Source organism: Glycine soja, chromosome 11 (assembly GCF_004193775.1).
Source record: "Glycine soja cultivar W05 chromosome 11, ASM419377v2, whole genome shotgun sequence".
In the NCBI taxonomy this organism is placed as follows: Eukaryota; Viridiplantae; Streptophyta; class Magnoliopsida; order Fabales; family Fabaceae; genus Glycine; species Glycine soja.
The window spans coordinates 40,307,388-40,414,776 of NC_041012.1; the positions used below are offsets into that span (position 1 = coordinate 40,307,388).

Below are 107,389 nucleotides of genomic sequence, written 5' to 3' on the forward strand. Positions count from 1 at the left end.
TAAATATTAACAATTTTAAAATAAAAAAATAAAAAAATAAAAAAAACATATAGACCAAGTAATTTGATAACTTTTTAGTTTGATATGTGTGCCTTTAAAGTAATAAGGTGATATTCAAATTAAATGAGATTATTGATACAATTACAATTTCGGATCTCAAAAGAATTATATCATAGACTTGGATTTCTACAAAAGTTGCATATGCTTTTCTTTGTAAATTGTATATCATCTTTTCTTTAATTTATCATGTAAGTTAGCTTGTAAGAAATAATTCTGTATCAAGACTGAGTTTTAAAAAAGTACCTATTCATCTTCAATATCACACAATTGTGTTTGTCTAATTAAAAGTTATGCTTTTTTTTAAGCAATTAAAAAAATATAGGAACAAACCTTTGATGAAATAAAATAATAGGAACAAACCACTCTACCAAAGTCAATAACGATTATCGAGTATGTTATTGTTACGTGACAGATTTTGGCAAAAGTTTATTTTAATTTTTTTTTCTTTTCTACTTTTCTACACTAAGAAAACATCACTGTCATCATCTTAATATACAATAAAACATTACAATCTTGTGTTATATAACATATCCAAATTAATGTGGCCGGGGTTGCTTAACACGTACTTGCTTTATCGTTTTTTACGTGCACTGAGTCCAATTTTCGTGTTAGAATTTTTTTATAAGACATAGAAGCAATGTTTATTTCCTTAAGGAGGATGTGGATTCCACAGTCTCAATTCTCAAACGCTAAATCAAAAACAGTTCATCAACTCCAGCAGATAATTTCACTAATAAAGCATGATAAGAAAATTTAAACCAAACACAGTGGTTAGACCATGAAGCTTCAAAGCATGATAAGAAAGTTTAACTTGTTGGTTTAAGTAAAATTAAGTTTGGATTTTTAAGTAATATCTTATATTCAAATTTTGTGAATAAAAAAAATAGTTAAATTTATTCCTGAAATTGTGATGCGGTGCAAATAGGTTATTGAAGGATAAAAAATATAAATTTAATCCTTGAATATACAACAAATTAATTCTACCATTAAATTATTAAAATCATTTTGTCATTAAATTATAATATTCAATAATCAATTTAATAATGAAATGTATTTTTTAGAATTAATTTAACATTAAGTTACAAAATTTAAGAATCAATTTATTATTAAATTGTTTGTGTGACTAATTTATTACACTTTAGGACATTAAATGACTAAATTTAATTTTTTTTTCCAATGACTAATTTATCATTATTTCATACTTTCAGAAAGAAATTTCACTATCTATAAAAAAATAATTATTAGGATAAGAGAGACTTCTCTTAAAGTAAATAGACAGACTTTTCTTTAAAACATTATCATTGGTGGATAAAAAAAACATGACAGGTGTACAATATAATGGCATATTCACCATATGGATTGACAAACCCTGATTTCATCCAACATCTACATTTACTTCACATATTGGTCACACTATATATATGTGGCTGTTATGGGCAAACCTTATTCCCACCTAAAATTTTCTTTCACTTATACATTAATAAAAATTATATAATTAAAAAATAGAAGTAACAGAACTAGTCCTCATTTTTCTTCTTTTAAAAAAAAAACCTCATTTTTCTATATGACAAAGTTTTCAATTCGCAGAGAAGAACATGTTTCAAAATCAACCAAGGCTACTAATGTGTGTACGACATTTCTATTCACTTAAGTCAAATAATTGACTGTTTACTGCAAATACAAATGAAGTGTGAACGTGATGACTGAACGAGTCAGGTCAAAACCTTGGAGTGCAATGTGTTTCATGTACAAGTTCGAATGTCTTGCAAACAACAATCCCAAATAAAATTGTTGAAGTCTTGTTTGGGTTGTTGAGAGAAATATTTACCAACATACTTTTTGATGGATTTTTCAATGTACTATGCTTATTATTGGGGAAAAAAGTTCATGTAAATCTTGCTAACAATGTGAATTTTATGCTTAATTTATTTAACAACTTTAATTTATTATTTAATGAAATGTATGTATATGTAATTCAATAGTAAAGAAAATTATCATTACTTCAGTCTAGCTGCTGCTTACTGGTCAAGCAGATAGAAAGGTGCACGAAATGATAAATGTTATTCACATGACAGAATGTGTTTATATACAAACATTGTAGTACAATGGTGATCCTATAATTAGACTAGGAGTAATTACACTAATTATAGAAATGAACATATATGGAATGAATTGGTCCTGAAAATTACACAAACAAAAACCAAATCATAGAGCAATCAAGGTCATAATACAGGATTGAGAGGATTGAGGAATTGACATAATATCAATGATATTGTAATCAATGCGTAATCATTAGAATTATAACTTTCTCTAACTCAAGCTTCGGGTGGTGGACTCATCATAGTAGTAACATTGTGTTCACTTATGTCTTTGATTTAGGCTTTTTTGATAGTTTAATTTATATGAATTCACATGCATGCCGAATTATGAGGAATATACGTGGGTTCAAGGAGTTTTGTGGAATCAATTTATCTCTTAATTATGTGGTTATCTGTTTTCTCATTCTAGGATGCCCTAGACCCTAGTAGTACGTAGTACACGTTATTGCTTTCTCCTTATCATAGAACACTAATTCTTTAATATGAGGAAATGATGGTTTAACAAATCATGGCTGCTCCTTAATTAATTGAAGGGTCATGACTCATGAGAGTTTTCTTTAATTAATATATATTGTTCCGTTTTTTATTCATATCACGGCAGATATATATATCTTTTACCATGTGTTACGTTAATAATTTGCAGGTGGTTTTAGTCGTGTTGTTCTGATATTTTTATCCCTTTTATTTTTTTAGAAAAAATTTACGTAAGTATTATTAGTAGATCACTCCACTTAACTCCAAGTTGTGTTCCATCCACCAGATGAACATCACTTACGGAGGTCGAAAACGATCTGTTGCATATTTGAAATTGTTCTTTCTTCTTTGAAAAGGAAATGGATGGGACAGATTCATGACCAATGACAAATATATAAAGAATTTTGAAAAAGGAGCATAATGTTGCAAATAAAAAACATTAGAATTTAAGATTACTTGTCAAGCTGAAATAATTCTGCCACTTGATTCCTGTGTGCAGGGTGATATATGATGAGTTGATCATATATATACTTATTTCTAAATTTTACTTAAATTTTAAAATAGCCATATAACACATAAATAAATTACTAATAAAAATATTGAACATGCACTTATAATATTGTAAAGTGTAATAGACTTTTTTAAAATATTTTACAAATATATGAAATTCTTTTTAGGATATATATATATATATATATATATATATATATATTAGTAGTAAACATCTATAATGGTTATTTTTATTCATAAATATAGATAATTTGGAAATTAAAAAACATTAAAATAATATGTTTTTACCATCATTATTAGAAGAAAATATTTTTTATCAGTTATTAAAAGGAAATATAATTATTCATTTTATAATGCTTTAATGAAATAAGGATTATTTATATCGACATATAAGATTTAACAATTTAAAAGTAAATAAATATGTAGAGTTAAAGAAAAGTTAGAGTATATTTACCGTTAATTTGAATTAAAATATATATATATATATATATATATATATATATATATATATATATATATATACTATTTTAAACATTTATTCAATTTGAAAGGAAGTAGATTAACAGGTAACATTGCATGTGATTTACTGGAAAAAATAAAATAAAAACACAACTTATTTGGAATGATCAGAAAACTGGAATTCCTAAAAAGACACGGACATGGTAAGTGCATAACAGTGACCATAACTGTGTCTAAGTCACAAAAATTGACCATCATAGATATGAATATATCATTATCATATTCCGTGCTGCACACACACACACACATATATATATATATATATATTAAGAGATGTTAGATATATATTTGATATTTAGTATTCATTTCATGAATGATTATGCGTTGGTGAAGTGGCCCAATAAGGGAAGCCAAGTGGCTCCACTCAAACACAAAACAAAATGTCAGAAAGAAGATAATTTCTTTTTAATACCGTCTACTATATACTTTTTGATTTATTTTTTTGCACAAACTTTACTTACAGTATTTTTAAGTATTTTTTATTTTGATATTGTTATTTAATCAGAAATGGAATTTTATTTCAGTATTTTCTATAAAAATTAATATGAATTATTGAAATGAATATCTAATTCTGATTTGAAATTATTAAAAAAATTAAGAAGTATGTAGTTAGTATTAAATTTTTTGATATTTCAAAGACATTAAATTAAATTTGTTGAAATTTGAAAGATATTAAATGCTTCTATTTTTATTTAATATTTTTTTCTGTCAATAATACACGAAATATTCATAAATTTTCAATATTTTATTTTTATTGAGAAGATTCATATTCAAAATCTTACTTTAAAAAATCTTAAAATTTTCTTTATGTAATAATAAGAAAATTTGTAAATATTAGGTAAAAAAAAGTTTCTTACCGAAACAAGCCTTGTTCCCATAATTTTAGTTTCCCAGTTCCCACCCTCTTTCTCCCTCTGTGTTCTCTTTCCACCACACACGTCTTCTCTTTCCTTATTTATTTGTATTCATTATTCATGAATGCCACTTAGTCACTTGGTACTGCTGTGAAGTTCACCTTGTTCCTCACAATAATTCTCTCCTACCTCTTGTGTTTTGCTTCAGTCATGTCTCTCTCTGCATTCTCATTCCCTCTCCATCTGAGACAAACAACACCACCTTCTGATCCTAAAACATCATCAACCCCTTTGCCTTTGTCTTCTCACTCTCATTGGGGTGCAGATCTGCTCACACAATCCCAACGCAAACTCAACCAGGTTAGGATATGACATGCATTTGTTTTCTTCATGCACACAAGCAATTCACATGTCTTCAAGACTGTTATGTTATACCTATATCTTTGAACTCTATTCGGTTCAATCTCTTTCTCTTTCTCCTCATTTATTTCATTCCTATCTCACTTGCTGGTTCTTTTGCTTTCATTCTTTTTTCCCTTATTCTGTTTTGTTATCTCCAAACATAAAAAATTTACATGTTATGAATTCATGTAGGTGAAAAGAAGGCCACATGGGGTATGTGCATCACTATCAGAAATGGGGGAGTATTATTCTCAGAAACCTCCTACTCCACTGTTGGACACCATAAACTATCCAATTCACATGAAGAATTTGGCTACCAAGGTACAGTGAATAAAGCATATATGACTTATGCTGCTTATTGTGCAACAAGGAAAAATGTGTCATAGTTATGTGAAAATTTGACTCTTATAATCTGAACATTGATGCAGAAACTGAAACAACTTGCGGATGAGCTGCGTTCTGATGTTATTTTCCATGTTTCTAGAACTGGGGGTCATTTGGGATCAAGCCTTGGTGTTGTAGAACTCACTGTTGCCCTTCACTATGTTTTCAATGCTCCTAAGGACAAAATTTTGTGGGATGTTGGTCATCAGGTTTGGTGTTTTATGCTCTTTGGTGTTGTTGGTACTTCAATTACTTTTCATGGGGTGACACTTGGTCTTAATTATATAATTTTGTATGAGTTTTGCAGTCTTATCCTCATAAGATACTCACTGGTAGAAGGGATAAGATGCATACCATGAGGCAGACAGATGGATTGGCCGGGTTTACAAAACGATCTGAGAGTGATTATGATTGTTTTGGCACTGGTCACAGCTCCACAACAATATCAGCAGGACTGGGTAATTCTTCTATTTTTTGTTTGTGTTTTAGCATAGAAATTTTCAGGACTTAGTTTAGGCAAATAATTAGTCAAAGAAAATATTACATGAATTATAAATTTGAACGTTGATGTGGGCTCTACTCCCAAAAGTTTAATTGGGGATTGAGCATAATTTCAAGAAAATTATTCAAGAACACATTTTTCTACATATTGCTTTCTACCGCACAAAGGAATGTCATACTCTATTTCATTTATTTAAATCCTGGTTATGAAATTAAAAATTTCACTTTTATTCTTAACTTTGACAAAAAATTCAATTAATCACTTCATTTAGTTGAGTCTAATATGTCAGAAATAATCTCTCTTCTTGAAGCTTAACATTTCAGGCCTATGACATGGTTTTTTATATATCCAAGATTTTTGCTACAATTACACACCACTTCTTGACAGTAATACACAATAGGATTTTATGGTTTGGCTAGAACTTTAGACATTTTTTTTCCTTTGCATAAACAGGAATGGCTGTTGGGAGGGATCTGAAGGGAGATAAGAATAATGTAGTTGCTGTTATCGGTGATGGTGCTATGACGGCTGGTCAAGCTTATGAAGCCATGAACAACGCTGGATATCTTGATTCCGACATGATTGTTATTCTAAATGACAACAAGCAGGTCTCCCTACCAACTGCTAATCTCGATGGTCCCATACCACCTGTAGGTGCTTTGAGTAGTGCTCTCAGTAAGTTACAATCAAACAGACCTCTTAGAGAACTCAGAGAGGTTGCTAAGGTGAGCAATACAATTCTCATGTCTCTCTATGAAGGACTTGCACAGTTATTAAATGAGATTTTTGCAGGGAGTCACTAAACAAATTGGTGGCCCAATGCATGAGTTAGCTGCAAAAGTTGATGAATATGCGCGTGGCATGATCAGCGGTTCTGGATCAACACTATTTGAAGAGCTTGGACTTTACTACATAGGTCCTGTTGATGGTCATAATATAGATGATCTTGTGTCCATTCTAAATGAAGTTAAAAGTACTAAAACAACTGGTCCTGTGCTGCTCCATGTTGTCACTGAAAAAGGCCATGGATATCCATATGCAGAAAGAGCAGCAGACAAGTACCATGGTAAATGTGGCATTACAAATTTCTTGACTTTCATTGACATGACTCACCAAATAAATTCATCACATTTTGCTCATTCAAACTAAGGATGGAGCAAAATACCTCTGAGAAGTTAATGATATAAAATCTTAACCTGTTACTTTGGACACTTACTGTCCATCACCATTCCTTGATAGAGATTATATTAATCAATTTTAAGAAAAGATTTAGGATAGTTTCTATTTAGTTATTTCTATAGAACATATAATTAATCTTTGACTTGCTATATTCATGACCGGCATGCAACTTGGTTTGATTTTGCAGGAGTTACTAAGTTTGATCCAGCAACTGGAAAACAATTCAAATCCAATGCTGCCACCCAGTCATACACAACATACTTTGCAGAGGCTTTAATTGCTGAAGCGGAAGCTGACAAAGACATTGTCGGAATCCATGCTGCAATGGGAGGTGGAACTGGCATGAATCTCTTCCTTCGCCGTTTCCCAACAAGATGCTTTGATGTGGGGATAGCAGAACAGCATGCTGTTACATTTGCGGCTGGTCTGGCTTGTGAAGGCCTTAAGCCTTTTTGTGCAATTTACTCATCATTTATGCAGAGAGCTTATGACCAGGTAAGCATAAGATAACAACTTCCCTGTCAACATCATCTATGTATAACTCTTTCTTGGTGCCCTATTATCAGTTAAGAATAACATGAGTTACTATTAGCAATGGTCAAGACATGACTAATGTATATCGTTACCTTTATAATCAATGCTAAGCATGTGTTCTGTGTCCATTCAAAGGTGGTGCATGATGTCGATTTGCAGAAGCTGCCTGTAAGATTCGCAATGGACCGAGCCGGATTAGTTGGAGCAGATGGTCCCACACACTGCGGTGCATTTGATGTCACTTTTATGGCATGCCTCCCTAACATGGTGGTGATGGCTCCTTCTGATGAAGCAGAGCTTTTTCACATGGTTGCAACTGCAGCTGCCATTGATGATCGACCCAGTTGTTTCCGATACCCGAGGGGAAATGGTATTGGTGTTGAGCTACCACTAGGGAATAAAGGCATTCCTCTTGAGGTAAGTTAGAATTCTAGTGGCACTCTCATGGAGATGATTAGGAACATTTATGCTTTGAGTTTAACATTTGTGTTGTTGTGACATTTTAACAGATTGGGAAGGGTAGGATACTAATTGAAGGAGAAAGAGTGGCCTTGTTGGGCTATGGATCAGCTGTTCAGAGCTGTCTGGCTGCTTCTTCCTTGTTGGAACATCATGGCTTGCGCGCAACAGTGGCGGATGCACGTTTCTGCAAGCCATTGGACCGTTCCCTTATTCGCAGCCTTGCCCAATCGCACGAGGTTTTGATCACTGTGGAAGAAGGGTCAATAGGAGGATTCGGATCTCATGTTGTTCAGTTCATGGCCCTTGATGGCCTTCTTGATGGGAAATTAAAGGTATGAATCTTTTTAAAACATGATCCATAATACTTGCTTTTCTTTTGTATTACAATTTACACATCTTTGAAGTTTCTGTGAATATTTTTAACTAGTTGAAAACTCTTGTGGCTTTGATTTACAAACTGCAGTGGAGGCCAATTGTTCTTCCTGATTGTTACATTGACCATGGATCACCGGTTGACCAATTGAGTGCAGCTGGTCTTACACCATCTCACATAGCAGCAACAGTTTTCAATCTACTTGGACAAACAAGAGAGGCACTAGAGGTCATGACATAAAACAAATGCAAAGGGGTTCAATTTTTGTTCCCTGCAATGTACAAAGTAGCGTGATTCACCCAGTGTAATACAAATGTGTTTGTTAAAAAATAATAGAAATGGAAAATGCAGATTGACAAATAATAGTGCCAACAAATGGTTAAACGAATAAACAAACACAATTGGTAGTGTATCTTCATATTTTGATATGACGGGGAAAAGATTTAGCTGAAGGCATGACAGAAACGAATTTTTAGCTATGAGAGGACTCTTGAATGTGAATGTCGAAGATGACGTTGGTATGCCATTACATCTTAGTCATTGAAAATGTCCCTAAGAGGTCCACCTAAACATTTGCATTACGTTCTAGTGGAAAAAGTAAAGTCCAAAAAAATTATTATCCTCATGGCAAACAGCTTTTGGTAATTTAAGATATCGAATTTCCTCATTCTTTCTGTGTAGCTCTTGTAGAATTTTGTAACTTCATTTATGGCACTACCATGGTTGAATTTTTCATCAATTTCCCATGGCTTCAAGTCTTCCATTATTATCCTTTGTGTTTCAAAGGTGGTAGGCAGACCAGTATCTCTTACCCAAGGGCAAAATATAAATTTTATGGCTTGAAGTCTTCCATCATTTATGGCACTACCATGCTTTATTCCAAGTCAAAAGAAAACATCTATAATATCAATTTTGCCAAGGGAAAAATATAGTTTGTACCAAGGATGATTAACCAAGTTCCACCATGGTACTTGTCCGGAATCTGAAAGAAACTTTAGCCATCAATAAAAGCTAATTACCTATCCAACGCCTCTTTCGAGTTGGTCTGTGTTGCTTCATTTCACCTGTATCTACAATGGAATCATTGTTCAGCTTGAAACTCTCTTCTGCTTCTTTTTTCATTGTCATGGGTTGCTTAAAGCGCTCCTTATGTTTCTCCATCTTGGCTAATGAATCAAGAATCTTTTGACTGTCGTAACCACCTATATATTGGTCAGAACTATTTTTATTTTGTGACATTCTCTTCTTGTTCACACTGTCAGTCACTACTGGACCTTCAGAAGGATCTCTTCTGGGTACAGAAGCTCTCTTCCGTTTCTTAGCAATCCCCTGGTTGACATTTTCAAGCCTGCCATTGCACAAGACTCTGGAACTTCTCACTTGAGACTGTTAATAGTCAAACCAAATACAGGAAAATATCAATATACATTGAACAAATAAAAAACCCCGATGCTGACATATGCAGAATATTGCACCAAATAAATAATAGTGAAGTGTGACAAATGTCAGCCACGGGAGTGGCAAATATAAACATAGAAACTAACAGAATGATCATTAGTAGTAAGAAAGCATTAAAGTGAAAAACATGGTAAAGGTATTAGACACCTTTCAAGCTTTATTGTGAGTTCAATATTAAAAAAAATTGTTCCATACAAAAAGTTAGGAATCTCCTAAATCATCCATTAAATAAAAAAATCAAATTGAGTACTACACTTGTATCTGTGTAATCTAATATTGATAAATACAACTAAAAGTATGAATGACAGTGAAACTGTCAAAGTCATATCAGATGAAGATAATCTAAGCATGAAAATGGGGCTTATAAAATATCGAATTTGGTAGAGTGGCCAATGTCTTTTTTATCACAATCAACAATAACTGCACCTTCATGCCATCAATAATGAACTTTGGAAATCATTTTAAAGAACTAAAACTTCATTTGAAGAAAAGCCCACAGAACAAAAGCCAGAAACCAGTTATAAAGTATACAAACCTTAAACATATAATAGGCTTATAGGTAGATAGCTGCATTTAGCAGAGAAAGGTAAATACCTGAAAAGACACATCCTTATTGTCCAAAACACAACATTTATACATAAAAACCAATTCAGGCTTTTGAAAGTGATAAAATAATACAACTATGTTGCAGATCGATGCATTAATAATAGAATTGAATATGCAATACAATTTTGACAAGTTAGGAAGAAGAGATAGTTTTGTCCAATTCTCTCCCCGGCCTAATAGAATGAGAAATTCAGAAAACAATAACATGTGCCAGAAATGTGTGATATCCAGTCAATTAAAATTCTAAACAAAATAAGTGCATTCATTATCTCAAGCCAAGAGATTTACAGATGTGGCCCTGATAAGGAATGATCACCAGCCATGTTGATGGCAGCAAGCTTAATCACCACAAACCCATTACCATATTATTTCACATTCCCAGCACGGCCATATTATTTCAAAATTCAGCCATATAAACATGTCATCGTGCCTTATGGTGCCGCCATGGCCGCTATATAACAACACTGATGACTATTAATGTACCATACAATATTACTAAACAATGAGATTGATGTTACGACTTCAACAAACTGCACAACTTGATATGCTTGACTGGGAAAATTCTCTACAATTTTTGCAATTTAGCTTGATATTGATGCTGAAACTCAACATCAATGTAATCTGAAATCAGTCCAAACTTAAAATCATTTTAAAAAAAAACAAAAGTTGAGAACAAAAAGATAAAACATAGTTAATATTTGGGAGTGAGGTAGTACGGCGGACATTAAATGAATAGCAGTTACCAAAATGAAATAAAGTGCAACAGATGTCAAATAACTCTTTCATAAAGACAAAAGCACATGTTCTTGACCATATTTCCCCATCTTTCCCTTTCCTTCCCCATGAATCAAGTCAACTGATTTCCTGCATCTCAGCACTGCCTGCCCGCCCTGACTTCTGCACATAATCTTAGAGCTACCTTTAAAATATTTATCATTATGTCGTTTTGGCATACTTAGCTGATGCTGCTGCAATGGCAAATCATCACTCTGAACCGTAGTAAACAGAGATGTTGCATGAGTTTCATGATGCCTAAAAATAATTTCATCCTCTGTCCAATTCAGGAACTTAGATGGGGACCTATAAAACTGATACTCTTTTACAGGATAAATTCGGAAATCTTCATGTTCAGCAGTGTCAGTATAATCACAGGACCAGTTGCTGTCTCTGTTGTCCCAAGCATGCTTATCTCTCCCCGAACCCCCAAGGTTTACATTTACTGTTGACCCATATGCATAATTTTTCACTGAATCTGTATAATTAAGATTGTCTACGATACTTAAAATTTCAAGTCTGGTAGTGTGTATATTTCTGACAATTATCTTTGACTTCCATTGTCCCAAAACACAAGTTATTCAAAACTAAAGGGGTTTTGTCAAAACGTCTTCCCCTACAGACAGATCTTCTCCAATGTCTATAAATATGTGGAAACTGCTCTTCACGATTATTATGTAAAAATTCCAGTTCTCTCTCAGCAACAGTGGACATTCTATAGCTCTTGTTTAGAAACTCAAACTCACATTCATGAAAATCTTCAATGCAATTTCTTTCTATAAAATGGGATTTTTCATCCATTCTTTTCCTTGGAGTATACCTCTCTTTATCAGGAAAAGATGAATGTTTTGGAGGAAACTGCCTTGACTCCCTGTAGGAGCAAGGACACAGGTCATCAGAAGAGTGCCCACAACCAAGATGATACCAATCTCTCTCTCTGTCCTGACTATCTGAGTGGAATTTATGCGTTTGGTTTTACCTTAGGCCTGCATGCCACAACCATGGGAAGCTTGCTAGGCCTAAAGAAGACTAAAGTTTAATTAAAGTTTAAAGGGAATTATGAGATTGGGTTAGATAATTTTTGAGAACTCAAGTCTAGAGCAGCTGGGGCATTGTGTTGATTTTTATTTGTTCGGTTAAATAATTCACTAACAGGGATGCTAGAAAATCCATTTTGTGGTTTCATCCCTTCTAAAAATAAAAAATGAAAGATAAAAGTATAAGCTTTAACTGGTCATTCTTTTTTATTTGGTTATATTTATTTTATATAATTCTAAAACATTAACACTAAATTCCTGTTTACAATACACAGCAGGTGTGCTCATTCATTATCATTTGCCACAGTAGAAGCAGAAGAGGTATCAGGTTCTAGGCCAGCTGAAGTTTTGAACTTGGGTATGGCAAGCAACCTGTGATGCTATTGTTCTTTGCAGATAAGCATTAGTGTAACATCCCATTTTTTTTATAAATAAATTTAAGAATTTTTTAGTAAAAATAATAAAAGTAAATAAGTAGAGTAAATAATAGGTCGTAAATGCCCCTAGCTATAAATAGCAACATGCTAGGTTTTTCAGACAGACTCCTCAGCCTCTCATTTTCGTTTTTTCCCTTCTCCTCTCAAAACTCTTTCTTTTTCCCGCAGCCCATAAAATCTGTCTAAAAAAATGATGATCTCGGACTCATTCATCGTTGGATCGTCGTGAAATTTGAGCACCACGTTCGCAACCCAATTTCGAGCATTCTCACCGTTGGGAATTTCATCCCCTCTAGATTTAAACAATATATGTTAATGGCTGATGCCTTCTTCAGGCTGGAGTTTTTGCTTTTCCCTTTTTGTTCTTATTATCTCCACTTACAAATATATAAGAACTAAAAGTCTCTTCCAACACAATGACATATAAATACCATTAATGTTAAATGATTATTGTAATCTTGAAAGAAATCTCTATTAATACTCAATAAAACTATTAGAATAAGAAAGAAACAATGACTATTTTTTAGTCCATTAATTATTTCATGCATATATTTTAGGTCCATTAAACAATGAACATTTAGAAACACGGACTCAAGACAATATAGATCAAAGATATTTATCATTTGGTTTGTAGAGAGAAAAGAAAATGAGGTTGATAAAAAAAATTAAAAATGAAAAAAAAAACTACTTTCTCTCTACTTTTTCATTTTTTTTCTTCAATTAAATATAAAACTATATTTTCATTTTTTTTCTCTCTCATATAATAAACATACCACTAAAAAACATATAATGAAACCAAAGTCTAATAAAGCATGATAATTGTGGCAAAAGGCATTAATGGAAAGAGCTTTTTTAAAAAAAAATATGAGTTTAATGATTATATATCGAATGTGTAAAATAATCTTATAGACATACACCGTTAATTAATAAAAAAAATTATTATTGATATGATTTTTAAGATAATTATGGTAAAAGTTAATAAATTTATTATATATAATTATTTATAATCGAATGAAAATATAAAATTATTTTATAGTTAATGCATAGTCTATTTTCTGATATCATATACTTTATAAGAAAAAAAATGAGTGATCAAGATCAATTTTACACAAGTAGCTACTATTTATAATTATTTTTTTGGTATAAATCATAAATATCTTATACATGTTTGAGTAAGATATGACTCTAGGACCGACAATTTTTGTCTTTTAAGCATTCAACATAATTACATGTTGAGAATTTAAACTAAAATCATTAATTAAGACATTTTGACCTGTAATGATTTTTTCTTTAAATAGTCAAATTTAATATAACGGTTTGATGATTTTTTTCATTAATTTGTTGCTGTTTTTTTACGTGGAGGTAAAATTCGCAATTTTTATAAATTGGAGGGTGAAATTTGTAAAAAGAAATTAAAATATAAAATTCACTATATTTGTGAGACTTTGAATATATATATATATATATATATATATATATATATATATATATAATTAAATCATTTTTGGGAGATATAAAATTGATTGAATGGTTAAAAAAGAAAGAAAAAAAATGGTGGATTTAATTCCTTCTACTAACAAAAATTAATATTTATTAATAAAAAATACTAAGCTATTTTTTTATAATTAAAATCACAAAATTGAATATGAGCTGGAGAGGGCAGAGAGAGTTCAGCTGCTAGGTCGGGTGTCAACGTCCAACTGATTGAAATAGACGTAAATGGGCCACAGTCCATGACCAGAGTCCAAAGTTCATCAGGTGCAAACTTTTTATAATATTATAATAATAATAATAATAATAATAATAATAATTTGTTTATTTATTTTATTTTTATTGTATGTCATGCATTGTTGCTTGAATGGAGCATCATGTGTGAGGCTTGAGCTTGATAGTGGCAAATGTACCAGAGGAGCCGTGTCGGGCTGAGAATAAACGAAGCATGACACATCATGAAAACAATCTTGTGATTGATATCCGATTTATATTTTAAGTTTTTTTTTTTCTGAATTGCTTCAGCAATAAGACTTTAAATATAGAAAAATTAGGAGGAAGTTTTCAAAATTGTTTGTAAGCCTCACACCTTTATTTCACTATATTATTTTAATTTAAATATTTTTTAAAATTCTTTTTTCTCCCTTTCATTCTACACAATCAAATCACAACTAAAAGTGTTTAGACAATAGATTAATGATGTAAGAAGTGTTTGGAAATTGGAAGACTGTCTTCTTCTTCTTCTTTTTTTCAATTTTAATTGCTCATTTTTTTTCTTATGAGAGATTGTGTTGTTAGCATAAAATATTTATAGGTTTTGTTAATAACTATTTTTTATTTTAAAAAATTTATTCATTTTTAATGGAGTTTCGTTTTCTAACTATTTTTTTTTACTAAAAACAATAAATAAATTGTTTAAAAAAACTAAATTCAATTATACTCAAACGAGATTGGTTGATTACTCTACACTCTAATTGGAAGGCAACGGCAACAAAGTAAGGGAAAGGAAAAGGAGAGGAAGGAATATACAATTATAGAAAAACTTTCCCCCACTTTACTATGCAAGAAAGCAAGGGAGGAAAAATAATATATACATATATATGCAAAACAAATATATAGTGTCACCAATTACATTAATGTCACATGCTCCATTATTATCTTTATTGCATGTTTTGTATGTGTTTTCACTTTTAAATATTTGATGTGTGCTTTCTTTTTTTCTTATACATTAGTAATTTCAATTTTTCTGTAAAAAAGTGTTTTTTATACAATAACTTATCAAGTTATTTATAATAGTTAAGTTTTTTTTTAAAAAAATATTTAAATAATTAAACAAACTAATTAGTTACTTGTACATACGTACAGGTCGCTCCATTATATTTTTTTGTTTTAATATTAAAATTGTTTAGATTAAAGTTAAAAAGTAAAATATCGTTTTAATTTTTACCATTTTCTAATATAGACCTCTATCTTTCAGTTATAAGAACAAATTTAATTTAATGACAGAAAGTCAAAAACTAATCAAGTATATATGATATTCTTGACATTCTATTGCAATTAACAACATCATATAATTCTTTTCGTTATGCATGAACAATAATGCATAAAACCTAGAGTATTCCAAGTTATCATATACCATGCTGATTTGATGTTAAAAAATAAAAAAAAGGTTATGTTTGTGTACTCGTTGATCCTTGTCTCCTTAGAGTAGAAGATAAGGTCCTTATTTTTTCCGATGAATGCCAAAAGATTTATATTATATTTGGGATTTCAATGAAAGAGAGTGTGAGTCTTCAAGCTTCTTCCATAGAACTACAATAGTAAGTTCATCTTCAATCTAACATATATTATGAAATTTTATACTATATTGGGAAGTACAAATTAGAATCAGAAATTAGAGAAATAATATATTAGCATCCAACATGCTAATGTTAGTATAGCATAAATAAATAGAAAAAATATAAAAGAATTAATAAAACATGAATGTTTAGAGTTAGATGTACTTATCAAAACTTTTGTCCAAGTAATATGTAGACTTTTTATGTATGTTTTGTCTTGAAAAAAACTGAAGCACATTTTTCATGTGCAACATTAAATATCATATTTTAACTCAAAATGATATAACCTTTTGAAGTATATTAATTGACTTTTCATTCTTATTTCTTTTTTGTCTCTTTAAAAATATCAAAACTAAATATTATTACAATAAATCTATGTTATGTATGGACCCACCTTAGTAAAATATCTAGTATTGAAATCAAGTAGGCACAATTCATATTGTCATATTGTTATAATAAACACCTCCCTACCTAAAAATTTAGTTCAAACAATTTAAGGGATCGGTAGACTCAGAGTAATAATCAAAATAAAATTTAAATCATTAATATCATGTCTTCTTTAAACTAAATCAGTGCCTCGTAATCTTATAGAAATGCAAGTAATTTCTCTATGTTATGGCATGCTTCACTCGAAGCTTTCACACTGCAACATTCAAATAAGTTTTTGCTAGTTTTCCATACTGAAGTCCTATCTACTTTCTATATCATCCACGGGGATTGTGTTCATGTCATTCTTTGTTTGATCATTCTTTGGAGTCATAAAAGGTGTGTCTCTGATTGTATTCACTGCCACAACAGAAGATTATTTATGATATTTCCTATCTAAATTGATTGGATGACTTCATCTCTCCTTTCTCTGGCATGAAAAGTTGATATTCTTTCAAACTCAGGTTTATTTTAACTTCCCACCACATTGGATTTGATTCGATCTAGACATGGAATTAAATTTCTACTTTTATCAATATGTAAACTCTAAGAGCTTTTTTAGTAAACAAAGCTCTTAAGTTGTAAAGATTAAAAAAAAGGGGCTTCACGAAAGAAGACAAACAAACAACAAAAATATTAGTACACCAGTGAAATATTATATAGCCAAACTGTAATTTTTCACCTAGTTCAAGCTGCATTGAAACAAAATCTAAGCTTCCAACTCAAATTGTCTTCCAAATGAAAGATAAACAATTCACAAGGAAGATTATTGTCCTTTTTCAACTCTGCCACTGTATCACACACTGATCAGCAAAATAATTCAAACACAAAAGCCATAAGGAGTGATGTATAAGGGAGAAGAAAAATAGAGACAAAGGTAGATAAGTTACAACCTCTGTCACTTCAATTCTTGTCGTCCATGTGCAGTAACATCTCGTGAATTATTTTGCTAGTAGTCTTCTTCACATGTCTTATTGACATTGGTCCCTACAGCCCTTATGGGCACTCTCGGTCAAACATCGTACATAAGTAATAGCATATTGTCATAGTATGATATCATATTAATAATCAACATAAAAAAAATATTTTAAAAAAGAAGCATAAGTCTCAACCATATAAGATATCACTTTTTGACAAATTATTCTTTTATATAGATGAATAATCTATTGAAGCACATTAACCATACCTTACCCAGTTCAATTATAGTCCTTCATTCGTCAATGAAATTAGCTTTTTTTCTCCCAAGAAACTGAAATCCTGGTGGACTTGCAAGACTGGGGAACACAAATAATAAATTGGAAGCAACTCGGAAGCAACACGCAAAGAACAACATCAATCAATGTCACAGTAATAGTTAATTTATGTTGGATTATTGTTACTATTATAGGTGTAAGAAGTATTAAAATTGAGACTTAATTCTCTAAGTTATTAACAAAGTGACAAATAGAATTAAATAATGTTATGCCTACAATTGACGTTACAATTTAATTCCAATCTATTTATGAACATAATCTCACATGCCAGCGAGTCCTCGCAAAATAGAACAAAGTGGAACGTGTATCACTCGATGGCTTTTGCTTCTCATCTTCCTTCCAGGACCGGACATTGAACCGGATTTTTCAGACCGGACAACGAACCGGACACACGAAACTCCTCTGCCTTTTCTACTCTGTCACAGTGAAGCTTCATTTTTTTTTTTATCTTTTATAAAAGTATCCCTATAAGTATTTCTATAAAATTAATTCCTCAAGTACTCTCGACTCTTTATTAATAAAGACACAGAAAGCGTCTAAAATCTTGATTAGTGAGTATCTCTTCAAAAAGATTTTCTGATATTTATTATTGAGGGGCTAGTTGCATAATTTTAATTGGATGAATTATTTGTAATAATCTTCTAAGTTGAACTTTTGTGAATCTCTCTAGTCTCTAACATGCTATTTGATGCCTTATTTGTTAAGATTTAAAGGTCATCATGAACATTGTGTTATGGATAATAATAATAATATTCCTATATTTTTTAGTTTTTCTTGTCTTAGTGAGGCGCAAGAACAAAAAGGTTCATTTCTTTGTAATTTAATTGGTGATCAGGGGTAAGCTTGGATGGGGAATGAAACGGTTATACATGGCAATGGGGCGGGTTGGATATAGGTATTGTCTCTCAAATTCCTTATCTCGACTCTTCAACATATCCCCATACCCGTACCCGATATCCGACGAATTTGAGTTTATTGTCCCATCTCCCTACCCGTCGGGTACCTGTCGGGTATCGGGTATCCCCAATCCTGTTCCACACACTAGACAAATATTTTTTTTTTTGTAAAAAAATATTAAATATTTGATTTTAGAAAAAAATAAATTGATTGTTAAACATTTATTTTTAACTACTTATATATCAATAAATTTATTATAACGCGTGTGTCTACGTAAATAGTTAAGAAAATAATATTAAATTATGTAAAAATTCTAAAATAAAATTAACTAGTAATAAAAATGATATGCCTTTTGATTAAATTATACAAAAATTCTAAAGATTTTAAGTGACGGGGTGGGTTCGGGTTTGGGACGGGTCTAATAATCCCATATCCGTACTCGTACCCGACTTTTGGTTATCGGGGGAAAACTTGAACCCGAACCCATACCCGATCAACTCAGATATTACCCGTCAAAGTCGGGACGGATTCGAACGGGTACCCACGGGTACGAATTTTCTTGCCATGTCTAGAAACGGTTGGTAATTGGAAAAAAAAAAGTTCTTGTAATTTGTCATTCCACTGAGTACAGCGTGTGGTTATAGAGTATTTATATCAACACATATTAAATATGTAATAACCATTGACAGTGCTCTGTTTCTGTATTCTGTATTTAGGTACTACTAGTGCAATTTAATTAATAAATATTTTTGTTGATTTTTTTTTAAAAAAGTGAGACGCAAGAACATATTTTTTTTTTATTTTTCTTTTAACAATCTGGAAATTCTTGCAAAAAAAATCTGGAAATTAATTCTGCTTCAATCATTATCATAATTATTAATGAGTAGCATAATTCATTTTGTATTTTTTAAATCATAATTAATAAGATTTTATAGTAAAATTTTGTCATTAACACAAAATTTTATAATAAATATATAAAAATCTTGATGATATATGAAACTAATAAATTAATCTTATTTTAAAAGAAATACTTATTTGATTCTATAAATATACTTTTCCATTATATATGTTTAGATTGTTTTTAAAAATACACAATAAAATTTTTTTTATATAAAATTTAATATTTATATATTTGTTAAATAAACTTTATTTTTTACCATCAGACTCCTGTGTCATTTGCATCTCAATTTAATAAGTAGACTAGGGATATTCGCTGATAGACTTGAGTTAATTTTGGTCAAATTTAAGATTCAATTCAATCAAATTTGATTGATTTTGTTCGATTCGGTTTTTACAATTTTTTTTTGAAACTCAACTCATTCATAAATTGTTTGGTTCGGTTCGCACCAACGTGTTACCCATTTGAATTTGATTTTTTTTATAACTAATATTTTATATCATGATTTATCCAAATATTCAATACAATTAACACAATATTATTAAATGTCTAACAATAATAAAATTGATTCATTTAATTCCATCAACATAGTTTCCAAAATAAACTAATACAAATTAAAATAAAATATTTTTCAACAAGATTTACTAAAATAGTCTGAATCACAACTATTTTCTACAAATTAATTTCTTGTAATAAGTTTTACACCAATCAGATTTACTACCATCAAATTTGCTCAAACAAATGAACAAAATATGTTCCATTAATATTATAATAGAAAAAATAAATATGAAAAAAGGTGAAATAAATAAAAATGTACCTGAAAATATTTTAAGTTTCAACCCTAGTAGTCTCAATACTTTAAGTTTCAATCCTTTGAGTCTCAATATTAACAATATTTAAAGTCAAACCAAACACCTCTACAAATTTAAACATAATCCCATTAGCACAAAAATTAATTATTTTATACAATATAAAAAATGAAATAAGAGATTACACACCTAATTCAATCTTTTCTGTTATATTTATTTCAACTTGCAAGTCATTAACATTTTACTTAGCAGATTTAAGCCAATTTTGGACACAAATGAAAGCTTTAATAGTAGTGGGACTCAAGTACGGCAAGATGACTCTAGAATTCTACCCCTATACTAAATGCTTATTCACATGATACAGATGCATAAATGATTAATATATCTCTAGCCATACATGAAAAAAATATAATATTTGGATGTTTTTAATTTTCATTAATTCAAAATGTCAAATTCAGAGTGATTATCTTCAACATCATCTTCAAAATACCTTTCTAACTCATTTTTTTGCACCTCATCCTATTTTTTTTTTAGTTTTTAATATATATATATATATATATATATAATAAAATTTATATTTTAATTAACGGTTTACGGTTTAGATCAACATATTTATAAATCTAAATTCACTACTTAATCTGTACATGAACAGTTTTGATTGGTTCGATTCATTTTTAATCTAAATACATAAATGACCCAACCCAAATTGTTTGGGTCAATTTGAGTTAATTTGAGTTCATGAATATCCTGCATCCATAAACACCCGTAATATAAACTCAAGTAATGTTTTTCTTACATATATTTTTTTCAAATGATATTGTTTAAGATATAGTCATATATTACTAAATAAAAACATGTTAAGAGTTATTATAATGGTGTAAGTATATATTGTGCATATATGTTTAACAAGATAATTGTTTTTAATTATTTAAGATAGAGATAGTCACATATTATGAATAAAATTTGTTTATGACTTAGTGTTGGATTAGGATACATCCATAGACGAAAAAAAAAACATGTTAAATACCTTCTCCTTCACCTATTATCTCTTCCAAGACACAAACAATAATATAATAACATTAAAATTCTAGATATACAATGTAAAATAATTTACACGACGATCCACGGTCTTCAACAGTTTGCTTGATTCTTTTTTGTTCAATCTTTGTTGGATTCTATTCCCTTCACTTTCTCTTCTTTCTCTCTTTCCTTTTTATTTTTTTCCTCTTATGCCTTTTCTCTTTGGTTTTTTCCCTCACTTTGCGCTTGTCGATCTTTGTAACTAGCTAGCTATAATGCAAGCGCCACAAGCATCATCACTCACTGATGAAGAAGCTCCTGAAATTTCCCATCAGGTGAGCTTTTCATCTTAAACAAGCGAAGAAGCTCTTTGCTTTTCCACTTTACTTTTTTCCGCTTTGGCTTTATCCATTTGATTTTACAACTCTTCTTTTTAACCCCTTTTTCATTTTCATTTTGATTCCTCATATCAGCACTGGATTATTATCTCTCTATTAGTTTCTCAGTCATGTCTTTTGATGGGCATGCCATGCAGTGACTGGCATTTTGATTTTCTAGACACTGTTATATGTGTTTGATTTTGATCCAATTGATTTTAAAGGGATTATAATTTTAGCTTATTCCGTGTCTACTCACGACTGTTCCTGAAAAAGCCCACGTTTTTAATTGTTTTCATTAATTGTGTCTCAGTTTCAATATTTAGAATGTAGTTGGATGTGGATATGAATCTTCTCTTCCCTAGTTACTGTGGGCTGAGGTTGAATTGAACATTAATCCATGTTTAACTGGCTATCTTTTCTGATTCTGATGAGAGCATGAAAAACTACCACAAGTTGGCTTTGTTCTTTCAATTATAAGAGGGTAAAGGAGAAGATGAGGGAAAAGGGCCATGCATGTCATTGTTTTATAGCGCAGATACAATTTAGCCACGAACTGTTGGTGAGAAAAATTTTGATTTTAGTTTGTAGGCATTGCAAATGTATGGGTTTCTGTAGGTCCTTGAAGTTGATGCTTCAGCTTTTTGCTCTAACTGATAATGTAGTTTGTAAAAAGGGTTCTGGATCATGTCCTTATTCTTCTTAACTTTATGTGACATCTCGCTGTGTTTGTTTTCACCGTTGCTGTAGAGAGATTTATTGATTTTGCTAGTTCCATTGGCTTAAGTGCTTGATTCAATTCTTGATCCTATGTGTGAAATGAGGACTTCTAATATTGATCAGCTTGTTGAGGATGATTAGTTATTCATCATTGAATTAGATTTGAGTGCAATCTTTTGATGTGCTTACTTTTTAATTATTGCACTAGGCATATGCAATCTTTTGACGTGCTTGCATTTTAATTATTGCATTTAAGTATTTATTGCTATATTATCTGCTGTTCTTTGACACATTATGCCAAACTGCTGGGAGCCTGGGACTAAACAAGTTTTTGTTAAACTGTCCTTATTACATGCAGGCTGTCCCCCAGCGAAACAAAGAAGTTTCAGACGGTGGACCAGGTGGTAGGCGCCCTGATATTTCACTTCAAGTTCCCCCTAGACCTACAGGGTTTGGCAGCACTAGTGGTGTAAGGGTTCTGGATCATTCTCAAAGTTTCGGTAAAGGGATTTCATCATCAAGAGGCTTCTTGCGGGCCTTGAGCTTCAAAAGAAAAGGAAATGTAGCAGATGGCGAAAGAAGTTCCCTCCTTAATTCAGACCCCAAGACAGCTGCAGACAGTCCTAATATGGCCTCCATATCTGAAATTGCATGGAAAAGATGTACTTCTCTTCCTGTTACACCTGCATCAAATCTGTCTCCTTCAGTTTCTACGCCCATTTCTGCAAGGGCATATAATGAACAGACTAAGCCTCATGTGAGTTATCTTCTACTTCATTGAGTTGCCTTATTTATTGATTTTTTAGATGAAATGTTATCCTAACTGTACCTGGGGCCATAGAAAAAGTTGAATCATGTTTAAATGTTATATTACACTCGGTATATTGTGTTCAACCTGCTATGGAAGAAACTGAATATATGCCTCCACCAAAAAGGGAAAGATGAAACTAATCGGATTCAGATGTGAGATTTTCAACAATGTATTTTGGAAAGCTTGAAGTTCAAACTCATGTTTAGTTTCTTCTAAAGCATATTTCATACGCATAGTTGCATCAAAGGCATCAAAATCTTTTAAAGTAAAGAAAATTAATGACTATTATTTGTACGCAGAAAGATGTTGATTGTTCTAAGGTTTCAAGGTCCCTTTCTGTACCCGGGCGAAATGTTGTTATTGTAAGATCTGTCTCTTTTTCTACCCGTAGCGAACAGGAGCAACAAGAGTCAAATGATGGTATGTTATATCATAAACTAGTATTCCAGTTTCATAGTCCTACTTTTTTTTTGTTTTTAAGTTCATAAGCTTGAAGAAAATCTAATCTTTGTTCCAAGGTTGAAATTTGTTACTAGCCCACCTAGGATGGGGTTTCTCCTCATCACCATGTCAGTTTGTTTCATGAAATTGAATTTAAAAGTCTCTTAAGTAGAGTATTTGATGTAAAGGTTTTCATATAATTGATTTTTATCATAAACAAATCATCAAGTCAATGGTTAGACACCTAATCATAATCATTCAATTGGGTAGAAATTATCTTGATCAGCGGGCAAAGTTTGAAAATGTTGTATGTTGGCAATAGACAAAATGCCGGACTAGTTTGTTATTTTTTCTTAACTTTTGATGTGTAATTAACACTTGAATTACTTTACATGTTAGCATGTATATCATCACATTTTAATCTTATAGGAGCTTTCTATACTTGGCCAATCAGATCAAATAACTCCTGTGCCAGTAGAAGTTACTGCCGATGAAGAAATTCCTGAAGAGGAAGCAGTGTGCAGGATATGTTTTGATGTATGTGATGAAAGGAATACCTTTAAAATGGAATGCAGTTGCAAAGGTGACCTGAGATTGGTGCATGAAGAATGTTTAGTTAAATGGTTTAGCACAAAAGGAGATAAGAAATGTGATGTATGTAGGCTAGAGGTTCAGAATTTACCTGTAACTTTGCTTCGTGTGACTAGCTCTGTTCAAAGAGAAAACAGACAGCTGCAAGGTCAGCAGAACCTACATCCAGAGTCAATAAGGTAATTTGAAAACCAATTTCTCAAATTAAGTAATCCATTATTTTTCATTCTTTACCATGGACACTTTAAGTGTCTTTAACCGAGCCTAATGGCATTGTGTCATTCATGTAGCCTACCTTGTGTAGTGGGATAAGGCTCTTGTTGTTGTACCATGGACATTTGAGGTATAACTGATTATAGGTGTCTTTCTAGCATATAACTTGTACAAAATTTTCAATATATGTGCCGTTAGGAATCCAGTTCATCTTTTATTTGTCTTATGCAATATTCTTAATTCATTATTAATACAACAATACTGCTGCTAATAAAGTTTGACTTTGGGAAACTTATTTGGAGTAAATTGACGAGTTATTCTATTTTCAAGTATTTGATACTCCTATATTTTAGTATTTTTCAACTAAATTGACGAGTAAATTTCGTTTTTTTTGCAGCGCTTGGCAAGACTTTGTGGTGCTTGTCCTGATCAGCACAATATGCTACTTTTTCTTCCTTGAACAGCTACTGGTATGCCTATTTCCTTTGACAAAAGACTTCTGGATAATAACATCCATCTTCAAAGAACTACCTTGTGTGTTATTCTTACTTTCTGACATTTCTTGATCTTTTAACCCATTAGGTTCCTTTAAAGCATAGAGTTCACAGATATAGAATATAGCCAAGAACAAAGCTTATTACATGTTTCCCATATATATTTAACATGATGCATTCACAGTACAAGTGTATTTTACTATAGATTGTTGGGGGGGCAGGGGGGGGGGGGGGGGAACAGAAAAATAAGCAGTAACTACCCATGCATAACTACAATTGTATAATACCCCTTCCCCAGTAGGCTCAGAGGAGGTATTGTCATAGTGTTTATTGTTCGGAGATGTTATTAACTTTTCTTTCTTTTTCAGATATTTCGGTGTTCAAGCATAATTGATTTATATGTTGCTTGTTCCATGTTGTAGCTTCCTGAATTGAAGACTCAAGCGATTATTATAGCATCACCATTTGCCTTTACGTTGGGCCTCCTAGCTTCCATTTTTGCAGTTATCCTACGTATAACCTCTATAACAGAACTTTTTTTTTTTTTTTTGTCACAGAATGATTTTTCTTTGAATTTTAATTGAATGTTTACTTATGCTGTTTGCAGCAATTAAAGAGTATATATGGACATATGCTGCTCTTGAGTTTGCCCTTGTGGCTTTAACCGTGCATCTATTTTATACTATGGTGAGTATGAATTTAAAAAATTCCCAGTTCATTTCCCAGGATTGATGCCAGATCAAATGCCTACTAATGACTATTAAGATTTTCATATTAATAACTGCCTTGATTAATCTGTTACTTCTGCCTCAGTTGCAAGTTACAACTTTTCATGTATCTGCTGCATACACACACCATCCTATGTGTTTTTTCCAGAATAGAAGTGTTAAGATGTCTCACACTGCCTAGATGGTCACTGGTTAAAGCTCTTCTTATAAGCCTTGGAAAATCCCCTCCACCTCCCTTGAATTAGCTTTTGTAGTTAAGTCCAATTTATTTCTACTGTGGTATCAGATCTTGTCCACTGTCCAGTTGTGATGTTGGATCAACCGTAAATGTCAAATCCTGCAAACTTCATACTCTAAGACATTAACAGAGCATGTTAAGATATCTCGTGCAGGTTAAAAATATGGTCAAAGTATTCCCTGTAGGGCTTGGCAACCCCTGTCTTCCTTGAGTTAGATTTTGTGGTTGAATTGGACCTAGTTCATTTTCAATTCATCATATCATATCAAATCCTTCAAAACCAAGTGGTCTGGAATTCAATCAGCCTCCCCCCATTCTTCTAAAATAAATTAACTTCAGGCAAGCCCAAGGGGCTACTGTGTGAAGGTGGACATTAGAAATATGAATGCAAATGGGAAGGCAGGAAGTGTATGCTTCCGTTTAAAAAAAAATACCAGGGAAGAAAAAGCCTTACAATTTGCTAACCAAATGGAAAAATAATTTGTGGAAGGAATATAGATGATGTGACTAGTAGTAGATATAGCAGTCTGTCAGTATGTATTATGTTTGGATAAACTTCTTAATAAGTTCTTATAGAAGAAAAAAAATAAGGAAAAAAAATGAAATAAGTTTCTTCCATAAGCAAAAAACTAGCTTATGCATAAGCAAAAATTAGCTTTTGGGAGAGGCTAAATGAGACAACTTCTACAAATTAGCTTATGTATAAGCTAATTTTAGCTTAGCTTGTGAGAGAAATTTATTTTATTTTACTTTTTTTTTTCTCTTATAAGTACTTGTGGAGAAATTCATTCAAAAATGGTCTTATTATTTCTGTTTTATTTCATGTAGCCTCCTCCTGCGTCTTGCATTAACAAGTAACAGTTTTGTTTCCTTTGTAATTGAAAAACTATACATCCTGGCTCCTTAGTTGATTACTTGAATGACTCAAATATGCTAAAGATTTGTGCTTTTGTTGCAGTTGCATTTGACGGCCATATATGCCATACTACTTTCATCAGTTTTGGGTTTTGGAGTTGCTATGGGCATCAACTATGCGTATATCCAGTTTGTTACTTGGAGGCTTCAGGTTTCTCATGTTGATAACCCAGTATGAATCTCCTCACAAGGGAAACAACTTCATCGTATCTACTGATATGATGACCTGCCACGATGTTTATCATGAACCTTGTGTTTGTCAATCAATACCACTACCATGTAGTATATTTTTTTTTTTGCGAAATAAATATCATGAAGTGTATATGCAAGAGAGCAAGAGAAGCAGAATCTTTTAACATTTTTTTTCTATGAAATTCTAAATTTATTTCACTGAATAATTCTCTGTAAAAAAAGTTAAGAAGCAACAAAAAAATCCTCCTTCCTTGCTATTGTTACTTGAGATAAAGTTAAGAAGCAACAAAAACTAAGCGAATTATTTAGTGAAATAAATTAAAAATTATTCACTGCTTCTAAACAAGGCACTCTCGTCTGGTTCCATTTTTCATTGGTTTAAGTTACCAATGCTAGATGAGAGCAAAAAAATACTTATTTTCTAACGGTTAACATTATTAATTTTTACAATTTTCTCATTTTTATTTTTGAAAATAAAGTACGAAAATCGGCATACAAGAGTAAGTATCATTGTTATGAAAAGAAGACTAAAAAAATCGTCAGATATGATGATTGGTATTTGTATTTGTATTTCAAGTATTATGTCTGTAATGTTACAAGCCTATTAAAAAATTGGTATTTTGTACAAACTAGGTACTACCTCCAAAACTCCCATATACAGCAAGTAAGAATGACATGAATGATTTTCTGAAGAAATGTTTTTTATTTTATGTTTTTTGTGGTTAAATCTCCAACTAAACTTCATAAATACACATTTCCATATGAACAAGTCAAATTAGTCCATTGTCGGTAAAAGAACAATCGCACAAGCCGCAAGGCATCAATTTATACTAACTGGGAGCAAAGTATAAATGCGAGTAGATCTTTTATGTATTTCCCTCCTTTACCAATTTCACACTAGAAAAAGTAAAAACAACATATCTTTGATAAAATACAATGTTAAAAAAAGGCAAAAAAAAAAGAACAAATTTAAAAATATAGGTAAATTGGAATCCAAGTCTCCTCCATCGACATGAAAATGCTTATCGTACATTGAAAGAAAAGACAATTTTTGGGAGAAATAAAAAAAAGAAGACGAGAATATATAGTATGCATGCTAATATTCGACGACTTATACATATATATATATATACGTCTCCTATGACATTTCAATTTAACGGTTACATAATACTTATCTGCTTCATTACATTACTCTTAGAAAGCTTACTTGTAACATAACATATTGTTTATAGACGTGATAGTTTGTGTAAATGGCTGAGATGGACGTTGAAAGTTTGTTTAACTATGCGGTGAAGGGGCAGTGGAGAGAGGCATTAGATGCCTACAACAAAAACCCGGGAGCATTGGAAGCTAAGATCACAAAAGTGGAAGACACAGTGCTACACGTTGCTGTGCATGTAGGCCAAACTTGCTTTGTGAAGAGTGTGTTAGATAACATCGACAAAGAGGTGTCTCTCAACATCTTATGCATGCAAAACTCAAAGGGTAACACTCCCTTGCACCTTTCAGCACAGCTCGGGAACGTGGAATTGTGCCACAACATGGCCCAAAGGGACCCCAAACTCGTTTGTTTTCGCAACGTTGAAGGTGAGACCCCTCTTTTCTTGGCAGCTGTTCATGGCAAGAGAGAGGCTTTCTTTTGTCTCCATGAAAACCAACAAAGAAGACGTGATGATGAGGAGGATGGCTCGTTGTTGGTTAGGAAAAGCAACGGGGATACCATTCTTCATTCTACCATCGCTAGTGAATACTTTGGTTAGTACTGTCATTGACTACTCTAAAATACACTTATGGTGTTTAGTTTTGGTTTGATTCTTCTAAGATTAAAATTTCATTTTGATTTAAGTGTTACACTAAATAGTTCTTTCTAATAATTTCCTGCATTGACATATAATGTTAATTTTGGCTTATATGACAAATAGACATGCGTGTAATATGTCATATCATGATTTGTCACGTATTACTCATTGACAAGTTATTGATATAATTAAATTTAAGAAATTACTACCGTCTAAATCACTATTTGTCTATATATGTATCTATGGTCTCCATTAACCTTTACTCTTCCCGTTTCAAAATTACTAATGTTTAAATATTAAAAAAAATCATATTACTGATGTGATAGTTTTCAATGTGATATTAAAAATTTTATTCCAATTTTGCGCCTAATAAACTACATCAATCCAATGATTGAGTATTGTGTCTATCAATTATTCAACTATATATCTCCATTGATCATCCAATAGTTATAAGCAATGCATTTATGAAATGTAAGAATAATTTAGTAAAATTATTTCAACAAGTAACTTATTTATGGTAAATATTTATAATGGAGATGTATATAACGAATTTTGATAGGTTTGGCGCTTCAAATAATAGAGTTGTACCCAAACCTTGTGAATTCTGTAAACCAGGACGGGTTATCACCTCTGCAGATTCTTGCAGCGAAGCCTAATTGTTTCAAAAGCAGCACGCGGATGGAGTTACTTCAGAGTATTATTTACAAGTGTAAGAATATTTAACTTTCTTTCCAACAAATTGTTTTTCTTCATGTTTTATAATTATTCGCTTATTAAAGTCACATGACAAAATATAATCTAATGGTCTAAATATATACTACATCGATACTTATTATTTCTCACATTAACAACTATATGTAGTGCTCACTTGATATACGGTTTATTAATATATATATATATATATATATATATATATATATATATATATATATATATATATATATATATTATAGTACTGATAATCGGTGTTTCAATTTGTCAGGTTCGATTGTTGATGAGATTGAGGAAACATATGATATACGTTGTAATGAAGCAGACACAACTCATCACTACCCTATGAACTATGAAACATGCGCCACCTTCTTATCATTGTTGAAGAGTACTTGTGCGTGGTTAATCTTGTTTCATTTACTCCTTAATTTTCATTTTCTATACCTATCTACTCTTTGTGATGATGTGTGGATAGTGGATACTTTCATATATCATACACTGTGAACATATATTATTATTTTTATTATATCATATTGCTTATTATACCTATCTTCTTCAACCAATTTTTTTCCTGGAAAGTTTAATGCATCTATATCTTTTACGCCGTGTTACAGCAATTGGAAAAGATGACAACGCTGCAAGCAATGATGAAGAGAATAATGTCTCCCGAAAATCTGGTAATCTTCCCTCTTTTTGTAAATTCCATTTCATCTTTTATATTACTATATATGTTTGGCTAAGGAAACAGAAAAAAAAAAGAAAAGTAAAAATACAGACTTGTGTTTGGTTGAAAAGAAAAACTGTCTTTTAAGAAAGAAAAAAAAATCAAAATCTTCTATACTCTGTTTTTTTTCTTCAATTTAAATTTAATTTTTTTTCTGCCCTTTGTTTTCTCTCCATGAAAACAGAGAGAGAATTACTAACCAAATTATACAGAGTTTTATTTCTATATTTTCACCTATATATATATGTGGCATGCATGATATATTAACATTAGGTGCTGGTGGAAGTACTTACTCATGGTCAACTTTAAGAAGGTATTAGTTAATGCCCTAATTAATGTGTATATTATTTATGCAGAGGAAGAACAAGCAAAGAAATTGGAAAAGAAACGCTACCTGTTCCCTCCCAATTGGGGAGCAACGATCCGATTCCTAACCCATATGATGAAGATCTTGCTAATCATTTGCGGTTTTGGTAAGCACATGGCCATCTATAATTCTTAGTAAGAATTAGTAAGAAAATGTCTGTGCAACATCAATTTTTTCTTATGAAAGCTACGTACGCACCGCGTTTATAAGTGGATTATCACTTTCTTTTATTTTTACATTTTAAAAAAAACTAAAAAAAATATACACCAACAATATAAAATAATTTTAAGCTTTCATCCAATCACAAATCATTATATATATTAAATTTATTGATTTTTATAATATTTACCTTATAAGTTACAATGTAAATTGTGATCGAATGAAAATATAAAATTATTTTAACCTATTATTGCATAATATTAAGCTCGTAAAAAGAATTTTTTTTCTTGCAAAATATCATTGTTTGATGTAAAATTAATTGAGAGAAAGAAACTCTTGACAAAGTAGAAAATGGTGAATATTGATTACTTTTTCTTTTAGCTGAGTGGCTTTGATCTCGGATGCAGGAGCATCTTGGATAGGGAAAATCCAACGAAAGAAGGTGAAACACATTCTAGCCAAGCAAGTGATGAATGAACTAATTCAGCGAACTTGTTCTTCTTCCCTGTACAAGCATGACCACACTGGAACAAGTAACATAAATAGTAGTCCTAGTAGTAATAATCAAAGTAAGGAGAAAGGATGTTATCAGAAAATAAGAAGAACAGATTCACCTATTTTGATTGCAGCAAAGATGGGAGTGGCAGAGATGGTTGAGAAGATTCTTGAGACAGACCCAGTGGCAATCCATGACGTGGACGCTGATAACAAGAATGTTGTTCTTCTGGCCATAGAGAACAGGCAACCTCATGTTTACAGCCTGTTGAATGAGAGGAGCATGATTAAAGAGACTGCATTTCGTCAAGTGGATAACCAAGGGAACAGTGCTTTGCATCTTGCTGCCACCTATAGGAGTTATAAGCCATGGCGTGTCCCTGGTGCTGCATTGCAAATGCAGTGGGAATACAAGTGGTATAAGGTCAACATTCTCTCCTCCCAACAATTTTATAAAAGAGTGGTGATACATGAACACCTTTCCATTTTAAACACTCCACCAACATCTCTTATTTTTTTTTTATCTCTCTTCATATCACGTCATAAATTCTATAATAATTATATTTTTCAGCTAGTTAAGAACTCCATGCCACCAAATTTCTATGAACGTTACAACGAGAACGGGCAAACAGCGAAGCAGGTATTCATAAGTACACACGAGAGACTCACAAAGGAAGGTGGTAAATGGCTGTCCAAAACCTCAGAATCATGCTCGTTGGTAGCAGCACTTGTTGCAACCGTTGCATTCACAACCTCAACAGCTGTACCAGGCGGTCCGAATCAAAACACAGGTTATCCATTGTTTCAAGGAAGACCGGCTTTCAACATCTTCGCCATAGCATCACTTGTTGCACTTTGTTCCTCTGTCACTGCCCTTGTTTTGTTCCTCTCAATACTCACATCTCGGTTCCAAGAAAAGGATTTTGCTATGGACTTGCCGAGAAAGCTTCTTCTGGGATTGACCACACTCTTCACATCTATAGCATCTGTCTTGGTCTCATTCTGTGCAGGACATTTCTTCATCGTTGAAGACGAGCTGAAGTTTGCAGTTTATCCCATATATGTTGCTACGTGTTTGCCTGTGTCATTTTTTGCATTTGTTCAACTTCCTCTCTACTTTGATCTGTCCTTGGCTATGATAAGGAAGGTTCCTCAGCGCAGCTATAAATCACATCATCATTAGTTCAAGTTGTTGTCTATGACACCATCTACCTCTCACATATATTCTAACAAAGGAATAAAATTTCAAATATTAATTAAAAGTATTTTTTTTTACATTTTTAAATACAAGTCTTTCAAAGGAATAAAAGACTCACATTCACTTTCTTCTGCATCATATTCAAATTGTTCAAATAAATAATAAAGTCATTTTGGTTCAAACAAGGTTGTCTAAGACTTCATACAATTAATATAAAACCTTATACCCTAATGTCACATCCTATCATAGCGTTGTGTCTCGACGTTCTTCAGCACAAGATTCCTTAAAGTAATTCACCTAGTCATCTGCCCCCCGAACACAAAGTTCAAGATCATCATAGGATCCAAATACAAACAACACAGGGGAGTGAGTTCTCACATTCCTAACTAATAGAGAAACAAGACAACTAGATATACATATCATATAAACCAAATAAAATTTACTTACACGTAATTCTGTCACTTTGTCATTCAAAGTTCACTTTTCATCCATTAATCACACTTTTCAATCATCAATCGCATTACACAAGAATCACACGCTCTGATCAAGACATAATAACACATAAATTTCATAATAAACAATTAGCAAGCGCATGAGACAGTTATGCTAAGACTTAAGCCTATATGCAATGTGGTACCATGTCAGGGAAAAACCACCCTCGGGCGCTTAGGAGTACATAACAAGACACACCACACAATGAGTTTGTCAGGTCACTCTTACTAAGTAAAATCATAGGGAGACCAGTCAGGGTCACGATGTTTTGCGAGAATGTTCCAACCATATGGGATCAGCATAGGCTTAAAGGAGCACTTAAATCCGATGACCCCCAAGGCCTACACTCCGAAAAGTTCGTCAGGGTCTCTCCCTCCTGATTCAAGTCCAACCCCTAAAATCATTTTAGCACACAGACACTGCTTGTGAATTATACGATACTCACGATCTCACACTCATGTTTTAAACACGTACAACATATTGCGCTACAATTTAACACTGGTTCCTAAATAGGAAACCTACACTTTCTCTTAAACACTGCACATCAACGCTTTTCTCAAGATAACACTGGTCGGGTTATTGTATAATTCATAGCTCACAATATAATTAGTCACATCAAGTGTCAAATACACACACTTATTCACAATCAAATATCATGCCCACAATTTAAAATCTCATAATATCACGTCAGCCATATCATTTTTACATGTATCTCGCAAATTGACACATTCAACTTTGTACTAAATCTTCACAATGATATTATAATACCATTATAATAACTTATTACACCTTATAACTCATATACACATCACACAATAATAATATTTGCATGATACAAAACATATATATGTATATGTATATAGTAAATTAAACTACATTGTTTTTAATCAAAGAATTTCTATAACAATTAATTTAATATTACATAAAAAGAAATTACCACTAGGCATTAACCTTACAATTTTCTTTAATTTGTTATTCTAGTATTGCAATAATTATATACACATAACATGTTGATCATCGTCGTAGAAAAATTAGAACAAGATAATAATTTGTATAAAATAAGTCATTGAATAATATTATTTAAAATATAATTTACGTTAATAAAAAGAGTTTAATTTTTCTAAGGGGTTCACACTCAACACAAGAACACATCAATCTCACAGCAATTTCTCATTGGGACATCAACTGATTCATCAAACATATAATTCGTTGTAATAATTATAAGGATAAAATGAAAATTACAAAAATACCCTAAAACTCATTCTAATTGATATCTCTAAAGATCCTTACACATGTTCTCACTAATCCTCCATTATGAATAACTCATCCCTTACCTCTAGGTGGACTCACGTGTCTTCCGGCAGCGATAGCGACATCTTTAACGGTCTCTGTGATTCCTCCATTTTTTTCCTTTACCTGCTCCGATAGAGTTTCCAAACGTCAAAGAGTCAGAGAAGGGATTGAAGCCTCCACTTGTACTGTCTTGGTGTGATTCTTGGAGTGATTCCTTTTTCTCTCTCCGTGAATAATATCTCTGAAATCCCAACGGTGAAAGTGTGAGGAACTGAATCTCAAACCACATATCAAAATTTCATGAAAATCCAACGGTTAACGAAACCGGGATTGTAGTTTTACTGAGACCGTTTTGGGTTTCTACGGGAAAAGAAAAGACTACGATGTGAAAGGTATTTCTCTCAGCTCGAACATGATATCAAAATTCCCAACGGTGAGAATGCTCGAAATTGGATTGCGAACGTGGTTCTCAAATTTCACGACGATCCAACGGTGAGAATGCTCGAAAACTAACCTAACATCGCTATTTATACTTAGGGTACACACAACTTATTATTATTCTATTTATTTATTTTTAATATTTCATAAAAAGAACTCTATTTTATTCCCTATCAAATGAATAAATTAAATGTCCTTTTTTTTCCTTCAAATCATTATTTTTCATTATTTATTTATTTATAAAAATCTAAATCATTTTTCTAAAATTCTATTTATATAAAAATAAAAATTCTTTTTAAATTGGCTTAAAAAAAGGAATGTTACATTGTACATTAAAATTACACTTTTGCACTACTCATTTCCTTGTTTAAGAACTTTTTTGTTGAGCTCATTTCCTTGTTAATAAGCAATTATCATAGGCACCTTTGTAGGGAACTGTACAATTTGTAAATTTCATTTCACACCATTTATCTGTCTATTTATTCATTATATATTAACTTAAAATGTGAGTTGTTAATCACTTTTCTGCCAGTTCCCAAGTTTTTATGGTACAGCTGTTCTAGGGTAGTCTGAGAGAGGTCTTTGTTTTTTCGGTATCACTTGGGTGATAGGTGGAACTTAATAAAACATTCTTGTAAAACCGAGTTGGCAATTGCTATTTGCCAATGATGTGGTCACTGGTCAGTAAATGGGGTGGCCTGATGGATGGGAACAATCCGGAAGAAATTGTATTACTATTATTGAGTTATAGAACATTTTTCACAATAGAAATTTATCACATATTTCACAATATTTTTTTTATATATTTTTCAATCACATTACCACTTTATCACATATTTCATTCCTTTCGAAATTTCTCTCCTGTTTTGCAGCATGCTACTACCAGCAGCATACTACTAAGAGAACTTGTGAACACTAAGTCGAATATCGAGCTCTTTGGCATAAAATAAATAAATGCATTAGAACACTATAAAAGATAAAGAACATACACGAGATACCACCAATGCAACATACTACGTTATTTCATCAGACAAACACAAGCCATGTCCACGGCTACCACAGATTTATACCCTCGGGTCTTACGAGCATCACTCACAAATCACAATTGTCACAACATTATCGCAGAAGGGTGCAAACTGAAAGAAAAGAGCAAAAACACCTTTCAAAGATTTCTACATAATAAATATATTACGGAGAGGGGGACTTAGAAAATGTGTTGGAAAATATCTACATGACCTAAACTACAAATGATCAAGAGGAAAAGTAAAAATGGAGCCACTCTAATTACATTTAGTCACAGGAATAAATGTTCTGTCATCTGTTTTCAACCATAAGGTGGAACGAGTTTTCTTCACAATGTCTGCAAAAAGTCGATGCCTGCAACCGAAATGTGCACATCAGGAATGAACTACCATAGATACTAGACACATACATGAAACCCATCATTAGAAGATGCAATTTTCTAGCACTACATTAGACAAAATTTTGGGAGAGCAGAAATTTCAGCTAAGGAATTGGCTATACATGATAATGGCAAACCCTCCCACCCACTACCCTAAGGAACAAGATCTGTGTATAATAAAAGCTTATATTCTTCAAACTCATTAGTAATACGAGCAATGGAACAAAAAATGACCTCTGATACTCCAGCTTCTGAGTAACAATGCCATTCAGCAACAGTTCTGAACTGTACACCATTGCCCCTGCAGATGCAAAACATAGTATTCTTAATTTTGAGCAGATAGCAAGTTTTCAAAGCTGAATGAAACAGTTTCTGACCCTTTTCAAGAAAAGGCACACAAGAGGCATAATCTTCTTCACAAGATAAGATCAGTAGATCATCGGAAATTGTATCTCCCTTGAAAACAGATCTTCCTACTTTCTCCACTACCTAGAAAAATCAGTTACAGGCAAAAAGAATATTGAGATAGATCCAGTGTAATGTTGGAAAGTTGTGCCAAAAGAAAGAGTTGCTCAATTGCATGTAGTGATGTAAATAAGTGTCTGTTTAAATCAATAGTGAACCGTACGATTGATAAATAATAAAATAGAAAAATTACAGCGATTTTTTATCAATAATATTTGCTTATTCTATATGGATTTGTTCATAGAAAATCATGAAAAGGAGAAACTATCCCAATTCTAAAGATATGCTTTTCTTCAACCATATAGGAGTGCAACTGATGAATTTACATGGAGAAAGATGCATACCTGGCCCTGAACAGCTCTCGTTAAATTTGAAACAATCTCTTTACTGGGTTTAGTATTTGTGGTGACCAATACTCTTCGACCCTGCAGAAAATTATGATCATTTATGAAGAGCAACATGCAGAAAATGCAAGTTTGTATTTAAAATAGGTTTAATTAAACTTCAATCCCTCCTAATCTTAAAAAAAAAATGGTTCAGTTAGTTTGGATGTAGAATTCTATCCCCCTTCCCCAGGTAACCTGCACTTTATCACTGAATTTTTATGACACAAACTTCTTGTTAACTGACTAGTGACTATACTTATGGAGATGAAGCAGCCCAATTTCACATCAACAATAAACTAACCAGGGGACTTAATTGCATCTGATTGACAACAATGGGGACAACACTGTTACAATTAAAACCAGATGGAACATGATAAAATTGGTAATCTAAGAGATTAAAAGTATAAGATGTTTATAAAGAACAGTAATTAAGCCTTATCTCACTGGGTAGGGTTGGCAAGCCACATACACAATGGGATGTATTAGGTGAGAACAGTTTATAGATGAGAGACATGTTGAATGGATCTTTTCATAGATGATCAGAATTAGAAATTCCTAAAAAATTGCAAGATGACTTTAGAAAAACAAATGACTTTTTTACAATCGCAACTGGTGAAACACATCCATTATCCAAAAGATTATGATTTACTCCTTTCATTATGTATGTTCCATATATATTACCTTTAAAAGAGGATGCTGGATTGCATGTGCTAGTGAAACTGGCATGCTGAAACCTAACTCCTTTTCCTTTTTCACATCCCTCAATATGTAATTTCTCTCATCAATAAAACAGCTAGCTTGACCACAGCTTTCAATCCATAAGTGCGTGACCACCGGTTTACCAAAAGCAATAGCTTCTAACATATTCCTTGTACGCACAAATTGATTAGCTATGAAATGGGTTGCATCTGCAATGGAGGAAGCCACAGAAACTCCAAGCCGTGCTAAAATCTGCAATAAGAACAAGAAACAAGATATGTCTGGAAACCACATGTCTGTACTTACTGATAGAAGTTTACAAAAAAAATCAAATGATACCTTCTTCTGATGCTTAACAATATCTTCATCCAAGTGGTGGCTGTAAAGAATTCGAACATCAGTCATGTCCCTCCTCTTTCTTGAATCTTTAGACGGAGTAAGTAATTCAGATCTGATGTCCCTCAAGCTTTGAAGTTCTCTATGGAGCTCCTTACATGATCTTGAAAGATTTCTATTGCATGATTGTTTGTAATATTCATCACCCATACAAACAGGTGATGCATCATTCGCGGGTGTCTTACACTTTGCCGGAGTTGCAGATGCCAAGTCAGATGACTTATACCTCTCTCTTGGTGATTCATCTAAAGTGGTGACTTCAGAATTATTGATATTGTCCCCTGGATTTGCTTTATCTGAATTTAGCTCTGATATTTTACCTTGTTTTCGATCAACAGAAGATATCGCTGAACCATCATACAAAGATAAAGATGACCGAGCTTGGCAATTCACATGTGATTTGACAACAGAATCCGTTCTCATTTTTCTCTTCCCAGCAGTATGTTTCCCAATATCTTCAGGTTGTGCAGATGGTTTAGATGAACCAACTAATGTCTCGGATCGTTTGTCATCATTAGACAGCTTCCTAATCCTAAGAGATCTCCTTCCTTTAGGACAATCTAATGTATCCATTTCAGCATCATCACTGACATTAATCAATGGGTTTACTGCTAAGGACCGTCTAGTCCTGCGGGCAATTGGTGTAAAAAGCAAAACATCATCCTGCAAATGCCTTTTGCCGACTGAACTCCCTCTACCTTCTCCATTATTGCCACCAGGATTATTCAACTCATCAAGCTGATGTCTTTTCAAAGCTCCAGCTGACTTTCTTTGTGCAATTATTGGAGACAAGGATACTCTACCATTTTCATTAGCACGGGAGGTTTGGTTGCCTTCTGCATTTAACTTGCTCCTCTTTGATCTTGTCATCATATTGTCCTTTGTCCACTGCCTGACTTCTTTAGTACTTTTCTTTGATAAACCTGAAGTTTGTAACTCTGATTTAACATCAACTTTCCTTTTCTTGTCATATTGTTCCAAACGTTCCTTTGACGAACCCGACCCCACTTTTCCAGTAGAAGAGTTATTAACTTTATACGTTAAACTACTTCTAGTAACATGAGTGGCATCATTAGCAACATGATTGTTAACTCGTAGGAACATAATTATTAACTCGTTGGCAAGTGTACTAAATTTGTTACAAGTAGTTTGGAAGTTCGAGTGTCGAATCTACAAGGATTTTGTTTGTACTTAGATTAATACAAACTCAATTCAAAAGCAACACATAGATCATTTAAAATAAAGATAAAAAAATATAGGAGATAAGAGAAAGATTTAAAGATAAAAATAGAAGATAAAGAAAAAGATAAAAGAATTAAAGATAAAAATAAAAGATAAAGAAAGATAAAAGATTTAGATAATAAAAAAAAGATAAATTCAAGATAAGATAGTGTTAGGAACTGACTTGCCTTGTCTGCCTAGGATGCATGAGTTTATGATTTTTTTTTTTAACAATTCAGGTGATTCTATACTCACATCTATTCATTTACCTGCTGCCCCTGATGCCTCACGATCACAAACCTATTTTACCTATCTATCTCCCAAATGTCTTTGCAAAGACTCGATAGATAAAATGTATGAAGTTGTAATTCTAGATGTTTGCTTTGACGCATGGGCATAATGCAATCACTCTATGCCTAGGAATGATTTTATTATGATATCTTTTCTTCTTGTTCTATTAGAAGTTATCCTCTCCCAAGCGTTTAACCCCTAAAACTAATGCATATATATCTTCTTTAAATCTTATGTAGAAGTTACCCTCTCCCCAGCATCTAACCCCTAACACAATACAGAATATAAAGATGAGTATGTAAGATGAAAATAAGAAAGAAAACCTGATATTGCATTGATAAATAGTGAAGAGTACAAGGGGTTTGTCAGCCTCCCCCCATTCTTCTAAAATAAATTAACTTCAGGCAAGCCCAATGGGCTCCTGTGGGAAGGTGGACATTAGAAATATGAATGCAAATCGGAGGACAGGAAGTGTATGCTTCCGTTTAAAAAAAAATACCAGAGAAGAAAAAGCTTTACAATTTGCTAACCAAATGGAAAAATAATTTGTGGAAGGAATATAGATGATGTGACTAGTAGTAGATATAGCAGTCTGTCAGTATGTATTATGTTTGGATAAACTTCTTAATAAGTTCTTATAGAAAAAAAAAATAAGGAAAAAAAATGAAATAAGTTTCTTCCATAAGCAAAAAAACTAGTTTATGCATAAGCAAAAATTAGCTTTCGGGAGAGGCTAAATGAGACAACTTCTATAAATTAACTTATGTATAAGTTAATTTTAGCTTAACTTGTGAGAGAAATTTATTTTATTTTACTTTTTTTTTTCTCTTATAAGTACTTGTGGAGAAATTCATTCAAAAATGGTCTTATTATTTCTGTTTTATTTCATGTAGCCTCCTCCTGCGTCTTGCATTAACAAGTAACAGTTTTGTTACCTTTGTAATTGAAAAACTATACATCCTGGCTCCTTAGTTGATTACTTGAATGACTCAAATATGCTAAAGATTTGTGCTTTTGTTGCAGTTTTATTTGACGGCCATATATGCCATACTACTTTCATCAGTTTTGGGTTTTGGAGTTGCTATGGGCATCAACTATGCATATATCCAGTTTGTTACTTGGAGGCTTCAGGTTTCTCATGTTGATAACCCAGTATGAATCTCCTCACAAGGGAAACAACTTCATCGTATCTACTGATATGATGACCTGCCACGATGTTTATCATGAACCTTGTGTTTGTCAATCAATACCACTATCATGTAGTATATTTTTTTTGCGAAATAAATATCATGAAGTGTATATGCAAGAGAGCAAGAGAAGCAGAATCTTTTAACATTTTTTTTCTATGAAATTCTAAATTTATTTCACTGAATAATTCTCTGTAAAAAAAGTTAAGAAGCAACAAAAAAATCCTCCTTCCTTGCTATTGTTACTTGAGATAAAGTTAAGAAGCAACAAAAACTAAGCGAATTATTTAGTGAAATAAATTAAAAATTATTCACTGCTTCTAAACAAGGCACTCTCGTCTGGTTCCATTTTTCATTGGTTTAAGTTACCAATGCTAGATGAGAGCAAAAAAATACTTATTTTCTAACGGTTAACATTATTAATTTTTACAATTTTCTCATTTTTATTTTTGAAAATAAAGTACGAAAATCGGCATACAAAAGAGTAAGTGTCATTGTTATGAAAAGAAGACTAAAAAAATCGTCAGATATGATGATTGGTATTTGTATTTCAAGTATTATGTCTGTAATGTTACAAGCCTATTAAAAAATTGTTATTTTGTACAAACTAGGTACTACCTCCAAAACTCCCATATACAGCAAGCAAGAATGACATGAATGAAAAAAAAAAAAAGAACCTCCTCGTCACGCAGGTTCCTTCCGTCCTTGGGTGTTGCCCAGTGACTTGGTCACCGATGGAGTGAGTCTTTGCTCTCTACAAACGCTGGGGTTCCTTCTTCGATCCTTGGGAGTTCTGACTACCTCGATCTCCAAAGTTTTTCCTTATTTTTTCAATCGCGTGCCCTATCACTTTTCTCATCTTGGGCTATAAAGTAGTTCGTTACTACTTGCAATAGCCAACTTGAACTGCTCCTGATGGGAAAGAACAAGGGTCGTCAATCGCACTTAGCTGCAAAGCAAATTATGGTGAAGGGTACTACCTCAGGTTCCGGTAAATCCCAAACATCTGCTACTTCTGGTCTGGCTGGTTGCTTGGATGTTGTCCAAGCAAATCAGAATGCTTATACTGCTTCACAGGATAATCTTGTAGGCAAGGTGCTCGTAAAAAAGGCAGGGACAAATTATGTAAAAACTAATGATGTCGCACACCAAGTGTTTGATAATTTGTCGGAATGCAGTGTTGAATCTGAATCTTCCCCAGAGGTTTCTTGCACCTTAGGGGACAATGATTCAACCACTGATGATGATTCATCTCACTCCTATGGCTCTAAATCATCACCGCAGCTAGACGACAATAAGGCTCCCACTCCTTGGGTCAATTTGTTCAAAGATAACAAAAACCCTTCCAAAGGTTTTGGAATGAAGTTCTCCCCTCCACCCTCTGATGATGAAGTGCTGTTGGAAGAAACTGATTTGCAACCCCTGGAAGAGGCTTGGGGACATAGCCTTATTGGCTATGTGGCTGGCCGCTTCCTAGGAAAGAAAGCTCTGCTGGATTGTTGCCAAAAATGGGGAGTCAAGTTTTCATACTCAACTCATGAAAGTGGTTGGCTAGTGTTTAAATTTGAGTCTGAGGACGATCTGAACCAAGTCCTCTCTACAGGCCCTTACTTCATATTTCAAAGACCCCTACTATTGAAGGTTATGCCAACATTCTTTGATTTTGGCAATGAGGAGCTCAGCAAGATTCCTGTCTGGGTTAAACTCAGAAATCTTCCTTTGGAGCTTTGGAATCCTCATGCCTTAGGGAAAATCCTGTCCAAGATTGGTTCGCCTATTCGATCTGACCATCTTACTGCTTCTAAGGGGTCTATTTCTTTTGTTAGAGCTTTAGTTGAGGTTGATGCTTCTTTGGAAGTCATCGATGAAGTGCGATTTAGACTTCCTACATGGAAGACTTTTGTGCAAAAGATTGAGTATGAAAATAGATCTTCTTTTTGCACTCACTGCAAGATGATTGGGCACCGCCTCACTAATTGTAAAAATGTCACTGCAAAAAAGTTTGTTCTCATCACAGCCTGTCCCACCTTGGATCAACCACAAGTGGGTGATTAAGCAATGCCCCCAAATACCAATACAGCAGGCCCCTTTGATAATCCAAAGACTGTCCAGACTAATCTGTCTGTCCCTCCTCACAGAAAACATGTTCTGGTTGCAAATCATGTTCCTGTCTTTCAGAATTCTTCTGACCGCAAAGAAACAGGGAACACTGGGTTTGGTGATCCTATAGAAGAGGGGTTTGTTCAGGTGAAAACAAAACACCAGAAAAAAGGTAAAAAAAGGCAACTCATAAAGACAACTTGTACTGAGGATATGCAAGCTGATGTCCAAAGAGGAAGAAAGCATAAAGCTGTAACTAGGGTCGGGGAGACTTCCTCCCGTCCGAATCCATGATCATTGCCTCTTGGAACATCAAAGGCTTTAATTTGCCTCTGAAGCATCATGCGATGCAGAGCTTCCTTCGCTGCAAGGAAGTTAACATCATGGTTGTGTTGGAAACTAAGTCGAATAAGGTTTCAGTTAAGGAAATCATGAGAAGAAAGTTTGATGACTGACACTTCACCCATAACTTCGCTTCTCATAATGCTGGCAGAATTCTTATCCTCTAGAAGCAGGATAAGATCCATCTTTCTGTTTTGGAGTCAAATGCCCAATTGATTCACTGTGCTATTGATTGTAAAAGCATTGCCAAGCGCTTTCAGGTTTCATTCATCTACGGTCTTTACTCCATTGTGGCAAGAAGATCTCTTTGGATAAATTTGAATAGTATCAATGCTAATATGAACTACCCCTGCCTCCTCATTGGTGACTTCAACTTCATTCTATCTCCCACCGACTGTTTCAATGGAGCTGAGCCCAATGCTTATGAGTTTCAAGATTTTGTTGATTGATATTCTGACTTGGGGCTGGGGAGCATCAACACTCATGGCCCCTTGTACACGTGGACTAATGGCAGGGTGTGGAGCAAACTGAACAGAGCTTTATGTAATCAAGCCTGGTTCAATTCCTTTGAAAATTCTGCTTGTGAAGTTATGGAGTTTATTTCTATTTCAGACCATACTCCTCTAGTTGTCACCACTGAGTTGGTAGTGCCTAGAGGTAATTCTCCATTTAAATTCAACAATGCTATTGTGGATCATCCAAATTTCTCAAGAATTGTTACAGATGGCTGGAAGCAAAATATTCATGGTTGTAGCATGTTCAAGGTTTGTAAGAAATTGAAAGCTCTTAAAGCTCCATTGAAGAATCTTTTTAAGCAGGAGTTCAACAACATCTCTAATCGAGTGGAGCTAGCTGAGGCTGAATATAACAGTGTGCTTAATTCTCTAAAGCAAAATCCTCAGGATCCTTCCCTTCTTGCTCTAGCAAATCGCACTAGAGGGCAGACCATTATGCTTAGAAAAACGGAGTCTATGAAGTTTGCTCAACTCATCAAAAACAGATATCTCCTACAGGCTGATAAATGCTCCAAATTTTTTCATGCTTTAATCAAGCGCAACAAACACAGTCGATTTATTGCTGCCATAAGGCTAGAGGATGGGCATAACACTTCCTCCCAAGATGAAATTGCCCTTGCTTTTGTGAATCACTTTAGGAATTTGTTTAGTGCTCATGAGCTGACCCAAACTCCTTCCATTTCAATCTGCAACAGGGGTCCTAAGGTTTCCACCGATTGCTTTGCGGCCTTACTTTGTCCTACTTCTAAGCAAGAGGTTTGGAACGTTATTTTTGTGATGGATAACAATAAAGCTCCTGGGCCAAATGGTTTCAATGTTTTATTCTTCAAGAAGGCTTGGAATATCATTGGTGATGATATCTTTGCGGTAGTTAATGAATTCTTCACAACTGGAAAATTTTAAAGCAGATCAACCATGCTATTATTGCGCTTATTTCTAAGCATGATCAAGCCTCCCAGGTTAACCATTTTAGACCCATATCTTGTTGTAATTTTTTATATAAGATTGTGTCTAAAATTCTGGCCAACCGCATAGCCCCAGTGCTTGAGACTATTATTGGGGAACCTCAATTTGCCTTCATTAAGAACAAAAAGATGATGGACAACATCTTCCTAGTTTAAGAGATTTTGCGCAAATATGCCCGGAAAAGATCCTCTCCGAGATGCCTCCTAAAAATTGACTTGCATAAAGCTTATGATTCCATTTCCTGAGAATTCTTGGATTGGATGCTTAAGTCCATTGGCTTCCCAGCCCAGTTTTGTACTTGGATCATGGAATGTGTTTCTTCCACTTTCTTTAGTATGACAGTCAATGGATCCATTTATGGCCACTTCAAAGGGCAACGGGGTCTTAGACAAGGGGATCCTCTCTCCCCTTATCTGTTTGTGCTTTGTTTGGAGTACTTTTCCAGAGATATGAGTAGCCTCAAGGATGATACCAATTTTAAATTTCATCCCAATTGTGCAGGTATTCAGCTATCTCATTTGGCTTTTGCATATGCTATTATGCTTCTATCTAGAGAAGATATCTCTTCTGTGTCAACTATGTTTGCCAAGCTTCAACACTTCTGTAGGGTTTCAGTGCTTTCCATCAACTCTGATAAATCTGTCATATACTCAACCGGTATTAGGTCTCATGAGCTTTCTCATATTCAACAACTTACTGGATTTAGCTTGGGTGACTTTCTTTTTAGATACTTGGGTGCTCCCCTTTTATCATCTAGATTAAATGTATGTCACTATGCTCCCTTGCTTTCCAAGATTACTGGCCTAATTCAGGGATGGAGCAGGAAGTCTTTATCTTATGCAGGTAAGTTAGAGTTGATCACAGCAGTTATTCAAGGAATTGTGAATTTCTGGATGGGGATTTTTCCTTTGCCTCAATCTATTTTGGACCGGATCAACGCTTTGTGCCGTAATTTTTTGTGGGGCAAAGCGGATATTGGCAAAAATAAGCCCTTGGTTGCTTGGTCAGTAGTTTGTTCTTCGAAAAAAGAAGGGAGTTTAGGCCTTTTTAATCTCAAGGACTGGAACCTTGCGCTTCTTTCCCGTATCCTATGGGACTTTCATTGTAAGAAAGATTCTCTATGGGTTCGATGAGTTCACCATTACTATTTCAGAGGGAGCAATGTGTGGAATTACAATACTTTTTCATTCGATTCAGTTTTGATAAAGAAAATCATTCAAATAAGGGATTTTATTATCTCCAAAGAGCTAAGTACGGAAGAGGTCAAAAAGAGGATTCAATCTTGGAGCACCAATGAACAATTGCTTGTTGGCAAAGTCTATGAATACATTAGAGGTGTCAAGCCTGCTGTTAGTTGGTGTTCTGTTATATGGAACCCAGCAATCCCTCCTAAGATGTCTTTCATTCTATGACTTGCTAAAAGGAACTGTCTGCTTACTCTTGACAAAGCTGCTTTTTTGAACAAGGGTTCCCTCTGCCCTTTATGTTCAAATGAGGCTGAGTCAAATGCTCATTTGTTCTTTTCTTGCAGAAAATTTCTCCAAGTTTGGGCTCACATTCGTGATTTGGCTCCTTTCCGCAGGCGTTTCACTTCTTTGCAGCGCATTACTGACTCTTTAATTAGGGGCAGATCCACATTAGGTGTTCAAGAAAAATTTTGTTGCCTGGCTATAACAATTGCAGTCTATTGCATCTGGTTGTCTAGGAACAAGCTGATTTTTTAAGATTATCAATTTTCTGTAATAGAAGTTATTAACAAGATTAAATTTCTTATTTAAAGACAAGCGCACTTGTTACATTTGTTTTAGCATCTTGATCTAGGTCTTCTTGTATTAGAGAGGCTTTTGTTTTTCTCTAACTGCGGGGTATGCCCCCGTTTATTGTTGTATCATTTTTGGTTTAATATAATTTACATTTTTCCAAAAAAAAGAAAGACATGAATGATTTTCTGAAGAAATGTTTTTTATTTTATGTTTTTTGTGGTTAAATCTCCAACTAAACTTCATAAATACACATTTCCATATGAACACGTCAAATTAGTCCATTGTCGGTAAAAGTACAATCGCACAAGCCGCAAGGCATCAATTTATACTAACTGGGAGCAAAGTATAAATGCGAGTAGATCTTTTATGTATTTACCTCCTTTACCAATTTCACACTAGAAAAAGTAAAAACAACGTATCTTTGATAAAATACAATGTTAAAAATGGCAAAAAAAAAAGGAACAAATTTAAAAATATAGGTAAATTGGGATCCAAGTCTCCTCCATCGACATGAAAATGCTTATCGTACATTGAAAGAAAAGACAATTTTTGGGAGAAATAAAAAAAAGAAGACGAGAATATATAGTATGCATGCTAATATTGGACGACTTATATATATATATATATATATATATATATATATATATATATATATATATATGTCTCCTGTGACATTTCAATTTAACGGTTACATAAAACTTATCTGCTTCATTACATTACTCTTAGAAAGCTTACTTGTAACATAACATATTGTTTATTGTAAATGGCTGAGATTGACGTTGAAAGTTTGTTTAACTATGCGGTGAAGGGGCAGTGGAGAGAGGCATTAGATGCCTACAACAAAAACCCGGAAACATTGGAAGCTAAGATCACAAAAGTGGAAGACACAGTGCTACACGTTGCTGTGCATGTAGGCCAAACTTGCTTTGTGAAGAGTGTGTTAGATAACATCGACAAAGAGGTGTCTCTCAACATCTTATGCATGCAAAACTCAAAGGGTAACACTCCCTTGCACCTTTCAGCACAGCTTGGGAACGTGGAATTGTGCCACAACATGGCCAAAAGGGACCCCAAACTCGTTTGTTTTCGCAACGTTGAAGGTGAGACCCCTCTTTTCTTGGCAGCTGTTCATGGCAAGAGAGAGGCTTTCTTTTGTCTCCATGAAAACCAACAAAGAAGACGTGATGATGAGGAGGATGGCTCGTTGTTGGTTAGGAAAAGCAACGGGGATACCATTCTTCATTCTACCATCGTTAGTGAATACTTTGGTTAGTACTGTCATTGACTACTCTAAAATACACTTATGGTGTTTAGTTTTGGTTTGATTCTTCTAAGATTAAAATTTCATTTTGATTTAAGTGTTACACTAAATAGTTCTTTCTAATAATTTCCTGCATTAACATATAATGTTAATTTTGGCTTATATGACAAATAGACATGCGTGTAATATGTCATATCATGATTTGTCACGTGTTACTCATTGGCAAGTTATTGATATAATTAAATTTAAGAAATTCCTACCGTCTAAATCACTATTTGTCTATATATGTATCTATGGTCTCCATTAACCTTTACTCTTCCCGTTTCAAAATTACTAATGTTTAAATATTAAAAAAAAATCATATTACTGATGTGATAGTTTTCAATGTGATATTAAAAAATTTATTCTAATTTTGCGCCTAATAAACTACATCAATCCAATGATTGAGTATTGTGTCTATCAATTATTCAACTATATATCTCCATTAATCATCCAATAGTTATAAGCAATGCATTTATGAAATGTAAGAATAATTTAGTAAAATTATTTCAACAAGTAACTTATTTATGGTAAATATTTATAATGGAGATGTATATAACGAATTTTGATAGGTTTGGCGCTTCAAATAATAGAGTTGTACCCAAACCTTGTGAATTCTGTAAACCAGGACGGGTTATCACCTCTGCAGATTCTTGCAGCGAAGCCTAATTGTTTCAAAAGCAGCACGCGGATGGAGTTACTTCAGAGTATTATTTACAAGTGTAAGAATATTTAACTTTCTTTCCAACAAATTGTTTTTCTTCATGTTTTATAATTATTCGCTTATTAAAGTCACATGACAAAATATAATCTAATGGTCTAAATATATACTACATCAATACTTATTATTTCTCACATTAACAACTATATGTAGTGCTCACTTGATACACGGTTTATATATATATATATATATATATATATATATATATATATATATATATATATATATATATATATATTATAGTACTGATAATCGGTGTTTCAATTTGTCAGGTTCGATTGTTGATGAGATTGAGGAAACATATGATATACGTTGTAATGAAGCAGACACAACTCATCACTACCCTATGAACTATGAAACATGCGCCACCTTCTTATCATTGTTGAAGAGTACTTGTGCGTGGTTAATCTTGTTTCATTTACTCCTTAATTTTCATTTTCTATACCTATCTACTATTTGTGATGATGTGTGGATAGTGGATACTTTCATATATCATACACTGTGAACATATATTATTATTTTTATTATATCATATTGCTTATTATACCTATCTTCTTCAACCAATTTTTTTCCAGAAAAGCTTAATGCATCTATATCTTTTACGCTGTGTTACAGCAATTCGAAAAGATGACAACGCTGCAAGCAATGATGAAGAGAATAATGTCTCCCGAAAATCTGGTAATCTTCCCTCTTTTTGTAAATTCCATTTCATCTTTTATATTACTATATATGTTTGGCTAAGGAAACAGAAAAAGAAAAGAAAAGTAAAAATACAGACTTGTGTTTGGTTGAAAAGAAAAACTGTCTTTTAAGAAAGAAAGAAAAAAATCAAAATCTTCTATACTCTGTTTTTTTTCTTCAATTTAAATTTAATTTTTTTTCTGCCCTTTGTTTTCTCTCCATGAAAACAGAGAGAGAATTACTCACCAAATTATACAGAGTTTTATTTCTATATTTTCACCTAAATATATATATATATATATATATATATATATATATATATATATATATATATATATATATATATATATATATATATATTGTGGCATGCATGATATATTAACATTAGCTGCTGGTGGAAGTACTTACTCATGGTCAACTTTAAGAAGGTATTAGTTAATGCCCTAATTAATGTGTATATTATTAATGTAGAGGAAGAACAAGCAAAGAAATTGGAAAAGAAACGCTACCTGTTCCCTCCCAATTGGGGAGCAACGATCCAATTCCTAACCCATATGATGAAGATCTTGCTAATCATTTGCGGTTTTGGTAAGCACATGGCCATCTATAATTGTCTTCTCATTCTTAGTAAGAAAATGTCTGTGCAACATCAATTTTTACTTATGAAAGCTACGTACGCGCACCGCGTTTATAAGTGGATTATCACTTTCTTTTATTTTTACATTTTTAAAAAAAAAACTTAAAAAAATATACACCGACAATATAAAATTTTTTTAACCTATTATTGCATAATATTAAGCTCGTAAAAAGAATTTTTTTCTTGCAAAATATCATTGTTTAATGTAAAATTAATTGAGAGAAAGAAACTCTTGACAAAGTAGAAAATGGTGAATATTGATTACTTTTTCTTTTAGCTTAGTGGCTTTGATCTCGGATGCAGGAGCATCTTGGATAGGGAAAATCCAACGAAAGAAGGTGAAACACATTCTAGCCAAGCAAGTGATGAATGAACTAATTCAGCGAACTTGTTCTTCTTCCCTGTACAAGCATGACCACACTGGAACAAGTAACATAAATAGTAGTACTAGTAGTAATAATCAAAGTAAGGAGAAAGGATGTTATCAGAAAATAAGAAGAACAGATTCACCTATTTTGATTGCAGCAAAGATGGGAGTGGCAGAGATGGTTGAGAAGATTCTTGAGACAGACCCAGTGGCAATCCATGACGTGGACGCTGATAACAAGAATGTTGTTCTTCTGGCCATAGAGAACAGGCAACCTCATGTTTACAGCTTGTTGAATGAGAGGAGCATGATTAAAGAGACTGCATTTCGTCAAGTGGATAACCAAGGGAACAGTGCTTTGCATCTTGCTGCCACCTATAGGAGTTATAAGCCATGGCGTATCCCTGGTGCTGCAATGCAAATGCAGTGGGAATACAAGTGGTATAAGGTCAACATTCTCTCCTCCCAACAATTTTATAAAAGAGTGGTGATACATGAACACCTTTCCATTTTAAACACTCCACCAACATCTCTTATTTTTTTTTATCTCTCTTCATATCACGTCATAAATTCTATAATAATTATATTTTTCAGCTAGTTAAGAACTCCATGCCACCAAATTTCTATGAACGTTACAACGAGAACGGGCAAACAGCGAAGCAGGTATTCATAAGTACACACGAGAGACTCGCAAAAGAAGGTGGTAAATGGCTGTCCAAAACCTCAGAATCATGCTCGTTGGTAGCAGCACTTGTTGCAACCGTTGCATTCACAACCTCAACAGCTGTACCAGGCGGTCCGAATCAAAACACAGGTTATCCATTGTTTCAAGGAAGACTGGCTTTCAACATCTTCGCCATAGCATCACTTGTTGCCCTTTGTTCCTCTGTCACTGCCCTTGTTTTGTTCCTCTCAATACTCACATCTCGGTTCCAAGAAAAGGATTTCGCAATGGACTTGCCGAGAAAGCTTCTTCTGGGATTGACCACACTCTTCACATCTATAGCATCTGTCTTGGTCTCATTCTGTGCAGGACATTTCTTCATAGTTGAAGACGAGCTGAAGTTTGCAGTTTATCCCATATATGCTGCTACGTGTTTGCCTGTGTCACTTTTTGCATTTGTTCAACTTCCTCTCTACTTTGATCTCTCCTTGGCTATGATAAGGAAGGTTCCTCAGCGCAGCTATAAAGTGCTCTCTCACGAATCACATCATCATTAGCTCAAGTTGTTGTCCATTAATATTACACTTTTGCCCTACTCATTTCCTTGTTTAAGAACTTTTTTGTTGAGCTCATTTCCATGTTAATAAGCAATTATCATAGGCACCTTTGTAGGGAACTATACAATTTGTACATTTCATTTCACACCATTTATCTGTCTATTTGTTTATAATATATTAACTTAAAATGTGAGTTGTTAATCACTTTTCTGCCAGTTCCCAAGTTTTTATGGTACAGCTGTTCAAGGGTAGTCTGAGAGAGGTCTTTGTTTTTTCGTATCACTTGGGTGATAGGTGGAACTTAATAAAACATTCTTGTAAAACCGAGTTGGCAATTGCTATTTGCCAATGATGTGGTCACTGGTCAGTAAATGGGGTGGCCTGATGGATGGGAACAATCCGGAAGAAATTGTATTACTATTATTGAGTTATATAACATTTTTCACAATAGAAATTTATCACATATTTCACAATATTTTTTTTATATATTTTTCAATCACATTACCACTTTATCACATATTTCATTCCTTTCGAAATTTCTCTCCTGTTTTGCAGCATACTACTACCAGCAGCATACTACTAAGAGAACTTGTGAACACTAAGTCGAATATCGAGCTCTTTGGCATAAAATAAATAAATGCATTAGAACACTATAAAAGATAAAGAACATACACGAGATACCACCAATGCAACATACTACGTTATTTCATCAGACAAACACAAGCCAGGTCCACGGCTACCACAGATTTATACCCTCTGGTCTTACGAGCATCACTCACAAATCACAATTGTCACAACATTGTCGCAGAAGGGTGCAAACTGAAAGAAAAGAGCAAAAACACCTTTCAAAGATTTCTACATAATAAATATATTACGGAGAGGGGGACTTAGGAAATGTGTAGGAAAATATCTACATGACCTAAACTACAAATGATCAAGAGGAAAAGTAAAAATGGAGCCACTCTAATTACATTTAGTCACAGGAATAAATGTTCTGTCATCTGTTTTCAACCATAAGGTGGAACGAGTTTTCTTCACAATGTCTGCAAAAAGTCGATGCCTGCAACCGAAATGTGCACATCAGGAATGAACTACCATAGATACTAGACACATACATGAAACCCATCATTAGAAGATGCAATTTTCTAGCACTACATTAGACAAAATTTTGGGAGAGCAGAAATTTCAGCTAAGGAATTGGCTATACATGATAATGGCAAACCCTCCCACCCACTACCCTAAGGAACAAGATCTGTGTATAATAAAAGCTTATATTCTTCAAACTCATTAGTAATACGAGCAATGGAACAAAAAATGACCTCTGATACTCCAGCTTCTGAGTAACAATGCCATTCAGCAACAGTTCTGAACTGTACACCATTGCCCCTGCAGATGCAAAACATAGTATTCTTAATTTTGAGCAGATAGCAAGTTTTCAAAGCTGAATGAAACAGTTTCTGACCCTTTTCAAGAAAAGGCACACAAGAGGCATAATCTTCTTCACAAGATAAGATCAGTAGATCATCGGAAATTGTATCTCCCTTGAAAACAGATCTTCCTACTTTCTCCACTACCTAGAAAAATCAGTTACAGGCAAAAAGAATATTGAGATAGATCCAGTGTAATGTTGGAAAGTTGTGCCAAAAGAAAGAGTTGCTCAATTGCATGTAGTGATGTAAATAAGTGTCTGTTTAAATCAATAGTGAACCGTACGATTGATAAATAATAAAATAGAAAAATTACAGCGATTTTTTATCAATAATATTTGCTTATTCTATATGGATTTGTTCATAGAAAATCATGAAAAGGAGAAACTATCCCAATTCTAAAGATATGCTTTTCTTCAACCATATAGGAGTGCAACTGATGAATTTACATGGAGAAAGATGCATACCTGGCCCTGAACAGCTCTCGTTAAATTTGAAACAATCTCTTTACTGGGTTTAGTATTTGTGGTGACCAATACTCTTCGACCCTGCAGAAAATTATGATCATTTATGAAGAGCAACATGCAGAAAATGCAAGTTTGTATTTAAAATAGGTTTAATTAAACTTCAATCCCTCCTAATCTTAAAAAAAAAATGGTTCAGTTAGTTTGGATGTAGAATTCTATCCCCCTTCCCCAGGTAACCTGCACTTTATCACTGAATTTTTATGACACAAACTTCTTGTTAACTGACTAGTGACTATACTTATGGAGATGAAGCAGCCCAATTTCACATCAACAATAAACTAACCAGGGGACTTAATTGCATCTGATTGACAACAATGGGGACAACACTGTTACAATTAAAACCAGATGGAACATGATAAAATTGGTAATCTAAGAGATTAAAAGTATAAGATGTTTATAAAGAACAGTAATTAAGCCTTATCTCACTGGGTAGGGTTGGCAAGCCACATACACAATGGGATGTATTAGGTGAGAACAGTTTATAGATGAGAGACATGTTGAATGGATCTTTTCATAGATGATCAGAATTAGAAATTCCTAAAAAATTGCAAGATGACTTTAGAAAAACAAATGACTTTTTTACAATCGCAACTGGTGAAACACATCCATTATCCAAAGATTATGATTTACTCCTTTCACTATGTATGTTCCATATATATTACCTTTAAAAGAGGATGCTGGATTGCATGTGCTAGTGAAACTGGCATGCTGAAACCTAACTCCTTTTCCTTTTTCACATCCCTCAATATGTAATTTCTCTCATCAATAAAACAGCTAGCTTGACCACAGCTTTCAATCCATAAGTGCGTGACCACCGGTTTACCAAAAGCAATAGCTTCTAACATATTCCTTGTACGCACAAATTGATTAGCTATGAAATGGGTTGCATCTGCAATGGAGGAAGCCACAGAAACTCCAAGCCGTGCTAAAATCTGCAATAAGAACAAGAAACAAGATATGTCTGGAAACCACATGTCTGTACTTACTGATAGAAGTTTACAAAAAAAATCAAATGATACCTTCTTCTGATGCTTAACAATATCTTCATCCAAGTGGTGGCTGTAAAGAATTCGAACATCAGTCATGTCCCTCCTCTTTCTTGAATCTTTAGACGGAGTAAGTAATTCAGATCTGATGTCCCTCAAGCTTTGAAGTTCTCTATGGAGCTCCTTACATGATCTTGAAAGATTTCTATTGCATGATTGTTTGTAATATTCATCACCCATACAAACAGGTGATGCATCATTCGCGGGTGTCTTACACTTTGCCGGAGTTGCAGATGCCAAGTCAGATGACTTATACCTCTCTCTTGGTGATTCATCTAAAGTGGTGACTTCAGAATTATTGATATTGTCCCCTGGGTTTGCTTTATCTGAATTTAGCTCTGATATTTTACCTTGTTTTCGATCAACAGAAGATATTGCTGAGCCATCATACAAAGATAAAGATGACCGAGCTTGGCAATTCACATGTGATTTGACAACAGAATCCGTTCTCATTTTTCTCTTCCCAGCAGTATGTTTCCCAATATCTTCAGGTTGTGCAGATGGTTTAGATGAACCAACTAATGTCTCGGATCGTTTGTCATCATTAGACAACTTCCTAATCCTAAGAGATCTCCTTCCTTTAGGACAATCTAATGTATCCATTTCAGCATCATCACTGACATTAATCAATGGGTTTACTGCTAAGGACCGTCTAGTTCTGCGGGCAATTGGTGTAAAAAGCAAAACATCATCCTGCAAATGCCTTTTGCCGACTGAACTCCCTCTACTTTCTCCATTATTGCCACCAGGATTATTCAACTCATCAAGCTGATGTCTTTTCAAAGCTCCAGCTGACTTTCTTTGTGCAATTATTGGAGACAAGGATACTCTACCATTTTCATTAGCACTGGAGGTTTGGTTGCCTTCTGCATTTAACTTGCTCCTCTTGGATCTTGTCATCATATTGTCCTTTGTCCACTGCCTGACTTCTTTAGTACTTTTCTTTGATAAACCTGAAGTTTGTAACTTTGATTTAACATCAACTTTCCTTTTCTTGTCATATTGTCCCAAACGTTCCTTTGACGAACCCGACCCCACTTTTCCAGTAGAAGAGTTATTAACTTTATACATTAAACCACTTCTAGTAACATGAGTGGCATCATTAGCAACATGATCAACAATATCCCCGACATTGCATAAAGCTTCCATAGCCTCAGCAGCCATTTGAGTATCTAAACCTACATCCAACATCTCTGGTGCGCATGCATTAGCATTGGGCTCCATCTCTCCTCTAGAGCAATCAGTGTTAAATTGTTCATCCAATTCATTAGCAAGATTCCGTTTTAACATTGTTGCTTCTGGTATAATATTGTCCCTTGCTTTCAGAATATGCATCCCTAGTTTTGAATCTGAGTGAACTGCAGTCTTTCTTCTATTAGGAATACTTAATTGTTTCTTGTCTTCCTTATCATCATTTAGTCTGCATACTTTGCTCTTCTGGAATCCTGGCAACGACCTTGGCCTATGCATTTCACCCTTAAAAAAATCTTCTTTTCTCCTTAGGAATATATCTCCCCCACCTTCATCCTCACGGTTATCATCCCAGTCATAAATCCCAGTTCTTCCAGATTTGCCTCTATCATTTACTGTCTTGGCCAAACTGTGCTGTCTTTTTGTACTGGGAATGGATTTTGACTTTTCCTCAATTTTCTTAACAGAATTAGTTTCTTGATCAAACTCCAATGTATTATCTTTGAGAAACCTATCAACAAAATCGAGAGCATTGTCCTGTGACAAAACTCCAGGTTCTTGAGATTCCACGTAACTTAACCCTGTCAATTCATCATGGTAAATAGGCAACTTGTCCAAGTCGTCTCCTTCATTAAAATCATTGCTTCTAAGAGAAGGTTGGTTTGTTTCAACAGGTAAAACATCATTGAAAAGTTTTCTCACTGTCGAGTTAGCAACCTTGCACATACTTTTGCTCTTAAACCCCCCAACTTCCACACTGTATTTCCTGTGCTTGTTTTCCTGATCAACTCCATCATCCTTCTCAGAACATCTAAGAAAGGACCCCCCATTATCCTTTACAGCCTGTGGAACCTGACAAAACTGACTCGTACCCTCAACAGAATTGGTCACATCCTGGGTTTCTTTCAAATCCATGTTGCAGGCTAGAGCAGCTTGCCGCAAAGATTCTGCACGGAGAACAGTAAACCGTGGTGGCATAGAACCTGCGAAAAATATAAACTTCAATAGCAGAATCGAAAGAAATGGAATAATTCACATGACAGGTTTCAAACAAGAAAAGGAATAACAATTCACAAAATAATCAACCTGGCAATGTATTTAGTCCAACAGGAAAAGTTAAGACAGTCAAGTAAGATACAAAATACTGTAGGAAAACAGAGAAGCAAGGATGCGACTTCTCACAAAAATAAATGACAAAGATAAAAGAATATGGAGAACTCATCAAAATAGACAAAAGACATCATAAACACTAACGAATTAATAAGCCACTAATAAAATGGACCTTATTAAATAAAACCACATCATTAGCACACTTCTTCTTTTTTTTTTCTTTTTTTGCTTTCAAAATCACCACTTTTCACTTCACCGTTTCCTTATCATCAATCCAACTAATGGCATCCCTAAATTCACAGACACGAAACAAAAGCCACGACAGCTCAAACAGTGTCATGTACCTACCAGCCTACTAGCAGCTCTCAATCAATGAATGCACCAAAGAAAAAAGAAAGAGTACAAAAAAAAAAAAAGTTACTCACTCACTCACCAGAACTGTTTTGTTGTGACGATTCACCCTTCTTGCTATCCACGGCTTCAGCATTGACATTGCCGACAGATACCTCATCAACGTCGTCATCATCCACATTCTCCAAAACTTGCGTTCTATCCGAATCCGACTCTTCCTCCAGCAACTGCGTGTCACCGTCATCCAACGCCTGAGTTTCCCCGGCAAGGTTTACCGCTTCGGTCTCCAAAACGCCGTCGTCGTCGTCGTCGAAAGCATCACCATCATCCAATGCCTGAGTTTCACCGGCAAGGTTCACCGCTTCGGTCTCCAAAACACCGTCGTCGCCGAAAGGCACCGTGTCCTCGAAGAATCCGCAAACATCGTCCTCCTCACCTGACATTTCGCCAAATCGAACAAAAAACTGTTTAATTTGATGCAAAATAGGGGTTTCTGTTGGAAAATAGTGAAATGAGAACCAGAGAAGGAAATTGAATTGAAGATGTGGAGCACTGACCATCGGCGTCGAATGGTTGAGTGTCGACGAAGTCGAAATCTTGGTGGATTTTGCGATCACCGTTACCCGTAGAATCAATCGGACTCATGGCTGACAAACCCTACACGAAATTAGGGCATCCACGGAGAGAAAGTGAGGATTAAAGAATGGCAATATTTTTGGAGGGAAAATGTCGCGGTTTTTTTGGTTTGGTGGCTTAGTTAGTGGGACCGGTTGAAACAACAGTGTACCAGGTCGCTACTCCTCTCGCTACTTGCAAATACTAATACCACTAACGCTAATGGTAAATACTTTTTTTATTTTTACATTTTAGAGTTCTAACTTAGGTTTTTTATTTTCTTCCCTAGTGTGTGTAAGTAAAAGTTTTCATAAACTGATTAAATCTAATTAAAATTTAAAAAAATGATCCAACAAATTAAAGTGAATAAACTGAAAATCAGACAGCAAAAATCAATTTTTTATTGAATTAGATCATATTTTTTATTTGATTTTGAAAACAAATTTAATCCTATCCAAACCCAAATTAAGTGCAAGTATGATTTTATTCATTGTCATCCTTAGTAAAGAATTACATACTTGAATCTATAAGAAAAGGAAGTGTATATTTTCACATGAGAGGAGAATGAAGCATAATACTCTTATCTCTCACAAGAGAATAGTGTAATTTATTCAACTGTAAATATTTTATTTTCATTGGTGATTGTTAAATATTGTTATTTATAAGAGAAAAAGCATGCTTTGAAATAAAGTTAAAATTTAAATTTTTTTAAACATGATTTAATTTTTTTTATATAATCTTAAAATTGGTAATAGGATGTACCATACTTAATCTGTTAAAAATATATAATTTTTAAATGAAAATAAATAACATAATTTAACTATTAAAGAAGAAAAAATAAAACCAAATGATAGTATGTGTAATATTCTTTTCAATAACGTAAAATGGGCATTTGGTCTAGTGGTATGATTCTCGCTTAGGGTGCGAGAGGTCCCGAGTTCAATTCTCGGAATGCCCCGATTTTTATTGTTTTCGTAATCTTTTCAATCCGTCGAATCCAATGTGTTTTGTCAAAGTCCAAACGTTATTTTATTAAGGTGGCGGATTCCTTACTTTTATTTATGAGTATGTTTAATGATATAAAATTATTTTCTAATATCAGTAAGATTCAAGGAGTTGGCATCAGTGCTTTTTCCCCAATTTTTTGGCAGATATATCTAAAATCTTTTAACCTTTATTTGTAAAATAAATTACACTTGTATTTTGAGAATTCGTCTAACTTGCCAGAAGTAATATAGGATTATTTTACAAACATCTTTTACGGGTTGTTCAACTTTATTTTTACTTGGTTTCAAAAGTATGTTTGTCTGCAGTAAAAAAATGTAGGTTTGTCAAGTATTTTTAGTTAGTCTTTAACTTTCTTGAGTATATGAAAAATTTGTTTTGCAAAATAAGTTTTTTTAATACTTATGACATTTTTTGAGATATTACTTCGTATTTTAGTTTCTAGTTTCTTATATATTTATTTTAACCCTTAAAAAGAAATACTTTTTTGTGGATGAAAATTTTTTGCAGGAAGCAAGATTGGGGCATTCCGAGAATCGAACTCGGGACCTCTCGCACCCAAAGCGAGAATCATACCACTAGACCAAATGCCCACCCTCGGTAATATCTTATATTTAATAGTTCATAATCCTATCAGTATTCCATATAAACAAACGTTTCTAAAAACTAAGTAACTTAAACTCTTGAAAAAAAACATGATTTAGGTATAGTTGAAAGATACAAAAATTGTGGATAACGATATATTAGATTTTGAATGTGCGTGTTTATTTGTTATATATATATATTAAAATGTGTGAATAGTAATGATTTAGCTTTTTTAATCAAATGATTTGGTTGTTTTAAAACATGCTTTATTAAAAACAATAATTAAAACATTTTTAAATATATATTTAAATTTAAAATTAACTCACTAATTTATATAAAATAAGAATTAAAAATGCAAAGTATCTTTATACATAAGCATATCTTTATCAAGTGAAAAATCCTAGTTAGTATTAAAAAAAAGTAATTTGGATCATATAAGCATATGGGGTCCTAGTCGTATTTTGTCTATGGGTTATAGATATTTCGTTATTTTCATTGATGAATTTTTTCGATGTACTTATTACTTCTGTTTGACTCTTTCTTATCGTAGCCGTCATCCGTCATTGACCACTGTATCAGTTGGATATTAAAAATGCATTCCTAAATGGAGAATTAGAATAGGAGATTTATATGGAGCAACCATCGGGATTTGTTGCTAAGGGAGAGTCTAGCTTGGTTTGCAAACTTCGGAGGTCTCTTTATGGACTCAAACAATCCCCACACGTTTGATTTGGAAAATTCAACTCAGTTGTTCAGGCTTTTGGGATGAACGAAGTGAAGCAGACCATTCAGTTTTTTATTGTCATACCTCATCGAGTATATGTGTTTACTTGGTGGTCTATGTAGATGATATAGTCGTCACAGGAAATGACCAAGAAAAAATTGCTCAACTGAAGGAACATTTATTTGGTCATTTTCATACTAAGGATTTGGGAAAACTTAAATATTTTTCTTGGAATTGAAGTTGCTCAGTCAAAAGATGGGATTATCATCTCACAAAGGAAGTATGCGTTAGACATACTTAAAGAAACTGGTATGTCAGATTGTAGACCAATTGATAGTCCCAAGGATTCAAGTCAAAAATTGCTACCCAATTAGGAAGAGCCTTATTCTAATCCTGAAAGATATTGGAGATTGGTTGGGAAGCTTATCTACCTCACTATTACAAGGCCAAATATTTCCTTTTCAGTTGGAGTGATGAGTCAATTCATGCAGTCTCCTTATAATGATCATTGGGATGAAGTAATTCGAATTTTGAGATACATTAAAAGGACCCTAGGATAAGGACTACTCTATGAAGACAAAGGAAACACTCAAATAGTTGGATTTTGCGATGCAGATTGGGCAGGATCACCCATTGTTAGGCGTTCCACTTCAAGATATTGAGTGTCTGTTTGAGGAAATCTTGTCTCATGGAAGAGTAAGAAGCAAAATATTGTTGCAAGGTCTAGTGTTAGAGGCTGAATATAGAGCTATGGCTGTAGCCACATGTGAGCTCATTCGGATTAAACAACTTCTTCAAGAATTGAAGTTTGGAAATGCTCAACAAATGAAGCTATGTTGTGATAATCAGGCAGCCCTACATATAGCTTCTAATCCAGTATTCCATGAGAGAACTAAATATATTGAGATTAATTGTCATTTTGTTCGGGAGAAAGTCTTTTATAAGGAAGTTATTACTGATTCGTTAGTTATAATGATCAACTAGCAGACATCTTTACAAAATCTCTAAAGGGACCAAGAATTCAAAACAATTGTTCCAAGCTTGGAGCATTTGACTTATATGCTCCAGCTCGAGGGGGAGTGTTGGAATTACACACATTGTATGGGTAGTTGTTTCACACATCGTATGGGTACTTGTTCCAAGTGTTGGAATTACACACGGGTAGTTATTCCACACATTTTATGGATATTTGTTCCAATAAAGAATAGTTATTAATGTACATAGTTAATCACATATTCATGTATCTAGAAATTCACATGCATGTACATAGGTACTAGAACTTCATTAATATTCTTGTAAATTTCACATTATATTTATTCCTTAAGTCTATATAAATATAGATCAGCTGAGTGGGTTAGACACTCAAGCATTTCACAACTTCTAGTCTCTTCAATAGTGATCACTTGACCACCTAAAAATGTTATGTATATTTAATAAAAAAATTGACTATTCAAATATGATATCATGGTTTATTATTTATAGTTCTTATTTCTCACAATAAAAAAAATTATTAGATAAACTATCTGCATGTGTGTAGAGAGAGAGATGACACTTTATCTTTCCTTTTGTGGTAATAAATAGAATATATTGGTTTGTTTTGAGGATGTGGTTTATCTTTATTCTTTTCTTTCCTCTTGTGTCATCGAGTTTCTTCTTCTTTTTTTTTTTTTATAGAAACTGAATTATATCATTTCATTCATATTCAAGTGAACAATACAAGTAGGAACATTTCTAAAAAGTGGAAGACTAGGATAACTTAGAGCTGCCTTAGCTAAAGAATAAGACGATTGGAGTTTGAATTTTAATGTGATGGAAATAGTTATTTACCAACCAGCTATGGAAATGTATATTAGATTTGCGCAAGTCATGCATTGTCCGAGACAAAGGAAACATTATCACTTCTTACTTTCATTTTTTTTTTCATTTTCAAACTCTGAAAAACAATTTTTGTGCCTAAACACTGGAAATTGGCAGAGGTAGTTTCCCCTTCGGGCTTGGGAAGTCTGAATAATGCAATTTCATTGCATAGCTCTTGGCTCCGCTTCCATAACAAAACAGATCATGCAAAATATATACATATATATACCTTATGCTTAATTGCTTTACTAAATACTGATTTTGTAGAACCAAGTGATTAGGCAAATGATTAATATGTTGAAATTAAGGTTGAATTGATCGAACACTAATCAAATTCGATCTTTAACAGAAATAATTATTGATTAAACTTTATTTACCTTCTAGTCAAACTTCGAATTAATAAGAGTCTTTTTCCTCTAATCAATCTGAGAGTTAACAAAAAAAAAAAACTGAATTTGTAGCATGACACTTAAGTCAACTCGGATTCTAATGGAAGAGAAACAAAACAAAAAATGCAAATGACAGCCAGCAACACCTCCATGGCAGCTGGAACAATATCTTGGGGATTCTCAGGTGATGTCATATCAGCTGTGATCATGCAGGAGCTATTACTGCACAGACACAGAAAAGTGTATTGTTTCTTATCTAATTTAAACAACAACAAAAAACTGAGTTCAAAAATGCCATTAGAATCGCAAATTTTGCTTCCTGGCAAAAGAGTGATACATATACATTAGACCTATTCATGTTAAGTTCAGGAACCCAAGACTTCTTTTTATTTGCTGTTAAAATAATGAAGGGGTACTGCTCCCGGATCAAGTTCCCAGAAGCCTCTCAGATTGCCATCTTGTTCTTCTGTCAGTTCGAAGGCAGGGATTTGGTGGGAGAACCTGAGCAAATCTTTCCAGTATATTTTCGTGGCCCTAGCTGATCCTGCATTGGACTTGCGCTTGAAAACTGAATTATAACCGCTTACCAACTCCAAAGGTAAAACATCCATCCACAAATCTTGTTCTCCAACAACTTCAACTATGTCATATTCCAGGTTTAACAAGTCAGAACGTTTTATTTTAGTCGTCCAATTCCTATACAATGCCCAGATTTCGCCTTTCCTTGGAAAAATTTCATATTCCTTCTTCTTACCATCGTTAATAACCTGCACCTGATGCGAAACAGAATAGGTGTTTGCATATGTGCAGGGATGAGCACCTGCTTTGATTTTAAATCTTCCAATAGAAATAAGCATATCCTTATCTTCCCATTTAACACATTTCTCCGGTAGCCAGCAGTTAGTAAGATAAGTAACTTGCAACTCAAGATCTGGACTAGTCCTAACCTTCTTAATATGACCATAGTATTTTGGCAGTCCATCCTCATCACCATAAAATGCCCAAATCTGACCAACCTGAAACATTTCAAGGGACCTCTTAGCATCAAAATTGCAGAACTCAGGATCCGGAATTTCAAAAGCATCTGCAGCTGAAGCTGAAGGATCACTATCATTACCAATATGATTAACAGGATCCTTGTTCTCCTCTGCTGAATTGTTTCTTTGCAACTTAACCTTTGCAGTAGAAGCATCTCCCTCCGAGTTCATCGTGAATTTCCACATATCTGAAGATCTTGTGCCCACCCCACTAGATGGACAATGACCATCCTTTACTTCCAAATGTTCAGGAACAGCAATCTCTTCAAGATTCATTGGCAAGGATACCGGATCAAGTTCATAAGATCCTACAGGAACACCAGCTCTTTCCTGACCAGTCATTTTAAAAGATGGAACCCTGTGAGAGAATCTGAATAACTCGCTAGATGGAATTTGAAATGTGCGATTACCTCCCTCCATTCGAGAGAAGAGACATACAAAGCCTTTCAATTTAGCCAAGTACGAAACAACTACTCCCACACCTTCAACATAATCTGACAAGATTTCAACAAATTCAAAATCATACTCACGATGAGATTCTGCATCCATATGCCATTTGATATCCCAATTTTTAAAAAGAGCCCAAGTTTCTCCCTTTCTAGGATATACTTTATAAGTACAGCGCCCAATCTTTTCACAAACAATCAGATGAGAGAACATCAGACGATCTTCAGTGGTATCAGTGATGCCAAGTTTATGTTTCCCGCAAGCAATTGGCAATTCCTCTTCTACCCAGTGAACCTGATCTTGCTCATTTGGATCTGGTTCAAACCATGTTATCCGCAACTTGAATCCAGGAGAGAAAACTTTTCTGATTACAGCATAGAATCTAGGCATACCATCTATAGTATCATAAATAGCCCAAATCTGCCCAACAGCAAAAGACCCCTCTTTCTTGTCTTTGTCAAAGTCACTGAACTCTGCGTCTGGGTAAACAAAATCATCTGGTCGATTTGTTGATTTCGAGGGTGAATGCTCTGAAGCTTTGTCTATCTTTGAGCTGCCAACTGCCTCTTTTTCTCTCACCTCCTTAATTTCTTCATCTATATTTTGTAAGCTCTCTTCAGAATAAAAGTTCTGCTTCCGCTTTTCCCCTTGTTTATTGCCTTTCAGATCAGCAGCCAAACCATTCTGATTATTCATTTTAGATGGCTCCCCAGTATTTTCTCCAGCACCAGAAGGAGATCCACCCCCTTCATCATCATCACTCACATTCTCATTGTAGGAAACCTGATGCTTTTGTCGCGTAGATCTACGTGGATTCTCTTCTCTAAGAGTAGAAAAGCCATCCTTATCATAAAGTATATCCTCTTCAGATTCAGAATCAGTGCTGCCAACAGATTCGGCACTTTCACTGGACTCTGCTACTTGCTTTCTCTTCCTCTTTCCATTTGGCTTTACAGAGACATCAGCAGTGGGACCTTTTTTCTTATGTGATTCTGTATTGGACCTGCGAGTATGCAAATTACCTTGAGATCCAGCACCAACGTTGAAAGCACCATGATTCTGACTATGGTTCTGCACACCAAAAGCTTGCTGACTTGAATTAGTTGCTGGTGTTGTGCCTTGCATATTCACATCATATGCAATGAAGGGCCTACTGCAATGTTGACAGCGAAGAGATCTGTTTAAAACCTCCCTATAATACTCATATCTAACAGAACAAAATGAGCACACGGTCCAAAAAGTAGGGCAGCCACCATTAGGCACCTGCTGAGATGCCTGCCTAGACGGTTGTGGCTGCTGAGGATTTAAGTTTGTAAAATTGGGCCTGACACTGGTTTGCATCACAGGATTAAAATTCATCTGAACATTCTGCTGATGATGAGATGGCATAGTAGTTCTGTTCATTGGAACCCTGCGCAAATTCATGTCAAGTCTAGATCGTTTTTCTCTATCCAAAAGAACTCTTTGAGCTTCCCCAATCAGCTTAAATGCAGCTTCTGCACCAGCAAACTTGTTTTTGTCAGGATGAAGTTGGAGGGCAAACTTCCTGTATTGCTTCTTAATTGTTGTATCATTAGCCGTCAGCTCAATTTGAAGAATTTTATACCAGTCCATCTCATTGCTAAACAATTTCTGCTCAGCAGAGCAATGCACATCACAAACAATAAGCATTTGAGTGATATTCTCCAAGTCAGGATATAGCTGCTGAGCCTTAATAGCAAATTTTCGAGCCCCGTTGAAATCTTTATTTTGCATTTTCTTTTCAGCAAGTTCCTTGGCCCTTATGGCTTCTTCTTTATTGCACTCCATAAAAGATCCAGAGTTCAAATCCTTAGGGCAAGTGCTACGACCAAGCAAACTGACAACCAAGCTACATTTAATTTATAACTGCTGTGAGAACAGACTGGCCAAAATTGAAATGCAAATAGTGAATAAATCTTCCAAGACTCCACCAGTCCCCCAAAACATTACAGTCTGCACATTCAGATTGAACCTGCAGGTATTGTATAACTTGCAAGTATTAGATCCCACATTAACCAAAAAAAATAATCTTTAAAAAAGGAAGGAGTTGTTGATATCACAAACAGGTTTCTAAACATAAAATTAATGCGTAGATGGATCATATCTTTCAATTCATTAGGAAAATAGCAGTGCAAACACAATAGAAATCCAAGACACGGTTTCTATATCACCATAAGTTGTATGTGTGAGAACTTATCGCACAAAACAAGCAGAACATCTAAGAAAGAAAGAATCATCAACATAAGGTGCTTTCTTCATATATTTTCATTTAGCTTTATTTTTTGTTTATTTTGGGGCCAAGCAAGAATTATCAATACAAGGTGTTTTCTTTGTACTATCCTCCGCCTCTTCTCATCTAGCTTTCTTTATTGTTTATTTTGCGGCCAAGCAACCCCAAGCACCATAGGCATAAAGTACATAAAACAAATGAAGTGTTAAGAAAAAATGCTCCCACCCATCCAGGGGTTGGTTCAGCTAATTAAAATACTTGGCTTGAAGTTTCATTCTCAATTTCACACTGCCAACAATCCCCCTTCATAGGCAAACAGCAAGTACAGCCAGCAAGGATATAGATAACACAAATACAACGTGGGACGTGGGAACGGATGACAGATTCAGACACGAAGATACAACAAATTTACCAAGTTACGACAACCTTAGTAAGACACGACAAATTTTAATAGTTATAGAATATAATGCAACCACAATTCAGCATATAAAATTGGTATAAACTATAAAATTAATTTAAAAACAAATCTTAAATCTAAAGAAAGAATCAATATTTTAAAAGTTAGCATAAATAAAAAATCATTACAAGACAACAAAAATGCTTTCATTTTTTCAATTATCGTGATATTTCTATATATATTGGTCGAAAAGTTTAAAAAAAAATTGTAAAATGCAATTAGGAGTATTTGAAGTGCCACACACAAATTGGTGTGATAGTATCCAACATGGTTACAAGTCACAACTACAATTTTGAAGTGTCTGTACTTTGTTGCTTAGGGTTGCAGCATACCTGCTTTGTATGGGGTTGGTGTAGCACTCTTTCACCCTAACCTTCCACCGAGAAGGAAAAAAAAATCTTCCCAACAACTACAACGTCAAAAACCAGCCTACAAATGCTGACCATTTACAATCCTGCACCATCACAATCAGAAAATAAATTAAAACCCTGATGTTAAACAGATAATTATCCACTTGCACTTATTTTTTCTCGCAAAATCATCACAGCACCAGAGGCAACATTCAAACAGCAAATAAAAGTAACAGCCAAAACCCTAATCTGTTTCGATATCAACAATCGAAAACACAAAATTGGGAGAAAAAAAAAAATCATCCACAAATAAATGGAAAAAAAAAGTCAGTGAAAGGGCTTGAATAAAAAGTTCCACCGGAAGAAAAAAAAATTACCTTTACAATAAAAGGAGGCACCCATTTCTATTGAAGTGGATGCACTCAACAATTCTGAACATGCAATAAGGGGCGAGAATGGTTAAATCCCTGAAACTAAGTAAGCATGAAGTTCAAAAAATAGAGAAAAAGGGTTTAAGAAACACAGAAGGAGTGTGTGTACAGACCTGGTAGAGTAATTGAGGGGTTGAGAAGCATATGCCGCAAAAAATGAAGGGAGCAAAGTGAAAACCTGCTGTAGTGAAACCCAAATCAATATCATCATTTATTATTAGGCTCCCATACTGCCCCTTCATTTTCTGGGTTGCAATGTTGTTTCATTGTAATTTACTCAATGTCTAAGGGTTTATTGTGAATTGATGTTTGACCAAAGAGATGGCAGATCCAACGGTTCACATTTTTTGTTCAGGGGCACTTTGGTCATTCAAAAGATAGAGTTTTACCATTTTATCCTTCCTTGGGTAAAGAGTTTTGATTGATCCAATGATCACAACTTTGGTTTTACCTTGTAATGGAAGTTTGCTTAGAAGTGGAGAAGTGTTATCCAGTGTTTTGTAAGACTCTCATTCATTAAAGTTGTCATAAGTATTATATATGTTTCTATTTATAATTAGGTCATTCGTGAATTTCATTTTTAATTTTATTTCATGTGAATTTAATATGAATATTTCAAGAATATGTTGAAGACATCTTAGCATATTTCAAAAAATGTCAAAGGCATCCTAAACATATTTCCTCTTAGATGTTACAAGAAAATGAAAGGTGTTTGTTACTTTAGCACACGGGAAAAGAAATATTCTAAGAATATATCAAAAGTATCTTAGCATATTTCCTGAGAAATCAGAGGGAGAAATACAAAGCTAAAACTCTATACTACTAGGATACTCTTAACTTGTAGGGTAGGGTGTCCTTAATTTGTAGGGTACTCTACAGACCTAAAATGACCAGAATATAAGACCAAAAAAAAGAACAACATATTCTAATATTTATAAAGAAATGTGGGTTCATATTTAGTCCATGAGTCCAAAATCTATCTAAGACTCATGAGAACCCTAGGGTCTTCTCCTACATCTCTACTCAATCTTTTTGGAGTCTTCTATCTAATACCATTGTGGTAGGATTACATAATCCCCTCCCCTTGAAAAGGATTTGACCTCAAATCTAAAGGTTCTTGAAACTCTGGACTTCCTCCTTTCCTCCCTCGACACCTGTAAAAAGAATAAAAACAAAAAACAAAAAACAAATATATTAGTGTTGTTGGGTATGTTAAAGTAGGATAAGATCTGAAAACCCATATTCTCATTAGGGAACATGATTCCTCATCAACTCAATGAGTGGTGCTACAAAAATATAGGATAAAACTTTTGAAAAAGTTTGTTAAGTCATGGAAGCCCCAAATTCCCCTTATACTTGGTGGAGTGGGTCACTCAGGACCTTTATTCTCTTAGGGTCTGTGGGAATTCCTTGATCACTATTTAAAAAATTAAGGAACATAATGCAATAAAACATACTTCTTTCCATAATTTTATGTACTACTCCTACCAAAAAGTATGACAAACCTAAGGTGTCTCATATGAGCACCTAGGTTTGTAGTGAAACCAAAAATAAGAACAAACATACCTAATTACACGAAGGCCAAGTACCCAACTCTCTGTGTCCAAACCCTCCCCAACTTCTCAAACCTCGCACACGAAGCCCTTAGACCTAGCCCAAGCCGAGATCAAGGTTAGCCTGGTCTACACGTGCACCTTCTCCATTTACTTTAAGATGTTGAATGACACGTTGTCACGTTTCATGAAGAGACAATGAGTTGTGGGGAGTGACTACGTGGAGTAGATATCCGACTCGGTGACTCAGTTGATCAACAAGTTGCAACACCTCCGTGTCAAAACCTTCTAGTGGAAGATGAGCATCACTCAGACGTGGACCAATGCCATCGACTTAGGAAACGACAAGGTGACGGAGGGCAATGGAGGTTAAGCTCATTAGAGAGACGATGGAGCCGTTCTTTAGTCACGCCAAGATTGCTGATTACTATTGTGGGTGGTGGCACAGCTGGACTCAGACCTGCAGGTGATCGTCGAGGCCCGTCACAGAAAGTATAGAGAGAGGAGACAATAAGGTTGGATGAGATAGAAGGAAACTAAAAACAAAAACTAGAAAACCTACTTTTATATTTTTCAAAACATAAAGGAAAGTGTTTCAAAATTTAGGAAAATACCAACTCACAACAATTTCATCCAAACACATTTACGGTTTGAAATAGCATTTCAAAACCATAAATTGGAAACTGAAAATCACCCCGAAGGGAGCCTATAGTCTTTAACTTTTTTTCAACATTATAAAACTTTTAAAAAGTTCAGGTATTTATTTGAGTTTTTAGGCTTATTTTTTCATTTAACCGGCAATAATCAGGCTCAAAGGGTCAGACCACCCAAAAAATACAGGTAAAAAAGTACAACTCATCCTATTTACGGGAAGGTTAGCAAATTGGCAGGCTATCTAGTAAAAAATCGTAAAATATTAAAGGTTAAAGAAAAGACAAATTAAAATATAGTACGGGAAAATAGTTTCTTATCATATAGTTGGTTATAGGAAAACTTTATAAAATAAATTTTAAGATATTTGATAATGTGACAAACTATTAGATTATCAATGACATTACTAGTTCGAGGGAGTGCAAAATAGATGAAATGAATTTAAAAATGATTTGAGCGAATTGAACTAAACTGCGTAATAATTTGGATGGACTGAAGAACACATAGGTTACCTCTTAGTTTCGTTCGAACAATTCAATCTGGGAGCAATTTAATTTTTAAAAACTGAACTATGTAACAATTCATTTCATTTTTTTATTCAAAATTGCTCACTTTTTTTAGCACATTCAATTTAGTGTTTTAACAATCCTAGTTATTACGTTATCAATTCAACATTGTTATTTGACAGTACAGATTAAAAGAAAAAAATATCTTTAAAAATTAAAATCAAAACAAAAAATCTGACTAAAATAAAAAAGCATCATATTTCATAGGGACAAAAACTTGTTTAAAACCTAAAAGAGAACGTTTGTTCACAGACTATTTTGTTATTTCTGGAAATATTAGACCGAAAAAAAATTATCTCGTATTTATTATAAGATCATAAAAAAATAATTGTGTTTTTTATTTTCGGGAAAAAACATAATCCCATATTCCATCAATATTTAATTTCGACATAAGAGGTAGAAAAAAATTATCCCCACAAAACATGAATACTTTTTTATGAGTAAAAATTCATATATACTTTCTTACTAACAACTACTCCATTAGTTTCTTTTTGTTTTTTCACGATACATACTTCAATTTTTTTTAATTTGATAAATTTTGTTATTGTCCAATTAATATTCCTACAATTTAATTTAGTATCAATTTGGTTCCTACATCTTGTAATCATTTTTCTTTTTCCTTGAATGTTCATTTTTTAATAGATAATTCTTGTTCTTCTTTCAATGTAATCATTAAACATATAGAGAGTAGACTACGGATGTAATGAGAATTTTTCTAATAAGAATATTTTAGTAATTATAATATATATTGCTAAGAAAAAATAATTCAACCAAAACATGTTTTAATCATTACCGAAAAATAAAAAATAATCCTAATCAATTTTAATAGTTGACTAAACATATTGTTAATAATACACAAAATAATATTTTCATATCATATTTTTAGAACTAAAAGAATTATACATGAAACAAACGCCCATAAATTTTATAAATAAAATTCCTGAAGTATTGACAACTTTATTGGACAGTTTACGTTACTTAAGTCAAAAAGTATTTTCTCTTTCCAATTTCAAATTTGCGCTCGTCGTATCCTTAGTCCCTGTTTGGATGCTTAAATAGCATAATCCCCTGAATTTTGATTTTGAAATACCCCGCCCGTTGGCACCGTCTCTCTCTCTCTCTCTCTCATGTTCATCCTCAACATTTGAAAATCTGCGAAGCAAAACCCTAGAAAGATGAACCAGTACCACATCTACGAAGCCATCGGTCGCGGCAGATACTCTGTAACGCAATAATCTCTCTCCTCCTTCTTCTGTTTCCCGCTTTCCTTTTTAAGCTCTAATTGGCATCGTAACATGCGATCGCTCTTTCTCTGTTTTTATGCATACGCAGACCGTTTACAAAGGCAGGAAGAAGAAGACAATCGAGTATTTCGCCATCAAAAGCGTCGATAAATCACAGAAAACCAAGGTCCTTGAAGAAGTAAGTCATTCAATTTCAGAAAACTTGTGCAGGTTTTGTTACTTTTGTAGTGTAGTTCATTTAATTCATCTAACATGCTATAGCTTTGTTTCTCCTTTAATTGATTATTAATTACTATTTTCTGCATTGGTGATGTGTTTTTCGCATTTTTCTAGCAGATCCTGAGCTGTACGTGCGTGTTGAATTAACCGCTTTCTCCTTTTGCAGGTCAGGATTCTTCACACATTGGGCCATGTAAATGTGCTGAAATTTTACGATTGGTAAGGAGTATGGGTATTATTTTACTGAAACGATTAGGGAGAACCTGAAAATTAGGAAATTCTATTAAAAATGTTTGCTCTGAAAGGAAAAAAAGTATTTTCCATTGAATTTTTGAAGACTGTAAAAAGAGGAAATCCTACTAATAAGTTTTAAACTCTGAATTATGAATACTGAAGTGAAGTGATTATTAATTAATTATTAATTATTTAGCATAAATAATGTATTGTGTAAGACTTCCATTTTGGGGAATTGTCTCAAACAAATGCTTCTTACTTATTTGGCTTAGCGGTTTTCTAAAGTGTGGTTCAATAATGCTTTTTAGGTATGAAACTTCTGCTCACCTATGGTTGGTTTTGGAGTACTGTGTTGGAGGGGATCTGCTTTCCATATTACGACAGGTACACAGCGTTGCTTTGCTTGTAGGTTTTGAGCCTGTGTTTACTGTAGCTTCATTCACGAAGTCAGCTCTCTAAAAATCTCAAGTGATTTTCCATGTTCTGGATTTCCCCCAATCTTTTTGTAAACTCTTCATTTCTAAATTTGCTTTTGCAAATTGTAATCTATAGGTGTTGGGAATTTTTGGGCTATGTTATGCAATATTAACTTGGTGTTGATTATGTGGATGAATTGCAGGATAGTCAACTTCCTGAAGACTCGGTTTATGATTTTGCTTATGATATAGTCAAAGCTTTGCAGTAGGTTCACGAGTCTTAATTTTGTCTTTGCTTTTCCTACTGTTTGGTAGTATTATTCTTATATATATACACTAAAACTGATATGATATACAGGTTTTTACATTCAAATGGAATAATCTATTGTGACCTGAAACCATCCAATATCCTACTAGATGAAAATGGATGTGCAAAGGTACCTGATTGGTTGGTTGAGTCGTTTTAGATTTTTTTAATCTAATAATTTGAAATGAAGTGTGTACTTTTTACATGATTGGTGCAGCTATGTGATTTTGGATTGGCTAGGAAGTTGAAAGATATATCAAAAGCTCCTTCTTCCTCGGTATGCTTGACTACCTCTTTTCTGACATCTTTATGCATAAACAGATGAATCATTACTCAAATGTATTTGCCCCTTTTCTCCATGAATTAAATCTGTTAATATCTACTAAGCTTGAATACCTTTTAGTTACCGCGAGCAAAACGTGGAACACCCTCTTACATGGCTCCGGAGCTTTTTGAGGACAGTGGAGTCCATTCTTATGCTTCTGATTTCTGGGCACTAGGCTGTGTACTATATGAATGCTATGCTGGGAGGCCACCCTTTGTGGGAAGAGAATTCACCCAGCTTGTAAAATCCATCATTTCGGATCCGACTCCACCTCTCCCTGGTAATCCAAGTCGGCCTTTTGTCAATTTAATTAATTCCCTGTTGGTAAAAGATCCAGCTGAAAGAATACAGTGGCCTGAGCTTTGTGGACATGCCTTTTGGAGAACCAAATTTACTCTGGTGTCTCTGCCTGCTCAACCTGCATTTGATGATATGATAGGGCTACATGCTAAACCATGCTTATCAGAACGTAATGGAGATAAATCTTCCCATAACAGGACCCCTACCAAATATCGTGAAAAAGATGTCAAAGGGTTTTTGAGAAAGGATGAGAACTCTGTTTTAGGATCTAGAGGCATTGAGACACCAACAAGGGCAACACCAATTGGCCACAGAACTCAGACAAAGGGTTCTGGCAGAATACATGAGGTAAAGCAAAAAGATAATTCCAATATTAGCAAGGGTGTGAATCTTTTGAGACTGTCAAGAATAGCAAAAACAAATCTACAGAGAGAAAATGAGAAGGAAAACTATCGACGCCCCTTGCCTAATAACTCTGAGAATGATTCTGAAGTTAAAATTGAGAACACTGACATGGAACTTGATTTTAATGAGAATGCTGAAGATGATGCGCATGAAGAAACTGATGGTGCCGAACAGACAACTCCTGTGCCTGATGAGAAAATGGTCAATCATTTTCTGAACCAGGGAAAAGCAGAGGAGGTTGAAAATAATACACACCAGTTGGACACCCCATCTGTTCACCCTCCAGTCTCAGATGATCCAAGGTCATTTGATCATGAATCAACTCCTGACCATCCTGACATATCTGCTATTTCTCCCAGTGTGAGCCCTCAGGTGAAGAAACATAGAACTAAAGAAGACTCAGGATCTGGCCTTGACTCTGATTCTTCGAGGTTGTCTAACAACCTTTCCCAGGTTCTTTGGCATGCATCTGATCTCTCAGTCAGACCTGTAATGCCTAGCAGAAAAGTTGATAAAGTCTCAGAAGTCATTCCTTCACTCCCATTTGAGGCATTGCAAGCATCTGATTTTGTCAAGATGCCTAAAGAGCAATTGGAGGCAGTCCACAACCGAATATTATCCATTTTGAATGGAAATACCAGCATTGGAGAGAAACAGAATGTGATTAGGTACCTTGAGATGTTGAGCAGTAATGCTGATGCAGCTAATATCTTGACCAATGGGCCAATAATGCTCATGCTTGTAAAATTGCAGCGTCAATCCAAGGCATCAGCTTTGCGTGTTCAACTTGCTTCACTGATCGGTTTGTTGATTAGGCACTCCACCTTTGTTGATGACAGTTTGGCTAGTTCTGGAATTTTAGGTGCACTGACTGATGGCCTTAGAGACAGACAGGAAAAAGTAAGGAGGTTCTCCATGGCTGCTTTGGGTGAGTTACTATTTTATATATCCACTCAAAATGCAGACTGCAGGGATAACAATCAACTTGAATCTCCATCAAAGGACAATAGGAATGCGCATGGCTGGCAGGTTAGCTTCCAAGCTTGTTGCATATTATGTTTGTTGTCTATCTGCCTAGGTCATTTGAAGCTTGACATCTCTAATACTGGTATATAATAATTTACAATTTTCTAGATATGTTGCTTGCAGTATTGTAATATATTTTAAGTCAAATTCATGTCTTCCTGTTAGCTGTTTTAACTTCATCTGCCAGCTTTCTAGGTGTACATTTTTCATGTTTAATTATTTCTGCCTGACTGCAGGTTCCAAATTCATTAATATCACTTGTGTCATCAATATTGCGGAAGGGAGAGGATGATATAACTCAATTATATGCATTGAGAACAATTGAGAATATTTGCAGTCAAGGAGGTTCATGGGTGGGGCGTTTGTCCAGTCAAGATGTAATTAGTAATCTCTGCTATATCTATAGGGCCTCAGGGAAACAAGAGAGTATGAGACTCACTGCAGGATCATGCTTGGTGCGCTTAGTTCGTTTTAATCCTCCTAGCATTCAGTCGGTGATAGAGAAACTCTCATTCAAGGACCTATCTTCTGCTCTTGTCAAGGGCAGTCCACGAGAGCAACAAATCAGCTTAAATCTTCTTAACATGGCAATGCTTGGAAGCCACATGTTCACAAATATTGGAAGATACCTTGTTTCACTTGCTGAGGATAAAAATCTGATCCCAAGTCTTTTGGGTCTTGTTGAGCAAGGTAGTGAAGTTTTAAGAGGAAAGGCACTAGTCCTTGTGGCTCTCCTCTGTAAGCATGGCAGGAGGTGGCTTCCACACTTCTTTTGTAGCCAAAAGTTACTCTCTGTAGTGGATAGGCTGGGAAAAGAGAAGGATGCTTATGTGAGGCAGTGTTTGGATGCATTTGTGCATATTGTGGCATCCAGTATTCCAGGTTTACTTGATATAATAACAGGGGATATCCAGCAAATGATGGGAGGAAGGCGCCATGGACACATCTCTGCCCTTACCAGCAGATCTGCCCCAAAACCCAACATTCATTTGTTTCCTGTTGTCCTTCATCTTCTTGGAACTTCAACTTTTAAGCACAAAGTAGTTACACCACAAGTCTTACGGCAGTTGGCGAATCTAATTAAACTCGTGGAGACATCGTTTCAGGTTAGTGACTGAGCCGTTGTATCTTCTTTCCTTTTAAGAGAAATGCTAGCGCACCTTTTCTACACTTTTTCTGACAAGTATTTTTTACTAGAGTGGATTTTACATAACTAAACGAGTCCTACTTCCTATTTCGTGTCTTATTTTTATTTAGTAAATTCTACCTAAATTTGACTCAATTTAAAATGTGTTAATAGAAAAATATGACTTAATTGTATGCTTTCATGAATTTAAAATAGTAGAGCTGCAATATTTCTTTCGATATCAATTGTGCCTATTTAAAATGTGCAAAATTAAAGAAGAAATTTGTGAATAACTACTTGTTATTATTTTTTGTTTACAAATATTACTTATAATTGAATCTTAAAGAGTTCGCATTGAGTACTTACAACTCCTTTTGCACTTCTTTGAAGTTAGGAAGAAAGTTGCGAATGAATATTTATATATTACTTTCATCAAAGTTAGTTTTGTCTTTAAATAAATTATGTGGCTTATTATCAAGTTAATCTTTTTTTTACATCCTTCTTAATGGTCTTGACATCAATTTTCCCTTGATTTAAAGTGTATGCTTGATTTGGCTTAAATTTAGGATTTTATTTTATTTTTCAATAGCTCTCATAAAGTTTTAACTTAATTCAAATGAACAATGATATTTGATTTATTGCCTGCCTAATTTTCACATATTGTTTGGCTACTTAATTTTTCTTGAATTGATGACAATTATTTCCCTGATTTTACCGTTGATTGGATCATACTGTTAGTTGGATGGTGAGTGGCATTTTTAGTAGAACAAGGTTGACCTTTAGGTAACAATTGGTATTTGATATAATGTCTTCATTGATTGTTTTTCAGGGAAGAGATGACTTCCAAATAACCCTTCTTCGAATTTTCGAGTCTCTCACAGAGGAATCTCCTGTGATTATTGGCAATCCTGACATTTTCATACGTGAAATCCTCCCTAGTCTGACAGTTCTCTACAAGGGTAACAAGGACGGTGATGCCAGATTTTTGTGCCTTAAAATTCTTTTTGATGTGATGATCATTCTTTTGAGTGAACCAATTGAAGAAGAGCAAAGATTGACGGATCTGAAATTCGTATCCAATACCCGTTTTCTTCCTCTCTACCCAACCTTGATTGAAGATGAAGATCCTATTCCTATCTATGCGCAGAAGCTTCTTGTCATGCTAATGGAGTTCAGTTTTATTACAATTCCAGACATTCTACATCTGAAGACAATTTCACAATGCTTCGAGTTCTTGCTTGGCGATCTCTCAAATGCAAATGTGAACAATGTTAAGCTGTGTCTTGCTCTGGCTTCTGCTCCTGAGATGGAGTCCAAATTACTCTCTCAGTTAAAGGTGGTTAGGAGGATTGGCAACTTTCTTGAGTTTGTATATGCAAAGGGTATGGAAGATTTGCTGGAACCAACTCTTGGGTTGTGTAAGGCTTTTCTAGCACGTTCAGTTAGCTGCACAAAAGGCTTCAGCTACACAACAGAACTAATTCTCTTAGGTGACTGTCCTCCCGAGTTGAGTGGTGGCGCTGTCGATCCCCAACAATGCATAAAAGATATAGCGGACTTTGGAAGCAATGTCGGTGTCTTGCTAGAGTTGAGTGCCTCTGCAGAAACCAGTATTGCTGATATAGCTTCTGAATGTGTTGTCTTACTGCTCAAGGCAGCTCCTAGAGAAGCCACCACTGGTATACTAACCAATCTCCCCAAGGTGACTGTGATCCTAGAGAGCTGGAGTAGAGGCATTCCTCACTTGATCATCCAGCGAATGCTTCACGCTTTAGGCTATGCTTGCAAGCAATACTTACTGCATGCAATGATATTATCAATATCCAAACCTGAGATTTCAAGAACTGAAGTCATAGTTTCTGAACTCAAAAATTCAGGTGTACCAGCTTTAGCCAAAACAGCTGGGCTGGCAGCCTTGGAATTGCAGCGGTTGCCTCGTTGCATTTGAATAATTGTAGGTATCATGTTCTGTTCTGTTCCTCTCATTAGAATGTGTAACTTTTCTAGTTCACCGTTTATCCTTATATTTCAAGGTATTGTTAAAACTCCAGATAAAGGTTGAGCAATTTGGTGAATTCCACTCAGGCTTCACTGTATTTCTATGTAAAGCATGTGTACTCTGTATCTTCGTGAACATTAAAATATAAAGTCAACGATTTTTTTCCTCCTAGATTTTTCTATAAATTGATTCTTGTCAATGTAATAGTCTGTCTCCTTTCATTAACTTAAACACTAACGTATTGTACAAGTATAAAATTACCCAGGAAAAACCCTTAAATGGAATGAAACTGCATGCATATGAATATGATTGAGATTCCTGTTTGATAGGTACCATGGTACACAATTACACATACTTCCAAAGACAGAAAGATTGTCAGCTATGTAAGAAGGCTTATTTCAATAAATGCTGCTCAAGCAACAAAAAATTCCAGCCTAGCCACCTTTATGCTCATAGGAATGTTCATCACGAGACAACCTCGCATTAAAAAATTGACATTTACTATGCAAAATAGTAACATGAAGACAGATGAGCATTCATCTCCTTTCGTAAGAGTTAGAATACGCAACGAATTTTGAATCATTCTTGTTCTCCGGGTATATTTAAATCACCCTTGAAAGATGAAGCAGTATGATTGTAAATTTTTGTAATGCCAAGACTACAGTAAGTTTTCCCGTTTGCTAACAATTAACAAATTAGCTTTTAGGGATCAACAGAAAATAAAGAGCTGTAGGGCCCAAATATCACGGGCGGATTCTCTCTCACCAAACGCATCACATGGAAACCTTTCCCAATCTTTGTCTCTTCCTCCAGGAAAAAAAAAAAACTATGTTCCCTTATCACATCCAATGGAATCTTGCCACGTGGTACCCCATTGGACCCCACCTAGTCTTAGGTAGGATGAGAGAGAGAGAGAGAAAGATGATGGGAACCTGCAGAGTTTCATGCCTTGAAGATTTAAAGCCTTTGCCATCATTATTTTCACTAAAATGCCCACACACTATCTATCTCCCTCCGAAAATCCTTACACATCTATATCCATTTTCAGGCAGTGTAAGTTGGATTTTCTATTTTCTTCACCATCAGAATGGCATCATACAATGCTCATCTAACACTCATGATGATCATCATCATCATTGCTTTCATGCCCTCACCTCTTCTTTCATCATATTCACAACAACCTATTCCCAAAGTTCCCACACTCTCATCTTCACCAGCAACATTAACAGACCCTCCTCCATCTCCACATCTATCTTCACTCTCTCCTTTCCAAGAGTTGTCCCCAGACATTGCTCCACTGTTGCCTTCTCCTGGTGGTGTGTTGCCAACTCCTGCTGCTGGCTCTGACATTCCCACTATTCCTTCCAATCCAAGCCCTCCAAACCCAGATGACATTATTGCTCCAGGACCTCTTTCTGCTTTCTCACCATTTGGATCGCCACTTTCTTCCAATGCCCCTACAACAAGTCTAGTTGCTAGCATAGCCACTGCTTTTTTTGCTGGTTTAGCAGTATGCTGGTGTTTGCACTGTATGAGACTATGAGTGGTTTTTCTTATTTGGGATGTGGCAGATTCCAATTATTATAGGCTAGATTCTCTTTTATTGTATGCTAATTTTTCATTCTTACCTTATAGTATATGATAATAATATAATAATAAAAATCCATCTTTCTTTCTTGGTTGGTTTGAGAATAATTTTCCCAACAGTATCAATTGATTCAATTATTTGCTGTTAAAAAAAAAATAAAAATTGATTCAATTCTCTTTTTCATGATTCTACTGTTGATTTACCGGTTGTAAATTGAGGTTAGTCCTTTTATTTTATTTGGTTTGTTTGTTTTTACATTATGTTAAATGATCCTTTTTTACCTTTTCCAATCAGAGGCCCATGATTGAACTTTTTAAGAGTCTTTTTGCATTTCAAGCTTTCTCTTTGCGTATATAGCTGGAACCCTCGTTTAGATGAAAATGTAAGATTTCTTTTGCTTCCAACTAATATGTCAGGTTTGCATGTAATCAATTTAGGTGGTGGCACATGGTTTCGATCAAGTGCCATTATTTTCCAAGTTGCAACTGAGGTGCACGTGACAAACACCTAATTAATCAGCAGGAATCAGGCGTTTTGTTATTGTTTTTCCTCCAATTATAGGTCACATGCTACTCAATCAAGTGACAAATTTCAATAGTATGTATAGTATTTAGGTAATCCTGTTTTGTCCGGTTTTGCTGTCTTATTCTTGGATATCATAATATCGTATAATAATGTCATGTGCTGTGGTCTACTCAATGCCGAGATGTTCTCTACAATCTGCATAGTAATGTTTTTTTTTTGGGGTAAACAAAAGTGGTAAAATAAGGAAATACTCAAATACTATAAGATAGGATGCCAATTACATATTCTACATAGTAATGTAATGCTATTGTCTAGTCTCTATTTTAGTGAATGTTACACATCATAATATAAATTATTTATAATAAATATAAAATATAATTTTTATATATTAAAAATATTGATTTGTTATGAATTTTAATAATAATATAATTTATATATTTAAATATAATATATTTTAAACTAAACCCATGATTGAACCAATTTTATATATTGAGAACCAATATTTTTAAAATTATTTACATTATATAACTAAAATAAATAAATATCAAATGATTATAAATACGTACTTAATAATTATCAACATAATTGAAATTTAAGAATCTTTATCTGCCTTGACACATTTCAAGGCCTTAGTAAGTTTGTGCTTGTTGAATCTTCAAGGATACACTTTCAATATCAATTTAATGGTTTTTGTAACTGATTATCAAAAATCAATTTCAAATGTATAATTTATTTTCAAAATTTAAATACGTTCCTACATGAATTTGGTATATATATAGAGAGAGATATTTTTGTCTTAAGTCACAGGATCACTAGTGTCTCTTAACCTACTTTGATAAAAACTAATTTTATTTACTGTTAGTTTGTGATTGTTGATTGTCCAAAAAAATTTATAAAAAAAAAATTGAATACAAATTCTTCCATTAAATAGATTATTCATAACAAGACCTTACATTATTTTTTCCCTAGTTAACTTCTTTCGATCTATCATTGTCTTTAATTCTAACTTAAATTTCAATATTTTTTAAGAAAATTATTAATAACAAAAAGTAACAATATAAATTATTTAATATATGTTATAAATATAATTTATAATTTATAAGTTAAAAATATTTATTTTTTACAGATTATTATAATATAATTTATATATTTCGAAATTTTTATTTATTATAAATTGTAGTTATATAAAATAAATATTTATGATATGTAATGGACAAACTAAAATACTAATTCTTTTCATAAAAATGTCATTCAAGTATGAGAATAAGTCAAATCTATTTTCATTTGTAATATGTATACAATTATGCAATCTAAAGTAATAAAATTGTTATGAATCAATACGTCTTATTTTTCATATTCTTAAAGTTTATTTCTTTCCATTTAAAATTTAAACTAATGATAACTCACTAGAGGTCGCTTAGTGATAATCGTTTAAATAGTTTGCATTCAATCGAACATCTACGCTTAAAAAAAAAATCGACCATCTACAGAAAGAATGGCACATTTTCGAAAATAAACAGATCAGGGTGGAAGAGATTTTAATATTAACTACACGAGTTTGAAGTCTAGATTAACGTGGAATAAGGATCAGGGACAGCCATGAAAATGAAACATATGAATCAACTTCAGTCAAGCGAACAATTTATCTCATACCCAAACAAACTTAAACAACACTGAGTAGGAAAAAAGGTAGCAATAGGGAAAGGGATAATTATAGAGTTATAAAACAATGACTTCGTAACAAATTAACAAACTAAACAATAATCAAATCCAATGTCACAATTATAAGGAAAAAAAAATTAAAATCATACTAATAGAATAGCATTACTTGGATGAAGTGCTCTATCATTTTCAAGTTAACTAAGGAAGTGTTCTGCCATACTCGGATATTGTTATGATTATGTTAAAAACAAGAATATATGGCATGTTAATTAAACAAAGGTTTATCTTCTAAAGTAAAGGTGATTCCGGTTTGTGAAGAGTAGGTGAGAGTGATAGAGTTATAAAGATAAGAAGAAGACATAGCATGTAAACAGAGACTAGGTAGAAGGTAAAAGAAGAGTGATTTGGATAACAGAATAGAATGAGATTAGTTCAACTTCAAAGGAAAACTGTGCTTGTTTACCATTAACAAGTATTTTATCATTTTACTAGTTTGAAAATTCAGTTAAAATACTATAAATTAACGTCACCATTGAGCATCTTCTTGTATCATTGAGTTTTTTTCTTTCCCTTCTTTATTTCTTGTGAACATATTGGCTGTGAAGTCTCTAAGGTCTTACAAGAGGTTTCATATCCTCCAAAGGAGGCAAAGCTTACCTGCTTACCCATAGAGTCTTTTTTACATGTTTCCTCCCGATCTGCATTGGAAGGATTAATTTTTTGTTGCGATTTTATCATTTCCGGTAACTACATTCATAAATTTTGAGTTTCATTCTTTTTCCTAAATAGTTTAGGATTTTTGAGGAAGAGTTGTTTTATTATTATGTAGATGGAGTGACATCTATCCATCTTAGAGTAAATGCTTCCCAAAAGAGTATGAGAAGGAACATGACATCATGACATCAGGCCATCTAACATTGTTTACTTTGTCTAAATAATGTAAAAATTTTATAATATTTTATTATTATTTTTATATGAAATTTACTCTTATCATTTATATTTTCTAAATATTTTTGTAAGTTTTTAATCTTGTTCACAAGAGAATTGGGTCATTGTTTAAAAATATTGTTAATTCACATAATAACTTAAAATTATATAAACATGTTTTTTAGTACAAGTACAATGTATGTGGCATAAATTCCACATCTAACATTGGTCTGATTCAATATCTTTTAATTTATTATTATTATTATTATTAATAAATAAAAGGAGAGAATATCTTACACAGTTTCATTGGTACACTTTCACTGATAATATTTTTTATAAATTAAATTTTTTATGAAATAAAATACCAAATACATTATTTATAACTAGATTTTATACTTGTACGATACTTTATTGAATTGTAAATTTTTAATATTTATACCTAGTATTATTTGTATTTAGTAATATTTGAAAAAATATATAAATAATTAAATTTATCAGTTTGAAAATATTTAGTTTCATATTAAATATAATTATATTGCAAATGAGTGAAAAAATAATTGTACTTTTAACTGAACAAATATTATTTTAAAAATAGTAATGAAATACTTATACTAAATGTATAAATTCAAAATAAAAATAGTAAATATATATTTATAATTTTTTACATTAAAATTTATTGCAAATGGAATTTTTAAGTGTTACTAGTATTTCCTAAAACTAAACATATTGATTTTTAATTTTCTAATGATATTATTATTATAAAATAAAATGTATCAAATATTATTGTTTATTAAAGTAACTTAATAGATATTTCCTAATTATCTATATTTTATACTAATTAAAATTTAAAAAAGAGAAAAATATAAAATAATTAACATAACTCTAAATCATTAAAGGTACGAGTCTAGTTTTATATATAGAATATAATCATACTAATGATTTTGAAAAATATCACAATAATAGTGAGTAAAATGACACTTATATAATTTCTCACTCATATAATTTATATGAAGTAATATATGAAGTAAGGCGGAAAAAAATGATCAAACATATTTTTTTTTTCATTTTCAATTCTACTTTTCCTATTTGTAAAGTATAAATTTTAAAAGAATCTAGAAATAATAAATATGAATATAAAATACTTTATAATTATTAACTTTGACGGTTTATTTTGTTTATTGTTAATATGTAATAATTTTTAAATGCATTTATTATCAAAAATAACTTTTTTTGAAATTTGTTGAAATATTGAAATTTTATTAAATAGATATAGTTGTTAATTATTTTAAAGATATTGATTTTAATTTTGTGATATTATTAAAAATTTGAATTCACTAATATCCCCACATCATAAATTTGAACTCTCTCATTTAAGATAATTAAAATTATATCATATTATTATAATTATCATTATTGTTATCTTCAGATGAGTAAGCAATCTCTTGTTTTATTAGTTTTCTCTACTTTTGTTTAATAAATATATAAGATAATAATAATAATAAATCAAAAGACCTTGAATCGTAATCATCTTTTATATAAAAAATATAAAAGATTGAGTTTTGAAGATTAATAATCATTCATTAATGTTAGATCACATTGAATAATATCAATGACTACTATAAAGTTAAACTATCAATATGATGACTAAAAAAATGTTAAAATGAAACTTATGTAATTGAATTGGATGAACAACAATTATGAAGTTAAAATTTTAATCTTATGGCTTTCAAGATTCAAGTGAATATATTGTTATGTATAGTTAAATAATGAAAGAAAAAATCAATGAAAGAATTACATTGTTGTCATCATTATCACATAGGCTAACATGCTATGTTAAACATGACCTAAAAATTAAAGCATAATAAATAAATTCAACTAACACATCTGTGAAGTCTGAAAACCAAAAAACTAATATATTATAACATAGTTTGAAATTTTTAATGTTTTAAATAGTCATATGTACATTTGAAACTTTGACTAAAGGTAAAATAGTTTGAAACAAATAAAAAATAAAAATAAAATACTTAATGTTAAATATTAGTTATATTATTAATACAAAAATACTTCAAAATATACAAATATATATTTACCCTTCTCAGCTTCATACAATACAAACTATTCAGAAATCCATTAAATGTCCAAAGGCCCGAACTTGTTGCAGAACCAATTACAAAAAGTAGAGAAAGATTGGAATAATTATTCACCCAGGTTGAATTGAATTAAGTAATGGTTCTCTCTCATATGTAGAGGTCAATCTCCTTAAAGAGCTGACAATCATCACAACTTCAATACTTTGTTGTAAACGGTGATAAATTTGTTGACAATACACTTGAAGAACATGCATTGGATGCAAATGTTATTCGTCCCCATGATGACTTGAGAATCGTATGCACCCACCCATGGCAACACTGCCAATCATTGCAGTTGAAACATAGATGATCACATCAACTCCTTTCAAGGAAAAAGGAGTGGAGATATTTGCGGAATTATATATCAAAATCCCATAAGCCATATTTTCGATCCTTTAGACCGTAACCCAAAAAAATTCAAATATCATAAAAATAAAAATCTTTATAACAAAGACATGAAAAAAACATAACATAACGTGTATAACCAAAAGGCACGTAGAAATTGTTCACATTTTTTTTGTCATGCAAGTATATTACCCATGTGTCTCCCGGGAAATGAGAGAATGAGAGGCTTAGTTTGAAGTAGAAAAATGTCTAAAAAATGCAAATACTTAATGGACGTGATTTTGACAATCAATTTCATTCAACGGAAACAAAATGACTGAGTTCTTAAAACTATTATTATAGTAATCGCAATACAATCCAGAAAAGAACTAGCAGTTACTTAGACAATCAAGTTGTAATACCAAAGATAAAGATTAAAAACCCCTTCCGTCGACATAGCAAAAAACTCTAAAATGGACATGCTTGTCCTTTTTACTAGTTTAAGCCTTGGTTTCAAGAAGCTTATCGATCATATCAGCAGCGTCTTGAACGGTGGTGATACTCTGGGCACTTTCTTCTTCCACGGTAATACCAAATTCCTCCTCAAGTCCCATCACAATCTCAACCTGCACAAATTGAAAAGCAAATCTTAAATAATCAAGTAAAATATCATCAAACATAAACCACGGATATTGTGTTTTGATCTGTTCAACATAAGAACAAAGTTTAGCACGACATTTAAGGTTAGCTCATGTGGTAGGGTGGAGTGAGGTGAGGGAATAAAGGTCAGAGGTAAGGTTCCCATCTTCACCAGAAAAAAAAAGGCAAACATGCCATTCATATATTATAGACCAAAGGAATAAGGCAACCAAGGAGGAAGAAAACTAAATTGCTTAAACAAACTGAGGCCTTCAAACAAGGACACAACAATAGTAAGGTAAGAACTATTTTGACAACTTCAGGTATTTTATCAGGAACACAATTGTAGTGTGTAGATTAAGAACTAAATATATCATTAACATTGAACTTCAGGTATTTTATCAGGAACACAGTTTTAGTCTGTAGATTTCCAGTTATATATCAACAGTAATGTACCAAGGGTAGCCTAACTCTTTTTCCTCTTAGGCCAGCAAGTACTTACAAGGGAAATGAGTGGCCACTACCCACCAACCCAATAAAAAGATGGTCTCTATAAACATCTGGGGAAATGTATCAAAACATGTTGTGGTAAAATATGAAGGGTCACGTGTCAATCCATCATTACTTTCTTAAGGTAAAGAATTTTAGTCCTCCATGTCATTACAGAGAGAAAGAGAGAACAAAAATAACAATAAAAACACTAAAATGAGAAAATAATACCTCAACAAAACATGCATATAGTTCAAATAACAAACAGATGATAGATACAATCAAGTGTAGCAAATACTAATAATTTATATATTTATACACTTGGATTTAAGTATTATGACTTTACACCCAAAAACAATTCATAGATAAATAGATGAATACAAAAATACCGTGTCAAGAGAATCAGCTCCAAGTGCAGCAAATTTAGACTCTCCAGTAACAGCTGATTCATCTGGCAGTGCCAATTGCTTCTTGACTATGTCACACACCTTCTTCACTGTCTCTGGTTTTGCCTGCTTGAAATAAAACTTTGCTGGTTATATCATCTTCCATATTACAAAAGTTCATTCCACAAAAAAACTGACCAGAGCATTTGCAAATTAAAAAATTACGAGCATAAGGCTACATAGATAATTCAATATAAATGATATTCTGCGATAATTAGCAACATAATAGCAGAAGCTAAGGATTAAAGATGAATTCTCCATAATCCAAAAGTTGTTAATGCATTTAGAAGATCAAATTAAAGACAGAGACACACAGAGTAAATTAAGCTAAATGATCCCATTGCTGAGGCAAAGGTAGAATATGGGTTTTTTGGCTGCAAATCTTACCGCACATCTAAGCTGAAACCGACGCCCTCTGGGCTGCAATGTAACGGATGGGAAACTTCTTCCCTTAATTGAAAGGGAAACTGAACTTGGGTTGGAGATCCTGGTACCGGGTACCTGTTTTTGTATCCAACAAGAATTGAATGAGTCCAGGCAATATAATATAATTAGAAGAAACCACAAAATACTTTAGTTTTCAGCCATAAAGCAAAAAATAATGAAGTCAATCATAAATCCATTATGTCGCTACCATGTACAGCTGAAACTCACAAGCAATGAAATACTTTCTCTCTAAGGGAGGACTCGGTTGTTGCAGGACAGTTTGACCAAAAAGTAAGAAGAATGGTCAAAAAGATTTTAAAAACAAATAATTAAAAAATAAAATAAAAAACATAAAAACTCAGCTTCAATTCAACATATACAGCAAATTTAGAATACGAGTTGGTTCTGTAAAATCTAGGGCAATTACGTAAAATAAATCTTCGATGATAGCCAAAACCCAATACCAAGAGCATTTAGCTGCATAAAATAGATAAAAGGTAGGGTGTTGAAGGGAAATTAGAGTCGGAGCACCCCTTCAATAAAAAGTTCAATCGTCTATGAATTGTGAAGGTGAATACATCATATTATGTCTCAGAAAACTAAATGAAGGCATGGAAATGCAATTCAAATAACAATAACATCAAACTATCTCCCTTGCCTAAACAACTCAACAACACAACATTAATTAATTAATCAAACGAGTTTTCCCTTAAAACAGGTTTACAAAAGAAGCAAGTGAAATGAAAAGAGCGAGAAAGGAGATTTTTATATACCAGAGCTCGATTGGAAAGAGAGACGAGGGGCATGGAACATTGCAGAAGGGAAGCCATTTGAGGGAGAAGGAGAGAGATCTGGATCGAAGAAGGAAGGACGGAGAGTACAAAGTGTGTGAGTTTGTGTCTCAAGTGATGGAAGAAAGGGACAATGTGTGTATTTATAGGGGAAGCATAAAGCAGGGTAGAGTAGAGGAGGTTCTGATTCTGTGGTTTCTTCAACTACAGTACGTTTCGTTAATTTCGAGGATGGCACGTGGGAGGAGAGTAGCTGTTTGTTTGCTTTGCTTTTCCTCTCCCAGGTCATGTCCCTCAAATTCTGGATTTCCTTATTCTTTGTTTGGTTCACCTGCCAAACATTAATTATTTATTATGTAAAGGTTTTCTTAACTTACATATATTTATTGTTTGTTATAATTGGTTCATACACAAATAAATAAATGTGTACACGTTAATCAATATTTTTATATAAATAATTATATAATGATTATTTTATGATGATAAGTGTTATTTGTATTAGGATCTCTCTAACAACAGATTTTATTTTAGGATAGTGGTTAAAAAAAATTAAAATGGAATATTTTTATTATATAAATTTGTTATATGAATAATGCAACTCTTTTACTATCCAATTTTCTTTACAGCGCATGTTCGAGTGTAAAGTATGATCATTGATTTTTTTTTAACACTATTCTAATAAAAATAAAATTTAACATTTATGTATTATTTTACGCTGTTTTATTTAATTATAAATTACTATTTGAGTTATTTTAATATAATTATTTTAAAAGTGAATAAATTTATAAAAATAAATTATGATGGTATGACTGTGTAAAAAAAATGTATTATTACTATATAACTCTTTTTCTCATAAATATAGTGATTTATTATCATTAGATAAAAACATTATTTTTCTTTCAAATTTTAGTTTAACAAGACCTGAATTTGTGTAGAAATCATAATAAAAAATAAAAGAGAGGTAAAATTAAGAATAAAGGTATTAATTATGTTTATTAATAATTTATTTAAAATATATAAGTGAATAATTTTTAAAAAAAGTTGCAGCAGTTTTCTTGTGAGTTTTCCAAATCCAATAAAATTCAACGGATATGAAGATGGTTTTGAAAAACTTAAACCTATTTCTTTTTAATTTGAACTTGAACTTACCTTTTGTGATATAAGAACAAAGAGAATCAAACTTAACTAGTCCTTGTCATGCCTATAGTTTTTCCAATTTATTTCAACATGTCAAATAAATTTTGGGCTTTTAGGATGATAATCAGGCTAAAGTGATTTATATTGTTCAACCACTTGTTTTATTTATGTGTCCATGGTCACCCCGCAGTTCTATATGTATTAATGATACTCATTTTTTTTTCATTTCTTTGTTATTATCGGTATATCATCTATTATACCTATATATTTTTTCTTTTGTATCTCTCTCATGTGTATAGAATAGGTTTTTGGTGTCTTAGAATATTTTTTTATTCAGAATCATATATATGATAAGAATTTTTAAAAAATATTTTAAATGATTTACTATATTAATTTGTTTTGAAACTTTTTTGTTTGGTGAAAATATGTATTGAAACTTAAAACTAATTTGTATTAAACAACTTATAATTAATTATTGCTTAAAATAAACAACATTTTTTTTTATCTTAAAATGATTTTCAGCTTAGGAGCCGACCCAATCCTTTGTACGATGTAATGAAGGTGATGTTCATAAAATTTATATAATAATCTAAAGTCTCAATGTTCACATGACAACTATGAATGATTTATTTAGTGAGAGAATTCATGTTTGATTCATATTGTGTTCAAAATTTTCTTAAGTTTGTGATTGTTACGAATGGTGAGCAAGATTAATCTCTAATCCAATGGATGAATTACTCATAGTCTTTGACCTAAAAAAATTAATCATTATAAATTTGATAAATTTATCATACCATATATCAAACCGTGCTTGAATAATAGGGTACTTTTTTATATTGCTAGTATATATATTATTTTCATGTTACAAACCTTTTCCATTATTTTTATGTTTTTGTTATCAATTACACTTAAAAACCAATTTTACATAGCACTTAGTATGGGTTTTGTTTGTTGTTTGAAAGTTTCTAATGGAGATTCATGCATTTCAATTGGGAGTGGGAATGACTTAGGTTGGATCAGGTCCTACCTAAGTCTGGTCTGACCTTAGGCATGGAAACGGGGCTTGAACCCGCGGGGCGCGCCTCAGACCCGCTCCGATTTTGACGGAAAAAATCCGAATTGACCGGGTCGGGGTTGGGTTTTTTCCAATAGCCAAATTCAGGGTCAGAGATGAGATTCTCAATATCCGCCCCAAACTCGTCCCGCTAATAATTAATATATATAACACATTGAAATATGAAACTATTAGATTGAATTTTATGTTAGTATTGGATTGAATTTTATGTTTTATTTAAAATTATATTTTTTAATAAAATTTTATAAAAATGTCGGGGGAGGGGTAGGGAAAACCCGACCCCGTCAGGGACAGGGATGGGGTGTAAATATACACCCCCGTCAGTTTTGGGGGCAGGGGAGGAAAATGGGGAGTTGGAGGGGTGGGGTAAACAAAACCCGACCCCGATCCGCTCCATTGCCATGCCTATCTGACCTGTTTTATATTTCCATACCTCAAGTTTAAATTTGTTACCCACCACGAAACTATTTTAAGGCTCTTATCTGACCTTTTTAAAAGTTTGTTAGACCTGTTAGTCTATTTAAAAGTCTATTTCATATTTAAAAATGGAAAATATATTATTCTTTAAGCAAAAGCAAAGATTTTCATTAAAAACAATAAGATAATTCTAAATCAAAAAATATAAATAAAATTTGTCTACAAACATTACATGTGACATATTACCAAAGTCTTTTAAATCTCACTAAAAGCAAAGAGTTTATATTCCTTCTACCCATCTATAATTATACGAATTAATATATTTCAAACATTAATTAAAATTATTCAAATCGTTAAACTACTAAAATAATTTTGTAATTTAAATAATAATTATAATATTATTTATCATATTAAAAATAATAGTTTCATCATAAAATATTGTTGTTAAATAGATTGACTCATTAGACTTAATAGACTCCTCTTAAGATATGTGGTTTAGCCTATTTAATTAAATAGACTTTTTAAAAAATTTAAACTTGACATTTTTATTAAATAAATTGGGTTAGACCAAACTTTAAACAAATTGAACCATTCGTCCAATAGATGATTCAACCTACTTTTACCCCTAATTTGAATGTGGTAAATGGAAAAGTAACTATTACACACAAACAACAAATGTTACCTAGAGACAAATAACATTGGATAGCAAGATCCTTGTACAAATACACCATAAATGAAGATTTTTGGTTCCAAGGCTTTGTAAATGGTGAAAACGCACGTGATAAGAATGACCTTATTTGTATAGTGATAGTAATATTTGTTAAAAGATTTATTGACCTCTTCAAAAAAAAATAAAAATTTACTGGCCGTTGTTATAACGATTGAGAGACTTTGTTGAATTTTATATTTGAACCTTTTTTTCATCATATGACTCATCCATGTTCTTAGAAATTACAATGGGGTTCCATGCTGTAAAACCTCTTTCTCTTTTATATTTTTTGGCTGCAAGGGAAACTCTCTCGTGTGTGTGTATAGAGAGGGGGCAAAGGCCACGAATATTTTAACTTGAATGTGAGGTTAGTAGGTTCCAAAACATCGCTATTTTGCTACTGGACGGCAAGACGGTTGGCATTGAGCGGAAATTTTCTACAGTAATATTCTTGATGAGTGATGACTTTACTATCATTCCACCCACCAAATACATTCTTATTTTCTTAAAACTTTTATTTATTCTAGATACGTTAATTTCATAATTTTCAGAATAAAATTTAAATACAGTTTGTTAAATATTTTTAGTATTCTCCAATTAAAATTGGAGTGTCTCTTCTCTAGATACTAAAATTATCTAATAGAGATATAGACACAATGGACTTGCGAGACAAATCCAATAACGGAAGAGAGTCTCAACCTGAAAGTGTTACCTATAGGTGTTTAAAATAAATTTTTAATTTTGATTAGTGAACAATATTAGAATCACCCAATGAACCAAATAAACTGTATCTAATTTTTACGTGAGTGCAAGTGTGCAACAGTTATGGATATAATTAATTTAAAAATAAAATATATTAAATGACATTAAATATAAATTTTATTAAATTTGTTTTAATATTGTTTTCATTTTTTAATTACTTTTTTCTTAGACTAGAAATTTTCATAAACAGGGAGATTAACTCTAGTGTTACATGTTTTCTTCGACCAGAAATTAATCTTCACTGCTAGGTTAGTCAACTTTGTTTATAAACACTGTACTCGCACAAAAGCATACCAAATTCAGTTAACGTTAATTGCACAAGTGCGGAGCAATCTAATTGCATATCATAGTTTTTTGAGAAAAAAATGCTACTAACAGATTAGGGCCACAGACTAACTGTTCAGAAAGGCTTGTGGTGTTATTCTAAATTAATTGGTATGGTGTTATTCTAAAGATATTGAATTTAAATATTGGATATACAATTTTGTTAAATACTTAAAAAGATAATTTTATGATCAATAATTATCATATCTAATTCAAAAATATCTTAATTACAAATACTCGTGGTCTAGAAGAAAAAAAACTTGAAAAGATAATTTTATGATCAATAATTATGGTATCTAATTCAAAAATGTCTTTAATTACAAATACTCGTGATCTAGAAGAAAAAAAAACTTAAAAATATGATTTTATGATCAATAATCATCATATCTAATTCAAAAATATCTTTAATTACAAATACTCGTGATCTAGAAGAAAAAAAAATTTAATTCTGAATAATCCAGAGAGGAACGTGTTTGGCGTTTTGGAATAGAATGGTGCAATTTTTGTTGGAAACGATAAGGGTTTGTTTCCGACCATTCAGCATTGCTTGTACATGAAGAAAGTGAGTTTGAGCATGATGAGATCAAAAGGGGAATGAAGGCCTAGAAGTAACATCAGGCCGAAAAAAGAACAATTCTTTGTTGGGTAAATGGATTTGAGTTTGGCAATCTCCACTCATCATCGTGTTGATTAGTTGCATGAACTCTTACAATTATGTTTCTTTTTCTTATTCTTATCACATCTAGTGCCCTTTTCATGTTAAAATTATCCTGTTCAAAAGTTTTTTCCAGCATTATAATTGAAAATTGTAGTTAAAAGTAATCAGATACGTGTTTAATTAAATTTACTTCAAAGAAAATATCTTTATTTTTTTTATGATTTTTTTTAAAAATTATACTTTATTTTTCAAAAAAGTTCACATACATGAATTAGGTTCGCATTTTTTGGTTTCCATGTACCTATTTATTGGCAATTCATATACAAGTTTAGTTTTAGAAGATAAAGTAGATAATTCCAATTATTGATAGGAAAATTAATAATTAATATGTATAACAAATTATGAATGTGTTAAAGTATTAATCGTTAATTTTTTTCTTTATCGACTAAGATTATTTACTTTATTCTTATTCACTTTAGAATAATCAAAATTTAGGTTTTCGCCTATGTTTTTATCTAGAACTAATCATAAATTAACTCATAAAAACATAAAAAAAATTGAACTAGATGGATTTTAATTTTTTATTTTAAAAACTATTTCAATAAAAACAAACTAAACTTATACAACACATAATTTTATTTACGAAATGCTAGTATCACACATACAATTTATCATTTTCAGAAAAATATTAATTCACTTTTTTTTATTTGTCGTTGTTTTTTTTTTTTTTGCAATCCTCGTTGTGACACTAACTTATTTAATTAAGTTATAATTTGGAAAGTAAGTTTATCTTACTAACTTGTATTTACTTTTTATACGTTACTCAAATTAATGTCATGAATTTGTGATTTTTCGTTTATTATTTTTGTTTTTATCCTAATATTTATCAACCCTCTTACTTTTTTTTTAATTATCAGTCACCCCTCTTACTTTAATTATAACATCATTTTCGCTGTTTATTTTAATATTTTAATATAACATTTGATCTTTAAAAAAATTATAAGAATTATAATTAATTAAAAAATTAAAACAATAACTACTTAAAACATATTTTTAATCATAAAACATGAAAACGATATAAACATATCATTTATATTTAATAATTAATTTTACTAGCTGTGAAAAAAATAATTTATTTTACTAAATATTTTTAATTCAATAAATTAAATTAATAACTTTCATTTTTAACTGTTAACTTTAATTTTTTATTTTTTAAACTTCCAACTACGTTTTATAATTTCAATCAAATTAATTATTAAATACTACTCCCTTTATTCTTTTTTTTTAAAAATATATTGCTTCTATTAATTTATCTATCATTTGAAAAATTCAATATCATATTAATTATTTTACATATGTATTTTTAATGAAGTGAAAAAGGAAAATAAGTAAAATAGAAACTCTATAATTTTTTTTTTTGCATAAAATTTTTAAAAGACAACTAAAAAGATACAGAGAGAATATTATGAAACAAGTCACTTATGATAATAGCTAAAATTGGCGATGGCCTCAAAAACTTTTGTACAACAGTTTGACAACAATTTTAGAATCACCCGTCGTGATTTAATGTTCCAACGGCATAATCAACTCCCAACACTCAACTTCCAGCTATATGCCAATGTCATTGCCAGCCAAAGTAGTTTGGGTGTGTTTTACGAAAATATTTTGACTTTTATAATACACGGATTATTTGTCCTTATTTTCGGAACACTGCACATTTTTAACTACAGTTGAACAAGTATAGTAATTTAATAATTTTAATGTATGTCAATTCATTTAACAACACCCCCAAACACCAGCACTTGAATTTCAGTGACTTTGTAATGAATGATAATTTAAAATCACGCATCTATTGTTTAAACTAACGACTCGTGAACTATGGTCCTCACACCAGCCCCGATTCCAAATTTGATTGTTTGTGCAAGGTCAAGTTTAACTTTTGTAACTAGAAAAATAGTGAATGCTTGCACTATCACTATGTAAAGACTTTTATGTTTGTAATTCAATTATAGATTATTACGATAAGTTTGTTGTTTTCTCTAATAAATATCTTAAAAATTATATTAATAATAATTTTTAATTAATTGTCAGTGTTAAAATTTTCACATCAACCATACATAAATATTAGGTTAAATTATTGTTTAAGGTATCTCTTTTTATTTATTTATTCAATTTATTTCCTCTATTTTTTAGAAGGTTCAATTTAATGCTATATTTTTTCCCCTAAAATGTTCAATGTTGCACTTCTGCCCAAATTAACACCAACGATGTTAATGAAATCCGACGAAAGGACATTAAATATTTTTTGAAAATTAAATGATTAAAAATTATATTTTAAAAATAAAAACCAAATTGAATAATAATTGATAAAATAATTTATACTTATGTGTAATTTTTAAATAAGTATTTTATTTATCTTAAAACTGTTTTGGATTAAATTAAAATAATAAAAAAATTAAGCCGAATGATTGAACAAAATGGTTTAATCCAGATTTTAAAAACGATGACTAAAACTGAAAAAAAAAAGTCATGAAAACCAACTTAATTACCGCTATCCTAGCTAGTGACATTGTTCATGATCCTATGGAAGGATTAACATCTTTCTTCCCCATTTTTTCCTTTTTTTTTTGTTACGTGTAGGGTTTCGGCTCTACCATTTTCCAATCACGAAAAGAAAAGTGATGACGAGAAAAAATAAAGAAAGAGATAAAAAGTTGATACTTTTAAACGTTAGGCTTGTCACTTTTTTTCAGTACAGAATTTAAATTTATCACCAATAAACAGTCAATTCAAAAGGAATGGAAAGCAAACATGCTAAAAAAAATGCTAATAATTATAAACATTTCTTGTAATACCTTGCTACATTATCATTTTTTAACTAATACTTTTGTATTACTTCTTACGGGAGAAAAAGATAGTAAAATGTCCTTAGGATCGATGACCAAATCCTTTCCTTGTTTTTTCAGTGTTGTCTTTTACCTTTCAGTAGGGTTGACTTAAATTTATCAGTGGTAGGGTTATTCATTTATTTATACACATTGTAAGCGAGAGTTTTTTTGTGTGTGTGTGATTCAAGTAAGCGAGATATTAATTTAGCAAGAAAAAAAAGTAAGTGTTAAAACGAAGATTCTTTTTATGTTTAAGTTAGATCTACCTCATATAAAGTTTAGGTTAGATCAAACTTATTCATTAAATAATTTATACATAACCATACTTATGTATAAGTTTATTTAATTTAAAAGATTAGACTTTAGATCATTTGATAAGTTTTTAAAGTCTAATTAATAGGTTAATTATTTTGAAGTAAATAACAACTACAACAATGTTCCTGTAAAAAAAAACAACGTAATATATAGGTCTATGACAATAATACTAACATTGTAGTATTAATTAAATTTTTAAATTTAATCCATTTAACTTATTTAGAGATTTTTTTAAAATTTTTTTATAAATTCTTTCTGCAAAATATGTTTTTAAGCAAAATTTCAGATCAGGTAGATTAGGATTCAAAGAATATGCAAGTCTAAATTTGAAACATAATCTGTATCTTCAAGTAAATAAATGAGACTCAAATCTTAAATTTGATACATAAAATAGCTTGAGTAGTATATGAAGCTTAGTCTAACTTATTTTCATTCATAGTGGTTAGTTTAGTTTAAGGGTAATGTTTATCTCATGCTGGTGGCTTAATGAATTGCTTATTTTTAGATAATGTTTTTTTTTTTAAAAAAAATCTCATTAAAAATGATGTACGTATCATAATAGATTATTTAAAGTTAAGCATCAGTTGCTTATGAGTAAAAAATTATTTTCTTAACATTTAAGGATTATTTAAGGGAATAGTTTAAGAGTTGCTTCAAACTATAATTTAAGTAAAATATATAAGTTTTTTATGTATGATGTAATATTGTAGGAATCAAATAATATAAGATAAATAACTCAAAATGGATTATTTAAATTTTATTCATTGGAATTACTCTAATAAAGGTAAAAAGAGAATAATAAAAAAGAAAAATAGGATAAATGTGATAAAACAAGAAATGAAACATTAAAAAAATGAAGAGTCGTAAGAAAAATATAAAACAATAAAAACTTAAGAAATCTAAACCCTTATTTTAAATGTTTCACTAATGCTGTCTGTGAAAGACACTTGAATTGAAAATAAGGGTGATATAAATAAGCCATGCGTCAAACATTGCCTTACAAAAATGCTTATTAAATAGAAAAATATTGTTAAAGAAATCAATCTTGTGACCATAAGCACATAACGAGTAAACAATACTACAATAATGCATGTTTTACACAACCTGCCTATTAATTGTTATGGTGTAGTATTTGTTTTGGAGCTAGCCACCTTAGTTTTCATTTAATGCAAGTTTAGTAAAGCAAAATATTCTTGGTTCGGACAAAACGGCATTGCAAAATAAGTACTTCCAATGTGAAAAGGAACTAAATGCTTAGTTTATTCGTATAAGATCGATGATTCTCTGTGGGTTAATTTGGGGAGTTGGAGAACTGAAAGATGTTTTCATGGTGACCATCTAGTTATGGAATTGGAGGAAACTGCGAAACATTGGAAGACCATACTCTCTTAATGTTATGTTTGGATGAAACACCAATCCTCTTAATGAAGCTAAGTTTGCCTGGGAATCACAAATATAATATGGCTAGCTTGGTCAAGTGTGATTATCATATCAGATGGTGGTTAAATTAATAAAGATCCGTGAGAGTGGACTTCACTTTCACCTTCCCCTTGGTGTGGTTAGTTTTTATTAGCGTAAATTAAACATGTTTTATTTTTATTTTACAAACGCAAAAAGTTAAAGGGCATAAGTTGTACTGTAATAAAATTTGAAACCAACGCTTCCAACACCAATGCAATTCACCCTTCTCTCTCTCTCTCTCTCTCTTCCATTCTTTCACAGTTCCTAAAACTAAAAGACACACACACACACGCTGTCTCTACATCCTGATCCTGCATTATTGTTGACAACATGGCCTCGGAGCTTCTCCAAATTTATCCCCCTCATCTCACTTTTATCTGTAAGAAGTTAATTTTCATTTCACTCTCCACTTTCTACTCATTTCCATTCCTCACTATCTCTCTCTTTCTCTCAGTGGAATTGAAGAAACAGAGTTCCTGCTTGGTTCATCTCATCAACAACAACGCTTCTCACCATGTCGCCTTCAAGGTTCCTTCCTTCCTTCCTTCCCCTCTCCCACTTCATTCACTCTCCTAACTTCTCAATTCATCAGAATTCACATCTCATGATCCATAATTCAGGTCAAAACCACGTCGCCCAAGAAATATTGCGTCAGACCAACCGTTGGCATCGTCAAGCCACACGGAACATGTGATTTCACCGGTAAGTAAACGTTGTTGTTTGTTTTTTAATTCACATCACCTATTACTGTTAAAGTGTTAGTAGCAACTAACATTGTTGTTTGTTTGTTTGGTTGGAGGTAGTTACTGTTGGTAAATATTTGTGTTTTAATTTAAAATTTATAAATATATATTAATTCTATTTTATAAAATAATATTTATTTTAGATTCTCTTACGATTTTGTTTTAATGAGTCAAACTAGTTTGTTATATTTGTTGTGACAACTGTAGGTTGGTTTTCCAACGGTCATATTTCTAACGGTTACATTTTGTTGTTGCAAAATCCCTATATATATCTCTTTCCTCTTTTCTAGAAAGGACAGACTGAGAGCTCTGTTTTCTTTCTGCCAAAAATTTATCTCTTTCTTTTCCTATACAAAACTTAATTTTTGTGAGAGCAAGAGCATTGGTGTTCATAAGGTTCGGGGATCCTTTCGCTGCACACGATCGGAACCAACGGGTTGTCGTATCTTGGGAGAGGAGCGCAATCAGAATTTCTTACCCGTGCAGTGGGGGCGTTTTCTCTCTAAGGATAGCGTTTACGCGCTTCAACCCAGGCTATATCTTTCTTCCCTTAATTTTTTTTTCTTGTGCTTATTGTATGTTATAATGCATTATTCATGTGCTGTTAATTAAATTTAATTCGCTACTGCTATTTTGTTATTTAATTCAAGATTGTGCATCTTCTTCATATTTATTTTCTTTTATTTTTTATTTTATTTTCCAACAGTCTTAGAGAGAAAAAATTTATTTTTTCACTTTCTTCTTGCATAGTCTTTTTGCAGTAGCATCCTATTTTATCAAAATGTCCGCCATGGATATGATTAAGTCCCTTTCCAGTAAGTCTGAAAAATTTACGGGTGAAAATTTTTTCTGTTGGCAACAACAAATGAAATTCTGGCTTACTGAATTGGATTTATACTCTGTGATTTCTAAAAGAAAAATAAAAACTTCAACTTCCTCTACTGATATAGTTCAAACTGATACAACCATTAAGCATGATGTTTCTGATAAAGATATTTTATGTCATGGACGCATTTTAAGTGCTTTGGCTGATAACATATATAAGATTTTTTGCCATACCAAAACTTCTGTTGAGTTATGGGAAACACTTGAATTGAAATATGGATCTGCTGAAAAAGGTTTAAGTCGTTACTCTTGTGAAAAAATGATTGAGTTTCAAATGATTGATGGAAAATCTATTTTAGATCAGATCCATGAATTTGAAAACATTGTTTATGACATGAAATTGAAAGGAATCGTTTTGCCTGACATTATGCTTGTGGCTTTCATGATATCAAAATTGCCTCCTTCGTGGACTGATTTTGCTCGAAGCTTGAAACATAAACATGAAAGTTTTACCTTTGATGATTTGCTTGTCTGTCTCCGCATTGAGGATAAACATCGTTCATCTCAAAAACACTTGCAAAAATCTGATTCTCACTCTAAGGCCTATCTTGTTGAGAGCTCTAGCAAACCTTTCTCTAAGTCCTTTAAAAGGCATGGGTCTAACAAAAATAAATTTGGTAGAAAGCCTTCATTTTCTAAAAATAAGAACAATGCTTTTAATAACAACAATAAGCCTAAGGATAAAAATTCGGGGAATGAAATTTTTTGCTTTGTTTGTGGGCGAGCTAATCATTTGGCTAAGAATTGTTTTCAACGTCATCGCCAGCCCACGTTTTTCCCTAAACCGCAGGCTAATGTTGTTACCACCAGTGCTGCCTCTGATTCCCCATCTGACAGGTACCATGTCACTAGCCCTGAGTTAAATTGTGTTTTTAACTCAAATGATTGGTTTATAGACTCTGGGGCTAATGTTCATGTGTGTGATGATAAAAAATTATTTTCTTTATATCAGGAATCAAGCACACGTACTGTGAGCATAGGGAATGGGAGTATGGCACATGTGTTAGGAGAAGGTCAAGTGAAGCTAGAGCTATCTTCGGGAAACTTTATTGTTTTAGATGGTGTCTATCATATTTCTGATATTAGGAAAAATTTAATAAGTACTTCTTTGTTAGTCCAACAAGGGTACAAGGTTGTCTTTGAATCCAATAGAGTTGTTATTACGAGACATGGTAATTTTATTGGTAAAGGCTACATTTGTGATGGTTTGTTTAAATTAAATCTTATGTCTCATTCTATTAATAATATATCCAATATTTCTTCTTTTGTTGCAAATGTTGAATGTTCTAATATGTGGCATGCTAGACTTGGACATGTGAATTTGAATTCTATCAAAAGAATGATGTCTCTTAATCTTATTCCTAAGGCTTCCATTGATTTAAAACAAAAATGTGAAACATGTATTCAAGCAAAACAACCTAGAAAGAGTTTTACTACATGTATTGAAAAAGAAACTAACTTGCTTGAATTGGTTCATAGTGATGTATGTGATAATAATGATGTGTTAACACGTGGTGGTAAGAGATATTTTATTACTTTTATTGATGATTTCTCCAAATATTGTTATGTGTATTTAGTTAATCACAAAAGTGAATTGTTTGATAAGTTCAAAGTATATAAAACAGAAGTAAAAAATCAATTAGAAAGAAAAATTAAAATTTTACGTTCCGATAGAGGTGGAGAATACACATCTTTAGACATTAGTAATATTTGTGAAATGCATGGTATTATTCATGAAGTGACACCTCCGTATGCTCCTCAATCTAATGGTATTGCGGAAAGAAAGAATCGTACATTGCTTGATATGGTGAATGCTATGCTTGTAAGTTCTGGTTTACCAAGTAATATGTGGGGTGAAGCTTTGTATTCTGCATGTCATATTCTTAATAGAGTGCCTTATAAAAAATTTGAAAAAACCCCTTATGAGCTATGGAGAAAAAGAGAACCAAACCTGAAATATCTTAAAGTATGGGGGTGTCTAGCAAAGGTAAACATTCCCATTAATAAGAAAAGGAAAATTGGACCAAAAACTGTTGATTGTGTTTTTGTTGGATACTCTATGCATAGTACTACTTATAGATTTTTGGTAGTTAATTCAGAAGTGTCTGAAATTTCTAATGGTACTATTATGGAATCTAGAGATGCTACTTTCTTTGAAAATATTTTTCCTTTGAAAAATAAATTGTCTAAATCTGTTTGTGATACTTCTTGTTCTAATTTGTCTACTTGTAGTAATACTAATAAGGACATTGTGTTTGAACCTAGGAGGAGTAAAAGATCTAAAAAAGTTAAGGATTTTGGTTCTGAATTTTGCTCTTTTTTGCTTGAAGATGATCCTAAAACTTATGGTGAGGCCATGAGATCTATTGATGCACCTTTTTGGAAAGAAGCTATTATTGATGAAATGAATTCTCTTAAAAATAATAAAACTTGGTTTCTTACTGATCTTCCCCCTGGTTGTAAAAGTATAGGTTGTAAGTGGGTTTTTCGAAAGAAATTAAGAACTGATGGATCTATAGAAAAATTTAAGGCTAGGCTTGTTGTGATTGGGTGTAAACAAATAGAAGGTGTAGATTTCTTTGATACATATTCTCCTATTTCTAAAGTTACTACCATTAGGGTCTTAATTGCACTTGCTTGTGTTTTTAATTTAGAAATTCATCAAATGGATGTAAAAACTGCCTTTTTAAATGGTGAATTAGAAGAAGAAATTTATATGAGCCAACCTGAAGGCTTTGTAGAACAGGGGAAGGAAAATAAAGTTTGCAAACTTGTTAAATCTTTATATGGTTTGAAACAAGCTCCAAAACAATGGCACGAAAAATTTGATCAAGTTGTTCTTTCGTATGGTTTTCAAATCAATAATACTGATAAATGTGTGTATGTGAAACAATTTGATGATAATGGATGTGTCATTTTATGTTTGTATGTGGATGACATATTGATATTTGGTAGTAATATGCAATTCATAAATGATGTGAAGTCTTTCTTGTCTAGAAATTTTGATATGAAGGACCTTGGTCCTGTAGATGTGATTTTGGGTATTAAGCTTATAAAGAAAAATGATGGCATGATTTTAACCCAATCACACTATGTTGAAAAGCTGTTGAAGAAGTTTAATTATTTTGATGTGAAACCTGTTTCTACTCCTTATGACTCATCCATCAAGCTAAAGAAAAATTTGGGTAAAGGAATTTCTTCGCATAAATATTCTCAAATTATCGGTTCTTTGTTGCATTTGACAAACTTCTCTAGGCCTGACATTGCATATGCAGTTGGTAGATTAGGAAGGTATACTAATAATCCTGATCATTCTCATTGGATTGCATTAGAAAGAGTTTTTAGATACTTAAAAGGAACCATCAATTATGGCATTCATTATACATGTTTTCCTGCAGTAATTGAGGGTTTTAGTGATGCAAATTGGATTTCTGATTCTGATGAAACAAAATCAACAAGTGGTTATGTTTTTACTTTAGCTGGTGGTGCAGTATCATGGAAATCTGCTAAACAAACTATTATTTCACGTTTTACTATGGAAGCAGAAATTATTGCTTTAGATACTGCTACTAGTGAGGCTGAGTTTCTTAAAAATTTGTTATGTGATCTACCATTGTTGAATAAGCCTATACCTCCAATTCCAATGCATTGTGATAGTCAAGTTGCTATATCTAAAGTTACTAGCAAAAATTTTAATGAAAAAAGAAGACACTTAAGAGTGAGACATAAGTTTATTAGAAATTTGATTTCTCATGCTGTCATTTCTCTTGACTTTGTCAGGTCAGAAAATAATATTGCGGATCCGCTTACAAAAGGGTTGACGCGTCAACAAGTACTTGAGTCGTCGAGGGGAATGGGAATGGGATTAAAGCCCATTATTTAGTTACAACAATGGACACCCATCTCCGTGTGATTGGTGATCCCATGAATGGAGTTCAACGGGTAACAACGAAATTGTTTGTTGACTAAAGTACACCAAAATGAAATTTGACGGAGCTGTTCCATTTCTCATTCCTATGACGAGGTGTATTATAAATTGTGGCAATATTAAGGTTGAGGTATTTATATATGTGTATTTTTGGTAAAAAAAAACAAAATACCTCTTAATGAATCCGATGACAATTATTGTAGGGGTGAGGGTCACAACTCACTCTTTGAGGATTCACCTAGTGAGTGTGGTGGTGGGGCCGCCACTGTGAGATTTGGGCTAATCTCTAAGTGACACTCACGAAACAAGATATAAGCGCAAGGCCGTGTAACGCGCTACCACTGATTAGAACCTAATTGAACGCCAATATTGTAGGGGTTGTGTACTAAAGTCCGGTTAAAGAATATGTAGTTCAAGATAATCAAGTCACTACATTTTTCTCGGATGGAAGTTCATAAACACTAGGTATAAGGCTCAAACCCGGAAGGTTCCTTATACTGAAATACAATATCACATGCTCTTACTCTTATGTTTTTATACAAATTATCTTTTAGAAAATATATTTTAAAATTTTAAATTATGTGGGGGAATGTTGGTAAATATTTGTGTTTTAATTTAAAATTTATAAATATATATTAATTCTATTTTATAAAATAATATTTATTTTAGATTCTCTTAAGATTTTGTTTTAATGAGTCAAACTAGTTTGTTATATTTGTTGTGACAACTGTAGGTTGGTTTTCCAACGGTCATATTTCTAACGGTCATATTTTGTTGTTGCAAAATCCCTATATATATCTCTTTCCTCTTTTCTAGAAAGGACAGACTGAGAGCTCTGGTTTCTTTCTGTCAAAAATTTATCTCTTTCTTTTCCTATACAAAACTTAATTTTTGTGAGAGCAAGAACATTGGTGTTCATAAGGTTTGGGGATCCTTTCGCTGCACACGATCGGAACCAACGGGTTGTCGTATCTTGGGAGAGGAGCGCAATCAGAATTTCTTACCCGTGCAGTGGGGGCGTTTTCTCTCTAAGGATAGCGTTTATGCGCTTCAACCCAGGCTATATCTTTCTTCCCTTCATTTTTTTTTCTTATGCTTATTGTATGTTATAATGCATTATTCATATACTGTTAATTAAATTTAATTTATTACTGCTATTTTGTTATTTAATTCAAGACTGTGCATCTTCTTCATATTTATTTTCTTTCATTTTTTATTTTATTTTCCAACAATTACTATGCAGGCTCAGCGCACAGCCCCACCTGCTCTGCACTGCAAAGACAAGTTCCTCGTTCAAAGCGCGGTTTGTTCCTTTTGAAACAACCGAGGATGAAATCTCCTCTGACCTGGTCAGTCATGTTTATAATTAATTATTTGTTTATTTTGCGCGTATCTTGTTTTTTTTTTTTTTATGTGTTAAGTAAAATTAATTCCTACACTTTTCACTTTAACACAGTTTGTCAAAGATTATGGAAGGCTTGTTGATGAAAAGAAGCTAATGGTGGTCCTCCTGAGCTCACCTTCTTCCCCTGTAAATGGAGATTTCAAGCTGGATCCAACCACCCAAATGCCTCCCTCTCTTACAGTGAGCTTCTTTACCACATTTATACGAGTTTGAATCATGAGATTTATTACATGGTTTAAGATCACATGACACGTAATCAAGTTTTTCAATTTATAAGAAGTTAATAAAACTCGATTATATGTCGTCATCTTGATATTGCTCTATGATGCCGTTTCTCCTTTTCTTAGGTTGGAAAAGGACTGGAAGCAGCTCAGGATATGGAAGAGGATGGAGCTGATAATGGAACATTTCCAAGTACAAGGAGTGTTGAGAAGGTGAGGGACATGAAGCATGTAAATGATGTTGTGAAATTGAGTTTAGCTACTAAGGATTCCGAGGAATTGAAGTCAAGGTTGAGTATAATGGATGCAAAACTAAGAGAGGTAAGTTAGTAGTCATTAGTGCTTCTTAACTTAGATTAGCAGTTATCCCATGGTAACTTTGATTTCAGGTTTCGTTAACCGTTGGTTGGTTAGTTATAGTTTAACATGAATATAATATTAATACTCTCTCAAGGTTTGCTCCGAGTGCCAAAATATTTGAACTTGAATTGCACTACGGTACGGGCTTTAAGGGGAATTGATGGAGGAATTGGATTGGGGAAAATTATGTTCAAGCTATCTATTATGTAATAACTTAGGATTTTGCTTAATTTTTTTTCTTCAAAAGGCTGGTATAAGACCTTGTTTTTTTACTTCAAACTTCATAGTGAACCGAAAAGAGGAATTGAATTGTTGATGTCAACTCTAACACCTCTATTATGGAGAAGTTCATATTATTCCTACAAGTGTATACGGATAAGTTTATTTAAATAAGACATATATTCTTAGTTAAAATGATTTTTTTCCCTCCAGCGTATTCGTGATTGCTTGTTGTCAAGTTCTTAAGGTTGTAAAATGTTTACTCGGTAATATTTTGCTTCACACAGATGTTGTTATCTCAGTCCAATTCATTAAATCAGTTCCTTGGAATACAACTTGACCTTTTTAATATTTTTAAACCTTCAAAAAGGGAAGCAATCATCAACAATTAATTATTATCTTTGCAGGCTGAAGGAACCATCGAGAAGTTGAATGAAGAGAGGCGCAGGAACATCCGAGAAAAAGATTTGCTCAAGCAAGAGTTGGTAGGTACTTTTTCATTGGCATGTCCATCGTAATAAAATATAAAAACTTCACGAATTCCAGAACTCTTTCCAACACAAATTATCGCTTGTAACTGCAATAGAACTATAGGGACTAGCAAATTATCTCTCCCTTTCTATGGATAATAGATTTTAATTTTCCTGTCTTCTTAAAACAATTTAATTATGGTATTGATTGGTAGTGCAAATTAATTAGAAGAGGTTTCTGTGGAATGCTTCATCTCTCTCAGCTAACTTGAGAGAAATGCAACTATGTTTGAAGTTATTGTTAACTGTTAGTTGCTGAATGACCATATTCAATATTTGACACCCGTTTTTTCACTTTCTTTATTAGGAAATATTGAAGAAGAAAATTAAGATGAAAAAAGCTCAGGAGGGAAACACCTCTTCAGGTCTTATACCGTGCAAATGTATTTGAGACCCTTGAATATAACAATAAGATAATTATCGGTGAAGATCTTTAAGAGTGTAACATATAGACAAAGCACTAGATAACAACTTTTTATTTTCTCTCTGAGTTCATAACAGTTGCCAGTTGGATCCGGTTTCTTCACGATGGTGCTTGCAACTTTATTCAGCAGTCCGAACGGTAGTTCATCTCCATTGTAAAGCTAAGTCCAAAACCGTCGTTCTTGAAAAAATAAATATTATTAATTCTCTTAAAAAATAATTTGCCCCCACGGATCTTGAGTCTTGTATTTGTCATTGGTTATGGCATCAGTCTAATTGAGTAGTTAATTTATCCAAACCATGGTTAGTTCATGAAGCCTTAGATACTTATTTATTTTGGTCCAACAACATGCATAAAAAGAGAGAAATAATTTGTTTTATCTTAACTAAACTAATTTGACCTCGATCTAAGTTGAAGTATTTTTTTTATCTATATCTCAACTACAGTATCTTGACCTCATATATTTTAATTAGGGATAATTAAATTATAAATCTATTTTTAATAGTATAAATTAAATTAAAACAATGCATATATTATTTTTTATTTTAAATACAATTAACTATTTAAATAGTTAATGTAGCTGTTAAATACTTCGGCCATTAAAAAATTGTTGATGGTTTGGCGGTAAATTAATGGCTAACTAAGGACTACTATATCGTGAGTTGGATTCTTAGTAAAATTGTGTTTTTATTTAATTTTTAAACCAAAATAAATGAAAATAGAAAATCCTTTAGAAGATAAAAAAGCTAGAAGTTGCATAAAGCGCGATCGAACCCACAACTGGCATCTAATCTAATCTACTGTCTCTTAATGGAAAACTCAATTTTAACCTCTTTTCTTTTAATAACACGTATTAATTTATTTATTTTTGGAAATAAGATTAATTATGTCATTTCATTGATAATCATAGCAGTAACTTGGTTGAAAAAACTAGATACTAGTGAAAAAGGGGCTGCCCTAGCTAAAGCACGAACTACACCATTTTCTTGTCTCCTTGTATAACCTACATGAAAGGTTTTATTGTTTGTTAAAATCTGCTTACACTCATTAATGATAACCCCAACTTCAGACTCGTCTATTATGTGGCTGTTAACTTTGTCGACGAGATACCCAAATTAGCAACATGGGTCAAAGCCGTACGTAGAGCCCATGCTTCTCCCTCCATGACGAGCAGAAGAGGGCATCGACATTGTGTTCAAGCGGTCACAAACGAACCCAAACTATCTCGAATGCACATGCTTATACCTGTACAATCCAGTTCATCAAAAAAAGCTGCAGCAATATTGCATTTGAACGATCCATGAGGGGGTTTACGCCATGATATATATTTGTTGCTGGGATGCATGATGAGCAGGCGTGGAATGCTTGTGGATTTGCACCATAGATTGGCTTGTCCAATTCTTGTTGTCCCACACCCTGTCATTTCTTCTTGGCCATAAATTCCAAATAATCATTGAAG

At 32.9% G+C, this 107,389-nt stretch overlaps 12 protein-coding genes, 2 non-coding genes and 1 pseudogene across 19 annotated transcripts; 10 read left to right on the plus strand and 5 right to left on the minus strand.

Annotated features, from left to right (window-relative positions):
* The first annotated feature begins 4,726 nt into the window (after window positions 1–4,726).
* LOC114377030 (probable 1-deoxy-D-xylulose-5-phosphate synthase, chloroplastic) lies at window positions 4,727–9,032 on the plus strand. Its single transcript, XM_028335405.1, has 10 exons — window positions 4,727–4,876; window positions 5,111–5,239; window positions 5,347–5,511; window positions 5,610–5,760; window positions 6,258–6,529; window positions 6,597–6,870; window positions 7,171–7,478; window positions 7,653–7,934; window positions 8,027–8,311; window positions 8,443–9,032. Exons 1-10 carry the CDS (start codon window positions 4,727–4,729, stop codon window positions 8,590–8,592), a joined length of 2,166 nt encoding a protein of 721 aa, XP_028191206.1. The 3' UTR covers window positions 8,593–9,032.
* Window positions 9,033–21,362: 12,330 nt separating this feature from the next.
* LOC114372865 lies at window positions 21,363–27,222 on the plus strand. 2 transcript variants are annotated; one of them, XM_028330415.1, is made up of 8 exons: window positions 21,363–21,631; window positions 22,752–23,150; window positions 23,504–23,624; window positions 24,100–24,415; window positions 24,847–24,919; window positions 25,366–25,456; window positions 25,551–25,630; window positions 26,868–27,222. In XM_028330415.1, exons 1-8 carry the CDS (start codon window positions 21,572–21,574, stop codon window positions 27,000–27,002), a joined length of 1,275 nt encoding a protein of 424 aa, XP_028186216.1. In that variant the 5' UTR covers window positions 21,363–21,571; the 3' UTR covers window positions 27,003–27,222. The 2 variants fall into 2 exon arrangements, with proteins under 2 accessions (XP_028186216.1, XP_028186215.1); XM_028330414.1 differs by lacking the exon at window positions 21,363–21,631 and adding an exon at window positions 21,810–22,235.
* A 952-nt stretch (window positions 27,223–28,174) lies between these two features.
* LOC114375584 lies at window positions 28,175–32,533 on the plus strand. The gene is made up of 7 exons (XM_028333409.1): window positions 28,175–28,771; window positions 29,375–29,524; window positions 29,798–29,920; window positions 30,141–30,203; window positions 30,607–30,723; window positions 31,184–31,695; window positions 31,843–32,533. The coding sequence occupies exons 1-7, from the start codon at window positions 28,267–28,269 to the stop codon at window positions 32,452–32,454; spliced, it is 2,082 nt and encodes a 693-aa protein (XP_028189210.1). The 5' UTR covers window positions 28,175–28,266; the 3' UTR covers window positions 32,455–32,533.
* A 3,154-nt stretch (window positions 32,534–35,687) lies between these two features.
* On the minus strand, window positions 35,688–39,144 carry LOC114373291. The gene is made up of 6 exons (XM_028330789.1): window positions 37,984–39,144; window positions 37,627–37,896; window positions 36,904–36,984; window positions 36,472–36,583; window positions 36,329–36,395; window positions 35,688–36,069 (listed from the first exon to the last, which is right to left on the minus strand). The coding sequence occupies exons 1-6, from the start codon at window positions 39,142–39,144 to the stop codon at window positions 35,973–35,975; spliced, it is 1,788 nt and encodes a 595-aa protein (XP_028186590.1). The 3' UTR covers window positions 35,688–35,972.
* Window positions 39,145–43,771: 4,627 nt separating this feature from the next.
* Window positions 43,772–44,599, plus strand: LOC114373292. The gene has a single exon (XM_028330790.1). The coding sequence runs from the start codon at window positions 43,772–43,774 to the stop codon at window positions 44,597–44,599; it is 828 nt and encodes a 275-aa protein (XP_028186591.1).
* Window positions 44,600–47,134: 2,535 nt separating this feature from the next.
* On the plus strand, window positions 47,135–51,585 carry LOC114375681. The gene is made up of 7 exons (XM_028333531.1): window positions 47,135–47,693; window positions 48,298–48,447; window positions 48,719–48,841; window positions 49,062–49,124; window positions 49,599–49,715; window positions 50,068–50,579; window positions 50,726–51,585. Exons 1-7 carry the CDS (start codon window positions 47,189–47,191, stop codon window positions 51,350–51,352), a joined length of 2,097 nt encoding a protein of 698 aa, XP_028189332.1. The 5' UTR covers window positions 47,135–47,188; the 3' UTR covers window positions 51,353–51,585.
* Window positions 51,586–52,030: 445 nt separating this feature from the next.
* On the minus strand, window positions 52,031–57,770 carry LOC114373464. 2 transcript variants are annotated; one of them, XM_028330928.1, is made up of 8 exons: window positions 57,562–57,768; window positions 57,087–57,440; window positions 54,326–56,526; window positions 53,969–54,238; window positions 53,247–53,327; window positions 52,815–52,926; window positions 52,672–52,738; window positions 52,031–52,412 (listed from the first exon to the last, which is right to left on the minus strand). In XM_028330928.1, the coding sequence occupies exons 1-8, from the start codon at window positions 57,647–57,649 to the stop codon at window positions 52,316–52,318; spliced, it is 3,270 nt and encodes a 1,089-aa protein (XP_028186729.1). In that variant the 5' UTR covers window positions 57,650–57,768; the 3' UTR covers window positions 52,031–52,315. The 2 variants fall into 2 exon arrangements, with proteins under 2 accessions (XP_028186729.1, XP_028186728.1); XM_028330927.1 differs by having other exon boundaries at window positions 52,672–52,926; window positions 57,562–57,770.
* A 735-nt stretch (window positions 57,771–58,505) lies between these two features.
* On the plus strand, window positions 58,506–58,577 carry TRNAP-AGG. Its single transcript has one exon. It is a non-coding gene; the product is annotated as a tRNA-Pro (tRNA).
* Window positions 58,578–59,145: 568 nt separating this feature from the next.
* On the minus strand, window positions 59,146–59,217 carry TRNAP-UGG. Its single transcript has one exon. It is a non-coding gene; the product is annotated as a tRNA-Pro (tRNA).
* Window positions 59,218–62,244: 3,027 nt separating this feature from the next.
* Window positions 62,245–67,393, minus strand: LOC114376134. Of its 4 annotated transcripts, none has more exons than XM_028334074.1 (4): window positions 67,266–67,393; window positions 67,099–67,194; window positions 66,704–66,825; window positions 62,245–65,656 (listed from the first exon to the last, which is right to left on the minus strand). In XM_028334074.1, the coding sequence occupies exon 4, from the start codon at window positions 65,470–65,472 to the stop codon at window positions 62,566–62,568; it is 2,907 nt and encodes a 968-aa protein (XP_028189875.1). In that variant the 5' UTR covers window positions 65,473–65,656; window positions 66,704–66,825; window positions 67,099–67,194; window positions 67,266–67,393; the 3' UTR covers window positions 62,245–62,565. The 4 variants fall into 4 exon arrangements, with proteins under 4 accessions (XP_028189875.1, XP_028189876.1, XP_028189877.1 ...); XM_028334075.1 differs by having other exon boundaries at window positions 67,099–67,188; window positions 67,266–67,392; XM_028334076.1 differs by having other exon boundaries at window positions 67,099–67,152; window positions 67,266–67,379.
* Window positions 67,394–70,994: 3,601 nt separating this feature from the next.
* LOC114377187 (serine/threonine-protein kinase RUNKEL-like) lies at window positions 70,995–77,694 on the plus strand. Its single transcript, XM_028335600.1, has 10 exons — window positions 70,995–71,145; window positions 71,255–71,344; window positions 71,552–71,604; window positions 71,928–72,003; window positions 72,239–72,300; window positions 72,394–72,472; window positions 72,560–72,619; window positions 72,746–74,401; window positions 74,635–75,504; window positions 76,354–77,694. Exons 1-10 carry the CDS (start codon window positions 71,098–71,100, stop codon window positions 77,470–77,472), a joined length of 4,113 nt encoding a protein of 1,370 aa, XP_028191401.1. The 5' UTR covers window positions 70,995–71,097; the 3' UTR covers window positions 77,473–77,694.
* Window positions 77,695–78,493: 799 nt separating this feature from the next.
* Window positions 78,494–79,215, plus strand: LOC114375295 (classical arabinogalactan protein 26-like). Its single transcript, XM_028333074.1, has one exon. It carries the CDS (start codon window positions 78,611–78,613, stop codon window positions 79,064–79,066), a length of 456 nt encoding a protein of 151 aa, XP_028188875.1. The 5' UTR covers window positions 78,494–78,610; the 3' UTR covers window positions 79,067–79,215.
* Window positions 79,216–84,949: 5,734 nt separating this feature from the next.
* Window positions 84,950–87,613, minus strand: LOC114377279 (acyl carrier protein 1, chloroplastic-like). The gene is made up of 4 exons (XM_028335719.1): window positions 87,452–87,613; window positions 86,640–86,753; window positions 86,196–86,318; window positions 84,950–85,304 (listed from the first exon to the last, which is right to left on the minus strand). The coding sequence occupies exons 1-4, from the start codon at window positions 87,506–87,508 to the stop codon at window positions 85,179–85,181; spliced, it is 420 nt and encodes a 139-aa protein (XP_028191520.1). The 5' UTR covers window positions 87,509–87,613; the 3' UTR covers window positions 84,950–85,178.
* Window positions 87,614–97,427: 9,814 nt separating this feature from the next.
* On the plus strand, window positions 97,428–106,163 carry LOC114374991 (annotated as a pseudogene).
* LOC114374992 lies at window positions 99,088–100,059 on the plus strand. The gene is made up of 2 exons (XM_028332723.1): window positions 99,088–99,680; window positions 99,796–100,059. The coding sequence occupies exons 1-2, from the start codon at window positions 99,103–99,105 to the stop codon at window positions 99,815–99,817; spliced, it is 600 nt and encodes a 199-aa protein (XP_028188524.1). The 5' UTR covers window positions 99,088–99,102; the 3' UTR covers window positions 99,818–100,059.
* Window positions 106,164–107,389: the final 1,226 nt, after the last annotated feature.

Excerpts from the sequence above, each read along its gene's own strand:
- LOC114372865 (XM_028330414.1), top strand. The coding sequence starts at position 22,170 with ATGAGGGAAAAGGGCCATGCATGTCATTGTTTTATAGCGCAGATACAA. Across the intron at positions 24,416-24,846 it reads CTACATCCAGAGTCAATAAG|CGCTTGGCAAGACTTTGTGG; the intron begins GTAATTTGAAAA and ends TTTTTTTTGCAG. Across the intron at positions 25,457-25,550 it reads CATTTTTGCAGTTATCCTAC|CAATTAAAGAGTATATATGG; the intron begins GTATAACCTCTA and ends TGCTGTTTGCAG.
- LOC114373464 (XM_028330927.1), bottom strand. The coding sequence starts at position 57,649 with ATGAGTCCGATTGATTCTACGGGTAACGGTGATCGCAAAATCCACCAA. Across the intron at positions 57,441-57,561 it reads TCAACCATTCGACGCCGATG|GTGAGGAGGACGATGTTTGC; the intron begins GTCAGTGCTCCA and ends GCGAAATGTCAG. Across the intron at positions 56,527-57,086 it reads GTCACAACAAAACAGTTCTG|GTTCTATGCCACCACGGTTT; the intron begins GTGAGTGAGTGA and ends TATTTTTCGCAG.
- LOC114377279 (XM_028335719.1), bottom strand. The coding sequence starts at position 87,508 with ATGGCTTCCCTTCTGCAATGTTCCATGCCCCTCGTCTCTCTTTCCAAT. Across the intron at positions 86,754-87,451 it reads CTCTTTCCAATCGAGCTCTG|GTACCCGGTACCAGGATCTC; the intron begins GTATATAAAAAT and ends ATACAAAAACAG. Across the intron at positions 85,305-86,195 it reads GAGCTGATTCTCTTGACACG|GTTGAGATTGTGATGGGACT; the intron begins GTATTTTTGTAT and ends CAATTTGTGCAG.
- LOC114376134 (XM_028334074.1), bottom strand. The coding sequence starts at position 65,472 with ATGGAGTGCAATAAAGAAGAAGCCATAAGGGCCAAGGAACTTGCTGAA.
- LOC114375681 (XM_028333531.1), top strand. The coding sequence starts at position 47,189 with ATGGCTGAGATTGACGTTGAAAGTTTGTTTAACTATGCGGTGAAGGGG. Across the intron at positions 49,716-50,067 it reads GCTAATCATTTGCGGTTTTG|GAGCATCTTGGATAGGGAAA; the intron begins GTAAGCACATGG and ends TCTCGGATGCAG. Across the intron at positions 50,580-50,725 it reads GGGAATACAAGTGGTATAAG|CTAGTTAAGAACTCCATGCC; the intron begins GTCAACATTCTC and ends TATATTTTTCAG.
- LOC114375584 (XM_028333409.1), top strand. The coding sequence starts at position 28,267 with ATGGCTGAGATGGACGTTGAAAGTTTGTTTAACTATGCGGTGAAGGGG. Across the intron at positions 29,525-29,797 it reads TCAGAGTATTATTTACAAGT|GTTCGATTGTTGATGAGATT; the intron begins GTAAGAATATTT and ends TCAATTTGTCAG. Across the intron at positions 30,204-30,606 it reads TAATGTCTCCCGAAAATCTG|AGGAAGAACAAGCAAAGAAA; the intron begins GTAATCTTCCCT and ends TTATTTATGCAG.
- LOC114377187 (XM_028335600.1), top strand. The coding sequence starts at position 71,098 with ATGAACCAGTACCACATCTACGAAGCCATCGGTCGCGGCAGATACTCT. Across the intron at positions 74,402-74,634 it reads GGAATGCGCATGGCTGGCAG|GTTCCAAATTCATTAATATC; the intron begins GTTAGCTTCCAA and ends GCCTGACTGCAG. Across the intron at positions 75,505-76,353 it reads TCGTGGAGACATCGTTTCAG|GGAAGAGATGACTTCCAAAT; the intron begins GTTAGTGACTGA and ends ATTGTTTTTCAG.
- LOC114377030 (XM_028335405.1), top strand. The coding sequence starts at position 4,727 with ATGTCTCTCTCTGCATTCTCATTCCCTCTCCATCTGAGACAAACAACA. Across the intron at positions 4,877-5,110 it reads CCCAACGCAAACTCAACCAG|GTGAAAAGAAGGCCACATGG; the intron begins GTTAGGATATGA and ends GAATTCATGTAG. Across the intron at positions 7,479-7,652 it reads TGCAGAGAGCTTATGACCAG|GTGGTGCATGATGTCGATTT; the intron begins GTAAGCATAAGA and ends GTCCATTCAAAG.
- LOC114373291 (XM_028330789.1), bottom strand. The coding sequence starts at position 39,144 with ATGTTCCTACGAGTTAACAATCATGTTGCTAATGATGCCACTCATGTT. Across the intron at positions 36,584-36,903 it reads CGAGAGCTGTTCAGGGCCAG|GTAGTGGAGAAAGTAGGAAG; the intron begins GTATGCATCTTT and ends TGATTTTTCTAG. Across the intron at positions 36,396-36,471 it reads TGTGCCTTTTCTTGAAAAGG|GGGCAATGGTGTACAGTTCA; the intron begins GTCAGAAACTGT and ends TTGCATCTGCAG.
- LOC114374992 (XM_028332723.1), top strand. The coding sequence starts at position 99,103 with ATGATTGAGTTTCAAATGATTGATGGAAAATCTATTTTAGATCAGATC. Across the intron at positions 99,681-99,795 it reads TCTGATTCCCCATCTGACAG|GAATCAAGCACACGTACTGT; the intron begins GTACCATGTCAC and ends TCTTTATATCAG.
- LOC114375295 (XM_028333074.1), top strand. The coding sequence starts at position 78,611 with ATGGCATCATACAATGCTCATCTAACACTCATGATGATCATCATCATC.
- LOC114373292 (XM_028330790.1), top strand. The coding sequence starts at position 43,772 with ATGGAGTTTATTTCTATTTCAGACCATACTCCTCTAGTTGTCACCACT.